Source organism: Pseudopipra pipra, chromosome 1 (genome assembly GCF_036250125.1).
Source record: "Pseudopipra pipra isolate bDixPip1 chromosome 1, bDixPip1.hap1, whole genome shotgun sequence".
NCBI classification, from domain to species: Eukaryota; Metazoa; Chordata; class Aves; order Passeriformes; family Pipridae; genus Pseudopipra; species Pseudopipra pipra.
Window position 1 is genome coordinate 7,714,355 of NC_087549.1, and position 144,179 is coordinate 7,858,533.

The 144,179-nt window shown below is 42.7% G+C and overlaps 1 protein-coding gene and 1 long non-coding RNA gene across 3 annotated transcripts; one reads left to right on the top strand and one right to left on the bottom strand.

The window, feature by feature from the left end:
* The first annotated feature begins 31,514 nt into the window (after positions 1 to 31,514).
* Positions 31,515 to 107,953, top strand: ST3GAL1 (ST3 beta-galactoside alpha-2,3-sialyltransferase 1). The gene is made up of 7 exons (XM_064644339.1): positions 31,515 to 31,659; positions 82,975 to 83,809; positions 93,629 to 93,825; positions 98,451 to 98,630; positions 103,269 to 103,314; positions 105,457 to 105,576; positions 107,066 to 107,953. The coding sequence occupies exons 2-7, from the start codon at positions 83,501 to 83,503 to the stop codon at positions 107,237 to 107,239; spliced, it is 1,026 nt and encodes a 341-aa protein (XP_064500409.1). The 5' UTR covers positions 31,515 to 31,659; positions 82,975 to 83,500; the 3' UTR covers positions 107,240 to 107,953.
* Positions 107,954 to 115,898: 7,945 nt separating this feature from the next.
* On the bottom strand, positions 115,899 to 119,131 carry LOC135409160 (uncharacterized). Of its 2 annotated transcripts, XR_010428043.1 has the most exons (3): positions 118,864 to 119,131; positions 117,378 to 117,586; positions 115,899 to 116,578 (listed from the first exon to the last, which is right to left on the bottom strand). It is a non-coding gene; the product is annotated as an uncharacterized LOC135409160 (long non-coding RNA). The 2 variants fall into 2 exon arrangements; XR_010428047.1 differs by lacking the exon at positions 117,378 to 117,586 and having other exon boundaries at positions 118,928 to 119,131.
* Positions 119,132 to 144,179: the final 25,048 nt, after the last annotated feature.

Below are 144,179 nucleotides of genomic sequence, written 5' to 3' on the forward strand. Positions count from 1 at the left end.
AATCCACTTCACCTTCAGACAGAAACTTTATCCATCAAGGGTGAAAGAACGAAGCAGATTATCACCTTATTGAAAGAAACAACCTATTGCTTCCTAAACAAGCCCTTGTCTACATATCACTCTAGCTGTTGGCTGCTAACAGAGAATGATTCTTTGTCACTGTTGTTGTCCTTTAATGCATGTCTATATTCCTGCTCCACTGTGATGCCACTGTCACCTATTTTGCAGATACCCTTTTAATCTTATTGTCAGGAAAGAAGCTTGATCACAAATCCCTAAAATAGATTCTGGCTCCTCACTCAGCAGAACTTAGGATGTTACTTTATCTAGTTTTACTCAAGACAACTAGCAAACTTTGTTTATGTATCAGCTAAGAAGCTCAGAAAACTCATGGACATTTGAGCTTAAAGATGGAATGAGTTGATGCTCTCAATTTACAAGATTATTTTATCTGCCTCCTGTTCCTATGGGGCAAACAGTGAGAACACTAGATTTCTGTGTGTTCTGGAGTTTATCTACCAACTTTGTACTGAACATGTACTGAGCATCAATAAAACAGAGACACTCCTATTATACAACTTCCTTTTGCAGAACAGGATGTGTCACTTGGATGTGGTGAGTGATCCAGGATCCTCCCTTTCAAAGAACGGCAATGTTTTGCAACCTCAAAGAACTGTTTCCAAGAGGCTTTGCTATAATTTCTATAGTAATTAAGACAGGGGACTGTACGGAAATTTTCTTCTTGACAACAAATGTGAACACATTTGTGGGGTGTACTTTAAGCTGTCCAGGGATAACTACATCTAGACTAGTTCAGGCATAGTTTCTAGTGATCTGGATGTATACAATGGTTTTAAGATCCATCACATTCCTTCCCTTTTGTATATAACATGAGTGCAAGAAACGGGTCACCAAACTTTGATTAAAAGAGAGCATGATACACATTTATCTTGGTTTGGGGAGCTTCAGTATGTAAGTCTGTCACACAGTTGTTCAGGTTGTTGCACCAAGGCTCAACTGTGTCCCTGCATAAGTTCTAAACACCATGTCTGGAGATACACTGAACCAAGAGTTATACAGAGATATGAGCAGCACAAATGTATACATGCAGATGTATACATTTTTTCCCCGAAAGCTCACTACTTGAGTATCAAAGCATGCATTTCATTAGGATCAATTCAAAGACCTGGAAGGTCTTTTCTTTGAAGGAAACAGGGAAGAGGAACGGACATTTAAGTGACTTGCTGGGGGATATGGAGAGAGTCAGTAACAATCACCTACTTCTCATATCATGCCAACAGGAGGATCATCTTAACAATGAATCTAATATAGTTTGCATTGTATATTAGTAAAATTACACTGTAATTGGAGCAACTTAACCCTGTTCTGATCCAGTGTCAATATGAGTACTGTGGCACACCAACCTAAATAAAAAGTGAGGAACTTCTTCTGAAGTCCATTTTTTTTTTCCACATAGGAATCTGGTCCACACAGAGTCAGCTGGTCCCAAAGCAGTGGTGGAAGAAAACCCTGGCAAGAATTGTAAGTGGAAGATTAGATTTAATTGAACGACATTTTGCTTCGCAAAAATCACACAAATGGAGAGACCCATTTTTAAGGACAGCTAAAGGTCATACACTGCTTAGGCAGAAGTGAAATTTGTCCATCCTGTTAATTCTAAAAATAAACTGTTAAGAATGTAATAAAAATGGACTTAGGACTAAAAGCATTTTGAATATTTTGGAATGCTTATGTATGAGCCATGTGGGACACATGTACCTAATGAAGGAAACAGGGAATTTGCATAGTAATTAAAAATATGAGCGTGAACACCATAAGTCTGCAAGATAGAAACCACATTGCTGTCCCAAGTCCATCTGTAAACTAGGACAATGATTCCACTGCCGTGGTTTGAGAGCAACAGCAGCATCTGTAACCTTTGAGCAGAGAGTGCATATGATCAAATCACTGAAACTGATAAGAGTTATAGGACCTCATTCATTGACTTCAGAGGGCTTAGGAAAAAAAAAACTTGCAGCTTGCATATTTTTTTTTTCCTTTTCTAATTAAATTCCATGATAGCTAAGATTTGGAATAATGAAAGAATTGAGTCTTCCACCCCCAAAAGAAAATATACATCCCCGTACATATACTAGTTTCAATCAGTCTTAACAGGGAAGGCAAGCACTTCTGGGAAACTGATTTAGGAGCACCAGTTTCTCTATAATGGGTAATGACCATAAAAGAACTCAGAGCTCCCAAAATTAAAGTAACTCTTTTTCTGAGAGAAGCATTTACAAAGTTTCTGCAGCTTTTAAGCCACACATGCATTGAGTGATTGCATGGATATCTCTATTTCTCATGCTTCTAATCTTACTTGCCTCCTTCTGAGCCTCAGGATTATTGTTAAAGGTACCAATGACATGGGGTTTGGCAGGAGAGTTGCCTGAGCCACAAATACAGGTGATATATGAGTGCCACATATGTCCTTGCAGGTCCTATAGGAGATGGAAAAGTAGGAGAGCTTAAAACAATTCTCACTCTCATGACAAAATACCAAGCAGGTATCATGTGTGGTACAATTCTTCCTTGAAGGTTATCAATTTAATGTGATATTTTGAGAAGACCAACTGCCACAGAAAAACTTTAGATATACTGTACTATCAGAATAGACTTCCACCCTAGGGGAGGCATATTGTTCCCAGTTGTCTGAGGAAAGAATAGCTTTATGCAAAAACAAATACTTTAAGGCCTTTTAATATACAAGCATGAAATGAGGCTTCATCCTACAATACTGCAAATAAATGCCAAACCATTTTCATTCCCTGTGGAGTGCAGTGAGAGCTGAGGGTCTCAATTTCCCTGAGGAGCTTAGTGTGCATATGGAGGAAAGTCTCCAGTGTGAGGATGGACATGTGCTCATAACTGAATTTTGTTTTTTTTCAGAAACAGAAGACCTTTTCCTACATAAACAGGATTTATCCTGATCATGATTTGATGCCCAGAAAGCAAGTACCAGTGAGACAAACTGGGAAGTACTGTCTTTCAGTAGGGCTTGCACACATTGCTATAGAGAGAAGGATGATGCTTTGAGTGGTATAAAACTACTTACAGACCTCAAATATACTTCTCTTTCATTGCATCATAATTTGTCTTGAACATTCAAGGAGTCACTTCACCATGCATGACAATAGAGTGGTATGAATCAGGCTGCCTCAGGAGCAGGTCTGATATCTATCTGTGCTTGAGATCTGGGCAACAGAAAAAATATCTTCTTAAAGCAACTGCAAATACAAGTTATCAAAAAAAGAAATTTTACACGAGTTAGCCAAAAGTCCCCCCAGGTTTGCTGTATAAGAGAAAACTTATTGCAAATCTTTCTCTGCAGAGCCCCAGCATTGAGTGAAATGCAGATATTCACTGAAAACATCTGGCATCCAAAGCAGGGCTCGCAGCCCAGTCCGTCTTCTCTGGGTCCCTGTGAGCTTGAAGACAGAAAGCTCTGTTACACTGCAGTTCATCTTTGCTGTAATCCTGACAAGGACATCAGTCTGGTGGAAAACAGAAGATTGGAAGGCTTTTGGGTTCAGAAATCATTATTTTAATCCTGGCTGGAGCCAAACATTCTAAAACTAAACCCAAAGAAATTGTAGCCAACAGGAAATTCTTATTATCAGTTGGCTGTATTTATCAGTTCCTCAGTGTCATAACCCAGACCCTTACATACAATCTAACAACTCTAGCTGTCATCCTCCAAATAATTATCACAGACAGGATTTATGTGTTTTGCTGGTTTATGGGGATTTGTATTTAATGATAAGCATTAGGTCCTGAATTTAAGTTTACTCAAGGTTGAAGGTTCCTCATATGACTGAATTGGTTTAGGGTCTTATCTGTCTGGTTTAATACAAATTGTTCCATTTTTGATTTGCTCTCAATGAGAGTTTTAGCCCCAGAAGCACAATTGGCTCTAAGGAATTCAGAAGGTGAGCTCCTCAGTCTGTTGGTCAGCTCACAACACACAAAAGAAATGTAGAATGGAGGAGTAAGATGCATTTCTGTTTTCACCACTCATTAGTGCTGCTCTGGGGTGGGAATAACACCTCACTTGTGCTGTGATAGAGTAAAGTGTGAGGTGAAGCAATTAATTACAAAAAGAAAGATCTTCTTGTAAAACAGGGCCATCCCACCTCCTTGTTAACAGCTCCCCACAAATCTCTTCCCCGGGCTCATTGCTCAGGAGCACGACCTGTGTACAAGCACATCAACTGGCAACCTGTATACTTGAGACTGGACACTTGATCCCCTTTTCCCTCTATTTTCTCACCCTTGTTCCTCTCTAAACTAGTTATATCCCTCCCTTTCCCTGCCTTTGGTTTCTCCCCTAGGCCATCCCATACTAGGTCTTGTGTAAGCCCCAGATCTCTTCCTCTGCATCCCATAACATGTCCCACACCCAGGCAGTGATCCTTCTCCCACCTGTGAGGTGAGCTGGGGAGCTGCTCCTGTTTCCCTTGGAGAGGGTGCTACCTCCAGCCCATGAAGCTGAGGCTGTCCTGGAAGAGCCCCAGTTCAATTCAGAGACTTGTGTCTCTGACTGGGATATTATGGCTCCCCGGCTCGCCCTTGGGTCTCCGGGTTTGCCGTGTGTGCGTAGATGAGCCTTTAATCACACAACTTAACACTGTTCTTCCAAAATATTTCACATCAGATGAAATAAGATTCCGAGAACAACCTCCTGGAGCTGTCCTACTGCTTGATGGGCTCTGCATCTGTGTGTTGCAGCTTTTCCGTACAGCTTTAGATAAGACACTTGCTCAGTGTGTACCACGGGACATAATACACTGGGTGACTGGAGGAGGGTGATGATGTTGGGCACTTTTTTAGTGGTTGTGAGATATTGCCAAAGACTTGGTTGAGGAAAGGCTTAAAGAAAGGAACACGGAGTGCTGAGCTTCTTCCAGAGCGTGTTAGAAATGAAAAACAAAGAGAGAGACAGAATTGTTCTGAGAGAAGGATGCTTTTTGGGCACTTGGGACACCTGGATTCATCTAAAAAGCATGTGAAAATCTTGATTGTAGGGAAATGATCTGCGGTATCTGCATCATGGAATAAGCCTCCATGGGGACATAGGACAGAAGACCAGAATACTGGATCCTTGCTATCCTGTGCTACCACACGCCCTTTATCCCATACTTAAGAACTTCCAATACCAGCCTTTCTGCTCTTGAGGGCAGCAGTCTGTCCATCTTCCTCATTTTTGTGCATTAAATCCAGGTATTGATGTTTGTTTCATCTTCTCCCTTGAGGACAAGGTAAAGCACTACTACACTTGCTGAATTCTTCACTTTGTGCAAACTATATTTATATGACAGCAAATCTATACAACTTTCCTATGTCCATTTACTCTGTTGTTCAGCTGTCAAGAAAACGTAGCCCATCAGGTCCTTGTCAAAGGGCACAGTAGTTGCCTCTTTCTCCTGGTTCAGCATGGATCCTTTGCCCATGAAAGCCAAACACAAAAGCAGAAGTTTCCTTGGGACTTTTTTTCCTCAAAGATGAAAAGAAAAAAAGAAAAAAAATTTAAAAAAACCCACACAAACAAAAAAAAAGAAAATAAGAACTCTATTCTAATAAGTGGTTGCATTTTTTTCCCTAAATAGTTCATCTTTGACTTTTAGCAATCAGCCTGGTCCCCCTCTATATATCATGTTTTCAATAAACCATAAACATGTATAAACCAGGAAAATTAAAGAAATGGAAGAAAAAGATAAAGCCCAAGAACAGTTAGTAAAGTGAGGGAGGGAGAATCTTGGTCTATCTGTGCCTTGTAGTCAAGAGAGGATGGCAAAACACCACTGTGAAAGCAGGTTTTAAGCAGTCTAACAGAGCATTTGGAGGGGAATGGAAATAAAAGTAGTCCCAGAATAGAAATCTAAGACTTCCTGATAGTTCTAAATTGAAAACAGGACTGGTGGATCTCATATTAGTCACTGAAGACATTTCTGTTCCTAGAGTATTCATCATATCCTAGAAGATTTCCTAATTTTCCTAGTTGTTAGTCACTTTGGTCTTTTCATACCATAATGTAGACTTTACAAAGGTATGGCTTAATGTTTTAAATTGAGTACAACCAGGAGACAATAAAGATGATGCAGGCTATAGAACTGATTTTTTTTTAGAAAATTGCTATTTGAAATATGCATGGGAATGTATCCATTGCAGCAATCTTTCATTAAACTCTAATCTTGCATGGTACCTTTGAGTTTGGAAACCATAGAAAGTCCCAGGTCTCTCTACTATACTGGTGGTTACTGAGGTCTGTAATCAAGCAGCAGTACTCACGCAGTCCCAAATCCTTGAAAACTTAATCTTGAATTTTGGTACCACTCCCAATTCTATCATAAAAGTTTGGAAAACATGAGCATTGCAGGTTGACAGGGAATTTTCAAACCTTCTGTGTTATCTGAGGTGGATGGAGGAATCTGGAGATTAAGAGACAATATTCCAATGCTAGGAGCTCTGGAAAAAAACAACCAAGCCATTAGGTGTCCTCATATAAGAGACATTAATTCTTCCCATGTTGCCTGACTTTAGGCTAAGCCCTCTAGAAGCACATAAGCCCAATATCCCTAGGCAGCCTGAGAGGAAGAACCGCCCCAGGGTCACCAATGAACTTGACCAAAACTTATGTGCTGGTCAGATCTGACTGGCTGGCCACTGAAGGGCCTTTCTTTCCTGTACAACACCTCCCAGAGCTTTTGAAAATAAAATTTCATAATATCCCCTTACGCCCATTTTGCTCATGTTGAGTCACTCCTGGTGTCATGATCAAGGAATGATCAGCAGCAAAATCCAATTAAGCTGGAGTTGATTATCCTGAGCACTACCTTGATAATTATATTTATTATGTGGCATAACACTGCTGAACCCTTACACTGGATTGCTAAATCCACCCTATGCACAGATAGGAGTTACTTGAAACAGTTAATTTTTATTAATTTTTAGTAACCACATTTTTACAATTTTTCTAGTACCACTTTAAGGGAGAAGATACTGGCAGGACAGTAGATGTTTGGTTGTAGACTGAAAACAAACAGATGTGACCCAGCAGGCTGCTGATCCCTTTTTCCGCTCCTTGTTATCTGGCCCATGTCTCACAGTTCATCAAAGAAGTCCCAAATGGAAGGGATGAAGCAGAATTTTACTGTTGGCCAAGTCTCTTCTTATGCAATGAAGAAGACTCAGAGACAGCTTTTTAAAGCTGATTTTTTTCAGTGCAAGTTTAGTATCTAAACATCCTGAAAAATTTGCCCTAAGCTAGTGTGAAAAATGAGTCTCAGTGAACCCAAGTGTTAACTTTGGCTTTTTGCAGCATATAAGGGGATAGTGTAGTCTCTAAACGATTTAAAGCAACACTGGAGTCCCCAAACCTCAGTTCTGTTCCCAGCATCCTCCTTACTCCTGGGTTTCCCATTCATTTTCATGAATGATTTTCTCCACTCATCTCAGAGCAGCAACACTTGCAAGTGTTGGGGAAAGTGCGTCTGCACAGAGGCAACACAGCCCTGAGTGATGACACTGGACTTGTAAGCTCTTGTCATTTAAGACCAAACAGAAGCGTGGAGGCTGAATGGATTTGGACAGTTGGACCCTTCCCTGAAGCCCTTATGTTTCATGTAAAAATTTAAAAAGTGTGCAAGTATGATTTTTTTAATTGTTTTTGGTTGGTTGGTTGGTTGGTTGGTTGGTTGGGTTTTGTTTCATTTGGTTTTTTTGATTGCTTGTTTTTTGTACTTCATCTTGTATTTGCCGTTATGGTGACCCATCAGCAATGTAGAACCCCCATGCCATGTCACCCCATCCACTCCCTCTTCCACCCCCTCCTTTTAACTATTACATAAAAAAAAGCTCATCTCCACACATACAGGAGGCCAGAGCCACATGGGAAGTGGGAGAGCCCAATACCCCAGTCAAAGGCATGACCGCCTGCCAGGGCAATCCAAGAGGAATTTTGGCTCCATGGGCTGAGGGTGGCACCTACTCTATGGGGGAACACAAGCAGCTTCCTGGGCCTCCTCTGATTGAGGAGGGTCTCTGCATGGGGATGGAGGGAAAGAGCATCTTTGGATTGTTTAAGACTTGTTAAGGGGTGGCTAGGGAGGTAACCAAAGACCAGGGAAAGGAAAGCATTAGCAAGGATTAGGGAGGAACAAGTGTGGGAAAATAGAACGATAAGGGGATAGAGTGACTGGTCAAGTGTAAACAGGTTTCAGGACAGTGTGCTTGCCTGGCTATGCCCTCATGAGTACTATCTGTCCTGTCTACTCATTAAACACCACTTTAAAGCTAATTTAAACCCTCTTTTCCTGTGTAAGAGACTCTCTGCTTGCACATGACGACAGCTCTGAGTGAAGTAACTGGAATGGGATCAGGAGCCATGGGGTCCCCATTTCTGTGGTGCAGCAAGTGGAGGGAGTGTGGGTGTGTGAGTGAGTCTGTGATCACTAGTGAAAATGGAGCTGGACCAGCCAGCAAGTAGGTGACATGGCCTTTGAGTAGGGTGGTCAGTGAGTCTCTGAGGTCAAGACCAAAGAAGACTGGAGAGACCAGAGGAGTCCCAGACAGATTTATGTGTGAGTTGGTCTGTAATAACAACTGAAGTGGGGCTGTGATCTCAGGAACTTGTATCTCCATGGCAGAAAAGGCCAAGGAAAGAAGGGAAAACACAGCTATAAAACCCAGGTTGTGGTAGCAGCTGTATCCATCAGTCATGAGTCTGTCTTATCTGTGGGTTCCATAGCCCTTCTTCCCTTCCTTTCTCTTCCATTTTGCATCCCACTAATCTCCTGTCTTCCTAAAGGAAAATATGTAATTAATGCTCAAATCTAGACAATGCTTTGTGGCTTCCCTTCAGCCTACCTTTTCAAATCTAATCTGTGATCAAATTCACCCACCAAACCCAGATGTCTTTCCAGGGATGAACTTTCACACAATCTTGGAAGCAGTTTTCTAGTTTTGTGGTTGGTGAGAATAAAAAATTAATGTGACTTGTTCTGTGTAGAAGCATCAGTCACGCATTGTGTGTACACTAAATTCACAGGGACATAGAAATTAGAGACTGGAAAGCCCAGGGGAGAGAACTGCTCTAGCTAAGGAGCTGTGCAAAATTGTTCTCTGCATAGCATTAAAGTAAGGAAGGGCTTTGGGCATTCCTGACCTGTCATGTCATCCTTGTTTTCATATCACCTTCTTCATGAAACACAGATGTGGGTATTGTCTTTCCCAGAGAAAGTAGCTTATTAATTTTAATGAGCAAGGAAGATGTGTGCTGTTGAGGAACAAGCTCAAATTTAAATATTATTATTATTACATAATCAAACATGGGCCTTTCACAGTGACATTTAAAGAGCTATGTCCTTATTTTTAGTTAAAACCTGTACTGAGCTGGCTTATGATCCATCAACATCCCTGTCTGAGGATCTGACCCAGATTAGATATATTTGATTCAATTCTCAGGCTATTATATACTCTTCCATTATGGATCAAGTCTTAATGCCAATCAAATGGTATTGGAAAAGGTCCAAATGGTTTTAGCTGAGTAGGAATGGCCCTGTTCAGACCATGTGCTTAAGGTCAGTGTCTGCTCTCAGGTATAAATTCAGCAGAGTGTCACTGTAATCAATTGAGATATAGCTGATGTATAGCAATGACATTGGCAGCAAAAATCAACTGCCTTCAAGAACCTGTCTGTGGCCTAAGCCCAGAGCTCCTGGGATATTCACACAGATGCTGAAGTCAGTGCACTACAGGATCTGATGTCTAGCTATCTTCTGACTGTCTTTTGAGTTCTTTTGGTTTAATTTTCTGATAAAACTGATTCCGGGGTGGAACATCATGATGTCATTGAAAAATGTCATGTTTGCCATAAAATCATTGCCATAAATTTGCTAATCCCTGTGCAAGTCAGAGCAACAGGAAGAAAGCATCCTCCTTCCCTTTGCCATCCCAGCTGAGGGTCAGCCAAAACACTCCTGTATTTCTGTGTGAAAATCAAGACTTGCCCTGTGGTGTGGCTGTGCTGCTCCCACTATCCCACATCCTCTTTCAGTCACTGAGGAGATACTGGAGATGCCCTCAGGTGTTCCTTCTGCTACATGATGCCTCCTCCAGACTTCCCAGTGTGGGGTGTGACTTTACTGTTCAGCTTGTTTATGTCCTGAATTCACCCCCAGCTTTGTGGAATTAGAAGTTCAGTAAAGGGGCAGCCTCATGCAAAGATTTAGGTACCTATGATACTGCTGCAACAAGTCTTTTACTCTCACTTCAAGTAGTGGAAGTCTGGACACGAAGAAATCCAGAAGGAGCAAGAAAAAACCCACTTTCATTAGCAGTGACTTGCTGATGTTGTGATTTCTCTGTCAAAACCTGTGACCTGAATTATCACTGCCTGTGCTGCCTGAGAGATTATTGGAAAATTGATAGGTTTGCAGGCAAAAGAAATCAGGCCTGCGGACAAAACATTTTTTATTAAATAAAAGAAAAAACACCACTTCCTTATACTGCACATAAGCAAAGAGGACATGATCAGGACATTCTTGATGATGAATCAGGCTGCAGAGTTCAGCTGGTCCATGCGAATCACAGGTCAGGTTTGTTGCAAATTACGTGAGCCTTCTTCAGTTAAAGCCCCCAAAAAGACATTCTCTAACCTGCAGTTATTTGGATGCAGCTCTAGTTTCCAGTAAGCTGAAGAAAAAAACCCAAAGCATCAAACAATCAAAGATGTGCCATGGCTAAGAGTTGTCCTCATACTGCCTCTCATTTTCTATGAACATCATACCAATGGATTTCTGAAGAGATTTGAGGCTGCTGGCAGCCTGTAGCCCTCACTCAGGTGATGTTCTCAAGTCACTGCTAAAATATCAGAGGTGGAGGAGCTTCTCAGGCAACTGTGAGCATGACAGCCTGTATCCTGTCCCACTTCTGGATGCATGCACTATCAGGAGGACAGTTAACAGGCCCAGACACACAATCCCTTTGGTGGTCTGGAGGACAGATTTGGGTGATCTCCTGGACAAACTCAAACACAAAAAGTAAGACTCCTCGGGTGGCCAACAAGGCCAAGTGTGAGGTCCTGCGTGTGAGTCAGGGCAATCCCAAGCACAAACAGAGGCTGGGTGAAGAACAGATTTAAAGCAGCCCTGAAGAGAAGGACTGGAGTGTGCTGGTGGATGAAAAGTCCAACATGACCTGTCAATGTGCACTCATGGCCCAGAAAGCCAGCCATGTCCTGGGCTGGATCAAAAGCAGTGTGGGCAGCAGGTCAAGAAAGGTAATTCTTCCCCCCTACTCTATTCTCATGAGACGCCACCTGCAGTACTGCATCCAGCTCTGGGGTGCTGAAGCACCCCTTCTATGGAAACAGGCTGAGAGAGCTGGGGCTGTTCAGCCTGGAAGGCTCTCAGGGGACCTTAAAACCCATAACTAAACAGGGCAAAGTGGTAATGCCTTTAAAAGAGAGACGGTTTTTATTAGATATTAAGAAGAAATTTTTCCCTGTGAGGCTGGTGAGGCACTGGAACAGGTTGCCCAGGGAATTTGTGGATGCCTCATCCCTGGAACCTTTGCAATCAGCAGCATATTTATCACTGATCCAATACTTCTGTTCATCATCATCTTCATTCTTTTTAATGCTGTGGTGGGTTGATCTTGGCTGGATGACAGGTGCCCACCAAAGCTGCTCTATCACTCCTCCTTCTCAGCTGGACAGGGGAGAGAAAATAAGATAGAAAAAGACTTGTAGACTGAAATAAGGCAGTTTACTAAAGCAACAGCCACCTCCTGGGAAGCAGGGCCTCAGCAGACATAGTGGTTGCTCCAGAAGGCAAATATTTTAAATAATGAATGCACCCCTTCCTCCTCCTTATCTTAGCTTTTATATCTGAGCTGATGTCATATGATATGGAATATCCCTTTGGTTTGTTTGGGTTAGCTGGCCTGGTTGTGTTCCTTCCCAGGATCTTGCCCACTCCTAGCCTTCTGATGGGGGGAATGTTGGAGAGACACTGCTGATGCTGTGCCAACTCTGCTCAGCAGTAACCAAAACACTGGTGTGTTATCAACGCCTTTCTAGCTATCAAGGCACAGCACAGCACTGTGAGGGCTACCATGGGGAAATGAACTCCATCTCAGACAGATCCCATACAGATACTTTTCTTCCTTCTGACACCAAAGTTCCTGGACTAGTCAGAATTTCCTTTTTATAACACTTCTGCAAACTCATGATTAAAGGGGAAGTCAACCCACTGCCAGACACAGATGAGTTTAGTCAGTTAGAGTGGCCAACAAGCCATGTGCTTGGCTGCTCCACTCCCAGCAAGGCTACCTTTAATTCAGGTTGGATGAACCAGAATTTTGTACCTGTGTTTGTCCCTGGTGAGCATGTTTGTTTCATTTTTTAAAGAATAGAGGCTGGGCTTTTGGCAACAAAGTGAAGATCCCAGCCCATCTTAGGTAAGATTTTGTTTTCCTCGTAAAGAACAATTACATCTTTATCAATATGTAATTAACATACCCTAAACAAACTTCATCAGTGAGAAGGGGAATACTCAAACCTGCTAGATTCTTCTATAAAGACCTCAATTTTTGAAATCTGCACATTACTGTAGAGGCTTTTTCATGCTTCTGTTGGTCCTACATGGCTTAGGTGTAGTGCTGTGCAGAGATGCCCAAGCCATGTCTGAACACACCAGCTCAGATATGGAAAGTGGACTAACCATATTAATGGAGTCTTCCAACCAGGCCATTAGACCCTGAAAAGCAGGATAAACCAGCCAGGAAAGCCTGACTGCCTTATTCAGAACTGTTGGAGTTTCTTAATGTGCTATTGCAGTGCTCTGCATAAATACCCGTTGACTTACAAGCTTCATTTATTTTCCTGAAATTAATGCAACAGCATGCAGTTACTATGGTGATGCGGGATCCTTAACTACCTTAGGCTAAATCCATACCCATGTGTGAGCTGGTTCTTGCTGTGCCTGAAGTTTGCTGGCTCCTGAGTACAACCAGACTGCAAGCCAACATGTAGGAATGGCTGGATGATCAGAGAATGTGGATATCACTTAAACAGAGACATCGGCTCTTTAGTGGGCTTCTTTGGTGTCTCTATGTACCTATATGTTCCATGCATGGATAGGGGACAAACACAAATGACCTATGATCTCTATGAAGAAAGCAGTGACACAATGTGTGTCTCCCAGCCTCATTGCTCGTGCACTTTGTAGTCTGCTTTCATTTTGCCAGGTTCCTGCCTTAAAGAGAGGAGACAGAAATACTTCTGTGTTATTCTCTTGACTGCAAAAAGCAAGTCTTCAAAGTAGGTGGCATTCACCCAGTGACAAGGTCCTCAAAGTCTCTGAAATACCCTGAGCGATGTGACATCCTCTGTCTCCAGGGCTTCAGGGCATTTCATAAATGGACAGTATGCACATTGGTCTTCTGCATAAAGGGCTCAATTTGTTATTACTAGAAGCAAGTAGGGAACTTCCAAGAGCTTTAGCAATGTGTCTGGGGCTGGGAAAAGGGTGAACTTAATCAAAACTGTGGTTTGCTGTGAGTTACCCACTCAGCTGTTGATGGTGTCTGGCTTTACCCTGCTGCTTGTTCGTGTTCTCTGGAGCCTCAGATACCAGAACATTGCCATGATGATTTTATCTCGCTCAACCTTTTCTTCAGAAATAAATCTTTGTGTCCACTGGTGGCTCAGTCAGCAGGTTTGTCTGCCTGGTGCAGATCACTGTGGCACACAAAGTTGTGCTCCAGTGTGTTCCAGAAAAAGCAGCTCAGGTCTACCATAACAAGGGTGGCTCCCCTGCTAGGATGGCACAGAAATGTTTACTCTGTCAAGAGATTAGAGAATATTTGCAGAGCTTTCTGCTGACAGGAATGTGTCGCTTCACAGCCGGTTGTTTGCAGAAGTGCCCTATCATTACCCAACCCACCCCACCTGCAGCTGTGGGGTCCCCAGAAAAGGAAAGGGAAGTGGAGCTCATTGCATGGTTGTTGCTGCAAAAGAAGCATAAACATAGCTCTGGATAATAGTAGTGGTGTTGGGAAGATGTTGAGTCTTTCTAGCAGATGAATTACCTGCTGCTTGGAGCACCAATCAGTGCCAGAACAATACAGACTGCCAGGCTGGAAACACATTTACGGGTAGAATTTGAAAAGTGTCTGTAGATGCAAAAGTTTTGGCAAAATTAGGAGGAAAGGAAAAGGGAAAGGGAAAGGGAAAGGGAAAAGGGAAAAGGGAAAAGGGAAAAGGGAAAAGGGAAGGGGAGAGGGAAGGGAAGGTTAGGGAAAGGAAGGTTTGGGAAGGGAAGGTTTGGGAAGGGAAGTTTTGGGAAGGGAAGGTTTGAGAAGGTTTGAGAAGGGAAGGTTTGAGAAGGTTTGGGAAGGGAAGATTTGGGAAGGGAAGACTGAGGGATAATTGAATTGCCTAAGAAGTTGGGATCTTAAAACTCCCACTTTCTTAAGTAACATTGAAAATCACAGCTGAGATTTATGGATGTATTTGAGTTCTTTATCTATGGAGGGTTATATCTTTGGATTTTCTTCCAATTCTCACTGAGTCTGAAGCTCTTCAGGTGCTCTCCAACACCCAAAGCAGAGAGCAGAGAAGGCTGTGAGCTGCAGAGGGAGTTCCCCATGGAGACCTGCGAGGCTGACAAAATGTTTATCCATGGTTACCATGAGGAAGAGGAATGACTGTCTTGAGCTGTTACAAAAGTGTTTCCTGGAAATGAGACAGGAAACAGGTGAGAAAGTGGAAGGACTACAAAGAGAGGAGACTTCAACACATCAAGTTCTCTAGCAACATCAAGGCAACAACTTTAGGATAAATTCACAGATTGTTTTAACCAGTGTAAAGCAGCCCAGTGATCATGCACCAACAAGCCCTCCAGGACATGCACAGATGTGTCTGAGCTTTCAGCTCACTCAGACCTCTGCATTTCCAAGTGAACTGTCTCCCATGAAACCTCCCTTTGCACAGGACGGCACAGACCCAGCTGGTTAACCTGCTGTGCTCCCTTACACAGGCTTTCCTCTTATCCTCCATTGTTTTATTTTTCTTTCAATGAAAGAATCTATTTTAATTCCATTTATGCTGAAGGAATCTGGCTGCTGTTGCTGTGTACTGTAATTCTGCTGCCCTTCTGACACAGCACAGCCCTTCCTTCTCCCTGGCAGCTAAAGAGACTGAGGAGGAGATGGGAATGAGATCTAGGCTACACTGAGGTGATTATTTAAAGAAGTTCATTGAGCAATCCATTTGGCTGTACAGGTGTCACTTGGCAGTAAAACAGGAAGGGAATTTGCTCTTTTCTCTAGCACACAGCAGTAAGTTTTGTCACACTGAAATGTAATCCAGGTAACCTCCCCATTTGGCATGTACTTTTCTGCTTCCAACACTGCAGATTGGGAGTTAGAGCTCTGTTTGACTGCTTAAGTAAAGACAATAAAATATTCTCCAAAATAAATAAGAAGCACAAGACAGGCTAAAAAGCATTCTGTGCAACCATGTTACAATGCCTCTCCCCTTAATTCTGCATGTCCACTTTGTGAGTTGCACAATCGCGGGTCCACGTCACCAACACAGTGAATTGGGCAGCTGTGGCACTTCATGTGCACTCACCAATCCAACCCACCCACATCAGAGAAGAAACAAAGAGCAGGTTTGGTTATTCAAAACACTTCATAGCCATGAAAGCCTGAAATTAAATGGAAATGCTCTTTTTTTTAGAGTGTAGGAACTAGGCTACAGCTAGAAGGCAAAGTATTTAAAAACCCAGATCCAAGAAGTCATAAAGCTTTCTCAAGGCTTGTAGGACTTGACAAACTAAGGTCAGGGGAGCCCTGATGGTAGCAGGCATTATATAGGGCAAAAAGAGAGTAACAGTGGCAGTAAGGCCTGCAGGAGCTATCATTGCATAATGTATGCAGTGATATCTCTGCTGCATAATGTACAGCAGTGCTTCACCAATGCTTCCCACATCAAGCCCGTGGCTCATGGCTGAGCATGAGTCCCTTTAGAAGGGCACAGAGTCAGCCTAAACTCAAAGTCTTAAGTAAAGATATCCAGTGATGGCTAACACCTCACTGCCCCCAAGAAGATATTAGAGGGTGGGCTTGGATTTGCCCTGGAAAACCTCTCAACCCACGGCTCCCATGTCATAGCTGGGACTAACCACCTCTTGGCAGAAAAATTGGCCTGGTTCCTGCCTCAGAGGGAAGATGGTAGGCCTTGAACTTGTTCAGAAGTTAAGCTGTTAGTTGATGTCTCTGAGCCAAGAGAAAAGGCTTCACGTGTGTAACAAACCCCAGCCCTCAGGAGCTAATCCTCTTCAAGGAACATGTTCCAGAGGTGATCTCCATCCATCAGACTTGCTGGGGGGCAGCAGCTAAAGGCATCTTATCACAGCTGCTAATAGCTGAGTGTTTGTGTGAGTCACTCTCAGAATCAAGGGTGAGACAAAACCTCCTTGGTGACTGCTTTGACCTTCTGTGAGCCTTTTGTTCTCCTTTTTCTGAAGAATTTCCAAGGCTCACTAGGGCAAGATTGAGTACTAAAACTAATATTCAAAGATGCTTAACCACTGAATGACATATGAGTCAGGATCCATCCTCTAGCTGGCAGCACACCTCCCTGGTTTGTACTGCTTATTCATTAACCTTGTTGTGATGAACTTTCACCTTATAAATATATTTAGATTCACTTTCCAGACACTGTCCCTCACTGGGTACAGTGAAGTTGGTGTTGTACCTAGGAGGTATAAGGCAAGTTGTGACTCCAAAATCTACACCCATACCTGCATAAGGAGTCGTGCAAAAAGGTTGGTTAAAGGTGAACTCAAGAGCTCCAAGGCAAAATTTCTTGGGGCTGGCAGGATGTGTGAGGCACTCAGAGCTCTGTGCTTTGTCTGGTTCCTACTTCTTGACTTCTAGCTGGGCATCTGAGGCCTCTCCTTAGACCCTCGACATGCTGTGATCTGCAGGCACAGGGCACTGCCAGCTCCATGTGAGCTCTCTGCAGCACTGTGCAGAGCTACAACTCAGCCCACATGGCTCCAAAATGCACTCAAGAGATTCTCATTGATTTTCACAATAATGCAAAATTCAAAACGGGTGAACTAGGTCATCCCCAAATCTCCAAATCAATGTTAAAATAACCCTGCATTCAATATTGTAATAAATGTTGGAAAGTTTTGGGTTGCCTTCTGCTTTCTGAACCTCCAGGGCATATTCAGTACATGTTCCTAGCAAAATTAGAAATAGTATCTATAAATAAAAATACAATTAATATATATTTACATTATATATAAGCATTATTATATAAATATAAATATTTAAGTACATAAATATTAATATAATTCATCGAAGACAGACATATTATTTAGAAATTTTATTTTTCTAAATTATAAAATATTCCCCTGTGTGGTTTTTTTTGCTGGGATAGTGTTAATTTTCTTCATAGCAGCTCATATGGTGCTGCTGTGTTTTGGATTTGTGCTGAAAACAGTGTTGATTACACAGGGATGTTTTTGTTACTGCTGAGCAGAGCTCTCATGGAGTCAAGGCCTTTTCTGCTCCTTCCCCCACCCCACCAGAGAGGATGCTGGGGGTGCACAAGGACCTGTGTCCCAGGGCAGGGACACAGCTGGGAGAGCTGACCCCAGCTGACCCAAGGGATATTTCACAGCTTACAGCATCACACTCAGTGCATAAAGCTGGGGAAGAAGAAGGAAGGGGGTACTTTGGAAGTGATGTCGTTTTTCTTCCCAGGTAGAGTTATCCCTGGGAAGCAGATCCCCTGCTTTCCTGGGGATGGCTGAGCACCTGTCTGCCCATGGGAAATGGTGAGTGAATTCCTTGTTTTGCTTTGCTTGGGCATGTGGCTTTTGCTTTACCTGTTAAACTGTTTTTAACTCAACCCACGAATCTTCTCACTTCTACCCTTCCACTTCTGTCCCCTATCCCACAGTGAGGGGATGAGCTGACTACCAGGGTTAAACCACAACACCCCCAAATAAGCTATTTCCAGAAATGGGAGATTTCAGTGAAACAGGCAGCACTTCTATGCACTGTGTTTGCTCAAACAGTGGCACTGATTTTTTTGCCCTTTCAGATTTTGTTAGAGATGAAGCCATAGTACAGACCAGTTCTAGAACTGCCACACAAACATTGCTTGTTAAATCAGTAATTTGAGTGTTGGGTATTCAGAAATGACAATTCAGCTTTCTAAAGCTGAGCATTAAAAAGTAAAAGCTATTTCCAAAAGTCCATGAATAACTTGCTTATGCAATGACATCCATGAATCCAGTGTCAGAGTTAAAATTTGAATGCCAGAGTCTTTAATTTGCAGAAACACACTCAGTTGCTGCATATGCTACCTTGGGAGATGAAGATCCATCTGAAAAAGTCTATAAATTTGAAAAATAACTCTCATAAAAACTAATGTGATTTATGTAAGCACATTAAGGGGAAAATACCCTGAACAGTTGGTTTAAGTGCTTAGACTTCCTTAACTTAATATTTCCATATGGTTACATTGTAATTTTAGATTTTTAGTTGCTTCATACCCTTCTTTGTTAAATTTGAGAAACAAATCAAGGTACCAGCACAAAGAAATGAAGCAACAAAGATGCATGCAATGAGTGTCTGATTGTTCCCACATGAAGCAATGATTCTTTCTACGAATTCCCCTAATCCTCTAGGAAACATTATTCCAATTGTCACAGGGTTGTTTGTGTGATGTTGTGAACAGATGATTTAAAAAATTTTCTGATATGAAAAGCAGAAAAATGAAGGAAGAAATGAAAACCTTACTTTTTTTTTTTTTTTAAAGCAGGATTATATTAGCTAAGTAAAGATTAGCTTCAAAATACCAGACATGGCTTGGATTCTTACTGAATTGTTTCATGTCTTTAACACTTTCACATTTATCCCACAAGATTTTCACTTTTGCCTAGTTTTTACTACCCCTGTGATGATCCATCACTAAAAATAGTTGATTTATCTGTAGCTCTCACACTAGCTTATGTGCCATTTTTTAACTAAAGGTTCCAAAGGTTTTGAGAACGATTATTTAAACCAGCACTACCCATTGCTGATTTGTCTCAAATCAATGCAAGCCCACATTATATTGATTTACCCGAAGTTGATACTTACCGACTAAAACTAAATGGATACAAATCACTTTTAGAGCAACATGGAGCTGCAGGGGAGTGGTGTGGTCTCACCTGAACATCTGGGCTCACTGACCGCAGTAGTGTACAGCAAAATTCAACATGAAAAATCAAATCACTTCTCTACTGCAATTCATTCTTACTGTCCCAAAAGAAAGCCATGGTAAGAGCACATGAGAAGACAATATAATAAATGCCATAATGAATTTGCTTTCATTATCTTTATTGGGCCAATTTATAGATAAGGAGGTAGCTGATGTCAGAGGATGCAGCCAAGTGCAGGCTGAAAATTGGTTTTCTAACATAGCCTTTACATCTGTGAGGACACAGGTAAGAAAAAATGGCAACACTGGTCCAAAAGTGTTGTTCCTTTCCCTGAAAGTGTCTGCAATCAGAGTTAGCGAGCATGATGGAGGGAAGAAGACAGGGATGCAGAGAGAGTGGGCAAGACACAGGCATGAGAGGGACAGATAGGGACAGGGCTCACCTGAAATGTTCGTGCAGCTTCTGGTAGAAGATCCCCAAATGAAACATCAGGACTCTGTTGGGAAAACTCCTTTTTATTTCTCCCAGCCAGAAAGACCTGCAAGTTCCTCTTCAGCCATGCTTGCTGCCCATGCAAGTAGGCAATATATAAATATATCAATAATGTTTATACATGTGGACATTCCAACTAGTCATTCTTAACACACGGGTAAGGCATTGGGCAAGAAAGAATTATCCTTACCCTCCTTTCTTTCAGACCTAATAAACCACTATGGAGGGATGATTAAAACCCCAACACTTAAACACGTTTTGTACTAATTAAAGGGAACCTGCCCAGGTACGCAAATATTTTGGCTTTTGTTGCAGAGAGTGTGCAATTCTTAGCATGTTCTATTCAAGTGACAGAGAAAAAAAGAAAAAGACATCATGAATGGATTCATCACTCTCTGCTTTATAACTTGACAGATGTAAGTATTTATTTAAAAATAAAACAGCTGGCAGCTGTCTGGCTGGGCTAGTGGCTGAGCCTGGTGTGAGTAGATACAGCGGAATGGCTAATGTTGGAAAAGAAACTGGATGGAAGGAGCTGAAGCCTGTGATGCTGCAGCAGTTTTTAGTATGGGAAAAATGGAAAAATAGAACAAAAAATATCAAGATCAATAGTTACATAATCTACTCTTTTTCCAGGGGGACCATAATTATTAAGGCATTTTCTCATCAGTGACACATGCATCTCATTAAAAAGGTGCAATCACTAGCAAGTATGGACAGCATACATATTGAAATCCAGCTCTATCTCCCTAACCAGATTTTCAGTGAATTGCCCCTGTGTGCACTCCCGGAACCTGAGAGGGAGGCCTCCTCATACATAGGCATTAATGCCATGCATCTGCTGGAGATCTGCAAAGCCTCATCAGTGTAAGGTGCAGAGGAGGAAGCCAAGGAAATGATTCAAAGCTGGGAAAATGACTTAGCCCAAGAGTCAGATTCATCTTGCCTAAATGTAAAAGTCTATAATGCAGGCAGTGACATGAGAGGTAGCCAGGACAGGCTTCCTTGATTGCTGCTAGAGAGAGAAAGGAATGCTGTGAGGGACATTTATGGGATCTGGCATAAAGATTCGCTTTGGGATGAGATGAACCTCACCCTGGAAGGGCTCATTTCTCTGAGCTGACTCCAAATGGATAGTGACTAGTGCTGAACAGCCATCTGTTGAGTAGAAGTGCACATCTGGTCAGATATATCCTACGTGAGAGATCAAAAAAGTTCAGTTTACTTAATTCATCACAAGCAGACTACACAGAATAACAGGAATCAACAGTAGGCTGAAATTCAGTATAATGCAAAGAAAATACAAAGTGAAAGATTTTGTAGAACGAGTGAGACAAAACACTGCTGAGGAAGGTGGCTTCTTGATCTATGGGAGCCTCCAATGTCTTTCTGAAACAGCAATGCTCCAGTTGCACTCAATATGAATTAAATGCAAAAACCTATTAAGCTGAATGAAACTGTGTTGCTCCATAAATCAGACCAGATTGCTTGTCCAGAACTTCTGGCTTGTCCCTGTCTTAAATTTGTTTTAAAACCTACACACTTTTCTATACTTAAGAGTCTATGTTCTCCTCTGTTCTGCTGGGGAAATAAATAAATAAATAGATAGAAATACAGCAGGTTTTTTGTTTGCTGAAAAAGATATAATCCTTTTTTGAAAATAACTGTATTTTATATAATAATGTCAGTGAGCACAAAGATTTCACCTGCACAGATAGGAACAATTTTGCAAGCAAAATAGAATGAGTCGTCTGAGCTGCTGTCCCTGGAATCAATGGTTCTTTGATCTTGTACTTAGTTAAGTGACAAATGGAAGTTAGAGGGACTGAGTTTGTTCAGCCCCTTCCAGGTGGTATTGGTGTCCATAACCACCTGGTTTCTGAGATAATGAGAAATATTTGCCCTGAGCACTGCATTGCTGACTCAATTTAGATCTTAGAGAATTCAGTAGAACACGTTCTACTGCCGACATGAGCTGCTGCCAGCCAGCTCCTCCGACTCCTCTGTGGAGCAAAGTTAATGCATCATGGGGTTAGCTGGGGATGATCCATGCACTATGCTCTGTCCTCGTGTCTTTACACATATTGTTTCTTCCTTTACACATTTTCCTTGGTGTCAAACAAGAAATAGTTTTGAGGGAAGATCAAGCTACATCTCCTTATATAAGGAGGTGTAGGTCTAATGTATTATGGTAGGTTGTTTTCTCATACACAAAAAAATATATTTTCCAGGAGTGCATCAAGCCCCCTATATAAACTTCAGAGGACTTGTTATTTCTGGAGGCTTTCTTGCATATTTTTAACTCTTGATATGATAGTTACCATCATCATTTTAATTTACAGCCTGAATACATCGACCTGCACCTGATACTCATTTCTCCTTTAGCTACTATACATTCTCCACTTCCCTGGCATTTACTTCCCAATCAACCGACAGCGATTGGATTCCCCCTCAGCTTTCATTCATTTTACAAGGCTGAGCAAATCTTGTTTGCCCATTTCATGACTTCATCCTTCTAGCAGCCCCAAGTCATCTTGTACACCACAATTTTTCCCCTCTTACACAGGAAGCAAGTAAAGAGCTCTTATCCCAAGGCAGATTGTTTTATAAACTTCCAAGGGTGAGGTTCACCTCACTTACCTTGCTCTAAAGCACAGCTTGGCAATTCCCTTAAATTTACTGACTGCTTTTCATCTGTTAACCTCCCAGCCCAGGTAACATTTCCTACACGTATCTTGTAGGTCTTTTTCAATCTTAATGATTTCATGTTTCTGTGCTTTATACCTCCTCTTCCTGAGTGGTAGGTTTATCTTTTATCTTTCTGTCTTGGATGACATGACACCCTGACTCATGGACATGTGCTGTGCAGTGTTTTAACTACAATGGACATGCACCTTGCTCCAGGGCTGGGGCAGAGACATGTTTCTGCACCCTGGCTGCAGGCAGAGCCTTGCAGATCAGCTGGGCTGCTGCAGTGGTGAAGGTGAGCACCTCAGCACCAGGAATAAACAGTACATCCAATGACATTGTAGGAGACTGGGAAATGTTCAAAGGTTCCCATTTATTATTAGGAAGCCTTTTTAAATCCACTTTCACTGTCTGTATCTTCATAGAACCATAGTTTGGTGTGGGCTGGAAGGAACCATGATAAACATCTCGTACCCACTGTCATGGGCAGAGACACCTTTCACAAGATCAGGTTGCTCATCCAACCTGGCCTTGAACACTTACAGGGATGGGGCATCCACAGCTTCCCTGGGCAACCTGTTCTGGGGCCTCACCACCCTCACAGGAAAGAATTTCTTTCTAATATACCATCTAAATCTAGTCTCTCTCTCTCTCTCATTTCAAGGCCATTCCCCTTTGTCCTATCACTACATGTCCTTGTAAAATGTCCCTCTCCTGCTCTCTTGTAGCCCCTTTAGGTACCAGAAGGTCTGGTTTAAGGTCTCCCCAGTGACTTTTCTTCTCCGGGTTGAACCAACCCAACCCTCTCAGCCTATCTTCACAGGAGAGGTGCTCCAACCCTCTGATCATCCTGATGGCCTCCTCTGGGCTACTTCCAAGGGGTCCATATCCTTTGCATGTTGGGGACCCCAGAGCTGGATACGGGACTCCAGGTGGGACCTCACAAGAGAAGAGTAGGGGGGGCAGAATCACCTCCCTCGACCTGCTGCCCACATTGATTTTGATGCAGCCCAGGACAATGCTGGCTTTCTGGGCTTTAAGTGCACATTGCTGGGACACACTGAGCTTCTTGTCCACCAGTATCCCCAAGTCCTTCTTCTTAGGGCTGCTCTCAACTCAGCTGCAGGGTAGTCCATGCTCAGCACACGTGGACTCTGCACTACCAGTCTGGTTCCTCCCTCAGCCTCCAAGAAAACAGCCAGTTATCTGAGTAGCACCTTTTATCCATTTAATCAAAGCCTAGGTAAACACAATATACTACACTAGTCTTTCACTGAGAATCACTTCTTGCCTCAAATAAACTCTCTTTCTGTTAAACACAAGTTTGCATTTTATCCCACTTTGTATTTATTCCAGATCTTAAATATTTTTTTTCTAAATTTACTCTAAGAAATCACAATGTATTAAGATTAGATTAATGGTTCTCTGGTTTCTAAATCACTTTATTTTTTTTTTCCATTTCCTACATGTAGGTTATGCTCTGAATGCAGCACCTGTTTCATTTAGAGTAAGACCATTTTCAAGTCTTTGAAACCTTTTCTCCAGCTCTCACCTCTAATAATTAAAACAATTCCTTAGTTTACCCAAGTTTGCTCTTCTGCAATCAGGGAACTATATTTGTAGTTTTGCTTTTTATTTTACCATGCAACTTAAATGGAAAAAAGTCATGATCTGTTACTCCAAAACCAGCTTTGATGACAAGATCTTCTGTAAATGCTGATTTGTTAATACCAGATCTAAACCAGCATTACAGCTGATTTAGTGCTTGCTTTAGGGAAGCATTCCGCTAGCTTTTACACAGAGAAGTAATGTGACATAAGTATTTTCTAGGCGATGTCTGGGAAATTGGTTTCTAGACCTTTTGTTTTTCCTTCTAGTAGCATCTGAGCTACTCTGCCCTACACCAAGCTCCAAGCTGTGGGTTAACAGCAGATCTTCAGCACTACTACAGCACAAGTGCTCACTGTCCCTTCCTGGAGGTATTCTTCCCACGCCATTCATCCTTTCCCAGCCTATCCCAGTAGGTGGAAGGGACTGCTAAAAGTCATTTTAACCTGTATATATAGCAGGAAAAGAAAAACACACAAACTTTTCTGTCCTATCTAGCTTATTATGTTGCTTTTCTACCATTCAACATAAATGCCTCTCCATACTAAATGAAACCATGTGACTAACATCTGCCAGGTGTGCTTCACTGCTTTATTCACAACTTTCCCAGAGGATGACTTCCACATGGAATGAGCATTTTGTTTTGTTACTATGTTTAACTTAATACTGCATGTACAGCCCTTGGTATGTGTGCGATGTCCTTTGAGGGAAAACATTTGTCTTGAAAACTGCACGGTGGCACAACTTGTGTGCTTCTGTGACATTCAGGAGAGATGAAACGGTTTGCTGGTGCTGATCAGACGAACACATAAGCCTGACTTGGAAAAGGTTCTTCTGTGTTATTATATTTATTTTGTTTGAGCCACAGAAAAATGCATTTTTGTCAAAATGTTTCCTTACCAGGCTCTGCTTGCCATTCTTCTTGTGGGCTGGAAACTTAAAACAGAAGCCTAATAGACACTTCAACTTAATCAAGAATATCTATTTTCTAAGTTTAATTTCACCTTCTGGTTTATTTTTGACTGTCCTCAGGGACAGCTGAAATTAAATAAAATTAAATGATGCTAATAATTTCCCAATCACTTAATGCACATATTTTCAAGTCTGTGCTCTAGAATAGATGGTACTCAAAAAACAGTGAGATCTGGATGCACAAAGGTAAATCAGGTTAATTTTACTGTTATGATGTTCCATAGGCGATGCCTGGACTGCTGAGAAGGGTCATTTGTATTGGAGAGATTGAATATGCTAAGTGTGTATGAAACACCCAGAAAGTACACCACAGCTGTCCCTTTGCCACATAGTTACTTACATTTATCCTCATTTAGGTGCTTATGCCATTCATTTCTTCTGCAGTAAAATATTTATGGCCAATTAATGTTTTTTACACCAATTTAATCTTCCCATATCCTGACAGAGGTAAAATCATAGAATCATTAAGGTTGGAAAAGACCTCCAAGATCATCAAGTCCAACCTTCAAATACCGCTATGCTCACTAAACCATATTGCAACATGTCATGTCCACTCATTTTTTGGACACTTCTAAGGATGGTGATTCCACCACTTCCTGCATTATGGTTTTATCTATTTAATATCTCTATGGGTTATGCACTTATTTAGTGCTTATTAGTCCTCTCAGGCTTTATACTGTCCTTGTAGCAAAACTCACGTTCATCTAAGAGTGCAAGAGAAAAGAAGTATTTCATAGCTTGGATTACTTTTTACATGAGTTGCATGAGCACCAGATTTGCTGAATATTTCTGCAAATCAGGCTCGTGGTGTTTGCTGTGTGTTTTTATGTGCTGTAATACTGGAAGGTTTCACGGGCTTTCTCAGACATGTATTGAGAACAGACTGCACCATATCACAACCTTCACCCATGGCCAATGCTCCCATATATAGCACTAATGAGTCCTAGCAGGTAGAAACACGTCTCTGTGTAACAGTTTGGCCTCAGAAGAAATCGTGCTCTGATGTCAAAGGTGTCTCAGATGTGGTCCTGTACATAGGTGCTGTGAAACAAATGCTGAGAGCACTGACTGTGTGCCAGTATCACTGACCTCTTGCAGCTCCTCTCACCATTTGAACTCCAAGAGCAAGCAGGAAAGGATGCTGTGTGCTTTTTTATATCTTTTCTCTTTGCTCTTAATACACCTCATTGCCAGAGCCTGGCCCTGTGAAGTGTGGAGGCAGAGGATATGATCTAAACACCTGTTTTAAATCTGCACTGTTACCAGTTGCTTGTAGTAGACTTTGGATCAGGGAAGACTAAGACAGTTCTGCAACATCTGTCAGAATGTTTCATAGCACTGTGTGATACTGTGATACTGAAAGATAAGGCCAGTGTTACAAAAGTATACATTTGATTACAGAACACCTTTTACATCTTCAGTGTACGTAAGATATACATCTTTCATCTGTCTCTTCTGCCAGTCAGAACAAATAAATCGTGTACAGCCCATCTGTGTCAATATTCTTGGTTTCATATTTATAAAGTTTGAAAGTATTTAATCTCTTTCACATCTAGTCCTACCAATCAATAGGTGTGTATCTGTGTAATACATAATAAATGTGAATGATTAGCTACATAAAAATATAGAGACTTACCAGTAAATCCCTTTTAAAGGGATCCACCTGTGTGGAGCTTGGGCCTGGCCTGGGGACTGGCAAGGTCAGTAATCACTTCTGCTATGTCCATTGAGACAGGAACTATCCAACTACCAATTTGGCCTGTGTGAAGAACAGTACCATTCCACAGAACCAGTGGGAGAAGCTGGAGATGGGGCACTCATTGGCCACACTCCTGGATCCTCACCTCTTTCCTCCCAGTGGGAGCACAGTGCAGTGGTAGCACTTAGCACATCCTTTAGAGCAAGCCAATCATTTTTAAACGACTATTTATTTACACAGGCAAGAAGAAATAGCTTCTTGGCAACAGCGTACATACCAAATGCTAATTTTCTATTTTGACTTCTTCTAGACACAATGGCAATTGGCTTGTTTGAAAGATGACAGATTATGAACTGAAGGGAGAGCAAAAGAAGGGAGGAGCAAACACAAGCCTAAATTTGCTGTGCCTAACTTTACAACTTGCTGAAATACTTGAAACTGGCTTTGGACCCAAAGAGTTTTTGAAATAACCAAACCAACTTATTTTTAGCTGCAAATATGAAGAACCTATAAAATAGAAATAAAAACTAGACAATCCAAGAAAACAAGGAAGAGTGTGGAAACTAGTCGAGAAGGCTGAAATTCAGGCTGATTTTGAGCATCTGCAGAGTAGACGCCTCCTCCCTTTCTTGTTGCAAGGAGTTAGGGAGGGACAAGAAATGAAATCCATAAAAGGTGAATCATTGTTATTCACCAGCAATTAGCTTTGCCTATTAAAACTGCTAGGAATTACTAATATGACATTCCAAGCAGCACATGGTTTAGGGAGTTAACTGGAGGTTGGCATAAAGATACTCCAGCCAAGCTTCAAAAAGTAATCAAAAGCCAACATGTCTCATGCCTCCTTCTCCAGCACCACCTGGGTCCATCCCTTTTTCAGCTCTGGGTTAAAAAAATCACATATACTCTCTCTCTACCTTGGGATGAGGCTTCTTGAGATGGGAGAGCCACAGTTCTGCCCCTATTGAGTTTAACAGTGTGTGTAAGAGGTAGAAAGCAATTGCTACATTTCTGCTCTTTTCTGATCAGTGCTGGTGATAATGATTTCCTTGTTATGGCTTGTAGGCTCCAGTACACTGCTGTGTCGATGCATAGGAGGGCTCAAATCTGAGTCTTAAATAAAAAAGGTTTTGGTTCCAGCACAGCATGTTTGTAAAATATCTACTGACAAGTCAGAAAAAATTGTTCCACATGGCCTGTAAAACATATGTTAAAAATTATGCATCATAGAGCAGCTTTAAATTATTCATTTTTAATTCCTTCAGCCTTGAAGGGCCTTTAAACACTGACTACTGAGAAACAATCCTGCCACTGAGGGAACAGCTATAAAATAAAAAGCTGGCTACTTAAAAATATAGAGAAAATTGCTTTACCTAGGCACAGTTTCTGAATTTTAAAATATGAATAAGGGGTTGGATCCCCACTTGGTGAAAGCTGATATAGTTCCTTTGAAGTCTGCATAGCTATCCCTCATCAGCAGTTGAAAGCCCTGGCCCAGAGTTTAGAGTAGATAAAGTTTCTCTACATAAGAAGACGAGCGAGATTTGCATGGTTAGTTCAAACTATTCCATATTCACTGAGCTGTTGAGGAAATACTGTCTGTGAAACAAACCCTGGATTCTTTCCCAAAATCATCTAAATGACACTTGCTAGGGAAATGCTACAGCATAAGGGGGAGCGGATCCAACACACTGGGTTGGACCTGCTGTAATTATGATGGCATTATCGGAGAGCACTTGTTACCTGCACACTCACTGGGGTGCATCAGGGAAGCTGAGAGCATCTGAAGGAATTAACTGAGTGTAACACTGATACAATAAAGATAAATATGTTCCACACTTGCTGTTTCAGGAGGATTCAGTCTTGTTCTCTGCACTTGGCTCAGCCAGGTGCTAGCAGAGACCTGAGGAACTTCTCCATGTTCTGCACTTCTCCATGCTACACCCATATCACTGTGGCATACCTCCCTGAGGCATTTCTGGCACACTCCTCTTCTGCCTTGCACTACAGAAAGGAGCCTCTCTGACCAAACCCAGCCACTGCAGAGCTCGCTTCTGTATCTCCTCCTTGCACTTGTAACTTGCTGGAGGGACACGCCATATCCTATCCCTTGTGTGCTCCAGAGAAACGGTGCAGAGATAGGACTGAAAATGCAGGTGGAAAAAAAAATAGTATTATCTCTTGCTGCTTTTCTCTGTCATGGAATCATAGAATGGCTGCAAGGGGCCATAAGGATCACCAGGCTGCTCAGGGACTCATTCAGCCTGGGCTTGAACACTTATAGAGATGGGGCATCCACAGCTTCTCTGGACAACCTATTCCAGTGTCATCTTGATTAACTATCATTAATTAGGACATTCTTGACTGCAGGGTTAAGCTTTCCACAACCTAGCAAAACTTTGTCTGCTGTATGATGATAAATCACCTGTTCATTCCATTCATTCTTTTTCTCTGTTGAACTCATGGATGGACCAGGCGTGGTACAGCAGGCAGTGAAATGCAGAGTGCTTAGACATTTCCTTCCCCAGGCAATGTCGCTTTCATAGGATATGCTTTGGAGTCCTCATCAACCTTTCACTTTCTCCATCTCCTCAAAAATGCTTGGGAGAAATCTCCAAACCTGATGCACAACCCTATTACTGGTGAGCTGTTCCCCAGAGATTTTTTTTTCATAAAATAGACCCACTCACCCACTGTTATTGTTAAGGAAACAAAGGAGGAAACAAAGGACCACATTCAACTACTTTGCCTGAAGGTATGAGAGTATCAAGCCAAGAAGGTAACAGAAACTTTCACAGATGATCAAATTGGAGCTCCTCGAGGGCCCTGTCCCATCTCCAGCAAAGTGTCAAGCAGCTCCTGGGAAGAAGCAGTGAAGAGCTATTTAATAGACTGTTTCCACTACACAGTAATTCCTTGTGTTGATACATTCCTTGCAAAAGAAGACTAATGTTTTGGGGTTTTTTTTTCAATGTTCATTGCTTTGTATTAAATCTGTTCCAAGCCCTGTTTATGAAGGATATAATATTATGCTGCTCTTCAGTATCCAAAGTCCAGATTTAGTGATGAGGTGTGTCCCTTGAAGGGTTTGTATGGGTTTATGCTCCCTAAGCAGAAAGCTCAGGCTGTCACAGGCACTCTCACCCGAATGCAAATGTCTGCACAGCGCAGTACATGATGTGACACCGGTCTGAATTCACACTTTAGCTTTTACTAATATAACTCTATGGAAACAAGCTCAGTGATGATTGATGACTTACAGCTCCTACATAGCACGTTACAGTTTCCAGTGGAAGTATGTTGTGCTGAATGTAATAAACCAACAGTGTGGGCAGTCTTGGTAACTAGATTAATAACCTGTAAACTTATTTGCTTCACAAAGGGAGTTATGCACTGGCTGTCCAGCATTAAGGAACATGTTTTTAAGAGCTCAGGAATACATTCTCCTCTCTGTATGTGCGCTCTGTCCGTTCACTGTAACATTGTGACAGTGCATGTAACACTGCCTACAGAAGGGCGGAGAAGATCAGAGATCATTTGTTTCTTTAGAGGTGCTATAACCCCTCTGCTTCTAGTCTTGGCTCCAGTCTTCACACATTGCCACTAAAAAAGCCAGCATGATGTTGTTAAATAGTTCTAGCAGACACTTTATCATTTGAATGTGTCTGTCTGGGGGATTCTTTAATGATGCTGTATTCTTTTTAATTCTACAGTTTTTTATAGTCACCTTAAAAAGTGTATGGTGCTGGACTGAAAGAAGAGGTCTGAGGCACCTCTCCAGAGAAGACAGAGAGAGAGTTGGGGTTGCTCAGCCTGGAGGAGAGAAGCCTCTGGGAAGATCTTATATCACCTTCCAGCACCTAAAGGGACTTCAAGAGAGCTGGAGAGGGATTTTTTTCCAAGGAAATGTAGTGACAGGACAAGGGGGAATGGCTTTAAACTGAAAGAGGGTAGGTGTAGATTAGATATTCAGAAGACTTTCTTCCCTGTGAGGGTGATGATGGAACAGGTTGCCCAGAGAAGTTGTGGATGCCCCATTCCTGGAAGTGTTCAAGTCCAGGCTGGATGGGTCTCTGAGCAAACTGATTTGATGGAAAATGTCCCTGCCCATGGCAGCAGGTTTGAAACTTAAAGATCTTTAAGAGGCCTTCCAACCCAGACCTTTCTATGATTCTGGACTATGTGCTATATTTTATTAATGACGCAAAGCACATTTTCTTCTGCGAGAAGTGCGGAATTTCTTTTCACTTTCCCTGCTGCGATAACCTTTGAGATCCACGCAGCCCAATTTCACACATGGCAGTTTGGAGGGCTGGGGGCGGGGGAACACAGACATTCCTGGGTGGTGATCCTCTAGGGAGGACCCGCCGGGAGCAAGATTTCATCCCCGCGCCCCGCAGAGGTGAGTCCGGGTTCGCACTGAACCTCTCTGCCGCGAAACCCCGCTCGGAGGCCTGAGAAGGGGGGGGTCGGGGGGGTGGTGACGGGGTGGGGGGAGGTAACTGGCGAGGGGGTAATGGGAGGATGACATGGGGGGCGGTGGTGAGTGGGGTGAGATGGGGTGAGGGGAGACGATGAAAGTGGATGATGGAGGTGGATGATGGAGGGGGGTGATGGAGGGAGGTGATGGAGGGGGGTGATGGAGAGGTTGATCGGGGGGTCCGCCCCTCTCCGCCCGGCCCCGAGGAGGAGCCGGCGGGGCCCCGCGCCGTCCACGTGGCCGAGGGCGCGCTATATGAGCAGGCAGGAAGCGAAGGGGAGGGACGGGGTTCCCGGAGCGGCTCGGCGAGCAGCGCCGGCAGACAGACAAGACAGCGCGGCGGCAGCAGCAGCGACAGCAGCGACCGCTCGCCCGCCCGTCCCCTCCCCGGCCATGGGGCTCGGCCGCCCGCCCGCCCCCCGCGCCCCGCCGTGAGTACCGCGGGACCCCCTCCCTCCCTCCCCGCCGCCCTCCTCCCTCGCCTTCCTCCCCTCTTACCTGCAAATCCTCCGCTCCCCACTGCTGCAAAAGGCGCGGTGGGAGCCTCCCAGACTCCCCGCTCCTCGTTCGGCTGTTGTTGGTTTTTTTTTTTTAATTATGTCTATTATTTAGAAGCAGGGGTGGCCCCGGCGCTGGCGGAGCTCGCAGCATCGTCCGGCGGGTGCTCTGGAGCGGGGAGGCTTCGCCCCATCCAGCCGGGATTTCCCCGCTGGAGGGAGACAGAGGGGAGGCGGCGGGTGCCAGTGTGGGCTTTGGAGCAAGGGGCACCTTCGGGCCATGCTCGGAAGGCAACAGCAGCGGGGGATACCCCCTCTCCCTCCCCCCACCCCAGGCTGCCCTGCGGGGCACTCCTGCCCCACGACGCCGCCGGGTGGGAGCAGCGGGAGGGACCATCCCGGCAGTGTCTTGTACCCCGATTTCTCTTCTATTTTCTTTCATTCTGTTTTATTTTTTTTTCCTCCTGGATAGGCTGTGTGCCGAGCGAGGAAAGCCAGTGTTACTCCGTTAGAGAGCAAAAATCAGACTAGCTGTCTTAGGTATCCGTTCGCACCTCCCTCCTTGCAGAATTAATTTCCAGTGGAGTATAAATAACTAATCTTTGAGGTCAGCAGTTTGTTTCTATTGCACTTGATATATTTATCTCTTCAACAACCATACATCTCAGGTCCTTACTGTGGTTGCGTGTAGTCTTGGCATAAATGAAAACAAACTACTCGTTTGAGGCACACAAGATTTTTCAACTCTTTATAGCAGTTGGACTTGTATGTATCCAACACACTGGAATAATTAATCCATATAATTGTAAATCTGAATTATATATTTGCCCGCTGGGCACATATGTTAAAGGAAAAGCCTCCCTAATTATGGATCTTTCAGGGAGATTGGAAGGGTGACAAAGCCCTTGTAATCTTTTGGGTCAATTTTCATAAGCTCCAAAAGCTCTCTTTGAAAAGGAAATTAAATTTTGGTGTGCAAAAGGGACAGGAGATTCAAGGATATAAAAAGAAAAGTCTCTTATTCTACTTTGATCTTGTCCTCCGGAGTTCATTTACTTTGGTGCTCTTCAGTGACACAAGTTAAAATGAAGAGTCTTCTTTAACTGGAGTCTTCCTGCCTCTTGGCGTTTTGGAAGGTACTCAATTAGAAGCAAGTTCCTCCTGTATATTATTTACACAGCTTTAGCTGGAGGGGTGGCTCTGTGTGAAGCATCTGCTTGGAAATACTTAGATTGTTACATCCATAGCATTGTGCCATCCATGCCAGGCAGCACCTTCCGCAGCCTGTATGTTCACCCCTCCTCAATTTTTCCGTCTCCATCCAAAGCCAGCAGTGCTCTACCCACTGTTCACAATGCCTTGACAGAGCTGCTCTCGTGTTAGAAGAAGCTGGGGCTGGCCTTGTGTTCCCTTTCCTGCTTTTGGAAACGGCAGGATGGTTACCTGCAGGGCACATCTGTGCTTAAGGTCCTTTCTGAGCTCATCTGGGAACTGACAGTTTTTAATCTGTTTGAACATATGTTCGGGCCGTGGCCGGGGTGAGGGGGAAAATAGCTGTGTGTGAATAGAAAGGGTGAATTTGTTCATCAGTTAAAGGCACTTGTTTTCTTGATTATCCTGGAAACAACAAAACCCCACCATAGATCTATGGTGAACCTGGCACTTTGTTCCTCTGCCAGTTTCTCACTTCAGTTACTCTACTTTGTTGAGGCACAGGATATCAACCTCCTGCCACTGAAATGTTGCCCTACAGCAGCACCAAAGTCCCAGTCTATGGTCCTACCAAACTGGCTTTAAAGCTACCACTAAGTTTTTAAAGTACAGTTGTGCTAATATACATTTATTTTACCTTTCTGCTAGTAACATGTAAGAGCATAGTGTCTGAAAGGGCAAAAGAAGAGAAAAATCCAATTTCTTATACTTTTGGCTCACTCAGTGCACAGTCCGATTGTGCAGGAGAGGCACTGAGTTGCCCTGTTTGTATGAATTTTTCACACATCCCAGCCAGAAAGGAGCTTGCAGCCTTTTTTTGCAGTTTTTCTTTCAAACTTGATAATACTAATAATGGCAATGGCATCTCAATTGAAGAAGGTAGCTTTTAAAACTAAATATAGTTTAGTATCTGCTAATCAATTTGCTTTTTTGTTTATGTAAAACTGGAAGTAACTTGAGGGGAAATTAGGGTCATGCAGATGGCAGTTCCATCTTCTAAGTTATAAATACATCTTTTGTGTTAAGTGCATTGCAAATCCTGCTGTTAAATGATAGCAGAAATACATTTTTATTAGGATCATCTTTTAGAAGTATTTTCAAGAGCATGGTGAAGCAGAAATGTGCTTTTAAAAGCAAAGGAGTAAGAGCAAGCTCAGCTCCAGAGCATATTTCTAGTGCTGTTAATCCCACCACCTGGTGGAGCTTTTCATGGCTCTAGTGGAGGGAACTCTGAATAAGGATGCATTTTTTGTCTTTTTTCAACACTGTCACATGCCATTTGTAGAATGTCTTTAACTTTTTTCTTTCTCATACCAAACTTCAAGAATTTTTAATATCTTCTGTGTCTTCTTTACTTTACAGAAGGCAGCGTAGGACTACTGGTGTCTTATCTGAAGCAGCACTCCTTAATATATAAATGAACTGGTGAAGTGGGGGATAAAGTTTTCACCTAGGGAGTACTTCTTAAGTAGAAGAATTATTTTTAATAACCAGCCCTTTTTCCAGGATACTCTGATAAAACCTTTCAGTGCAAGCCCAGGTAGCTTGGTACCAGTCATTTTTATATTTTTATATAAATATTACTATAAAATAATCTAACATACTTTTATTTACTCTAAAATATTTGCTAAATGGCATCTGTATAATCAAGCTTGCACAAAGAGGAAAAGGCGCATTTTTAACTGATAAGAGATTGCTGGTATAGGTTGTTAAAACATGGGTGGGAATTCCAGTGAATAAGGTGAAGTGTCACAAACATACCTTTGCCTTTCTCTGACATGATCTTGCTTAACTGCGTCAAAGCCTGTTTGTCGTGTTTATGATGTGTCTCCTAACCAATAAACAGCAATCTAAGTCAGAGGTATGCAAACTAAAAATAAATTCTAGGGCTAATTATCAGCTTTTTGACCCACATAGATATTTCCTGTGAACTGTGACTAGTGCAAGAGAAGACACAAATTGCTGCTGTAAAGATTTGTATCACTCTTATTGCCATAGTGCCAGTGGCAGCAGACAGCTCCCGTCAGCCTCTCCAGCCCTGGCAGGCATGGTACACCTGGTCCCTCTGGTGGGAACAACAAATGCCTTTGCAACCCATCTAGAACAGGTCTGCATCCCTCTCTGGGCTAGTTTGGTGTTTGAGGATTGATTCATTGCCCAATAGGTATTTGCTCTGTATTGCCCAACAGGTATCTGCTCCAGGGAGCTGGGAATCCCCTACCAGGCTTCAGGGATCTTAGCTTCTTAACCATAGCTACTAAGTGCCATTTGAACTGCCCTGAACTATCTGCCCTTGTCTTCTGGAGCTAGTACAGAAGGATGTGAGTCTTTGACTGCTCATGTTGCACTTGAGACTCCAGAAAGGTGGATTTGATGTCTGGGGTATCTCCAGAGATGCCGAAAACATGTGTCTGACAACTGAATTGACCCTGAGGGAACTGTATTTGCTTTCTGGGCACTAATATTTAACTTATGAGGTAGATAACATTATCAATTTAAGTGGTCTCCATTTAGGATGTAAGTTGGTTAATTGTTCAAAGTTACCCCTTCACGTGACTCCTCTTATTCTGATAAGGGCTCTGCCACGCTGGCATTCATTCATAGCAGCCAGAGAGGAACTGCTGTCACGCTTTTGGTCTTTTTCCCACTCTTACTCCATCCTGCACTTCACACTGGTGCCAAGTGTCTCATGCTCTGCTTTGTAAGTAGCAAACTCAAGTCACTTTGTGGAAAATGTCCTACAAAGCTTGACGAGCTCCTGTACGTCAGGGCTGTGAAATAGCCGTGGATTGTGGAAAATGGGGGGCTTTGGGGGACAGGAAGCTCTTTTTAAAAGAAACGCCAAATAATATCAGTAGAATATGCTCTGAAGCATGAGTTAAGATTAGGGATGTCATCAATTGTAAAGACTGTAGTAATTGTTAAAATGTAATTCTGGGGGGAAAGGAGGGTGGAAAGTAATTCGTTCCTGGCTTTGCTGCTCTTTGAAGTGCTTATGATTAAGTTGCTTCATCTGGACTAACGTGCACATCCTTTCTGAGGGAGAACAAGGCTGGTGCCCTGTGTATGAAATGACAAAACCTTTGGTCAGAGAGGACTTGTATTATTTCAGGAAATCTGTTAATCTCTCAAACCACAGTGTTTCCATTGGCCGATCCCACGGCTATTTCTGTCAGACAGTCTCAAGGTATCTCAGAGTGCCAAAGATACAATGTAAATAGTTACAAATACTTGGAGTGTAGCTTTCCTGCTCTGAGGACGTAATCTCAATAAAGCCATTGTTTTTTTTTTCTTTTTTTTTGTAGTAGCTTTTCCGTCTCTGGAAGTCCTTTCTCTCAGCAGTAGTTTACAATGCAGGCTCAGTATTCTGTAGCTTTCCACCCCAAAGGCTTTGAGTGGAGGATGAGCAGTGAGAGACTAGTTGGAGCCCACAGCGTCCAACCACAAAATTTCCCGGCGCCTGACACAGGACTGCTGCTGCCATGGAGGTGACCTCACTTACTCTTGGTATCCCCAAAACTCCCCTGCAATGGATCACTCCTTATCCATCCCTTTAGAGGGTTGTTCTGCAGAGTAAAAATTGGCACAGTGACACTGAGGTATTAAATCTGACATTTTCCCAGGATCAGTGGATTTTTAGATTTTTTTTTTCCTTTTGTTTTTAGAGTTGCAGTACACCAACACAAAACAAAGGTTGTTCCTTTTAAAGGACACTACATTATTTCTGGAGGCTGGATCTTCGATCAATGACTTAATCTTACTTACCTGAAATACTATGTGTGCTGACGCATCACAGTGCTGTACCAGCTCAAAAAAGAAATCTAATTCTATCAAATCTGCCAGCTCAGTTAATATGACCCTGCCAGGGAAGCATAAGGCATCACCTCTAGGTTTTTTAGGTAGGAATCAGATTCCCACACTTCAGCTCAAATTCAAAGCATGCTGCATGTGGCCAGGTTCGGATATTTTTTTTTTTTTTTAAGGTACCTGCTTACATCCTGGCATGCAAAACCACAGATTAAATTGGAAGATGGCATCTGAATATTTGGGTTAAAACATAGCAGTTTGAGTCCTACAGGTGGTCCTTCAGGATTAGTCATCAAGCAGAGACCCGTGTTACTTCGCCCTGAGTCTTCTACAAACTCCTATGCAAAGAACATAGTATAGGGCTACCTGCAACTTGAATCGAGCTGAACTGACAGTGTTTGTCTCTTATGACACCCTAGAGTGCATCCAAAGCTGTTAGGGTGTGATAAGGACATCCAGGCTTATATCCTAAATTCCTTTAGTCTGTTGGGATATGGTGATGCCTTTTACATGACCTGCTTGGGCAGATATGCAGGCTGCAGCTGCATTAGTGAGAGACTTTAGCTGTCTACACTATTGCTTCGTGCATCTAATGATTTCTCTTACTAGAGTTTGACTTAAATCAGTTTGTGCAGATGATCTGATTTAGATTTTTTTGTGTGTGTGTGTGACAATGCTGATAAAAATACTGGTTTACATCAAATTGAAACAATCTTTAGTTAAATGAAGGTAGGTCAAGAAAATTATGGTTTTGATAAAGTGAGGCATTCTTGCTTTTTTGTTTACTTAATCTTAATTCCAGGTCTATTTCAAATTCTTAGGTAGTCAGAATTACTCATTTTAAAAGAACCAAGAAAGTTTACTTTCAGAAATATCAGAATGATTCTTCTGAGTTTGATGTGACCTGCAGCAACATAGTTTGCCAGCCAATGGCAATACTGATATTACACCTGAATTTGGGGTTTATTTCTTGTCTCTTTGAAGCTATTTTTGTATTGAAGTTATTATTCTTAGGAAGGTTCACCCTGCTTTTCAGGGGCAATTCTGTACATTTCAAGAAAGGATCTCTTCTACTCCTTTGTCTAATGCTTATTAGAAGAATTAGAATTTTTACTTCTTGATGTCTCTTCTCTTTCCCCCTCCTACATACTCCGCTTTTCCCCTTCAGTAAAATTTGCTTTTATCAAGAAGCAAATAGGATCAGTTCTCCTGTGGGTTCACTCTGCATCTTACAAATAGAGCTGCTGCTCTTCTCAAAGTTAGGCCTAATTCTAGCCTAAAAATTCTGCCTGAGAGGGGAAAGTGAACTTTTGCTTGCCCTGCATCCCATTAAAAAAAAGTTCAGCTTCAAACTTCAGCTACTAATGCTGAGGGCTACCTATTATATCTGGGTGATTAAGCAGTAGCACTGGTGGAAACATGAAACAGAAACACTAAGTGTGCAGGCAGGATATGGAGGCATGTACAGTTCAGCAGCTGAGAATGCAATAATCATTGCAATGAAATTATTTGAGTTATCACAGAATATCCTGAGTTGAAAGGGGCCCACAGTTTCATTGACTCCAACTCCTAGGTCTGCACAGGATAACCCCAATAATCACACCATGTGCTTGCCAATTTTATCCAAACACCTCTTGAACTCTGTCAGGCTTTGAGCCATGGCCACTTCCCTGGGAACCCTGTTTCAATGCTCAACCATCTTCTCAGTGAAGAACCTTTTCCTAATATCAAACCTAAACGTCCCCTGACACAGCTTCATGCCATTCCCTTGGGTCCTGTCACTGGTCACCATAGAGAAGAGATTAGTGTCTGCCTTCTCAGCTCTCTGCTCCAGTTTTTGCAGCTGTCAATGACAGCATTTCAGTTTCCTGGAGGTTTAGTTGAGCCTATAAAATCAATGAAAACTCCAGTAAAGATATAAATGTTGCCTTTTGACCAACAGCTTGATTTTGAATTGGAAAAGTAAAAGGGAATATTCAACTGCATGGAGAGAAGGGCTTTAGAGGTGGAATACTGGCTTTAGCGATTTACTCTCTGCCACTCCATTGAGTAATGCAGTCACCAGAGATGTGCAGAAGCATGGCTGATGCTACATAAGTCACCTATAATTCTGTTTTATTTACTACAATGCACAATCCTTGTAGCACTATGGTGATAACCTCAATTTGGTGCTTTTTCCATGTGACTGTTTGTGCACTGCTTTTACTTGCCTGGATCCTAAGACCTCACAGAGGAACGTAAAGTGTCATTGACTTGCTATGGCTGTCACAGCAGATTTTCTGTTAAAAAGTGTGCAAAAATAGATATGTAAAATTAAAAACTACTTCAGACCAGGAGTTACAGAGAAAAAGCCTATATGGTGTTAGCAGGATGTGTGAATAGCAACAGCTTCACAATTTTGTGATAAAACTATGGGGATGCTGGAGCAGAGCTGTCCTGTCATCTCAAATGGCCACTTCATTAGCTTGTTAGGACAGGTTCCCCTCCCTTGACCTGCTGGTCACAGATCTTTTGATGCATAGTTGGTTTTCTGGGCTGAAAGTGTGCTTTGCTGGGTCATGTTGAGCTTTTCATCAACCAAGTTCTCCTCAGGGCTCTCAATCCATTCTCCACCCAACCTGTATCTGCTGGGATTGCCCTGACCCAGGTGCAGGACCTGCTGCTTGGCCTTGTTGAGCTTCGTGAGGTCTGCAAGGGCTCACGTCTCAAGCCTGTCCAGGTCTCTCTGGATGTGTGCCGACTGCACCACATCAGTGCTCTCGCTGAGGGTGCACTCAATTACTCTGTCCATGTCACCAACAAAGATGTCAAACAGTACCCTGTGGATAAGGAATCCACAGCTGTCAAATCCATGTCTCTCTGGTTTAAAGACAAGGATGTTGTGTGAAACAGTGTGTCAAGTGCTTTGCACAAATCCATGTAGATGATGCCAATTGCTCTTCTATCATCCACTAACACTGTAAACCCATTGTAGGTTACCAGTTTTGTCAGGAACAATTTGACATAATGCTCAGCATTCAGACAGTTAAATACACCAACAAAAGAAAGTTGGGTGTAAATGCCCAGTTTTCTCCAAAAACACTGTAACTCTGCTCTGTAAAACAGCCAATGCTTCAAACAAAAATAACCTCAAGCAACTACATAACTGGTTGTGAGGTCAGAGCACCAAAGAGCAAAGGAGCAGGAGATGGATGCTGGCTGTTGGAAAAATACAAGGTTATTGAAAAACAGGAAAAGGTGATAGAGTAATTGCAGAAGTGGTTAAAATGTTTCCTAGTAGCAATGAAACAAAGGAGTTCAGAATAAGCTGATTCTCTGCAAGACCACAGTCTCCTGTCAATACTGAGTTAAGTATTGGCAGAAGATGTTGCTATGTAATTGCAATTCACTTTGGAATTTTTTTAATAGACGAAAAATGGAGGTTTGTATGGAAAAGAATCAATAGGTTAGAATTACTAATCCAGCTCCTTTGGAGGAGGATGTCTCTCTTTCATAGAGCACGAGAAGAAGAGGCTGCTCATTTCTTCCTCTGCTGTCGTCTGACCCACTGCTGCAGTAGGCGAGGGGCTTGTTGGCTGAGCTTTGTTTCTGCTCTCTTAGAAGGAGGACACACATTTTTCCTTTACCTGTAAAAGGTCTGAATGAATAATGCTCTTGTAGAATCATAGAGTCGTTGAGGTTGGAAAAGACCTAAGATCATCAAGTCCAACCATCAACCTAATCCCAACACCATGTCCTCAAGTGCCATATCTGCATGTTTATTTTGAACACTTCCAAGTGGTGACTCCACCACTTCTCTGGGCAGCCTGTTCCAATGCTTTACAACCCATTTAATGAAAAAAAAAAAAATGCCCTAATATCCAATCTAAACTTCCCCTGGTGCAGCTTGAGGCCATTCCCCCTCATCCTGTCACATGTTACTTGGGAGAAGAGACCAACCCCCACCAAACTACAACCTCCTTTCAGGGAATTGTAGAGAGAGATAAGTCTCCCCTCAGCCTCATTTTCTCCAGGATAAACACTCCCACCTCCCTCAGCTGCTCCTCTTGAGACTTGTGTTGCAGCCCCTTCACTAGCTATATAAAGCTTAAATTTTACCAGATTAAGGCAGAAGTGCTTTGTGCAGCTACTGTCTCTACTGTTTCTTGGAGAAAACCCCAAGGACAGTAGACCTTTGTCCCATTGGCTTAAAACACCCAAGTCCTTTCTGTGGTGACTTATCATCACACTAATTGAGAAACAAACGTAAGAAGTTTGCCCCATTTTCAAGTTATTATTTTGGAAAAAGGACAATTGTCCTGCGGGAATAAGCCAGACCAAGAGTTATATCTTAGTGCAGCAGAAAGCAATCCTTAGTTCCTCCTCAGGCAAGCTCTCAGGGACACACATCCCCAACTTTTCCTCTTTTGCCTGTGCTTGTGTGTGTGAATTTTTAAAAAAGCCTCACTCAAAATGTCTTTTCCCTGATTTATCATACCACGCACAAACTTACAGTGTCTGTATATTTCATGGGAAAAAAAAAAAAAAGAAACAGCACAGCTTTGTTTTGGAAAATGACTTTTCATTAAGGTGTAACTCTCCACCGAGGTTGTTCTCAGAGCCACTAACTACACTTTTGGCATGTCTCTGAATTTGTAAAATGATATTATGGGTCTGGCTGTTCTCTGCCATTTTGCACCTTTACTATCTTGCTTGGAAATTCACTGGCTCTGATACACAGAAGATATTGGTGTGTATCTTCGGTGAAGAGCTTCTCATGGAACAGACTAGAAGTGGAACAAGAACCCAAGGCAATTTGATGCACTTTCTATGGGAGTTTCAGGCTTGCCTGGCAGAGGTGCACACACCGAGGGTGGGATTATCAGGATGGCACGTAACCCTTCCCACTTTTGGAAAAAAAATCTGGCTCTACAAGACAGCTCTTCCACGGGGTGAAACTTAGTGCCATTGGAACTGGTGCCACCTGCTTCAGCGCTGCTGGCATCCTCCTCCCTTAAGTAGTGAGACGTGGCATCATCAGTGCCCAAGGGTCGAGGGTAAAACTGGGAGACATTGGCTTGTTTTGAAGAGCATTTCTCTCACAGTCCTTCATCTCTACAAAGGGAAGAGATCTAAATTTGCCTTTGCTACTTTTGTATCTCATCAGGTTATGTTTCTCAATTGTAGTTCTTGGAGACAGAAATTCTGCTATTAGGGCACTGACACTTTTCTGAATATTAAAAACCTTGCTTTTATAGCTGTCAGAATCAATCTTTCAGGTCTTCCCCTCCAGCTGCCATACTCTCTTGTGAGCTGATTGCTACTCCTGGGCAGGTACGTGGCAACACTATTTTGCCTGGCACCAACAATATTGACTTCTAAGGAAATTAAAGTATTTCTGCATCTTGAATCAAGTCCTGTGATTTGTTTATGATACTCTCTTCCATCAGAAATAAAGGCTGCATGACAGTTCCACCTTTCTCGAAGAGAGAATAGGGTCGTGCACAGTAACCTTGAGTATAGACTTGTCATATCTAGTGAGCTTATTAGGGCTTGATCTGCTCATTACCTGGAGACTATTGAAGGCAAGACCAAAGAATCTCATGGAGACAGCGTGGGCAGCATGATTCCCTCTGAGTCAGCACAGGCATGTTGCTCAGCACGTGTATTTGAATCCATTGCTGAAGCTGTCATCTGCTTACTGAGACTTACAAAGCTTGTGGCTTCTCATAATCTTAAAACACATGGCACTTGTATGAACAGGCTTGTGGTTTCTTTACATAAAGCCAATAGGACTTTTCCATCTGTATAGCAGAACCTTTCCTTAGAGCCATCAGTCATCATTGTCCAAAAGTCCAGCTCAAAGTGAATAAAGATAAAATTTTCTTTCTTATAAACTTACCCTGCCCTTCCCAAAGGAAATTCTTTCATAGATGTGTCAGCTCTTGCCAGTCCACTTTTAGCTCCTATAGAATTTCAACTTCCTGTCCAAAGTTGTTGGGACGTGAGATAGTTAACAAGACTTTTTTACTTCCACAAAGGCCATGGGATAAGGGATCCTTGTCAACAGTACATGGTGAAAGATTTCAGACCTGATGAGCAATCTTTAAGGCATTCAGCAGGCACCAGGAGAGTGTCTTGGTTGTTGGTAGAGTTGAAATTGTTTTGGGTTTTTTTCCGGAAGGTGCAGAACAAAGCCACAGCACTGGCATCTTGCATTAAAGGTGTCCTTCAGCCTGCTCAATGGGCTATTTTAGGAGGCATAGGTGATGTAAACATTATAGCAGAGAGACTAAAACACTTGTCGTTTCACCCCAGTCAGCAACCAAGTACCAGGCAGCCAGTCACTCACTCCCCCACTGGATCGGGGAGAGAACTGGAAGGGTAAAAGCTGGAAAACCCGTGAGTTGAGACAAAGACAACACGAAAGATAAAGTAAAAGCTGTGCATGCAAGCAAAACAAAACAAGGAATTAATTCACTGCTTCCCACGAGCAAGTAGGTATTCAACCATCTCCAGGAGAGCACACCCCGTCACATGTAACAGGGACTTGGCAAGAAAATGTCATCACTTCAACTGTTCCCCACTTCCTCCTTCTTCCCCCTATTTTATATACTTGAGCATATTATATAGTCTGGAGTACCCCTTTGTTTAGTTTAGGTCACTCTCCTGGCTGCACCTCCTCCAAAACTCCCACACCTTCCCAGTCTCCTTGCCATTCTGGCAGTGCAAAAAGCAGAAAAAGCCTTGGAGAGCCCTGCTCAGCAATGACAGAAACATCTCTATATTATCAACACTGTGTTCAGCACTAATCCAAAACATAGCCCATACTAGCCCAAAACAGCACATCACTCCACACCTAATGAAAATAGTATTTATGCAGGCTCATGCTATCCTTCTCAGTAGGTAACTTCATAGTTCTCCATCACTTGTGAGATTTTTATCTTGATCTAAGTAGGATGGAGATTTGTAACTTGGCCTCTTTCACCAGGATTCTTCAGGTGCACACTCAAAGCTGTATATTAAGCAGGGATGTACCACAGGCATTGTGAATGGCGGAAGTTATATCCTTTTGGTTTAGTTGCACAGACATGCACAGTTTCATTAAGGTTTTTGCTCTTTGGCTTTTGATCTTAATTAAAAATAAGCAAGGTGCCCACTGGCATGGTTATCTTTTCATTGCCTGACCTATCAGAGGAAACAATGTCAGGGAAATGACACAAGTAACTTTCAGATGACATTGCATTAATTCGTAACAATGCTGGAATTCCCATTGAAATGCTTCCTAAGGATGTTACAGGCATCTGGCAAAAGCTCTGCTCATGTTTTCCTTCAATATATGCCCAAAACCAGATGCTGTAAATTGGAGTAATTAAATATGTTGGTTTCTATAGTTCATTTCATGGTTAAGGGATCAGGAGGCATCTTTAAACACATCTTTGCTCTGCTTGTGTAATTCGAAGGTGGCTTTTTTTTTTTTCTGGGGGGAGGTGTTTGGGTTTTTTTGGTTTTTTTGGTTGGGTTTTTTTTTTTTTCAGTTGCAAGGCTTATTTAATCACTCCATAGGCAAAAGTATTTTGTAATGCTGAACATCTTCTTTTGGGTGTTCACAGCAGCACATTCTTTGCTACTCAGCTCAGAGTGTTTTAGACAGAATGGGAGAGGGACATGAAGGAGAAATGCTTTGTACTTAGCAGAATTAGAATAAGCCTCCAAGCACATGGTTTGTGCTTAATTCCAAGTGCTTGAATCTGATCTTACTCCTACAAATCTCTAAAGGGATTATTCCTGATTTACACCGTGCTGAATGAAATCAGAATCTGGCCCTGAAAGCCTCTTTGTACTTCAGACATTGTCTCGAGGCAGCTGACCTGCAAATATGGAAAGGAAACCTGAGTTCCCATGGGTTAATTGCTTAAAATTATCAAGCTAAGTCGACAACAGTTTGTTTAGCAGCGTTTATTTCAAACTAAAGCCTGTTCAGGAAATTGTATCACAAAAATTCAGGCTAGAACCCATTTACCTCTATTGTAGTAATAGAAGATGGTACTCAGAGGACCCTCTTTGGTGCAACACAGTGCTGTTTATTTGCATAGTACCTTTCATTTGAGGATATTAAATAATTATTTCATTGCAACTTTGGAAGCTGTTCAGCCAGACAAATCTCTTTAATGACCTACAGTGATTCTTGTTGCTAGCAGTGAAGCAAAAATAAGTTATTACATTGGGTCTCTGGTCATGAGTGCCATCTGTAAGAAGAGGTCTGAAACCTAGAACAGTGTGAAGCTGCTAGCTGAAAATACTGGGGTTTCTGTAATAAAGGCTATGGCATACTTAGCTGTTGAGAAGAAAATTGATTTTTATTAGCAGAAGTTGAGTTAATGTTCACTGAAGCAGGTACCAAAAACAAATGTACAGTTTTGGAGTGGGAAAGCACGGGTAGCCTTTAACTCATTATGGCAACTCCTTTACAAACCCAAATTGATATACTTTTAGTTCATGTTTTGATTGTCTACATCCTAATTTTTAAGTCTGTGTTTATATTGTACTTGTCTGTATCATGATAAAAGGAAAGTTGAGAACACCTTTTCATAGGGCTGCTCTAGAGGAAACTGGTATGTTATTGTATGCCTGTGCATATTCTCAAATGAACAAGTCGCATTTGTCATTGCTGCAAAGCACATTTTTGGTAGAGTGACACATTTGCACAGTGTTTGAACTAACTAAATGCAGCCATGTAGTGGGAGCAAGACGCATGGCCTCATGCAATGGCCTGCCTATTCACTTTTAAAATTTTATTCTTGAATTCTACTATCAGCTTTGATTTCCCAATAACTGTCTCTTTGCCATGTCAGTTTGAGATGCTCCAAGCTTTAAACTACAGTAGTGGTTTATGGACCTGTGTTTACTGATACTGAATTCTGGGACACTTGTTAAGAAGGCACAATAGAGAAAGATTTTGCTCACACTGGTTCAGCTCTCCCATGCAAACATTGGCTCCTGCTGTGGAGCTGAGCAACTCTGGAGCTTTTCCTGGCTGAAAGTGTGGTTATGACGTTAAATATATTGAACCAAATTTGACATGCATATGGTCATATGGAAAATCCCCTAATTTTATTTACAATGAGTGAGAAAGTCTTACTTCAACAAAGGTGTAATTTGGCTTTATTGCTAGTTACTCCAAGCTGTTAGCCATGGTTAATGTAAGCCCAGCCTGTCTTTCAGCAGAGACTGGAGGAGGTAATGACTGCATTCCTGGAGATGAGACTTCATTAATTCAATCTGAAATATCTGGTGAGCGATGCTCTGAGGAGTTTGCATTAAAATAAAAAACCCAGTTTGCTTTGTGTCTATAGTTTGTATAAGAAAAGCAGAAAACTGTAGTGAGCTTTCTGTATTTTTCTGTTTTCCTCAAAATAAATATCATCATCATCTCAGGTCCACACCTCTTTACTTTTCTGTTTGCCTGATATAAACCAGACTAAGTGCCACGTAAGCAAATATGTGATTTACTGGGGGAATGAGTCTTCCTGGTTAACCCCACACTGCTCAGCAAAGCTCTGCCCTCCTTCAATCTCTCCTCTGTGGCAACATGTGCATCAGCCTGGGTCCCCTTCATCAAAAAAGTGTGATACTGGAGATACCTTTGGAGCTTTTGCCATTTGATTGAATCAAATTGCATTGAATTGAATCAAAATTCTCTCCATTTATATCTCTACCATAGGGTAAGAGACATTTTTCCTTATTTGTCTTTGCTCTCAGCTGATCCCACTAAGTCTGTTGCCGCAGCAGATGTAGAAGTGGAGAAACTTTCAGATACACCACATACCAGATACACAATATACTGCCTTGCTGAACTGGTTAATGTCGTTTAGCTGACACTTCTGCAGTGTAGGAAAAGCTGCATATTATTGGCCAAGAACTTTGTAATTTTCTGGTATTTCTAAAACGGATGCCAGCACTTGGAAGTATTGAGTAATTTTTAATTGAAGGGATATGATCAGTAGGTGATCAGTTTCTGAAGTGCCTTGGATGTATGTTGTGTTGTCGATGAAGATGTTGAGTAATTCAATTCGTTTTCACAGATCTAAATTAACTAAAATGAGAATGTAATTTGGCCTGAAGTTTTAGTTTGATGCTCTTAACTATTAAACTAGGTTCACTAGTTCACTTAATTATTAAACTGAGGATACTGCATTTTCCAGTATCCTTAAAATAACCAGCCACCACAAATCAGACTATTTAATTCTTTCCTCTCCCTGCAGCTTTTACCAAATTTGCTGTGGCCAGGATTTCACTGCATTTTGCCTGGATGAGCAGTGTTACTCCCTCAGGTGTTGTATTTACTGCTCCTCTAACATACAAACATTGTACTCTGCCTCTGACCTTGGGGACAGGCTGTCAGGGAAGAAGAATCATAGAACCACAGAATGATTTGTATTGGAAAGGACCTTTAGAAGTCATCTAGTCCAACCCTTCTGCAACGTGCAGGGACACCTTCCACTAGATCAGTTTGTTCAGAGCCCTGTCCAACCTGCCCTTGAGTGTTTCCAGGTATGGAGCATCCACCACTGTTCTGGGCAGCCTTTTGTGGTGATGCTGTCTCACTAGTGGGAGTTACTGGGCAGAAGAATCCCTCCATAAATCCATGTTGGTTACAAAGCTCATAGCTTGCATTGCTGCAGGCTACCTGGGCCGTACTGCTAGTGGGTACCTGCAGCAGCAGTGTTTGTTGCCAGGCTTGTAGCTGCTGCACTTAATTACCGTAAAATGAAGATTGATTTGCGGTATCACAGCAAAATTAATCCTCCCTCTTCCTGAAATTATCATTACACAGTGTTTTTGCTGAAGTCTAATCAGGCATGGTGATGTACAGTGCTAAAACTCGAACCCAAAAGTGCTGCCATGTATCTGATGTATCAAGGGGTGTTTTGAAGGACTGAGGGTTACTAGAGGAAGTGACTGGAACTGGCTGATAAAAAAAAGCACTCAAACAACCTTGAAAATGCTTTGATCTGAAGTTGAGTATCTGTGCACCAAGGGGGGAATGTGTTTTTCAGAGGAGGACACAGTCTGCATGTAAGTAGAGGTGTTCTATTTGATGTGCCGAGATCAAGGTGTCAGAGTCTTTAGCTGCTCATCTGGCCACCTTATCTTGTGTTTTTCCTCATAATTTTTCCCTTGTGTTTTAGAATCATTTTTCTCTGCTTGTACTGTGAAACATTCTTATGCAAATCTCCTGCAACTAAAGCAAACTGTTTGTAGCACAGCAAGAGCAAAGAGGTGCCAGAGTTTTGGTTCTGCATAAAAACACATCACTTACTTCCTTTTTCTTTTCTCCCCAAACTTTCTATTAAAGGAGCAGAACTTTAATGAAAGATTTCATGGAGAAAACAAAACAAAGCAAAAGAAAACAAATTCTTTATCCTCTAGATTGTTCCCAAATCCCTGAATGAAAAATTATTTACAGATTAAAGCCCTTACGGTTTCCTTTGTCATTGCAAAACAACTAATGAGCAGAACTTAAAAAGCTCTGGTATCTCCTGGTTTGGATCATCGGCCTCCTTCACAACAACAAACAACCACGGCAGCACTTTTTCATGGTACCAGATGACTAAATTTCATAGCAAATTCTCCCCCAATTTAATGCTGCTAATGACTATGCAAATGAGACTTATAAAGCAAACACAAGTTTGAAATCTCAGTTTCAGTATCGGAGCTTAACCAATCTGTACAGGAAGAGGCTGTTGGTAATGGAATCATCAGTTTAAAATTGTCAAGTTTTCAAGTTTTTATTGCAATTTCCCCAAAGCCATGCAATCCACAGCAGACCCAAGAATAATTTGCAGGAATCAGGTTCTTGCTCTAAATGGGGATAAGTGTCATGCTCTGAGCACTGGCACATGATGAACAAGCCAGTGGTCTCTCTCTCAGCAAGAGGTGAGTCACTTGGGTGATTCCTGTTTTAAACGGCAGAACTGGATTCATGCTTCAATCAGCCTCAGACACCCAAAGAGGAATAAACTTCAGGTTAAAACCTCGTGTTTTGTGTCATTACCTTCTTTTCCTTTTTACCCTTGCAGTGACAGTGTGTCAGTGGATAACAATGGGAAGGGGAGCTATGCTACATGTGGGAATAATAAAAACTAGCATGGTCTGCACTGCGAGTTTCCAAACTGCAACAAGAAAAATGGTAGCACTTCTCTTGCCTTCTAATGTACAGGAAAGAAAAGTAGAGGCAGGTTTAGATTGAGCATTTGGATAAGCTGAGCCCTATACAATATACCTCTTGGAGCAGATGATGAGATATAAATATATATGCACAACCTATCTATCAACCTGTCCTCAATCAAGGAAAAACACTTCTGGCTGACTGAAGTCTGTTATTCATGAAATATTCAGAATAGGTCTGTAACAGCCTACTGACAGAAGCCTGAGTCACTAACCTCCCAACTGCACTTCCCAACCACATCTGGTGGCACTTGGCCCCTCTACCTGCAACACTGCTATAGCCAGTGCTTTGAAAGGTTGGATTTCAGTGGCAGTATTGATCTGAGTTTATTCTTAACTATTGTAGTTGCAGGCTGAGAACTGGTGGCTTACAGTTTCAGGGAAACAAGATAACATTTATTTTATCTTTCTTCCAACAAAGGTCTGTGATATGATCTCTGAGTCCAGCCTTTGAAGGGCTCCTGTTTGTAGAGATTAGGTAAATAGAGACTGCTTACTTTTAAAGTAAGCAAAAGAGGATAGACTTTGGTTAGGACACTATATTGAAGATGGGGTTTCATTTCTATCTCTGCCAGAGAAGATCTGTGAATTCCACTTTGGTATGGTTTTGTAAGCTGTAGTCTGTACCTGCTATTTTACACCTCTTTAAGAGCTTCTCTAGTTTTAGTTAATATTTCTTTTCTATAATTTTTTTAATGTGCTATCACACTAAAAATTTTTGGAACAGTGGGATGAGTTAGTACAGTACCACATAGATACAATACCAAAATATTGACAGTCCTTAGGCATCTATCCTTGAAGAACTGAAAGGCAGAAAGCTTATTTTTGTGGAGAAGTCACAGATGCCAAAAGTTTAAACTAATGAAGACGCATAGGGAACCTTTGGATTTGCAGTATAAGAAGATTCTGGTAGGATAAATAATACTATGGGCTCCATTTTTCTCTCTTTAAGGGTTCTCCATATCCCACGTTGTGCAAACATGACTGATGAGATATTAAAATGTGTCAGAGCAATATTCCTGCAGACTCCACTGTTTTGGATGGGGAAAGGAGAGTTTAATGTTTACTTGATCCTAAATATACCTATTTATAAAATAAAACATGCTTTCTTTTGCTGGACAGGTAGTTTATGATGCTGAGCTCCCAATATCTGAGAACCTTAACTACCTGGTTTTGGTTTTGTAAGCTACGACCCTGTAGCCTTTAATTTACTGGATGAGAAAAATGGATGTGGCTCATTTACTGTGAGGGTGGAGAGGCACTGAAACAGCTTGCCCAGAGAAGCTGTGGATGTCCCATGGCTGAAAGAGTTCAAGGTCAGGTTAAATGGGGCAGGTAGATTAAATGTTCCAACTTTCTTTCCTTTTCAAAAGAAGGGGATAGGCAGAAGTGACAGTTCGCTCCTTTCCTTAACTAACTTAATCCCTGGAAGTGTTCAAGGCCAGGTTGGATGGGGCTCTGAGCAACCTGGTCTAGTGGAAAGTGGCCCTGCCCATGGCAGGGGGTTGGAACAAGATCTCTAAGGTCCCTTCCACCCCAAGCCATTCTATGACTAATAGCTCTTGACAGGTAGGAAACATGGTTGCAAATGATGGTATAGGTGTCCCTCAACAAGATTTGCCATCAGCTGTTCAAGGATTTAGAACATTGCTGTAGAGGGTATGAAAGTGAGACGCTGCTTGCTGCCTGCCCTGAAAGCAGAGGTGAAATCCAGCCACGATGACCCTTGAGCAGATAAGGCTGCATGGATGCAGGAATAAGTTAGCCCAGGTGCAGAGTACTGCCCCATGGGACTGTAGTTTGGAGAGGTGCCAGGCCCAAAGTAGCTGCAAAGGTGTCAGCCTTTCAAGCAGAAAACCTTGGTGGCAGGAGGAATTACTGCTGCCCAGGCAGCTCTGTGATCCGAGGTGCTGTATGGGCAGCAACTACTCAGAGGTGTTATTCTCATACTGCACTTGATATCCACCACTACAGAACTTATCTTTGCTCCTCTGGTAGGATGAAGCCTGTAACAGTGTTATCTCTGTCTCCTCTTGGTCACAGTGCTGGCAAGGAGGGTTGAAATGTGGCTATTGCCCCCGTGCCACGGAAGGTGGTTTAAGGTTTGCAGGGCTTCCTGATTGTCGCAGCTACAGTACATTTTGTCCCCAGACATGTCTTTATTCTTAATTTCTGTGGCTTTTCAGGCAAGGAGGCTCTGAGCACTGTCATCCTGGGTGTCCTGGGTCAGCGGTGAGGACAAAAAGGGGCAAGGGAAAACTGTTAAGTGGAGCCAGTGCTCAGAGGAGCCAAGAAAAAAAACAACTGGGAAAGAAGCCTGGCTTCTGGGACTCATTTCCTTAGGAAGCACAGTGAAAAGCAAAAACATGTGAGATGACTAAGATATGAAGGAAAACCACTCTCATATTTGGCAACAAGACCTTCCTTTCAGCTCTGAGTGCAGGGCTCGGTTTCTCCGTCTCGCTCTGGGGCTAATACACGTGTGGCTCTCATGGACAAGACTTCCACTCCCTCTGCCCCCTCTCCATACTACTGGCTGACAGAGCCATTGGCAGAATCGATATTGGGAACAGTACATTGCTGTGCCATAAGTTAAAAACAACCTTGCAGAAGGGAGTCGCTGAGGGAATTGGATCTTCATTTTCTTTTAAGAATACACCAGTTTCTTTTAATTGGGAGAAACTTAGAAAATGAAATGAGTGCATGGAGGACAGGCATGGTGTGAGGTGGAAGCAGTTTGTGTTCCTTCTGGAACAGGGAGTGTTTTCCTATGCTGAGAACTTTCTTACGGTGGAGGATATTGATGTGGGATGCATCTGACAGAGTGCAAGCATCTGCAATGTATGTGCTGCTGTCAGAGCTGTAATCTGTCCTCTTTTTATAGGTCACAAAGAGAAATAGGTACTTGAACATGTGATTTGTCTCGTTTTAGAGGAAACACTGAAAAAATGGGTTTTGGAGGTGGGACTTCCTCTCTGTTGACAGTTAAAGAAGCCTTAGTGACTTGCTCAGTTCTTGAGGTGTGATGTTAGATCAGATGGGTCCTGCCTGAGCAGGGCTTGGAGTGAGATCCTGTTAACCTCTTATCTAAGTATGCAAGTGCCAAAGGGCAGAGGCTGGGGTGTCTAACTGAAGGAGATAATACTGGTTCTCTGGTTATCTTCTGCTGTGGAGAATTGAAGCACCAAGGCTGTGTCCATCAGATAAGCTGATGGGAGACTTTCAGAGCCCAAACAGCACTGAGTTGTTTGTACCTTACTGAAAGTCAGTGAGCACTGTGCCTGCCCACTTCTTTTATGTCATTAAGAATAACTAACTAACCAACTAACTATTTGTAATCTTTTGAAAAATATCCAGCACATAGGTTTTGTCCCTTTTAGATGAATATGAAAGAGATGGGAAAGCTTCCTTATGGTTCAAAATTAACAAGATCTGCTCCTCTTTCTGTAGGGAGGGAAATAAAAGTCTTACTGGCCTGATTGACTCAGATCTGTCCTACAGAACCCAGGACCTAGACTCCTTTTCAAAAACCTTAATACATAAAAACAGACTCAAACCCCAAATAATCAGTCATGCTAAGATCCATGGCTTAGCTGAAAACTATTTGAAGTCTTCCTGCTGTGTACATCCCATGTACACTGTCATGGATGAGAAGTCCAGACTGACCCAATCCGAAGTGCCCACACATGCAATGAGTGAATCCTTTTGCAAAGTGTTTGTTTTCCACGTGAGAAAACAGCTTCCTCAAGTATTTAATACGTGGCCTTGTCTGATTAAAAGGATGCTGTGAGCCCTCTGTCACAGGGCAAAAGTTAGGTTTCTTTTTTCTCAAATGAAAGAATAACAACACCCAAGTTTCAGTGAAGCGTTGATGTTTTGTCAAAGTCTAATTGACCCTGAAGCTTGCCACTGTGCTGTAGTTTTGAGTAAACCAGGAGAGCAGGGTTTCTGATACACCAGATACTGTGTCTCATTCTTTGGGCTGTAATACTGCCTCCATAAGGTTAAGGAGGAAGCGGCTTTTCCTATCTTAAAGAGCCTTTTATAACTTTCTAGTGGTCTTTTGAACACCAACTGCTGGTGATAACCTGGGGATGGAATTTCTCCTGTACAGCCATCTGAGCAGCTGTAATTTCTGTGGCAATTTCCCTTTGTTCACACTGTTCTGATGATCTGTAGCAGGGGTTTCATTAGTTCTTTTTTCATCAGGATAGCTCTGCTGTGCATGCAAGTCAATGTTGAAATTATAACACATTTGTCTTTGATAGCCCATTGCTCTTACACGTGTTCACTGTCATTGCAAAAAAGTTCTTTTGTTGGCTTTTCTGAGGAAGGGATGACAGTATGCAGAAGTGAAGTTTGTTTAGTAGAGAAACATAATTTCTGTTCTCCGTTAACAGCTAAATATGTAAAAGAATAAAGTAAAAATATTGGTTTATTTACAGAGAAGTAAAAGGACTGCTGCCTTACAAATGCAGCTGTGGGATGTGAAAACATGATTCCTGTTCAGAAGATTTTGGATTGTAATTCTGCATCACACCTCTGGCTCTCAACACTCTACTGTGTGTCTCTCTGTGTGTTCAGCTCATAATATTTTGATTATTTGTGACTAGCTGGGCAGCTATAGCCTTAGATGTGATGCGATCTAAAATCCCCTGAGACACTGAAATACTCAAAGACAAGGAAAGATGTTGCTAAACAGCACATGATATAACTGGAAAGTCTGACCACAGAAAGCCCAGATGTCTGCTAGAGGTACTATTTTCTAAATTAGTAATTTTAGACATTTAAGGAACTATGGTAAAAAGAAACAAAACTAAATTGCAGGCAGTTCTTTTGAGGTCTAATGTGACTTATGGATGATCCTTAGACTTTCAAAGTTCAGATGCTTACAGAAAAACAAACAAGCAAAGAAACCCCTACTGTATGCCATTTTAGCAAGTTGATTATTTTATCCTTTCTTTTTTTTTTTAATTTTGGAAGCTTTTAAATCACAAGTTGCATTTCAGGTTGCTGGGAATGCTAAGTCTGCTTCACAGTGATGCTTTCTTTGTTTCCAAGGTTTGTGCTTAGCCATTTATGAATATTTGATTTTGCACACCCCCCCAAATTACCATCTGCCCACGTGCAGCTTTGCTCTGGGATGGCTCTCTGGTGCCCCGACTGCCGTTTCTCAATACCAGACCTCAGCACAACTTCCCAGCATGAAGCGTTTGCCCTGTAGTTCTGTTCTTGCTTTGTTATATTCCACTTTTTTTAAACCTTTTTTCTCCCTCTGGCCTGCTGCTGCTGACCTTGCTGAACCTCTGTCCTGATATGTATCTTGCGCTACCCTGAAATGTCATGCACAGGAAGCATCTGGCTGTTCCCCTGCTGTGTGGAGCATCTTTCAGGGGATTATCTCTGTTTCATTCTGCTTCATTCTGGCACAAAGCCCTGTAAAAATCATTTGACTAACCTAAGCTCTCTGCACATGCAGATCACCCATCTCTTGTCACTCTTGAGACACAAGTGATTCCTGAGTTGTCGTGCTGCTCAGAGCTGGCTGCCTTGGGGACGTGAGCGTTTGTCAGGTGTGCTTTTCCCCCTTCTCATTGCTTTATCATTCATATGCCCTAGAAAAAGAAGTGCAAGCTGCTAGGAGAAGGTGAACCAAAATGTGCTCAACTGGAACTGGAGTGTGTGATGGAGATTTTTAAACATCCACCGGAAGTATTCGTGGAAGGAAGTAAGGGGTGGGGTGTATTTCTCCTAAGCTTCTGGGTTCTGCATTAGCAGGTTTTCTATTGAGACAGAAGTTAGCTTTGGTTTTGCAGGTGCAAGAGAAAACAAGTGTCTATGGCTTCCTTCCGATTTTACATTGGCTTTTCCTTTTTTCAAAAAAAAAAAAAAAAAAAAAATTGGCGCAAGTGCTCTGCACAGCCCTGGCAGGTACCCAGCCCCCTGCATGTTCCTTTGTTGAGACAACAATAAATTCAGGCAAAGGAGAACAGCTTAATGGTCTGTAGTAATCATCTGTCCAAAATCCTAGCTAATATCCTCATCTCTTCAACCTGTATAGCTCCTGCGTTTGCCTCCTTTCCCCCTAAAGGGGTCCTAGTTATGCCTTGTTGTGTGTTTGAGGCCAGGTTGGATGAGGCTGGTCTAGTGGAAGGTGTCCCTGCTCGTGGCAGGAGAGTTGGAACTAAGTGATCTTAAAGTTCCTTCTAACCCAAACTGTTCTGTGACTCTATGTCAAGAGTAGGGCAGGTGATGTTGGTGCATCAAGAAGTGTCTGGGACTCCTGGGATTCCCACATCACTGGTGAAGTATTTGCCTTACATGTCCCCTTTAGGAAAATCAGGAGAGCCTTCCATTGGGATGTAGTACCATTTCCAGTGTAAAAAATAATTACTCAGTTCCAGACAAATGGGTTTTAGTTTGACGTTGATGCTGCAGGTTTTAGTATTGTGCATTATTGCCGTGTTGATAAGATTAATGATATTGTCATGATCATCCTAATGGTGTTTCACCAAAATGCCTCCTTTTCAGGCTGGGTAGAAATGTGGGAATCTCTCCCTTTACATTTTAAGGGTTTTTTTTCTAACTTTCCTGTTAGAATAAGCATTGAGGTGTGATTCCCAGTGCTGAGACCAATAGATCTATTCAAAGAATTCAAAACCTCATCATTTCTGAGGCCCGACTGAAGGGTATTTAATGTTGGGGCTGCTGACATCCACCAAACCCCTAAGAGTACGGCTACAAGGAAAAAAAGCCTCAGAGAGATAGACATATTTATTATTGTGTACAGTCATAAATTATAAAGCTTAATGTTTGCTTGCAGCCTGGGTGATAGGGACTCCATTTGTGCTGTGTTTGCCTCTTAATCGTTATGGTAATTTCTTATACATCATTTAAAAAAGGTAGATTAAGTCCAAGCATGACAAAACCTTCTACGGTGTTGCTGCTGCAATTGACCCAACAAAAGCAGTGTTGGGTTTATTTTAATTTTTTTTGAAGCAAAGTTCCTATTTACCTATTACCAAACCCTGCAATTACTAAAAGACATTATTTTTCTACTCGATGTTGAAATAAGCCCTAAAGTTGTACCAGTGAGGTCACTCAGATACCTGCAAACGAGGTCCCTGAACTTAGCAGTGGTTTGCTAATTACAGCTGATGCTATGCCCTGGAAGCAGCATTCATTAGCATGATGCCATTTGGCTGCTGGCAGTTTCCAGCTGGGATGCACAGCACAGTGGTGGCTGTGCTGCTCTCAGCGTCACGGAAATCCTGAGGTAAGTGATAACCCTGCGGTCAGCATGGTGAGCAAGAGCAGGGCAGACATCCTGACGGAGAGCAGGCAGTGCTGCTTGGTTCACAGCACAGTCTTTTGGAACTGCAAGAATTTATTTTCCCATTTGGGGCCCCCGAGCTTGACTTTCAAAACGAGAACCATATTTTAACCTCTTTGTTCCAGCAGAAAATAGCTCCTTTTTCCTGCTGAAGCTCTCTCAGTGCTGCAGAGGTGTAAAACTAAGTCAGATTCTGGCTCATGCTTTAAGTTTAATGTTTTGCATTTACCAGATTGGCTCTTTTGGTGGGACTTGTGTTTCCCACATTGGCTGTGGCTGAGGTCCCACAGTATCAGCACGCGCTGCAAAATGAAGATCCGCTCCTCCTGTGTGGCTGCTCTTGCTGCCTACAACTCCTTCAGCTCCGTTTGTGTGAGATGTCTCTCTTCCAAGAGGGTGAACCACAGATGCAACTTCCTGCATGATTACCAACTTTTATGGAACACTTATGGCTCCCTACGAAGTCTCCTCCCCCACTCCCACTGTGCTGCTGCTTTTCTGAAGTGAAATTAAACAGATCTATTCCAATCTGACTGAAGCCATTGAGTTACTTAAACAGATTGACCTGACTTAGGCTTATCAATTTCTTTAATAAGGTGTCTTCTGCAACTTCTGTTTGGCTTTTTGCCATCCTTCTCATTAAAAAATTTATTTTGGAATCTCTTTGTTCCAGGTGGAGTCACTGCCAGCTGGTTGGCTGGGTATATGCCTGACCCTTACTCCCTAATAATGCTTTAATTTTCATTTTTAAATCCAGCAAAGGCACTGAGAAATTAACTTGCTTATAAATGTTTAATTTGGAAAACATTCTAACTCTTATCCAAGGAGCAGCAGTGGAGAGGGCGCTTCTTGCCTCTGGTTCCTGAATAACAGTAAGAGTTTCAAGATTAAGATGTTGTTTCTTGCAGCCTGGGTTGAGATGTCTTCTTAGGATCACCTTTTAAAATGACAACAGTGACAGATTCCACCCAGGCTGGAGGTTAACCACCTCCCACTGCAACTTTTTTACAAAGTCGAACCTTCAAGGTGAAGTGGTGGATATCTGAAAGGCTGTGATGGTTTCAGTCTAGGCCTTCCTGGAAACCAGCTTGTAAACAAGCTTGTTTGGACCTTGAAAACAAGGTCCAAACCACGACAAAGGCTTACCCAAACTACAGGACAAAAATCATAGTCAGTGTATAGAGACACTGATGTGTTTCTCTGGGATGGATGGCTCAGTTAATCCAGGTTTATTCCTACAAAGCTGCCCTCTGCCCTTGAGCATCTCTCCATGGCTATGTCTTTCTTGATGCTGATGGTCCTTCTCCTAAAGCTATTGAACTGGCTAATGTTAGGAGGTTGTTTTGGTCTTTTTCCTTCAGCCATTAAGTGTCATTTATAGGTTGTACATCAGTCAAGGCCAGATCATGAGTGTGTGTAGTCACACTTGTTTGAAGACCTTATTCAGACTACGATGAGGCTGCATTTTCTGTACTCCAGATCCTTCAACTTGAACCTTCACTCAAAAGTACCTCTCAAGCCCTTCCTCCTCCCCCAAAAAAATAGCAAGCCATGTTGTCTTCTTTCAGGGCACAGATTATTAATCCTGCAGGTGAGAGTCTGAGCAGAGCCTCTAGTGGTGGGAAGGGAGGATGTCCCTTTTTCATCTCATGCTTGTGGCTGACATTTCTGCAAAAGCCCATCTTGTCCCTGTGTGTTGGGCACAACACATATAGTGTGGGGACTCCATGGAAACACAGACAGGGAAATCCTGATTTCTGGGTACCTGTTGTGCACAACCATGAGGTATATGGCAAATACTGACCCCTACTAAGATGCACTGTGCAGAGGCATCACCTCAGGTACTTCTGGGAACATTAATACTGCCACTGCTATTACAACTTCTTTTTTTTCTCTTTTAAGACAAAGTCCCTGCAGAGTTTAGGTGCCAGTGTGGGAAGAGGGCTACTGACTAGAAGAGGTTTGATGCAGAAGTTTGCTCTCAGGCATCCTTGTTAGTGTCTTCTTGTTGTCTCTCTGATCCTTTCCCAGAGTCCATCAGAGCTGACCAGGTTTAGCAGGGACTGGTTTTGCCTTCATCTTCAGAATGCTCCATATATAGTTCGTGGGGGCAGGTTCCCAACTCCAGTGAAGTGTTGTTTTGTTCTTTCATCCTGGTAGTAATAAATACAATTTCATACAAAGTTGCTGCAGAAGAAAAGCCTTCTGCTCTGGCAAATAAACCACCCCTACTCCTGTCCCTCCTGCTTCAGATACCCAACCTAGCTGCTGACAGTAGATTCATTTCAAATGCACAGTTAGGAAAGCAGGGCAGGGAAACCCAAGATAAATCTTGCATAATAGATACCTTCAATATAGAAATACATCTTATTCTGAGACAGAGAGAGCAGGAGGAGTGTGTGTGGCTCTGTGCCTGGGTAACAGAGCGGGAGGCGGGGAAGTGGAGGCATTCCCATGGCACTATCAAGGACACTGTTTTAGATATCCCAGCAGTGTGCTCCAATCTCCTGGCAGCAGAGCGGAGATTGGTCTTCTATATCACAGTATTACCGATTGCTATGGGATTTTTATAAACCTGATTCAGCAGAGCATTTGCATCTGCATTATTTAAGTGAGTGGGAAACCCACTCTATTGTTACAAAGTTAGATGTGTGCTTAAATGTCTTGCTGAGCTGGGATTAATTTAGAGAAAATAAATAGCTGCTTCCTGGCTTGAGTAGGAAGCAGTCTGCGGCCAGCCTGTGCAACCTGATTAGATTTAGGATGTTTCAGCTCTGAGTGCCTAACTTGAGAAACCTTGACACAAAGGTGTATAAAGAAATATAAGCATCCATGAGAAAAGCAGACCCTTAACGCTATTAAACCATATACAACAGCCCCAACACTTTTACAGAGGGTTTTCCAAGGTGCGCGGTCTGAACAGTTGGATAACGAATGTGAAGTTGTCCAGAGGACCATGTATATTGGATTTGCAGACAGTATTATTGAGTTGTGGCCAGACTGACCACAGATAGACATGTTTGGAGTCAAACAATCAGGTAGCAGTCTGCATGGGAACCACAAGAGTGTAGAGAAGATGGCTTTTGTGTCTCTGTGTGTGCCCAGTGGGCCTGACCTTGCATTCTTGTGCTGGCTCTGAGAAACTGCCCACTAAAATCAAAGAGGTTTTTCACTGAATAGGGAGTTCAGATTGTATTGCTGTGGACTTTAGTTTGTTCTGTTCATTTTCCTTTGATTATCAGTACAACACTTTATTTTTACACAATGTAATATTTTAATAAAGGCGCATTTGTAGCTAATAACATTTATGAAGAGAAAGCTTTGATTGAAACTGCATCTGAATGTCACTTAAATAATGAATGGGATTGCCATATATTCATTAAAATTTGAACAATGATAACTGTATGTCTGTTAGAGTCCCCTTTTTGATGGATATGGCCAGCAGCTATTAAAATACAGTGAGAATTCTTGTTTGCAGTCCCACAATGGCTGATAGTTACACTCTTGATAAGGATTGGCAGCTCAAGACACTAAATTTACAAAAGGGATTATATTGTAGCTAGCAGCAGCTCTGAAGATTGAAATGTTACCTTTTCTCTTCTTTTTTTTTAAGTCTCATATATACAAATAAAGGATTTTACTTCCCCATAACTCTGTAGAGTTGGTTTTCTGCTGGTCACTATCAAAAGTTATTCACTTTTTGAATTTAAAATATTAGCCAGTATCCCCAGTGGTTTAAAAGAAAAAAAAAATACACTTATACATTTTTCATCCTATTTTTAACCCAGAGGGTTTGTAGAATTTGGAAATGGGCGTGGTCAATTTTCTACACCCCTCCATTATTTCTTCCAAGCCTTCATGTTTCTGGGCTTTTTAATATTTACAGATGCATTGCTGCTGCCACTGTTCCTCTTGTTCAGTGACATGTGGATGTCACCAGGCTCTAACAAGAAAACTCACGTGGCACTTTGAAGTCAGAGGAAAATATGGAAAAATTTTCTTAATAGCATCTATCACAGAAAGTGACTTTGCTTAGCTTACAGTAAATATGAGGTGCTTCAAAAAATTTATTACCAACAGAGTCTTGTAACATTTTCCTTAGACCTACAATGCTGACGCAACAGAGGCAGTGTAGTACAGTGGCTGAGATGACTGACAGAACTACATTCTTCACTTTGACCTTCAAAAAGTCACCTAATTGATCTTTTAATTTCTCCCTTTATCCATTCGGCAGAGCAGGGTTTATCTGAGCAGAAAGTGCTTGCTAAGCACCAATAGAGCACCTACTGGCCAGGGCTCTGAGTTTTATCTCTCAAGCCTGGTCAAACACAAAATAATAAATTGGTCTTCTGAAGAAATAGCTTGTTGAAAGAATCACATAGGCTTGGGTTTTCAACTGGCACAAAGAACTGGATTTCTTAAGGACTTGGCAAGCTGAGTTTAGTTTTTCTTCTATCATTAAAGATATAGTCTGTTGACTTCACTGATTCTTTACCTCATTCCTGTGCTCAGTTCCGATCTGGCAGCGGGAGCTGGAAGGCTGACATCCTTGTGCATTAAGCAGGATGCACTGCCTAATTATTATCTTGATTAAATTTGGTGATTAAGTGGTCTGTAATTGTCTGTAAGCTCAGACTTCCCAAGATATTATTCAAAGCCGTGGTGACTGATCATCTGGTCAGGGTTGAGGTGATGCTGCGTTGATTAAATCTTACTTTAAGGGGAAGTGGCTCACAGCTCTGGGTGCACTAAAGCTCGGCGGAATTGTGTTATATTTCTCTTTGCTGAGGAATATATAAAAGTATATGAGTGCAAGCCTAGATAAGTAATAAATGTCGAGAAAGTATCTACAGAGGGATATATTTATAAAATATATTAGTGACTCCTTGTTTAATTTAAGAAGAGAGAAAAATACCAGATTCATGATAAATTTCCAAAGTAAGTCCAAAAAACCAAGAAAATAAATATATGCCAGCATCATAACTTCCCCTTGATGACTAAAGCTACAGTATTTTTAAAGCCAGGGAAGAAGCAATTTTAGGGGTGATTAAATTGAAATCTCTGTCTTTCTCTGTCCTCTCAGAATAAACCACCCATGCATTTTAAATTTTGCTCCTTTCATATGCTATGGCATATTGATAAAAATGATAATGATAAAAAAAGCAATGCTCCTTATAACAAAGAAAAGGCAGTCTAGTAGTCAAATGTTCTTTTCAAGCTAGGTGCAACTTGGACTAAAAGACTGGAATATCACCCAGTAATAAGTCTGTGGAGATGAAATTCACTTGGATAAGTACAGAGCTATGCGTCTTGACAGGCTAGTCCTAAAGGGCAGCAATCTTGGATCCAATAGTCTCTCTCATTTTGAATAATTGCTGTGCAACACAGAATCAAACATTTATTGCTGAGTACAGGTGCATTTGCTCTCCCTGGTGACCCTCTATAAGCAAATGTGCAAGACGATTTTATTACCAGGAATGCAATTCACACAAACTGTTTGCTTTACAGAATTAAATAAACCCAGACAAAGGACAGTCAATACTATTGTTTTACCTTCTTGCATTTAAATGCTGTCTCCTGGGTGGTTCAATGGTAGGTCAGAAGACAGAAGGGTTCTGTGTAATGATTCATGTGTAGAGAAATTTACCTTTGGGGAAAAGTTCACAAGAGTACCAAAATCAAGGGGTTACTTTGCTGTGGACAGATTCAGACTATTGCCTTCCTCTGGACAGATTATTATGATTTTTGGCTAGTGGGAATTAGGTTGACTAGGGAAATCTTGGCTATAAAATTTGTTTCCAAACTGGAACAGTCGAGCAGTGGTAAAGCTTTGATTTTGCTGCCAGTGCAGCATTTGAAGAGTGAAACCATATTTGTGGCTGTGGTTGAAAGAGCTTCTGGGAGACATTTGAATCCATGCCATGAATTTTTGAACTAGAAACATTTTTCAGTGCTGGGGAAAATGACATCTCAGAGCAGCAGTTGCCCAGGGAGGAGCTGTGATCAGTCTTGCCTTTGGGCAGAGCCTTCGATGGGACCAGTATCTCTTCAGTGCAATTAAAATAAAGGCATCTGGTGCCTGGCTTGTCATGATGACAGCACTGCAGAGGGACATTAAGAGCCACTTAAAGGGCCAACTAGTGCCTTATTTGTTGTGCTAATGTATTTGGGCAGTATTGACTCTCCCTTGCTGGTACAAAACCAGGCTGAGCAGTTAGAAAGGTTTTGGGTCTTTTCCTTTCTATCAACTTTTGAGCACAAAAGGGCTAAGGCATCCTGAGGCTTTGTTGTCTTCATAAAATCCTGAGAATCTCACTCAGAGATACAGATTTAATCCAACGCCCTAAACTCTCAAATCTTGTGATTGCTGGTATTCAGATACATGCTGGAGTTCTCTCCCCCAGCACTGTTTTGTACAATGATGAGGTTAAGGAAAAGAGAAGCACTATAAAATATATATTGGACATGATTGATAGCACTGCATGGAAGCAAGAGTAAATTCTGAAATGCTGATTTATCATTCCAAGACCAGCAATTGGGCTTTTTATGAGACTTGAACTAAGGAATATAAACACTGGATGACAGCCACAATAGGACTGTTACTGAGAGCAAGCACAGAACAGTGCAGAGAAGCCATCAAAACTTTGCAGGAAATCCTCAGCTGTTGCAGGTCTGTCAGAGGGGCAGAAATGAGATGTCTTAGGGCTCAAGGCCAATCAGGGTGTTCTGGGAGGTTCATCCTCTGCATGGTTCAGGATTAAGCCTTAAGCTTCATGGAGCAGAACCGGCACAGGATAATAACAATCATGGACCATTTTCTGACAGTCTAACCCCTGGTTTGGAGCTACAGGTTTTGTCCTGAGCAAAGATAGATGGGAGGAGATGTGTCTTCTCAACACTCTGAGTGTTTGATCTGGCAGAACAGTCTACTCTACCAAAATGTTCTTTGTAATCATTTGTGAGATAAATAAACTGACAGCATCACACATAGCCAAATGAAATGGAAACAATGGCAAAGCTGGTCAAGGGGACTATAACAGAGGAACTTTTGAGTCAAGGGGACTTTGTCCTTCCAAAAAAAAAAAAAGTTGTTTAATTGGAGACCCAGACTTTCAAGACAAAATTTTTGGCAAGTGAGTTCAAACTGAAGAAATTCTCTTATTCACTCAAAAGCTCGTGCTTCTTGCCAACTCAGTAAAGTGCTATTGGGACAGGTAAAAAGGACTGCTTTCCAAAAATAAGCAGATATTATGCAATGAGCTTAGTTATGTTAATAAGTGAAAGACGGATGTACTATTTATTATCTGCTTTCAAATCCAAGTACACAGTCCAACTGATGATTACTTGATTTATATATTTTTTTACTCTTATGAAGAGAAATGTTTGAGAAAACGCAGAACTTGGTATTTAGCATTTTACTTTTGTTTTTACATTGCAGCTTGGTAATTGATGAAAGATGTTGCATTTATTGCACATGTTACTTGAACCTTTTCTGCTGGCTTTGTGCTCTGAACAAGGTCTGACAAGCCACATCAAGAGTCCTTCACAGGACATTTCCCCTAGCAAGAGTAATAATTTCCTTCTTGCAGGACCTGCTTCTGGAATTCTCATTGAAGTGAGTGGAGTAGATGTGAATAGAAAGCACTTCTCTCCATTCTGTTATTTTGGATTCTTTTGTACTGATTCTGTTGAATATAGAAGTTGTCCTTCACAAAATTTCCACTGTTATAAACAGGAGCAATACTAAAATTCATCCTTAATTTTTTAAAATGGGACTTTGGATAAAATAGCTGGTGCAAATAATTTGAAAGACTCCGCTGGCTTTATGTGAACTTGCTGAAGGCTCAAAATACACTGAGAAGTCCAGCAGTGAAAAAAATCTCTGTGTTTGTTGTCAGCTAATGTATCTCCTTCCTCTGCACTCCAGATTACTCACGCTACCTCTCCTCAGGCACTGAATTTCGGTGTCTAAATTAGGAGCCCAGCACGTGAGAATGCAAATCTCTTGGATTTGCTTGGCAAATTTGCTTGGTTTCGGCAGTAGGGGGACTACAGGGGTGGCTTCTGTGAGAAGGTGCTAGAAGCTTCCCCCCATGAGCCAGTGCCAAGCCTGCTCCAAGATGGACCCGCCACTGACCAAAGCCAAGCCCATCAGCAGTGGTGGTAGTGCCTCTGGGTTGACGTATTTAAGAAAGAAAAAAGTTGCTCAACAGCAGCCAGAGGAGAGAGGAGTGGGAATATGTGAGAGTAGTAGCTCTGCAGACACTGAGGTCACTGATGTCTGTTCCTGAAGGGCTGCACCCTGTGGAAGGGACCCACAATGGGGCAGTTCATGAAGAACTGCAGCCCATGGGAAGGACTCATATTGGAAAAGACTGTGCATGAGTAGCTCCCTGAGGAGGAGGGAATGGCAGAGACATGGGATGAACTGACTGAAGACTCCATTCCCCATCTCCCTGCACTGCTGGTAGGGAGGAGGGAGACAAATCAGGAATGAAGTTGAGCCCAGGAAGAAGGGAGGGCTGGGGAGAAGGTGTTTTAAGATTTGGTTTTATTTCTCATCATGCTAGTCTTATCCCCAGGTTGAGTCTGTTTTGCTTGTGGTAGTAACTGGTGAGTGATCTCTCCTTGTCCTTATCTCATCCCACAAGCCTTCTATTGTGTTTTCTCTCCTCTATCCAGCTGAGGAGGGCAGTGACAAGAGTGGCTTTGGTGGGCACCTGACCTCTACTGGTCAACCCACCACAGCAAGAGTCCCCACGTTGCCAGTGAGTGCCTGCTCCATGATCACTCAGGGGAGGAATTTAACTTCAAAATTACAAGTGTGAGGTGAAAGCATGAGATTGAGGCATGTGTCTCAGTGACAGACTGGAACTGCACTCCCTGGCTCTAATCCTGGCTGTTCATGAGGAATGATCCCAGAGCTTATCCATGTCCATTCAGCTGCTCCATCATCACCAGGTTACTTTTATTGCCCTCTGCGAGAGTACTGCTGTCTGCATAAGGAACCTGTGGCTAATATCACACTAAGCACCAGATTCATATTTTTGCAACCTCAGTGACCTAAAAGGGGTTGTGCAAATGTGAGCAGCTGCACGTGACTTCTCTGCCCCAGAGAAAGGTAGTATGTGAAATTTGGGCTTGTATGCCCACGTGGACACACATAGGTAGAAAAAAACCCAAATAAAACCCAAGTTGATAGTACCTGTGTCACACTCTAAAATGCTCTTGAATAGGGTGGATGACAATAGCATGGTGTCTTCTAGATACAGGTGGAGGCAGCAGATAACTATGGTGACTGGTGCCAGGCAAAACAGCTCCTGCTTCCAGGACCCAGCATGAAACCCTGCAGCTCCTTTGCAGGCATCGCCACAGGTCATGGAATCACAGCCAGGGAGCCAGCTGGTAGCTCTCTCTCTGTCTGCAGCTTACTTTATCCCATAAACTGTTTCAAATTCTTCCCTCCCTCCTTGCTTTTTAACAGATGTCATTGAAGGACTTTTACGTTTTTGTCCCCCTCGTTTTTGTCCCAGCCTCTCCTCATGTCATGGGTGATGCCGACTGCTGTGCCAGCAACCTTTTCATAGAATCATAGAGTCATTAAGGTTGGAAAAGACCTCTAAGGTTATCGAGTCCAAACGCCTTTTTTTCCAATCTGTTACAGAGGGCCTAATAGTCCTCTCTTCCTGCTGCAGGCATGAAGCCCTTACCACACCCCAAGCGACTGCTCTGTCCTTCTGCCGGAGGCATCAGGGATGGGGCACATGAGAACCCTGGGAACAGCAATCCTGCCTCCCTGCCCAGCTCCCACTCAGCTGCCTTTGCCAAGCAGCGCTGCAATCCGGACTCAATCCCTGAAGCAAAAGGCAGCTGAAGCAGCTCAGTGTTACCCTCTTCAGAGACCGGCTGCTCTCACCTGGCGCTTGCAGCTAATCATAGTGACAGGAACCATTGTTTATTTTCCTTTGTTCTTGTCTTCCTTGTTTTATGGAAAATTAGAGCGGAGAGGCAAGCTATCCATCAGCCTATAAATGCTGTGGAGCCTTTTGGCTTTGTGCTAAATAATTGTGCATTTTATTGCTATTTACACATTCATTTTCCTTGGCAATAAAATGCAAAGTGCAGTCCTCAAGACTTTATATTTCGTGTCTGTATCATGGCAGCCACATAGGCTTCAGCAGCAGCATGCAGCCTGCTGTTGTAAATTTGATTTCTTATTTTAGTAGGTCTAACATTTATTTATAATTAATGTCAGAGACCTCACACAGCAATGCCAATTATTGATTTTTTATTTTTTTTTAAGAAAAAGAAATTACTTTTTTAGTAATACTGCTGTAGCAATGCAATCAAGTTGCAGAGTGGACAAAATAGACTCTTAAAAACAGTGGAGGAAAAGGCTCTTAAAAACTGAGTTGGTGGTAAAGTTATAAAAAGCAGCATGCAACCCCTTAACCCTGGAGTTTGTACAGGTAGGGATTATTGTATTGGAGGCAGGGGACAGTAATTCAAATTAGCAGCTCTGCTGGTGTCAGTGAAGGCATGTGGGAACAGGAAAGATCTGCAGCAGGAGCCATGGAAGCCACTGCAAAATGAGAGCCTTTAGAAGTTGCAAGAGGGCCTAATGTCCCAACTCAGCTGGGAATAGGGGGACATAAGGTCTCTGGTGGAACCCCAGACTCCCACTGCTGATGATGGAGGAGTGACCGCAGTGCCTGCAGGTTGTGCACTGCCGGCAGGGCCAATGGGGTGCAGCACTTCCCATCCAGTGATCGTAAATGAAACTACAAAACTCAGCTTGACTGAACTCAGCTTGACTCGCTGAGTCAAACAAATGCACAAGGATGTGAATTGGATTAAAGAAGCCTTAAAATGCATTTTTATGTTTTGCCTCTCCTATTACCTGCTTAGTGCTGAGATAGCTACCCGTGCATTTGCAAACTAAATGGCCCTTACCAGTAGCCCTTGCATGGCTTGTGCTTCTCCCTCAGTCCAACTGTGGCCCAGTATGCCAGGAAATCTGCTGAGGGAGCTGGCAAAGAGCGATGGAAACAGCAGCCAACTGCATCTTAAACTAATTTTTTCTCCTGCCAGCGATGACTGCCTAACAAGTGCTTGGAGGACTCAAGCTGAAACACAGCCCTGAAAAAGCTGAAGGTTGGAGGTGTGAAGGGGCTGCAGAGGGCAAAGTAACATTTCTGCTACTGCACCAGCTTCCCATTCCTACTGATTAACCTTCAAAATGCTGAGCAGCAGCGGGCAAGAGAAGCGGACTCAGTAGCAGAGTTGGGAGCCAGGGATGGATGTTACATTTTTGCCTCAGGCTCTGTAAGGGTAAGAATAAAATGAATGCCCACAGGCTTATTGACCCCTTCCCCATCTGTAAAGCAGAGCTGGCAGCAGCATGTCTTTTGCAGTGCAGTATTTGGAAGAATTACTAAAAAAAAGGCTTGTTGTGAATAGTTGTCATGGGAGTTGAATAACCCTCTTGTTTTGTGCTACCTTCCTCTCTGAGGAGTTACTCCTCCCACATCAAAGGAGAGCTTCAGTGGGTCAGAAAATGAAAACAGAGCTGATCAGCCCATTTTTGTAACACCTTCTCGGTGTGCTTCGAAAGCAGTAGCGAGGCCCTGTCTCAGCTGCAGGATGTGTGATGTCCGTGCACGAGTGTGGCAAGAGATGCTGTCAGACCAAAGCTGAATGTTACTGAAAACTGGAGTAAATTGTGTGGTTCTCAGTTTGCAGAAAGGCAAACCAATCCTGAAGGATTCTACTCTGGCTACTTGTGGGCATTGAGTGACAAAAATTGTGGAAAACAGTGAGGGGTGGATGTTTAGCATATCTGGAAACTCATACCCCAGAAGTCTCATGTGGAGTATCCCAAATGGAAGCAGCAAGTGCTGTGGCTGTTACTTGTTTGTCATTGCACAGCCACAAATGCCACCTGGATTTTGTCACTTCAAGTCTGGCTTTTTTTTTTTTCTGTCTAGGACTATTAGAGTTTTTCTTTCTTTGCTTGCCCATCACGAAGACAGGTCTATTTTCATTTCTTAATTAGCTTGGTATTTCTGCACTCATTTAAAGATGTCTGGCCAACTTGAAGTAATGTGCAACACCTGCCAAGCCAAAGGCTTTAGACACTAGGACTAGGTATCCTGGAGACAGGAGAACATGTACACACCATGTGTGCTCTTACAGAGCCGTATTGTCTGGACTTGGGGCAAATATCACCTACAGGAACCTCACCTGCATAGGGGGGATATTGCTGACAGGCATTTGGGCAACAAAGGAGCTTTGTTCCTCCCCAGTAGCACTGGTGGGGCTGCAAAACTTCTTCATTCCCTCTGTCTGCTGTGAGGATGCTGGGGAGCCTAGCCACCAAACGTGCAGCTCACTTCCATGGGTTTTGTAAAGCTATTTCTGAAAGCAAATTACATTTTTATCCTGCCAGTGTTGAACAAGTTGAACTGTAAATCATGTTTCATTCCATGGGTGATATTGCAGACCCAACCCGACTTTAATGAGTTAAAGGGCACCAGAAACACCCGAAGGCCTGTAGCCCTGGGGCAAGGGGTAGTAGTTTTAAACTAAAAGAGGATGGATTCAGACGAGATATAAGGAAGAAATTTTTAGGACGAGAGTGGTGAAACACTGGCACAGGTTGCCCAGAGAGGTGGTAGATGCCCCATCCCTGGAAACATTCAAGGTCAGGTTGGATGGACCTCTAAGCAAGCTGATCTAGATGAAGATGTCCCTGATCATTGCAAAGGGGTTGAACTAGACAAACTTTAAAGGTAATTTTGAACCAAAACGGTTCTCTGATTCTAATAAAATTCTATGGGGAGGAAAAAAGGGCAGTGTCTCTCCTTTTTTTCATACCTTGTTGTATAAAAAGGGTTTTCTCACAATGGGAGGTTGGTTTGGTTCAAAGCACCAGAAATTTATATATCTCTGTGTTCCTCCCACCCTCCTTGCAGGCAGCAGCGTGACCCATATAAGGGTTAATTCCAATGGTAAGCCCTGTCAGCAGGTCAGTAAACCTGCTCCCAGACCCTTCCTGCTCCCAGCTAATCCGGGCAAATCCTCTTTCCTTGTACCTTTTCTTTCTTCCATTACCTTGAAGTAAAAAGATGAGGATGAAGGAAAGGAAGGCAAGTTATGGAAACACACTTTAACAATTTTGATGTGTGCTTGAGAGCAAACTCAGCCTCCCCAAAGTACAGCGTGGCCCCTGCTGTCCCTGTGCACTATGTACTGTGTGCAGTATGCTCAGCCTACACACTCCTCTTCACTTGACCACCTGGACAGTGGCATCCCAGGACTTTTCCTATCTTTCCCACCATAGAGTGTTGTCCTGTAAATAAGGGATGGGATCACAGGCTGAGCCTATTTCCCAATCTGCCTGTATCTGGAACCAGGGAGACATTCCCCCTGGTTCATTTAGCCTGGAGAAAAAGAGGTTGAGGGGAGACTTTCTCGTTCTCTTCAACTACCTGAAAGGAGGAGGTAATCACAAATGCCACCTTGATTTTGTCACTTCCAGTCTGGTGCTTTTTTTTTTATGTCTAGGACTGTTAGTGTTTTTCTTTGTTTGCTTGCTCATCAGGAAGACAGCTCTATCTTAATTTCTTAATTAGCTTGGTATTTCTGCACTATTTTAAAGATATCTGACCAACTTGAGATAAGATGGGAGTAAGTCTCTTCTTCCAAGTCACAAGAGACAGAATGAGGAGAAACAGCCTCAGGTTGTGCCAGAGGACATTAAGATTGGATAGTTAGAAAAACTTCTTCATCAAAAAGGCTGCCAATCATTGGATCCAGCTGCTCAGGGAAGTGGTGGAATCACCATCCCTGGAAGTGTTCAAACAACATGTGGATGTGGTACTTAGGGATATGACAGTACTAGGCTAACAGTTGGACTTGATGACCTCAGAGGTCTTTTCCAACCTAAATGTTTCTGTGATTCTTGCCCCCCTGCACCTCTGTGCAAGCCAGGGTGCAGCTTCAACAGCAGGGGGATGCTTGCAGACTCTGCAGGGGGATGCTCTCAGGTGATCCCCAAGACTTTGATTTTGATTCAGGACTGAAAGGATCGCAGCACAGTGTTTCATCTGAAGGCTGGGCTTGTTTCAATTTCTTCTTTTGTTAATCAAATAGGACTCTGGGGAAGCATGTTTTTTGCTGTTGTCTTACGATCTTGTAATGGTAACAAATTGCTCAGAGAAGCAGGAGAATTTCCTCTTGTTGTTTGCAGAGAAGGAGTTAAAAAATTTTCTATTAACTCTGTGTAACTGATTGGTGCTGCTTTTGCATGGGAGGAAACCTCTCAGCACCTCACCCAGCTGAGCCTCCCACGAGTCTATGAACAAATGTCCAGAATTAAAGCCAAACTGTCTCAGTTCCGGGTGTCAGCCAGGAATTGCACTTCTCTGAGCGGTTGTGAGGGGTAAACAGTCCTCTCCTCAACTGCCTTTCCAGCTGATAGCTCCATGAACAGAAATTACTGCAGATATTTGTAAAATTCAGGGAAGATCATTTGCCTCCATATGCCACGTGCTGTCGCTGTGAACCCCACTGCTGTCTGCCTCTCTCACTTTCCTCACTGATTCTCAAACAAATCAGAGATGAACCAAAGCTGCTGTGCATGTAAACCAGAGCAGATCAATGAAATTCAGAAGCAAGAAATACAGAAGGCAGTAAAATGAGAACAATTTCCATCAGATGCAAGTTTGGAAACAGCTTAGCAGCAGTAATGCTGGTGACTGGAAACTTGGAAACTTCATCTTTAAAAAAACAGATCCAGCAACCTATTGTGGCACAGGAGCCCCTGGTATCCACTTTCTTTTCCTAAGGATGGGAACTCCCCTGCAACAACAAGTACCACATACTGGGTCAACACCTTGTCGCTGAGTGTGACAACACTTCTGAGGCTGGGGACTCTCATCTCCTTTTAGAGTAACTTAGAAAAAGTGATGCCCTCCAAGGGATGCTGCATTGCCTCCATAAGAAGTCATAGGTCAGTTCTCCTCTGGGAATGTCTAAGTTGCATTTGTAATGACTTCCCTTTGGATGCAGTCATTATTTTTCAGCATTCACTTTTTATTTTTGAGCAAGAAAGGCGTAGTGAAAAGAGATTAAAAACTCATCTTACCCTGTTTAAAACCAAGCCAAGCAGAACAGCATATTTTCCAGAGTTTCTTCTTATACAGTTCCCTGCAAATCCTTGAGAGATTTTAATTAAAGCGAATATGACTTTTTCCTTTGCTTGATAAAGGCAAAGCACAAATAAAAATATCATAGCTTCCACTTTCAAAGCAAACTTTTTGACACAAATGGGTGGCTCATTTAAGAGAAAACCCAAAGTCCCAGGTTCCTGCTGCCTGCAGTCATTGGGGACTGTTAGTTTTTAACACTGTGCCCATTAAAACTTGCCAGGAGCTTTATTGCTAGAGCAAGCAGTGACATTTTTGTAAGCTCCATTTTAAAGGTTACCATGAAATTTTTCATCGGAGTGAGTGAGAACACGATCACATTCATTGCAATAGTCATAAGCACAAAACCTTGCAACACCAAGAAAAAGCTTCCCTGTCCCACTGAAAATGGAAGGATGTTTTAGATGGGGAAAGGATATTGCGATGAGCGTGTGATCCAGTTCTCAGTGTTTGAATGGGAGATGTGATCTTGAACCCAAAGATGGAATTTAGCTTTAGATGTTGTCCCACTGTGGGGTTTGTGCTGACATAGTGCTGATACAGTTATGGTCGCTTAAGGATAGTGACACCAAGGCTGAAGAAGGGGCTTCTGGTCAGCACTAAAACAGCCCATGTAAGACTGGTGTTTATCTTTTCTTGATGCAGAAGAAAAAGTTCTTGGTTTTCTAATGCACCACCAACTGGGCAAATGCTTTTACAAAATCAGTGGGTGATAGTATGAGGCCATTTTAGAACTGAAAATTTGAATACTAAAAAATTAAATCTTCCTTTGCTAATTATTTCTGTATGGCTAAGTGATACCTTGAATTTCTCTTTGAACCAGAAAGCCCTTAAATATTCAAGGATTGCTGGCTACCTTAGCAGCCTCCCTGTTTATGTTTGAGCCATCTGAATAAGACAAGTGGAAAAGATGCTACAGTTTTGCACACATCTCTGTGTGTTTCTCCATCATTCAATTATCAGCACCCACAAAACTCAGTATTACCATTTTTAATGCACTTCGGGATGCCCAGCTGAGTGGCTGTATGTGCAGTTCTGATGTATGCAAATCCATTTTGCACGCAGCTCTTGACATATCTTCATATTCAGGATTATGGGAAGCCTTTTCTGTGTGACTTTGATGTATGCTAATCTTTGTTTCTCTAAAAACATTTTAAAAGTTCCAGACAAGTAGACAAAATTTCTTCTTCACTGAAAACCTGTGGTTTTTCTGTGCCCAGGCTCCCACGTAGTCCAAAGCAAAACTTCTACCTACGCAACACCAAAGGGCCATATGAATATGATCTGCTCTGGGCAGCAACTTATATCTATCAGGTACTAGAGACAAGCTGAGATCTAGCAGTCCTCTAGATGAAAGTCAGTCTGAATCATTAATTTCTTTCTTGACTGTCAACTCCATTGTAGATACACAGCAAAAGCTGGAATGGGAACGTCACCATACAACTAGAGGCTGGATAATACCCAGGCTGGTACACACAGTACAATTGGATCCAAACAGGTCAAGTACACCTATTAGGGACATAAATGATCCATCAATTAAAGTGGTTGCCTAATGAATTTGTAATTCTGGCTTGTAACACAGTATATTAATTATCAAATATGTTACTCATATCTGTGATACATTTTATTGTATTATTTATAGACTTCTTATAAACTTTCTGTGGCTGCCAAGCTTAAAGTAGTGTGCACAGTAGACAGAAAACTTGGGAGTATTATTTTGTACTTGCCATAGTTTGTAGTGGCTGCCAGGTCCAGACTATGCATAGATGCTAAAACACCTCTGAATTTAATTGTGGGTAGTTTGACACCTTTGTAGCACCATAAAGGCTAAATGTAAATCCCAGGTTAATGAATGAGAAAATCTCTATGGTGTCATTAAATCTTCTCCAGAGTGAATTCAGTCTGCCCGATGAATAAATGTTTAATGCAGGGCCGTGTCAGATGGTGCCATCGATTGTAAGAGAAATGCAGTTGGTTTAACGAGGATCCCATCAGCGTGAGCTCCAGTTAATAGCCTCACAGTGCCAACAACTGCTTGGTGTTGCTTCAGGGCAGGAATCCCGGTGCAGAGAGTCAGAGATGCTCACACGGGCATGGAAATGTTTCCTAGGTTTTAGGGATTATTGACAATGCCATCAGTATTATCGTGATTGCCATCTAATCTTTCTCTGTATTTAGAATAGTAATGCCATGAGGGTTCCTGCAGTGTATTAATCACTCTCTTAATATCAGAAATTAGAACTCCTTGGGACACATTCTTAGAAGTCGTGAGCAACTGTATTTATAGCCACATACATTTCCCTACAGTTTTAACTAAGAAATAGATCGGTGAACATTTTTGAGCTGGATATTTACAGTGTAGCAAAACACCTGCGGTTTTACAGGATCTGAGAGGTCAGGTTTTGGTGGTGGAGATGGAGTGGGGCTACAGGGCTGGCTCCTGTGTGCCAAAAGATGTCCCCCATATCCAACATGGGCACCTGGCATCCAGCCAGGGTCAACCCACTACACAGACCTTTAGTTCAGTGTTCTGCAATCTGAAATAATCCTGTATCCTCACCCGTAACCCTATGAAATTAAAACAAATGTATATACAGGAATTCACTTCTGCAATACTTTTAGCTTGCCTCTATTTCTACTGCTGCTGCTGCCATCGTTAATTTGTCTCTGTGTATTTGAATTTTTACTGTCTCTAGGAATGAGCAAGACTTTAAAAAAAATCCATAGTCATCCCAATATGAAGGTAAAACCAAAAAGAATAAGCGATAATTTTTCTCATCTCTCTCTTACCAGGAGTGAAAATAGAGCTTTTTTTGTTGTTTAGGGGTTTTTTTCTTCTTGTTACTTGTTTTTTTTTTATTTTGAATTTCTAAATGTTTTGCTTTAATTACCATAAATTACACATTTTCTACAAGAAGTTTTTTTGCAAAATGAAAACTAAATTTTTTTTCATTTAAAATGTCAAAGATCCTTTTTTGAAAGTTTCTTAAAACAGAAAATCAGGATGGAAAATAGATTCAATTTTGACAAACTGATTTTAAACAAAATAGAAATAAAAGTAAATTGTGCTTGAGAAACTCCTTACCAGCTCCAATTGTACACTTGTCCTATCATGAACCACTTAAAAATTCCTCTAGGTGCAATCACATATAGGTGTCTGGAAATCCCTTTGATAACTCTTTTTTTCCCAAGCAAAGGGTAGCTGAGCTTTGATCCCAGTCTACAAATCACCTAAAGGCATGTGAGAGGGAAGGATGTGAGAGTACAGGGGCACTCTGTCCACCATGGACTCTGACACCAAAGTTTGTCAACAAAACTCAACAGCAATTTTTATGTGTCCAGTTGTCTGCTTTGATGTTTTCAAAGAACTCTTTGAAGTAAAGTAATTCACAGAAACAGAGTGAATGAATTTTAGTGAGGGAGCGAATTTTAGTTTAGGATTTTCACCATGAAGTTAGTTGTGTTCATTGCCACAGTTTTGGGCTCTCAGCCTGCTGGCCAAAAGAGTCCCATCACAACCCACTGGTGGATATTGGCCCACCACAGAAAAGCTCTCATGCAGCAGTGTGTCCAGCACTGCAAACTACTGGATAAGGAAGGAAAAGAGTATTTGTTAAGAGCTTGTAGCAACATATTTGGTATTTAAAACATCAGTAAGTCTCTAGGGAAGGGGATAAAAGAAAATAAAGTGCCACCAGGTAAGCAGAGATGCCATTTTTTCATGAATAGTGTCTGTCAGGGCTCCTCTGAAATCACTTTCTAGCAAGACAGAGGTTGTGGAACAAATTCCTACCAGCAGCTTACTTTTCCAATGTTGTTTTTCAACACATCCCTGGTGTGACCTGGCAGACTCCAGCCTCTTGGCCATAAGTGCTATTGTTCACTGCTTGGCTGGACAGTGCTGTCATTCCAGTGTTCCTGTTCTGTCCTGAAAGTGTTTGAACCGAGGGTTGGTCCAAAGGAATAGACCATAAACAGGTCAGCAGTGAAACTGCCCATTAAGTTTGAATTAATCACCCTTTTCACTGGCCTCTCCCAGTTTATCTCATGGTTGTTTCATGGTATGATGCAGCTGAGTTCTCTGTTGGCACTGTAATGACCTGGAAAACTTAACACTAGGCTTAACCTGGAAAGTTGTGGTACGTAATCTGTGCATTTTTCCCTTGAGCTGGCATGATACCAAGCCTGAATGCAGTAACAAAGGGCCATTACATAAACAGTGGTTTATTCACATTATAGTTCCCACTGGCAATAAATTGATCGTGAGTTTATCTCCACAGTCCCAGTCATCTATGTGTTTCCAAGTGATAAGTGATACCGAGGTGAATGTTGTCCTTGCACAGCTGGTGACAAAGGGGAGGGAGCCAAGCTCCCCCAGATGAGCTCCCCCCAGGCCAAAAGCATTTCTCCTCGTCCTATCACTACAGGCTCTGCTAAAAAGTCCCTCCCCATCTTTCTTATAAGCCCCCTTTAGGCACTAGGAGCCTGCTCTGAGGCTCCCCAGAGCCTTCTCTTCTCCAGGATGAACAAACCCAGTTCTCTTAGCCTGTCTTCATAGGCGAGGTGTTCCAGCCCTCTGATCATTTTTCTGGCCCTCCTCTGAACTCACTCTAACAGGTCCATGTCTTTCCTGTGCTGGAGACCCCACAGCTGGATGCAGCACTCCAGGTGGGGTCTCACCAGAGCAGAGTAGAGGGGAAGAATCACCTCCCTCAGGCTGATGGCCATGCTGCTTTTAATGCAGCCCAGGATACAGCTGGCTTTCTGGCCTGTGAGCACCTATTGCTCCTCCAGTAGCCTAAGTACTTCTCCTCAAGGCTGTTCTCTATCCCTTCATCCTCTTGTCCCTATTGGTAGAGGGGGTTGCCCTAGTGCAGGTGCAAGACCCTGTACTTGATCTGGTTGAACCTCATGAAAAAGATTTTAGAGCCAGACAACCTGTCAGAGCACTTCCAGTAGCATTCAAAGAAAAATTTCCCATTTGGCCTGAACACATGAGTAGGAAATGGAGGACACTGTAGCACAATTAATCCTGGATATTAACACTGCAATTTCTCCAGCCTTTGCAGGAGTCAACTCTTGGTATGCGAGGGAGGAAGAGGTGGTGGAGGAAAAAATGTCTTCACCATGGTGAGAGGTGGCAACTCTCAGCATCCAAGGTTAAAGAAAGACTCCTGACCTTTTCTGAGCCAGATCCTCCAGTCATTTCTTCAAACACTGTGAGGGAGTTTTTGTTTCCAGACCACTCAGCAACAAGCCTGATAAAGTCTGCCAAGACAAATATTTATTTTGAAGCATCGGAATGCAAATTCCCCACCCAAGTTTCTGTTAATCTCATACACATCTTGCACAAAAAGCTTGCCCTGACCACCCAGACCTGTTATGCAGAAAGTCAGGGCAGGATGTGCTACAGTACCAGAGAGATTCCCTATCGACCTGGCCAGCCCGAGCCTGCCGGCAAACCTGCTCATTGATAAGACACAAGTAGGTAATGATTTTTTTTCAGATCACTGGCACCTAAAATGCCATACAGTTACGCTCCATAAACCCCCTCCATTTTTTTCTTCTATTCACTGTGATAGATGAAACACTGGCCAATAGCTGGCTTCAAATTCAATAAGCACAATAGAGCTCCTGCCTTCAAATTTGTCTGAAGCTACTTTTTCTCGTGGCTTAAAGGTTCCTGAATGCTTTTGTTGATATGATTAGTGTGATTTGCTTGTGCTTTCCAAAATTGTGTCCTGTGGTGGCTTTTGGTGTCTGAGAAGGACAGGGCTCACCTTTGCCTGCCAGAGCTGTGGATGTCATACCACGGACAGGCTGGCATGGCAGAGGATGTGCTGGGGCACAGGCAGCACCCACTCATGTCTCCAGCCCACGTGCGGCCTTCAATGCCTGGTGAGACTGATCTGCTGGAGCTGAAGGAGATGGACTAGAGGTCTCACAGGGGGGTCCCAGCATCATCCACACTTCTGTCCTGTGTTTAACTCTGACTGGCTGCCAGGCTGTCTTGTAATTCACACTCTGTCTAATGTAGCAAAAGCCTCTTGCCCAGAGGTCTCTGGTGAGGTGTCAGACCAATGAAGTGTTTCTTTCTAAATGTCAGCCAGCTCCAGTCAGTGGGAGGCAGCCAGTGATGAGCCAGGGTAGGGCAGACGAGCCTGTGGTTTGGAGTGAAACAGTCCCCTCCATTGTTTCTCTCCAGGCCTAAGCCCAGACCTGGGGTGGAAATTTGTGTGTATTTTTCCAGGGATATGTTTTTGTTGCCCTAGAATGATATCTTCCGAGACTGTTCTGGGCCTCTGTGGGTACAGTAAGGCAAGATTTAACCTTCTATCTTCTCGCAGGCCAGGGCTTTGAGACCAGGAGTTGCTCAAGTAGTTACTCACAAGGAATGTGGACAGGAAGAAAGTCCCAAAACGGCAGAAAGGATGCTTGGAGACACACTGTTGGTGTTGCCAAAAGGGTTTATAACAATATAGCTGTCAGTGGCTCAGCTGAGAAACTAATTAATCTCTGGAGGATTTACAGGGCAGGAATCTGAGCTGTACTTCTGAAAACAGGCACTTGCAGTTCTGCCATTGAGACCTTTCTAGTGCAGCACAGTTTCTAGAAGTCATATTGCAGCAAACCTTGAACTTACTCCTTGAAGTATGGAGTTTCCAGCTGTAAAATACTGTGGGATGTAGAAGGGTTCTGTGATGATCACCATTAATCGTGAGAGAGCTGCAGGAGATCACGTCCTACTGCAGATTCCAACAGGGCAGGTGAATATAGAGTTTTGAGTCTAAAGGACTTTGGCACCTTTGAGCAATTCAAGCTGTGAATGGAACGCTGGCAGTATCTCTGTACAGGGATGCTTTGTGCTATTCTGCTTGACAAACTGTGTCTGGAAAATGCTGGCAACCTCAAAGTAGAGAGTGCATTTCACACCGAGGTCTTAATGTGAGTTACAGACCAGAAAAGCTGGATCCTGAACCATCAACATGTAACACAAGTTAACAAAGATCTCCTCAACATGGTGCTGGTACAGAGCACTTCTTTTCTGGGAAAGTAGGCATCAAAAAGGACTCAAACACCAGTGTACTGGGACATTTACAATGTGGGGGGATGAGTAGTAGTGTGGTGATTTGTTTCTCAATGTTTTTTCATTATTATTTTCTACATTATTTTTGTTTAAGGCCCATCTTTTCAAAGAAATAAAAAAAAATTAACCATTGTGCTAATATTGTGTGGCTTCCCCTGCACACCATAAGGTGTCTCATGCCCCGAGGCAGCAACACATCTCAGTCCCAAAGGTAAGGTTGACTCACCTGGGCGAGTTTCACACCTGAGGCTGTGCAGGACCAGCCCTGGGAGGGACCCAGGGAGGGTGTCCCTTTTTCTGAGTCCTTATTTCAGGTTCCCACCTGTCTTTGTACCCCTGGGCTCCTTTGGGCTGGTGCAGACTTTTATGGGTTGATGGCCCCTGGGATGGGCCTGGTAGCAGCTGGAGCAGGGTTTTATTTAGGCTCCCCATCCTGCTATTTTCTTTTTGTGCTCCTTTGTGGGTGTGCAGATGAGCTTTTGTCACAGAACCTGACAAGTGCAGTGGGAATACATCTCATTTGTAGGTGGATTTGTAAAAAAATATTTCCTGAAGGTGTTAAGAATTGTTTTATATTAGTCCATTGAACCGATATGTTTTTATCTTTGTCTGTTAATTGCCAGATTGGCAAGGGACCAGGGACATTCTTCAGACTATAAGTTTTCAATGCAAATAAAACCTACCTTGGAGGAAAAAAAATAGACTGAGGGGGAAAAAAAGTTCTTCCTGTTCCTTCTCTGTAAAACATAAGAAGACAATGAAGGCAAACAATAACGATGGATTGATCCTGGTATATTTTATAATGTAAAATGTAGACAAAGGATTAAGCTCTCATTTATGACCATTTAATCACAACATACCCAGTTCTACGCTCAGAACAGAGCTTGGAGGAACCCACCCCTACTTCTGAACCTATCTCCCTCTACTCTTCCTGGAATGTAACCTTTCACATTTTGCCTCCATTGCTCATCACTGGGTGTTACCAGCATAAATAAGTTATCTCAGGGTGTACAAAGGTGTCTTACATGGGGACAACAGGATACCTCTGAAGGGGGAGGAGTGGAAAGGTAGCAGGCAAAATCCAGACCAGAAATAAGACCTTAAGCACCCAATCACTTAAGGTAGCTTAACCTGCTGCTTGCATGAGCTAAGCTGGGATCTCTGCCCACAGGCACAGCCACAGGCATGCAGTATTAAGTTCTGTTTATCTCTCAGGAGACTGTGGCTGGGAGAGGGCTGGGCACTAAATCTCTGTACCTGAAGTCCCCAGGAATTTTTTCTGGGTCTCTGAGGCCAAAATAGCCTGTTCACATATGTGCTAATGCCGAGGTCATGCCGAGGTATGTTGATAAGGGCCGTGTTTGGTATCATGCTACTTACTTGTAATGGCTTAATTTAACTACCATCCATAGTATCCAGAGGTAGAACATTCTGAACAGCTATGGTTGGCAGCCCTGAGAGATTTCCCAGAGCAGTCCCTACCCTTCTCACATCACAATACCTTGGTGAATCCTTTGGAAACCCTTTTGCAAAGATTTATGAATCAAATGTGAGCAGGGGGAGATTCAGGGACAGTCAGAGATATGGTGCGAGATGCTGTGAAGAGTACAAGTAGTGATGTCTGGCTTGGATCTTGCGTGTGTTATTAGAAAGGAAAAGAAGTCCTGGTTCAAGTCACAGTGAACTCGAAGAAGAAAGCATTTTCCGTTCATAGAATCATAGAATCAACTGGGTTGGAAAAGACCTCTGAGATCATCAAGTCCAACCCTTGATCCAACACTGCCATGGTTACCAGACCATGGCACTGATGCCACATCCAGTCTCATCTAAAAAACCTCCAGGGACGATGAATCCACCACCTCCCTGGGCAGCCCATTCCAATGTCTGCTCACTCTCTCTGTAAAGAATTTCTTCCTAATATCCAACCTAAACCTCCCCTGGCAGAGCTCAAGTCCTTCCTACTGCTTGTCCTACTGCTGGTTGCCTTCAGTCTTCCTTTTCCTCAGGTGCTAAATCACAGATGTAGTCCCTGGAGCCTTTCTGTGCGGTATATATGTATACATTTGTTATATATGTATATATATATTTCTATCACAAGTATCCATAGGAAAAGTGAACATTCATAGGAAACTAAGTAACAACAATTAAAATAGACCATGGAGTGTTTATATCCACATGGGAAAAAAGCCTTCGGAGTTCTGGTTTCTCACCTTCCCATCACATGTTATAAAAGACAGGATGATTAGAAGTTTGAAAACATTGCAGTCCACTGTGTAAACACTGGTTTGGGTCTTCTTTTTTTTTTTTCTTTCCCAAATTGTAAATATAACTTTAACCTTAGCTGAATTACAGAAATTAAATAAATAAATCTGATGAAATAAGTGCTTGTTTTGGAGGCCAGACCTGTTTTATGAACAATACTCCATTTTATAGGCTTTTTCCAAGAAAGGCTGGATAATCCCTCTCCCTCCTCCTCTGAAAAATATAACAGAAGAGCAGGAGTTGTGTTTACAAATACTGACTTGGCCTAGCACTGACAGCAGTGGGGGTTCGACCCCCCAGCATCACAGCTCTTGAATTATCCACTCCATAAATGGAGAACTAATTTGCTTCTGGGATTTGGCATATTCTGGGAGGTGATAGAGGCTGTGTTTTTGTTTAGACTAACAACTATATCCAGGCTAGTAAAGCGAATGTGTTTGGGGCTGCTCTGTGACACAGAGACCAGCTGGTGTGGATGGGGCTGTGTACAGGGGCTGTTCTCCTAAGCTCCCCTTCTAAATCTCCAAGTCACAGTGGCAGCATCCTCATCACCTCTCAGGGTGCAATTCCTGAACTTTACCTGGGAATAGTTCTGAAGATTCCTGGTTAGTCCAAAAACTTCCCTCTTAAACATTAAAGCAAGCACCTGATGATTTCCTGGTGCTGTGTGATTTACCGTGGAAAGAGCATGAGCAGATGGGGTTAATAAAGCCTTTTGTTATCCAGTCTGACCCACTCATCAGCCCTTGAGCTCCTATAAATGCAGTTGGAGGGACCAGACTTAAAATAAATCTTGAAGCATTTGGCAATCAGCAGCTAATTGAAGGGCACATGCTGCCCATCACATGCAGGGAGAAACCTGGAGCAAGGGCTCAAGACCATGGGCTGAGGCTCCTATCTTCGGATTCAGCTTTTTGGGACTTGGTAAATATTTACACACCACCTCGAAAATTCAAGTCTATGCTGTTTCCAAGATACCCTGTCAAACCCTTTGGAAAAGTGGTTTGGCCTGGGGCAGCTCCTCTAAGATCCCCAGAAGAGGAGCCAGCAGCAAAGCTGGGGATGCTGTGGCTACCAGCTGCTCTTTCCCCACATCTGGATAAGCATCACATTTGAGTGATGCAATGAGGGGGATTCTGCATCAATGTGGCACACAGAATGGGTTAAAATGGTGGGGTTTAATGGTAAAAGTTGCAGTTTTGTTCTTTGTTGGTGTGAAGCCTGCAGCTTAGTAGTGAATGAGACTTATCTGTCTGGGCTTTTGCTTGTTCATAAATTGGACATATTCTGACACAGTAACATGTTTTTCTTCCCACAAAACAACAGCACTGTGGGAGGAAGGGATTAATTTTTTGACTTTTAAAATCTTCTTTAAATCACTGCTGCTAGGCCCAGGACACCAAGAGGGGAAGGGTGAGCAGCTCTTTCTTCCGTATCCCCAAGGCAGCTTCATGCCTCTCTACCTCTCTCTTGGGGTCTCATAGGAACTCTGTGAGATCACAGGCTGCCGTCACCTACCCTTCATTGGCAGAAAAAACAGCAATAACCCATGTGAAACAAAGGCTATTTTATACTTTGATTTCCCCTCTCTGTCCCAGGACATGACAGCTGTTCTTGCTTGGCTTCTCTGAATCACAGGTCTAGTCCCAATCTTTAAGAAATCAAGCTGGGTGGGGGGAGCAAGAGAAAGGAAGCAATTCATCCTTCTCCCTATCCTGCTCCTCCCCCCTTTGCAGGGTGCTTTTTGTTCAGCTGCTCTGAGTTATGAACACTTTGCTGCATATCTTGTGGCTATCAAGGTCATCTTGAAGAAAGGTGGTGAGTCATTGCCATTCAAATAGCTACAAACTGTAATTCAAATAAGGCCAGAGCAGAGTGAGGAGGCTGATTCAATACAAAGAGACTCAATGTCCACAGGTCGATGCTCTGCCCTTTCCGAAATTTCACCCTGAAATTTCTCAGTATGCAAATACCACAGCAGAGCTGGAAGCTGCTGCTGCTGTGTTCAGGTCTCTGAGCTGATCAGAAGTTTTGGGATTGACCGAGAAAAGCAGAGAAAATAGGTTGGAAGGAATGCAAAAAAAATTCTGAAAATTATTTTTCTTTCTTTTTTTTTTGTTTGTCTCTAGGTTACAAACTTCTCTCCATGGCTTAAATGGGCATCAAAGCATGTCTCTCTGATGGAATGTACATCCCCAAATGATCCAATCCATCAAGAACTAACTTCTAAGAAAAAGAATAACCACCCTCTTCTTTCTACAATTTGCTTGTTTTAATGTCTGGCTTACTCTTACGTTCAAAACCTGAATTTTAATGCTGATATTGCTCCCCTTTAAATATTCTGGTACACAGAAAGACAAGGGTCTGTGTCCATTAAACTCTCATCAGGAGAGGGTAGCAGCAGGACACAGAGAGGTGGAAGGAACTTGGAAGCACTCTGAGAAAATGAAAGGAAATACTCAGCTTTGCCTTTTTTAAGCCCGTTTGGGAAAGATGAAGCTTCTTCCCTTATGGATGAAGGTATTGGAGTTAGTCTGTTCAGCCTAAGCCCGGAGTAGTAACTGATCGGTGCCTGCTGCACCTTTTCCTTTTTGCCTTACACTGGACCCTACATTGTACTTGATCAGCAGTGGTGGCAGAACCTGAGCGGGAAAGATGGTTGTAAGGAGGAGAAATGTGAAAATGTTTACATTCGCCTTTTTGCTCATCACGGTAACATCGTTTCTGCTGAACTACACACACCAAGTGACCACGACCACCTGGGATCCCAGGCATCTCGTCATGCAGTTTTCAGAGCAAGTCCAAAAACTCTTCAAGTACCCCAGGAGACCTTGCAGCTGTCACACGTGCATTTCGGAGATGGGACATTCCCTCTGGTTCGATCAGAGATTTAATTCAACTATGCAACCTTTCTTGACCTCACAAAATGCCTTGATCCCAGAAGACAGCTACAGGTGGTGGCTGGTAAGTGGGACTTGTGGATACAGCCCAGAGTTTGAGTGACAGTCACGGTTTCAGGCTTCAAGTGATGCTGAGCAGATAGCAAGAGATGGTTTCTGCCAAAAGCATTTGCTGTCTCAGCTGACAAGGAAGGCAGAGGTGGGAGGAACTGGGTGTTTGTGCTGCTGTTTAGCTCAGAGGGGCTTGTAGTGCATGTTCGCTTGCTCCAAGCTAGAAAAATCCCCCACAGAGTTAGGTGGTAAATCCAGGATTTGCACATGTCAATATTGCCATTTTCTCCCTTCTCTTTGAAAGACCAGACTTCATAAGCCGTCTGGTTTTGCGTCAGATAGGCTTTTTGCCATCTGCCGAGGTAGCAAAGCAAACTCATTGAGAAGTGTGTAATTCTCCTGGGGCTCTCTCTAACATAAGATGTGTAAATAATTAGAGGATTAAATGAAAAATGATTAATTGCATGTGTATGAAAACATTCTTCATTATGGCTGATGATGTAAAACAGGCCTGGAAAGCACATGGATGGCTGTGGGTTGCTGGGAAGGAGCAGCCCCAGCATATCCTTGAGCAGGATGGTCCAACCACCCTCGGAGCCTGATCCAAGTACCATGAAAGCTAGTGGATGCCTTGTTCAAAAAGCACAAAAGGGAAAAAGGTCCATCCTGATGTTTTGCCCGGTAAAAACCCCTTTTATATTCTCTTGAAACAAGACCTCGATTGAATGATCTACTCGTGGCCTGCACTGCCGAGCTGCTAAAGCACAAGTTCTGGCTGCAGCGACCCCAGTGAAATCACAGTTGTATTGCACTTGTTTTCCCCCTCTTTGGCAAAAATAGTCCCCTGTGCCTTTCTTTGATCACACAACAGCTTCCAAATTGGTGTCTTGTGACAATCATAATCCTTGTTATTGAATCCAGGGCTTTCAGCCCTTCTATGGCACCCTGAGGGGGCCTTTCTGATTGGCACCCACTATTCTGGTGGGGACATTTAGGTTTTGGAGGGGATGTCAAGTGCTGTGGGAATGAGGCTGTATTGGAATTATCACTTCTCACTCCTCTGGCTGTTGCATTTACTGGTGAAAAAGAAATGCCACTGAACTCTGACATTTTTAATTGTTGTACAAATGATACGATCGTTTTATGATGAAACCATTGTTTTTGCTGTGAGTCTTGTGTACTCCAGGTGCTGTATCCTTTCACCTGCTCCTTGGCCATGACTCTGATTTCCCATTGCTTGTGTTTTTTCTTGCAGCCTCCAGACACTTTTCCTTGTGGTCCCCATTGTGGGGGTTTCCTAGCTGGGCTCTGCTGAAGTTGTGAGAAGGGAACATGGCAAGCTGAGGTCCTAGTTCCCCTTGCCCTGGCTTGAGATTTCATCAGGGAGCAGAGCTGAGCTAACAACTGGCAGTTTTCAGAGGAGGGGGCATACCCCAAATTGAGCTTAGTAGATCACTTGCACAGCACCCCAAGTAAAGCCACACTGCATTCTGCATTGAGAACTCACTGATTTAAACAAGAGGTTTAAATGCATTCTCTCTAAAAAAAAAAAAAAAAAAAAAAAAAGAAGAAGAAAAAGCTTGGGACACTCAGTACACTAAATTTGTGATTCTCCTTCTTGTAGTGAAACTGAGAGAAAAAAAAAAAAGCCATTATCTGAATTCACAGAATCACAGAATCAATTAGGTTGGAAAAGACCTTTGAGATAATTGAGTCCAACCTATGACAGAACACCACCTTGTCAATTAGACCATGGCACTGATGGTATGTCCAGGCTTTCCTTAAACACCTCCAAGGACAGTGACTCCATCACCTCCCTAGGCAGCCCATTCCAATATCTAATCACCCTTTCTGTGAAGAAAGTCCTCCTAATGTCCAACCTTAACCTTTCCCCATGCAGTTTTAGACTATGTCCTCTTATCCTGTCCCTAGTTGCCTGGGAGAAGAGATCAACCCCCACCTGTCTACAACCTCCATTCAGGCAGTTGTAGAGAATGATAAGGTCACCCCTGAGCCTCTTCTTCGTCAGGCTAAACAACCCCAGTTCGCTCAGTCACTCCTCATTGGACTTGTGCTCCAGACCCTTTACCAGTTTCATTGCCCTTCTTTGGACTCACTCCAGCGCCTCAGTGTCCTTCTTGAAGTGCAGGGCCCGGAACTGGACACAGTAGTCGGGATGTGGCCTCACCAGTGCATTAAAAATTCAGCTTAACCTGAGACAGATTCTTTCAGGGGAGGTCTGTTTTTTTTTCAGCAAAATGAAAAAAACAGTGACTTTCAGAACAGTCAAGTCTTCCCTCCTCTGCCCCAAATAAAAGCTGTTCATTAATTTTCAGAGCTGTCTAACCCTATTTTAGTGTTTTCTTTCTTTCTTTTTTTTTTAATTCAGATCAAGTTCAAAGGGAATATACCACTTCAGAATACAAAATCAAAGCATTCTTTTTTTTCAGATGGTAAAAATAAATCTTCTAATATTTCTAGACATTTTGTATCCTCCACCATGATGTGTGAAATTTTTTGGTGTCCCCCAAAACTGCATTGTGTATTGGAAGTCAGTAACTTACTGGAAATCTTTGCCCTAACCCATGATAAGTGGAGAAAGTGCCCTGACTCCTCTGAAAGATGGTCTTGGGTAAACCCAGACACGATGTGGCCTCACCTCCTCATTGCTACTGATTTCTAATGTACATGTTGTTTTGGTTAAGCTTTTTCAAGACAGTCAGTGTCATTTCTGCAGTAAATAACTCCCAGGTGCATCCTGGCGGTACTCCCTTTTCACTGTTCATTTTTAGGTTCATCTTCAAAGTGATCCTGAGATTTCAGCCAGTCTTTAAGAAAACATTGCTCATGGCCATGCTTTACTCTTGTGGGCTTTGCCAACACAGTAATTTGTCACTTTTTACTATATTTGTACATAAAGATGAGGCATGAGTAAACCTGAGATTGCTCAAACTTCTATTCAGGGGAGAAATGACTGTGTTCGCTCTCAGGGACTGCCTTCAGACAGTGTGGTGGTTTCCTTGTGCTGTAACTGAGACTCTGAGGTGATGGTGACTTCACTGGAGTTATTAATTACATGGCTGTGACTTTCCTGTCATGGGATGGGTTTGGACTAAATGCAGGCAGAGCCCTTGCTGGAGAGCTGCCTGTCTACCAAGTTCAGTCTGCCCTCCCTCCCCCTTTAGCTCTGTTGCTGTACATGTGAATGTTATTCATCCAAATTGTCCTGCAGCATTGGTATCCCTCCAGTGCTAGAATGGTGAGGACTGATTTCAGAGACTAATGGCCAATATTGGAGACAAAGTGGCATTTGGGGCTGAAGAATGGGGTGATTTCACTTGCTTACATGGCTGCCAGGCTGCTTCATGGTTTGTTTGGAGAATATATGGTTTAAACTCTTATCTTGGTGGAATGTGGCCTTTTGGAAGGAAATATTCCTGCTTGCTCTGAATAAAGTTGTTTGTCCATACTGGATTTAGTGCTACCACCTGTGAAGGTGAGAAGGAGCAGAGAAGAGAAGGTCAGTGCCACCATCCCTGCAGCGGCTCATCCTGCTGCACAAGGCAGGGCTGCTCTGGAGAAGCACCTGAAAACGTACCTGGCTGTTTCTGTGTTCATGGAAACAAGAGGGATGTTGTCAGGACTGCTCATTGCTTTTCATTTGCTTAAATCTACACGGCTGATAAACTCTGTCTTCATCACTTTTGTCTGGTAGCAAATAATGGCCAAAATTCTCCTCCTGGATACACTCCTGCAGCTGCTCCATGCTCTTTGTGACTTAAAGTTGAATTCAAGTCCTCTGCTCTAGGGAAGGATCTGGGCCTTAATAACATTCCAGGCTGTAACCATTTTGTTAGAACTTCCTTCCTTCCTTCCTTCCTTCCTTCCTTCCTTCCTTCCTTCCTTCCTTCCTTCCTTCCTTCCTTCCTTCCTTCCTTCCTTCCTTCCTTCCTTCCTTCCTTCCTTCCTTCCTTCCTCCCTCCCTCCCTCCCTCCCTCCCTTCCCTCCCTTCCCTCCCTTCCTGTCTCTCACCTCCTCTCTCTCTTCTTTACTTTCCCTCACCTTATTCTCAGGGACTGTGAGAGTCTCAGTGTTTTGGAAGGTGGCACCTGGTGTTACATGATACATTCCTTTCTGTTTATATTTTCTTTCCCACCTTCCTGAGCTGGTCCACCTGCAAGTTTTCCATTGTTTTACTATGACACAAATGCAGTGGATGTTCTCACTAAACTTAGTAACCCATATATAAGGAAACATATCAAGAATTACATGCTGTAACACAGCACAGCATTTATTTATAGTTTTCTTGGTTTTTTTTCAGGGGTGGATGCATTGTTCTTAGTGGTCATAAAGTATTAAAAATATGAGATCAGAACATGCTGTTCTAAATTCAAAATAAACGTGTTGAGGTTGATGGATTAAAGGTGTGATAAGTAAATTCAGGCTCAGAGTTTCCTGGCAATTTTATCTGTAGCACATTGTTCATAAACTATCGTGTTATAGCAATTTTTATCTCGAGTCTTATAATATTTGAGAGTTTTGCCTTCTTTTTTTTTGGAAGATAGCTCAGCTCTTGAGGCCATGTTATTGGTGTATCTAAAAGAAAATATTAGTTTTAAATCATTATGTTTGTGGGAAAAAATGTAATATATGGCTTAAAAATTTGCTAACCAGCTAGTGAACAAAAGGGCATCCCCAACACGTGCCCTGGGGAAGCTGTGGAAGCTGCACTTATTTTTAAGACAGCGGCAGAGCTCCTTGGCACTTGAGTCATGCATTTTGAATGCTCTTTGTAGAAAATGTGCCCAAGTGCTTTGATCACCAAAAGTTTTCTTTAAAACTGGGATGCTCTCGGTGACACTTTGAAGGGTTCAGCACACTGAAGGAAGCGTGTAGCTACCAGATCTCTGCAGAAGGTGGTACCGAATCCAGGCCAGGTCCCAGGCTCTGCTCCCAGTACCTGCCATGTGCCAGTCCCTCCTGCTGTTGCACTGCTTGGTTGGAAGCATGACATTTAGATCAGATTTGGGCATACTGGAGGAACCTGACCTTGGACTACCTCTTACCCCCACTGGCAGCCACCACACGAGTCCTGCTGGGCTGGAGCTGCTCCTCCTATGGTGAAGATAGATGGATGTGAAGGTGGTCCAAGCTCACAGGTCTCTCTAAGCACTGTGATGCACTGTCCTGAGCTGCAAACACCCTGAAGCCAGAAACAAGGGCACACAGAGCTTGCACAGGCATTGTCTTGACACAAGAGTGGCGTAGAGGTGACTCATATCAGCCATGGCAGTCAGAAATCACACAATTTGGCATATGCATATTATTGTGTGCTATTTACATAATATATGCACATATGCGTGAGCATAAATTTTTTGATGACACAAATCATTAAACAAAGACCAGACTCATGAAAGCATCTATATTCTTCCCCTTCCAACTCTTTGATGCATAGGAATTACAGGACAATAATAACGCCATATTTTCCAAATCAAGGGGGAATTTTAAAAATCGATGGTTTCCTTTTAACCTCCCCTTCAGTCTGCAAAATGGAGATTACCTGGGTTTGCCCCACCAGAGTTGCTGGGATTAATCTTCATATAATGTATAATGTCTTATAGTGTTGCATGAGTGTAATGCCTCCAAACTGCTGCAGCAAGGCAATTAGTAGCTGTGCAAAAGAGGTTCTCATGGGGCTTTATTCCCTCTTAAACTTTTAAAAACAGTTCAAAAATTTAGAAAAGCCACAAACCCCAGTACTGCTACACCAGCTTCCCCCAGCAGCCTGGCTGTGTGCTGGCAGTGATGCCTCATCAGTGCTGGCTGCTGCCAGATCCACACCTATTCCTGTCTGCCTTGATATGTGTTCTACCTGCATCCACATCACACCAAAGATTACAAGTTAATCTATTCAACCTGCTAATAATTTGGGATTTTGATGTTGTGTTTAATACTCTGCCAAACTTGACCATTTGTGCAGGGTGCACAGGCACCAGGACAGTATTCCTTTGAGGTTCTCCTGACTCCTTTGAGGCCCCAACATAAGAAGGATGTGGATCTCTTAGGCCAAGTCCAGAGGAGGCTGGGAAGATACTCAGAGGCTGAAATACCTTTCCTATAAAGACAGATTGAGAGTGTTGGGGTTGTTGAATTTAGAAAAGAAAAGGCTCCAGAGAGATCTTATTGCAGCCTTTCAATACCTAAAGGGGGCTACAAGAGAGCTGGAGAGGGACTTTTCACAAGGGCATGTAGTGGTAGGACAAGGGGTAATGGCTTTAACCTGGAAGAGGGTAGGTTTAAGATTAGTTATTAGGAAGAAATTCTTTCCTTTGAGTGTGGTGAGGCACTGGCCCAGGTTACCCAGGAAGTGGATGCCCCATCCCTGGTAGTGTTGAAGGCCAGGTTGGATGGGGCTTGGGGCAACCTGATCTAGTGGGACCTGTCTCTGCCCATGGCAGGGGGGTTGTAACCAGATGATCTCTAAGGTCCCTTCCAACTCAACCCATTCTAGTATTCTATGGTTAAATGACTGTAGCTGTATCATCACCACTCCAAGCTATTAGCTCTGAGCAGCCTTGGCTGAATTTACACTCTCCCTTTGCAACCCCTTAGCCAAGTTTTTAGGTATTGCTTCTTGCAGTAGCTGTCAATGTGATGGTACCAGAGAGCTCAGTAAAGCCTTCTGAGCAGTTTATAAAAGCAGCAAATCCCTTGTCATCCTTAATGAAGGTGCATGCATAGTGATGAGAGAAGGAACAGGCACTTTCTTGGAAAGCCATTCATGGCTAAAGAAAGAAAGTGCATAAACTTTGAGGGTTCTTTTTCTGGATAACAGCTTAGATAACATCTTTTCTGTGAAGATGATTAGAAAACTTCTCAATCTGAACTCCCGATTACGATTTTTAACAATCTAAGGTGAAGAGTTAATTCTCAAGTGCCAGGCAAATATTTTATGCAGGGAAGCTGGACAGTTAAGTGATCCATTAATATTTTATATATGGACAGAAGGTGGATTAAGATGCTTTATGATCTTGGGCAAGAGGTTAAACTGCTTCTTTAGACACAGGTATTGCTTGCACAGACTTCTGAGAAAAGCAGCCACTTCACTCAGGACACAGGGGTCAGGTATTTCAGTGTATATAAGGCCACTTCTAGCAGCTATATCCATATGCATATCCTTGTCACTCAACTACAGAACTTGGTGAGAGGATGTTGTTCCAGCAATGCCACATAGCACTGCTATGGCTCTGCCTTGCACAGAGTGGACAGACTTTCACCCAATGCTTCTGTTGATTTATGGGAAAGGCCGGACTTTGTTAAAAAAAAAAAAATTACATTACTCAAAAAAACAGGACAAAAATTTGATGTGGGAAAGTGAACTATAATCGGCTTGTAATTGTAATGCTATTAAAATGGTCTTTTTCAATAAGCCAAGCAAACATTGTGCAATAAGGCATTGGCTGTGCATTAGATCTGAACTTTTAGAAGTTAGATGGGCTTTGGAGTTAACCACCTTTGTTCCCTACTCTTCTCTCTTTTGTTGAAAAGTCAAAGACTGACTAATGTTAATTGAAGATTAGGCCTGAAAAGTAAAGTTCAATCAGATGATCATTGAGGAAATTTAAGCAGAGGACTTGAAATGAGTTAAACACAAATGTCTCATTGTATGAATGTCCAGCACACAGTGCAGTAAGGTCATCATCCTACTCGAGGTCACTGAGAGGATTTCTAACATTATTAATAGTCTTTCCTGTTGGAGTTGTGCACAACTGAGGGATTGTAGGATGATGGTATCCTGCTTTCAGGCTGATGTTGGTGCCCATGTTTCAACTTGTTTGCAGTAGTTACTCTACACTGACAGCAGCATAACAGAAAGGCAGATACCTGTGCTGTGCAAATACAGGTGCCTATCCAGGATGTTTCTTACCATTTTAATGCATCAAAAATGCATCAATACTCCAGATCCTTTCCTTTTATGATTCTGTCATTCTGGATGAAAAGGCAATTTAACCTAAAAAGGGAGCCCAGGTAGAATTTTAGAATTTTCTCAAAATTACCTTCCACATCTGAATTTTCTCAGACAAAATCAGTTCAAAAATAATATTTTGGTGTTTTTGCCTTTCATTTCTTAAATACAGTTAAAATCAGCTCACCTTTACAGAGAGAGAGTATACGTGGGTGTGTGCAAGTGTGTATTCAAATAACTCAAAACGAGTTCCTTTTTTAAAAAAGGTCAGATTTTACTACGTTATACACCTGCTACTACACTCTATGACATCTATGAAGTCTGCAATTATTTTGAAGGCTGCAGGCTTTCTAACATTGTTTTTCACATATTCAGAGTAATATTGGGTTAGATTGGATTCACAAAGAATACACAAGAGTTTAGATATGTGGCCATGTGTTTTTACTATCACACATGAATTTGGAAGACAACCTTTTTCACTTAAGTAACTGAGCCATCCACTGAACAGTGACATATGTGGTCATTAATGTAGTATTTGTTTGGACATCTTAATTACCTTTCATCCTAATCACCTTCTGCAGTCCATATGCAAGTATATAGGCTAGGAAGGATTAGTCAGAAGATTAAGTCTATGTATGCAAAGTCTATGTATGAAAACAAATGTCTTTGTCTTCTTTATTTCAAATTCTTGGTCTTAACATCACCTTGTAGCTCTGAACTCCACAGACCTGTTGTTCATTTCAGTGCAAATAACGTTCTGCAAGGAGACAGCACAGAATTTAAACAAAAATTACAGTACTACAGCTGTTTGTGTGAGAGAGGGAGATACAAGGAACTTGGCTGTTCCTGGTGCAGCCAAGGGAAACGCATTGGAAACTAAAGCCAAATTCCCCCAGGCCATTCCTGGGAGTCGTGGGAAAAGGTGTTTCTCTTCTCTTCCTCCCTGTCTCTCCTCGCCCTGGGCTGGCAGAGCAAGACAGAGCCTTTTTGGCCCATTTTGTGCTGGAGCCATTCTCCCTTTGAGAGCTTGCAAGCAAGTAACACCACGAGGGTGGGCAATGGTGTCTGTGAGCCTGCCAGCACTCTCAAACTTTTTAGTAGACCTCAGAGAGCTGAGCCCCAGAAAGGGAGTGTCTGACCATCACCCACCCTGCACCTTGCCTGTACCTTCCCAATCCGGCCATTGTTTCCACCATGCACCATAGAGCTGCTACAAAACAGTTTCCCTCCATGGCAACAGACACAATGACCAAGGTCCGGGTGGTTTTCCTCATCCTGGAGATTTTTTTTAGATGAATTTGCATCTCCAGCCCTCAGGGCTAACTCTACTGTAGTTTTCTATTGCACAAGCAGCTGGTTCCTCCACACTTCACTTCCCATCTCCCTCTCCCACTTCTGGCATATGCCAAAATATGTGGAAGAGATATAAGCCATTTCTGTGTTCCATCAGGTTCCCTGAGACTTTTCTGTCCTTTTTTGAAGAGCTAAAAGACATTATACAAGTCGTACCAGAAGATACCTGGCCCGGGGTGAGTGTAGGCTTATAGACACCAGAGGAACATTTATTCTAAGGCCAGCCTTGGGGAGAATGCGTGATCTGTTCCTTCATGGCTAGACAGAGTCTGAGAACATGTGGGAATCTGAGGAGATGGAGGAGAAAAGGGGAGTAAAGTAAAAAAGTTAATGGGAAATGGTTTTTACTTTATTTTTTTCACACTTTGGCTCCCAACCTCAAGCCTTGTGCTGCAGAAAGCAGTGTCTTCAGGCGGACCCAAGAATGATATTTGAGGAGACATTTGAAGCTATGTCTAGCTCACAGAAAAGCTTCCTGTATTGATAACCTGAAATGATTTTTCTCCCTAACAGAAATTGCAAGCAGAGAAAGCTCCGAGGAATTTGAACACTACTCTCACAGAATTGTTTGGGGTCATTCCCGGGGACGGGGATCCCCTGCAGGAGAGAGATTCTTACACGTGCAGACGATGCGCTGTCGTGGGCAACTCTGGGAACCTCCGGCAGTCGCAGTATGGCCGAGATATTGACTCCCATGACTTTGTGCTCAGGTAAGTAAAATCCACCTCAGCTCCAGATCCCTTTTCTGTCTAAAATTCACCGGTATTTTGGGTGACAAGTGAGCAAACAAGATTTCAGGGGCTATCTAGTGAAATCTGGTGCTAAAGTCAAATCTAAGTTCCAGGAATATAAATTATGTGTGTTGGAGATATGACCCCATGTTTTAGCTTGGAAAAAAAAGTGTTAATAGCTGTTGATACTGTAGCTTGTTCCGCATGATCCATAATCATCCGTGTTAAAAAACAGAGATGAAAAAGAAATTGTCAGTTTTGAATAAAAACTACTTCTGCAGCTATTACTCACAAATGATCTTTTAGACATTTAACTGACTGTATCAGATTTTACTTTCTTGCACTGGTTCATTCTCAAGCAATGGTGGGGTGGGGAAGCCAAAATCACTTTTCAGTGGACAGGAGGCAGCTGTTTGGCTGCAGGTACTTTTTAAAGGATCACATCTCCTTTCCCTTTTGAGGCAATGAAGTTGGCTACTTTGTCCCACTGAGATGCAAGGGGGAACTAGGTAAGCAGAGCTAATCATCCAGATGACAGCCAAGATTCCTGGACTGATTAAGTTAATCTCCAACATATCATCTGCCTTTCACACCACACCTAACAGTACAGTACAATTTGGGGAGAAATAAAGGGCAGGAAGGGAGGGATTGAAAATACCACAAGTGGGATTATACTCTCAGAAACAACAAAACACTCAGTAGGAAGCTGTGCACTGAAACCAAGAGTAAATCAACAAAAGATAAGCACTATTTGAACTGTTAAGCCATCTTGGCTTCCAATGTGACTCAGACATGCCATAGAGTCTTCAGATGACATCTAAATGTTCACAACAAATCACTTCAGGAGTTGCTTCTTTCAGTTGTGTATCTTGCTCCCTGCCAAAAGTACCTCCCCAAAGGCAGAGGCAGCCAGCCTGGTCTTGAGATCCACAAAGGGAAAGGGAGAGCCCTCAACACTAGTCCTACAGGTTTCAAATGTGGGGCAGCTGCAAATGTGGGAAGCTGTGGTGCATTTATGCCAAACTCTGTGTCCATCCCTATGAAGACCGTCTCATTCCTGCGTGGACTTTCTTATATTGCCTGGCCTATGTTTCCAGATTGATACAGAAAAGGCTTTGCTTGACTTAAAGTGATAACTAAAGAGTAACACACTCAGGTGCATGTTTCTGCTCTGAGGCCTTGCCCATCCCACAGCCATGCATCCCTGGCAAGGGCAGAACTCTCTGACTTGAAATTGAACCTTCCAGTCTCGGATTTATATTTCAGCAATCTTAAGCCAGATCTGAAAGGATTGCGCAAGGTTTTAGGATTCACCATCGGAATTTGTGCAGAGAAGGTGATGCCTCTGTGCGTCAAACACAAAATCTCTGGTGACCTGATACTCACTTCCACGTGCTCTGGCAATACAGATGAGTGTAAGGAAGAGCCAGAGAGTCTGAGGGGACACCTTTCCTTACAGCGTGTTCCAGACCACTTTTATTTGCATAACTATCTACTTTCATGACAGAAAGGAAATTCCTGCTCAGTCCTTCCTGCTGAGACTGGGTGTGAACACTGCCTTCTGCCATGTGGCACAGACAGCCCCACCACGGATGGTAGGAAAGGTACATAGATCTGAGGGCAGGTTGCAAGGTTGCAAGATAACTAAGATGTCTCCATTGTCTTCATCTTGATAGAAACAAACCTCCATATTTTATACCTTCAACTGACTAATCTCAAGATAAAACATAGAAAGACTCAAGCTTTACTGGTATTTTTACAGTGATAAGGGTCGCTGGCAGGGAAACCAATAACAGAGAACTCAATAAGAAATCCACGTAGGCTGGCAGGCTATTCTGCCTACGCTAATAACTCCCTCATAGGGAGTTAGAAGAAACTTAAGTAATTCACCTGGGAGAGCACTGCAATAACACAGCCTGGCATAGACTTGATAAGCAGATTTTGCCTCCCCTGTTAGCAGCATCCAGGGCAGCATATTATCTGGCAACGTACGATGCTCCTCATCACCTCATCAGCTACATCCTTCCTTGTCCTCCTTGTGCTTCTACCAGGAGTGAGCTAATGTCACTGCAGAAAAACCCCATTGTGCTCAGAGACAGCTGAAGGGTTTCTCCATGGTGTTTCACAGCACCATGGATTTGTGCAAGTTGCTTTGGGGATCTTTGATGTGCACTTTGGTGCACCACAGAAATATGCAAATCTACCACCAAGGGGCTAAAGCATCAGGGGAAAGAATTGCTGATGTGTTCCCAGATTTGCTTTCAGAAGTGAACACAAGCATAAAGGCATTTCTGCAGTTCCAAAATCCCCTAAGTTCAAAACTCCCTCTCTGTTTCCTGATACACACGACACAAGGTGGGGTAGCCCTGTTTGGCCAACATGTCTTGACTGAGCCCTGGTGGCCCTGGGCAGATCTCCGTGCACTGACCCCAGGGTTGCCTAAAGCAGTTCACATGTGTGCACAGTCATAGAATCATAGAATCATAGAATCGATTGGGTTGGAAAAGACCTCCGAGATCATCGAGTCCAACCCTTGGTCCAAATCCAGTCCATTTACTAGATCATGGCACTCAGTGCCACGTCCAATCTGTGTTTAAAAATCTCCAGGGATGGTGAATCCACCACCTCTCTGGGCAGCCCATTCCAGTGCCTAATTACTCTCTCTGTAAAGAATTTTCTCCTGATATCCAACTTGAATTTCCCCTGGCGCAGCTTAAGCCCGTGCCCCCTTGTCCTATTGCTGAGTGCCTGAGAGAAGAGACCAACCCCCACCTGGCTAGAACTTCCCTTCAGGTAGTTATAGACGGTGATGAGGTCACCTCTGAGCCTCCTCTTCTCCAGGCTAAACAACCCCAGCTCCCTCAGCCTCTCCCCATAGGACTTATGCTCCAGTCCCTTCACCAGCTGTGTTGCTCTTGTCTGGACCCGCTCCAGCACCTCAATATCCTTTCTGAACTGAGGGGCCCAGAACTGAACACAATACTCAAGGTGTGGCCTCACCAACGCAGAGTACAGGGGAAGGATCACTTCCCTGCTCCTGCTGGCCACGCTATTTTTGATACAGGACAAGATCCCATTGGCCTTCTTGGCCACCTGGGCACACTGTTGGCTCATGTTGAGCTTCCTGTCAATTAGTACCCCCAGGTCCCTTTCTGCCTGGCTGCTCTCCAGCCACTCTGTGCCCAGCCTGTAGCGCTGCATGGGGTTGTTGTTGCCAAAGTGCAGGACCCGGCACTTGGCTTTATTGAACTTCATCCCATTGGAATCAGCCCATCTCTCCAGTCTATCCAGATCCCTCTGCAGAGCCCTCCTGCCTTCCAGCAGGTCGACACTCCCTCCCAATTTGGTGTCATCAGCAAATTTGCTGATGATGGACTCAATCGCCCCCATCTAAATCATCTATAAAGATGTTAAACAGGACTGGACCCAACACAGACCCCTGGGGAACACCACCAGTGACCGGCCGCCAGCTGGATGCAGCTCCATTCACCAGCACTCTCTGGGCCCGACCCTCCAGCCAGCTCCTAATCCAGGAGAGGATACACTTGTCCAAGCCATGGGCTACCAGCTTTTCCAGGAGTATATTATGGGAGACAGTGTCAAAGGCCTTGCTGAAGTCTAGATAGACCACATCCACAGCCTTCCCCTCATCCACCAGGTGGGTCACCTGATCGTAAAAAGAGATCAGGTTGGTCAGACAGGACCTGCCCCTCCTAAACCCATGCTGGCTGGGTCTAATCCCTTGTCCATCCTGAAGGTGCTGTGTGATTGCACTCAGGATGATCTGCTCCATAACCCTGCCAGGCACCGAGGTCAGGCTGACAGGCCTGTAGTTGCCAGGGTCCTGCTTGCAGCCTTTTTTGTGGATTGGGGTGACATTCGCCAACCTCCAATCATCTGGGACCTTCCCAGAGAGCCAGGACTGTTGGAAGATGATGGAGAGCGGTTTGGCAAGCTCTTCTGCCAGCTCCCTCAGTCACCCTGAGTGGATGTATCAGTGTTGGAGGAAACACTACAAAGTAAGGTTTGAGTACATGAAGGGTCAGCAGCAGGTCCTGTATTTGTCACTGTGGGTTTGATGTCTTTTCATGGGACAACCATAAGGAATACTGGATGCTCCTCATCACACATAACATAGTTTATTACCTCGATCCTAGACATTCAAATACACCTGTAGAGGTGGGGAGGAAGAAACTGCAAGAAGTGTCAAGCTGATGTACTTCAGGGCAACGTTTTTCTCACCAACTGGAGGATGCAGCTTTAGGATAAAATGAGAAATGTCCTCCTGGACTCACCACTCTTTTAATCAGCTCTCTTCTGACTGTAAAGGGAAATCAGGAGTATGCTCAGAGATATACCTTCTTGATAGACACTCCTATTCAATCAAGAAATTCCACACCAAAGCTGAGCTTTCATTTACTGTTTATCCATATGGGTGATGATGATTCCAGCTTGCTTGAGGACCCCAGCACCCAGTCAAGGCTGTGTGAAGAGCCATAGGAGCATGTTCCTGCCTCTCAAGCAAATGATTTTCACATGTGTTTGTACCTACCTAATTCCTCTTCTGTTTCTTCACTTTCTCACTTTTTACTTTTTGGGTGCAGAATGAACCGTGCCCCCACTGCTGGCTACGAATCAGATGTTGGGAGCAAGACCACTCACCACTTTGTTTATCCTGAGAGCTACAAAGAGCTGGCAGCAAATGTGAGCATGATCCTGATCCCCTTCAAAACCCTGGACCTGCGCTGGGTTGTCACCGCTCTCACCACAGGCACCATCAACTTGTGAGTAGGGGCAGGCACAGAGGGTGGGAGCTCCATGCTTCATGTTGCTGTAGGAGATCATAGCTTACATGGGACAAATCCCTGCTTCTGATAAGGCCTAGGGGTGCTTTACAGCCCTCTCAAATCAGAGTTCAGCCCTGAACACTTACTTTCTAGGAAAAGCTTAATGTTATGGTGCAGTCATTGAGGCAAAGATCCAGACCCATTTCTTCACAACCCCACACTGTTCTCAGAGATATGAGAAGGGGAGTTTTTGCTACTGAAGATAGCCAGTTTGAGCAGAAGCCTCCTGAGCTTTGGGATTCAGTGCCTCATTTTGGGTTTCTGTTCATCTTTCCTTGTCTCTGGTCCCTTGGGAGTACAGTGAGTGCAGTCAGCATGTACCCATCAGAAAGCTATCTGCAGAATCGAGTGTTTGGTGGGTTATTCATTTAGTGGTGGTCCTAGACACCTACATTATCCCACCCAAGACACTTGGGTGGCCAAGTGGTCCTCCAACATACAATATTCCACTTGTAGAAGAGGATAAGGAGGGAGAGGTGTGTGCAGGTTGCTCACCTGAGCAGTGAGAGCAGATGCAGACCTCAGCGCTTCATGCCCCATCCACAACATTCTCCCCTGGACAGGTTGGTCAGGGGTTTGGTCTGTCTTTCCTGGTGGAATGTGATTGAGAACTGTGCAGAGGAGACAACGTTCTGTGTGTCACCTGCATGTCTTAGCCTTAAATTCAAGTGTTCTTCTTGTCAATAATGTGCCACACTGGAATTTATTCTCCAGTACTTCTTTATGAGTGCTGTCAGAAGTAAAGGTTGTCCTGCTTAATATGGCAGCACCAGAATTAGAAATGCAATCAAAATGCATGTTTCTGCTGGACGCCTACTACCAGATTCTCTCTCTTCCCATAAGCTGGCTTTTCCTAATCCAGAGAATGAAGTATGTGACATTTGTACTGTGTGTGAAGTTATCTGCTGGATGTAAAACAACAGCCTCGTGGGATTACTTGGTGGCACCCTGCAACACACAGACAAAAAGAGCAGATCAGATTACTTGATTCCAGAGAGAAGTATTTCAAGACATTTCAACTTTTTTCCCAATTTCAAAGTCTCAGAACATTTACAGCTTGGAAAAATATGTCCTGGGCATGTTGACTGGGCATAAGACCCACTTCGCAATTTTACAGAAAGCTTTTTGATGGAACAAAAAATGAAGTTTATATCTTCTTTTTTTTTTCTTTTCTCTCTTTGCATTTGCATTTTAGATTATTTTCACTTCTTATTAAGATTTTATTAACTTGTAACAAATCTGGGTTAGTTTCCTTTTACCCTTTTCACCACCAGCATTTAATCTATATAGTGGTAAGTTGTCTTGAAAAAAATCCACCCTCAGGATACCCTTGTAACCTGGAAAAATCAGCCTACTTAGAAAACTGGACAGTCACTACAAGAAAGACACTGAGGTGCTGGAGCCTGTCCAGAGAAGGGCAATGGAGCTGGTGAATGGTCTGGAGCACAAGTCTGATCAGGAGCAACTGGGATAGCAGGGGTTGTTTAGTTTGGGGTAAGAGAGAGTCAGGGGAGACCTTATTGCTTTCTGAAAGTACCTGAAAAGAGGTTTGTGGTGAGATGGGGGTCAGTCTCTTCTCCCACGTAGCAAGCGATAACACCAGAGGACACGGCCTCAAGCTGTACCAGAGGAGTTTTCAATTAGACATTAGGAACAATTTCTTCACCAACAGGGCTGTCTAGCATTGGAACAGGATGTCCAGGGGAGTAGTGGAGCCACCATCCCTGGAGAGATTTAAAAGACATGTAGGTGTGGCACTTGGGGATATGGTTTAGTGATGACTTGGGAGTGCTGAGTTAACTTCTGACTCAATGATCTTATGGGTCCTTCCAACTTAAATGATTTTATGATTCTATGGTTCTATAATTCACCTGGGCACGCCTTTTGCAAGCAGATCTACTGCCTATCCTTGCCCCAGGAGAAAGCTCTAGGCACTTCCTGAGCTCTGAGGTCTGCACTGCAAGTCGAGTGAGCCCTTAGCCTATTAGGAAGATATAACTGGTTGACTATAATGCAGTCACAGCACATGAAAGGGAAAACATTTTTGCTTAATAAATCACAGGATATATTATATATTTATAAGTAGACTGTATACATGGGCTTGTTAAGCACCTGGTATAAATTAGTGTGTGAGTATTTAACCACACAGAAGAAATACCAGTATTTTATTATTTTTTCCATACTCAAAGCAGGGAAATTGCATAATTAATAAGATGGTATAATTCTAGAATAATAAAAGCAGGGAATCATAAGCACACAAATCATAGCAATATATGTAACATAATTTTAGGCTAGCAGAATTAACCTATGAGGACACATTAAACACACCATGTCAAACACTGTGTATAAGGAAAATGTTTAGTGTACGTTTTTAAAGGGGAGAAGGCATGAAATAAAAATAAAACACATCTGAAAATTGGCAATTCAGAAGAAAAGAAGTACTTACCTCCCTTCCCTGACCTGCTTGGTCATTGTGCCTTGTGCACAGGCTGCATAGTGTCAACTAAGTTTAGGCTAATAAGAATCTAAGTACACTCACAGTCAAAAAAGATAAACATCCTGTATTGGTTAGACTTTTACACAGGGTTTAATTTTCTGTATCCCATTCAAATGAAAGAATAATTTCCTAAAACTCAAAACTTGTGAATTAAGCATATTCTGCTCCCAGTAATATACCAAGAGTTTTTATGGTTCAAACCAAAATCTTAACCGCAGATTGTCTTAATATTACCTTGAATTGATAGCTGAATGATTTTCTGAGCCATATCCCATTTGACTGATATATGTCCCATCTTAAAGTGTCTCTCTAAGACAAAGAAAAGACTAAGAAAAGTCTTTTCAGGGATAGGAAACCTTCAGGCCTTCATCAGCCATATATTTAGCCTAGTTGCCTTAACTTGCCTTCTGCGTCTTCTAGGAATCTGCATAGTGCAAAAAAAGCTCCACTTGGTTTGGCAAGGACTATGTTTGTATTCCTTGAAATGTTGCACATCTTCCTCTTGCTTCAAGGGTTCAGTAAATGTCTTGTGCAAAGTGTCCAGGTACAATGGCAGGCTTCACTAGAGCCCTTCAAAGTGGCTCCTAGAAGGTGTTATACCATCCGTAGCCACCTTCATCACAGGAGACTCTCTCTCACTCCTGTGTGGTACTTACTGGGTCACTCAGTCCCTGGCAGCCCTGCAGCCCAGGTTTTACATAATCATAAGAGCATAGGTCTTCATTTGGTGTTTATCAGTGTACCGATATTTTCTGTGCAATTTTATGAAATTCTGCAGCCAAGTGACAACAGAACTTGGGTATTTCTTCTGAAAGAAGCCCTTTTTGTCTTCATAACCACAAAAAGGACATGGGATCACCAAGGCTATGTCTGCTGATTTGCTAACCAAGGTCAGGCACGGGAAGCAGCTTCAAGGGCATATTTTTCTAAGAGCAGATCAAGAAGTCTGCATCAGTGTCCCTTTCCCCATTAGCATCTTGTGTCACCTCTCAGGAGGGCAGGAACCACCCATTATCTTTCTCAGTGCATCCAGCCTAGAGCAGGAATCGCAGGTCAGGGATGCCCAGAAGTACCTAAGGAGACAAGAACATTGACAGGTCACCACTGGCTTGGGAAGATTTAGACTAAGGTTTCAAAGTGTTTATGTTCCACGGTTCAAAGAAAATAAAACATTAATGACAGGAGACTTGTAGTTACTAAAAGCCAAGTGAAAACATTTACATTAAACTAATGGCTTTGGTGACTTACCACAACACATCTAAAAAGTATGCAGAGTATATTTTGGGATATACTTCAATTATGAGGCCAGTTCACCAGAATTTTTTTACTTGAAACAAACTCAGGGAGATTTTTTTTTTACAGCACTCGTGATGAACTGTGCAATGCCAGCACACACTGTGCATGAGATATGGGGACTAAAAGTTTTTTTTGTTTTCAAGTCATGACCTGTGATTTCAATCCAGTCATAAGGCATAACTTGGAATTTTTATGCTGGGAACCGCAGGAAGCCTTCAGCATCACCCTGGGGAGGAGGGGAGTAGATTGCTGGTGAGGGGCTGTGTACTGGGAGTGCCGAGTTGCACATAACCACAGAAATGATGAGCTCTGCTGCCACCGACTCAACCGTGAGGTACCTCCAAATATTAGGAGGGGAAAGGTCTCCCCCTGGTGGAAAAAGGTTTTTCTGCCATGAAATTAAATGGAAAGTCCTTCCCATCCTCAAAGTGCAAAGACTACAACAGTCACAATTCAAGAATTAGAAGTCTTGAGCTCCACATAGTATTGGCTCTACGGTATATTCTTAACTAAATCTTCGTTGTCCTACTTTCAATAATTAGTTTGAAAATTTAAGAACAAAATGGTTTCCTATAAACTTGCTTCAGTGACAGCTCAATTCTTTTCATGCTGTGTTACTTAACTGCAGCCTCATTTTACAACAACTTCTTGAATTTACTACTTTCAATTAATTTGAATTTATTATTGTGCATAAAGAATATTCTTTATTTGGAATTACTTGAAAATACTAATAAGTTGGGCTTTTATTTATCTTACTGCTGTTTTTGTTTTTCTTTTAACAGCACATATGTTCCAGTTCCACGGAAGATCAAAGTCAAAAAAGAAAAGGTGAGCGATGCTGGTTTGGGCATTACATTCTGCTAATTCACTTGTAGGTCATTTACCTCTTTCGGAGACTGAAAGAATCTAAGCAAGCCCTTGACATTCATAAAAAGTTGCAGCCAAAATACAGACACTTTACAAGGCTCAGCTAAGCTAAAGGTTTAGCTCCTGTGTGCCATTTAGGTCATAGAACAACCACTAAATAACTGAGGTTAGAAAGAAATTGCTCTTGTGATGATTCCATTGTACAAACACTGTTCTGAAGGTTGCATCACTTCCTCTGGTGCTGCTCAGGGACATTAAAAGTGCATTGTTGTCCTCCACAGCAGTTGCTCTGTTGCCACTCATTGCAGTCATTTGGATGTAATGGCACTGTGGAGAGATTTTGGAGGGTTTTTTTCTAAATCATATTACTATTTGAACACCAAGGATGTTTCTCATTCCCAGGTCTGCTCCTTGTAATAAGGAGCTAAGTGAACTCTGAACAAATAAAACGATGAGTTTCTAAGTCAATGGAAAATTCCTGATTGTAGGCTCTTAGCCCACAGCTAAGCTGTAATAACTACCTTTACCAACTAAACAAGTTTGGAGCATGTTTTGAAGGACAGCACAGACCAGGGAGTATTCCCCACTTTGTACAGGGACAGGCTGGAGGTAGCATTTCCCATGAGGCAGGATGCTAATTCCCATGTTGGACCCTAAGCCACCCTGCAAAGACTTCTGTTGTTGTAGCTGCCTGGTTTGAGGACATAAACAAGGCAGGCTGTGTAGGGAGAGGAAAAACATCTTCCATAGAGCTTCCAGCAAAATAAAAATCTCACTCTCTCAGCCTTTGGACAGGCTGATTTTCAAAAGGAGTCTAATGTCTCAAGGGCTCATAAAATATGACATTAGCTCCAGAGCATTAAAATTACAGATTAAAGCACACACCCTTCATTCAAGAAACCAGGTTTTGCCAAAGGCTTCAGATGAGACCTTGAACTAGAACAAGTTTATATCCCTATGCTTCAAACCATGGACTTCTAGGGTGCATTAAATAATCCCTTAGCTCATCCCAACTGTTGTGATGAACATGATAACCTCTGCAAAACCCCTGTTAGATGCACTAGGGTGAGTTGTTGAGTAGCAGCAGCCCAGGGTGCAGCTAGTGATACACAGCAGCTTCCCAAATGGGGAGACGAGAAGCTTGTATCTCTTCCCACACTGTGCAATGCAAAACACCCTGCGAGAGGCTATTACACACGGATGCAATATCAGCAATTAACTTCTGACTTTGTGAAAGGAAAAGCCCTGCAGCTAAACAGATAGCACTGAAATGCTGTCACTCTAATTAAAGACACAGCATGGAGGGAGGGATAACCCTCTATTTGCCTCATTCAGGGGAGGGCGTTGAAACCAAGGAATACCACCATTCCTTGGATTTACTGTATGCTCATGTCTGATCTTAAGTGTTCCATCTCTGTGAGATAACTCACAATTTCCCAGGAGATAATCAAGTGCATTTTATGTCTCATAAGAAAAAGTATAAAGCATAGAAAAATTGCATGTTTGAGAAACAGGGGGAAAGCAGCTGACACTACCTGACAGGCTTCCTTATAGTTTACACCTGATCCTTGGTTTCCTGATATCTGTACCTATAGAGATACCAAGACGTGGTTGGCATATTGTGCAGAAAACTCAAATTACAGTTAAACATGATGATCTTCAGAGTCTTTTCCAACCTAAATTAATCTGTTATTCTATGAAAAGTGTCACGGCATCTCATGCTTGCCTTGCTCAGAACTCCAACCTCCCGGAGCTCAGGGAGAGTTGAATGCCTGATGTCTAATCTCCATCTTCCTTGTGCCATTTGATACCTGTTGCTTTCAGTAGGAATCACCAGGATTTACGTTAGTGTAAGCAGGTGGGATATCAAGACCAAAGAAGGACTATTCATATGTAATTGCACATGAGAAGTGTTTCTGAATGCACTTTATATGGATCTTACTTTTTCCCTTTCACCTACCCTCAAGGAATAACTATTATTCTTTCTTACCCAATCCCTTATCCCAGTGACCCTAAGGAATAATGTGCAATCATTGTTTTTTCCCTAACTCTAATTTCCCTAGGGTATTTTACTAACGAGTCTTTCACTGCAATTTTGCCTAGATCCTGGTTTACAATCCAGCTTTTATGAAATACATCTATGAAAACTGGCTTGAGCATCATGGGAGATATCCCTCCACAGGCCTTCTGTCTTTGATGTTTGCTCTCCATGTATGCGATGAGGTAAAGTCTGACTGTGTTTTGGATATGTGGATAGAAAATCAGGACATTTCACATTGAAGAGCCAGGAACAACCCCTGGGCACTGACTCAGCCTTTGTTTTCCCCTCTCCACCTTCTCTGCCATTTACTTATTCAAACATATACAAACTCCTCAGTAACATGCAGACACACTCAACTGACTGATGGATTTTTTAATGTCAGCAAGTGGTAGAGTTTAAGATGCATTCCAGGAGAATATAATTAAACATAAACAGAGATTCCACTTGGTATCAAAAGACATCTAAACATGGAGGGTGTCTGTGCCCATCTTGCTAATGAAGAATTATATTTTGTCCAGCTCTTAAAGGACTAAGAGCCATTGCTGTTGCCCTGGTCTATTTTTAAACTCAAGTTTGTGGGTTTATACAGTAGGTTATAGAAAATGCCTCTGCTTCAGCAGTTCCTTGAGGAAATTCCCTAGTTTGACTGAGGTAACGTGCTCCTAGGTGACTGAAGACTCAGCTAGTTAGAGTAAGGCCAGGTCAGCTCTGCAAAATCCCACAAGCATGGGCTTGTCAGTATGGGGGATAAAAATCACTATGCGGGCAAAATCTCTGTCCTGGATACTGATCTGCTGATGAAAGAGTTTTGGTCACCCAGGACTGTGTTGCTTCTTGGAAAGGTGGTGGAAATACTAAAAATGCTGGAAGAAACGGTACCCAGGAGAAAGTATGGGTGGCTTGGGTGGAGCCTGTTTTCTGGTGAGCAGGCAGTGAACAGGGCTCTGACGTTAGCAAAAATGACTTAAAACCAGCTCATATTTGGGTGGGCCCATGTGTGGGTGGTTTAGGGAGTTTGTTTTGTGGTTATGACCAATTCAAGCCCAGCCATATCATCACTTTTAGTTTAAATAAATTAACTGTGATGTTTGGACTTTTACCACCAGAGGAGACAAGCATAGCCATTGATGAACAAGCCTCTGGGAGAGGAAAGGTTGTAGGTGTATACAAACAAGGAACATAATATCCATCTGTCTCTGAAGTAACTGCAAGTATCATATAATTACACGTGTAAGTGGGGTCAACATGGGTAATTACTTGGAAGACTAGGACCAAACCAAAATTTTTTCACTCTTTGTGGCCTTTATCAGCTAAAAACGACATTCCCATCCCAAGCCACTGATGTCTTGAGGTCAAACATCATGCTTAAGGGGTAGAAATGTGTTTTTCATATGGCTAAACAAGAATGAATGGATAGAAATTTCCTTTTCTCTTTGAATCCAGGTATGGTGGTGTCTCAGCATAGCTTAGGATGTAACATCCCTTGAGGAGGCCTTGGGCCATTAATCTGTGGTTGCATCATGTCATGCAGTAGAAGAACTTGCCATACCACTGATGTCCTCAGGTGCTGCTGCCTATAAATACACTGAGAATTAAGAGAGTTTCTTCAACATTTCAGATGAAGACCGATTGCTTTCTAGTCCATAACACTAGTTGTTTCTTACATCCTAGGTGAGTGTGTACGGCTTTGGAGCAGACAGCAAAGGACACTGGCATCACTACTGGGAAAACAACACTTCAGGTGGGGCTTTCCGGAAGACAGGCGTCCATGACGGGGATTTTGAGTTCAATATAACTTTGACTCTTGCCTCCATTGAAAAAATTAAATTTTTCAAGGGCAGATGACCCTGGCCATGGGGAGGAGTGGGGGCTGCAATTTCCAACATGCAGCAGAACAAAGCTCAGTGAAGATGATCTGGACGCCAGCCAGGTTTGGAGGCGTGGACCTGCGGTGGAATCGGAGCATCTCAGACTGCAAGGAACTGGGCCGAGGACCGGCCTCCACGCTGCACATGATTTCCTATCCACGAACAGCCGGGAGCTATCAATCAGTTGTGGGAATAAATTAGTCTCTGCTTAGGCTCTACGGCTTGATTCTTGAATTCCTGATGAAAGATCTGCCTGTTGCAATTAGAGGAAACCTAGGCACAGGAACTGCTGTCTCTGTGTCCATTCTTTCCTTGAGCAAGGCAGTAGATCCTTGAAGAAGAGTGAAAACAACTTTTGGGACCTGAGACCCATTAAGGCAGCTGTGAACATCATAGTAAGGATTACCTCAAAGAAATGAATTCACTTCTGCTGTTCATCTTCTTTTGAATTGTTTCTTCTGTTTTCTCTATTACTTCTGTTTCCATGCTGTATTAAGGAAAAACATGATGAAGTTGCCTGGAGTAGTAAATATTTGAACCATTGCCTCATTCTGCATTGATAGTATCTAGAAAATATGAATCAAAACATTTCTTATCTTGTAGTATTTAATATTGCTTCCTATACAGCCATAATGATGGAGAAAACAATACTGAAAACTCCAGAAAAAAAAATGGCCTTTTTAGCCACTTATTTGTCTTGTTTGGTTATATGCAATTTTTGTTCTTCTTTTTTTTTCTTTTTTTTTTTTTTTTTTTTTTTTGGTGGAAAATACTCTGGAATGCTCTTTTTATTTAATCAATTTAAAGTCTGAAAGTGGACTTTCTTCTTTAAGTCATTTATATGTGCCTTTTATAATTGTGCAACAAATGTGATTTTTTTTTAGATGACAAACCCTAAATTAAACTTTTTTATAAAAGGGGGGGAAATTAACCAAAGTTTATCTTCTGTCTGGTACACTTTTGTAGCCAAAACCAATAATAGCAACTCCTATGTTGCATTTGAGCAAACACAAACAAGACTAATTTTTAAAGGTAGCTTTTACCTTTTTTTATGAGAAAATATCCAAAAGTCCCAAGGAAACTTTTCTTCTTATTTTTTTACAAATTTAAAAAAGTGTTATCTCTTTACAAGGTCTCTATTTGAAATAGGAAAAATATCATGGGTTGGGACACTAACTAGTAATACAATAAGAATTGTTTGCTCTGTAGCAGCACCTACAAAGACACAATCTGTGGAAGCTGATCTTACAGCATAAGACTTCAAAATTATGTGCATCTCTGGAGGAATGAGCATGTTAATGTCAGTACCTCTAGGCAGTGAGAGAAGGGAGGTTACAGTAGAGGTTTTATATCCACACATTTTTGCTGGAATCAACACATTTAAGCCTCAAGGATAGATAAAGTATGAATCCAAGTTCAGGCAGTGAAGAGTGGAAAACAGTGGTGTTTTCTTTCTGATTTCATGAAAACAGGACTCATGGGTTATTGACCCAGTTTCAGCTCTGGTGAAGTCTGCCAGAGACTTCAAGGGACTTCCGATCAGGCTTGTTAAAAATGGCATATTTAATTTTTATCACAGTGGCTGAGGTTTATGGCAAAAGAAATCATCATCTAAATGTCTCCTCTTCCATGCACCAACTGTGGCAGGATGTCCAAGCAAATGGGTATTCTGAGCTCAGTGAAAGCCCTTGAATCAGTGACGTGCTTCATCCAAGATTTATCCCCTTGTCTTTCTGTGGCAGCTGGTAAGAGGGAGATGCCCTCCAAGGCAGCAATACATGGCACAATGGCATGGTCAGCTGGAATTTTGGGCCACAGCACCACTCACCAACATAAACTGCTTTACCCACGTGGGTATGAGTGCACCCTTGGTGTACAAAGAGCCAAGGATGCCAAATGAACATGTGCGTAATAATTGAGCTCCCTTTGCTCTACATGTGACCCCTCAGCTTAGCAATATGGAAACAGCAGGATTTTCAAACCCTCATGTTGAGCCTTGTTGATGATCCTTATGTCAAGAAGCCCTTTCCCAGTATGGTAGCCAGCAGAACTCACCTGCATGTCATAGGCACAGCAAATTGAACAGGCTTACTGTCCTCTATATGTCCTATGTAAAAGAATGAAACATTTCTACCTGAGCCATGTTTGTTTGTTTGCTTTAAGCATTCCTGCTGTTTAAATTGATGTTAATCAATATGCTTCTGGTGGGATGGTGCAGTAATACAAGCAAAACAACTTTAAAAGGAAAAAGGCTACATAGAAGACCCCAGTGGTATCTTCACACTGTGGCTGGATTTTGGATCCTCAAAATGCTTTTTTTTTTTCATGGAAAGATGTCAGGAATTCGGAAAGTGCTCTTTCAGTCATTTTTAGAAGGATTTAGAAGAAAACTCATGGTGGTTCAGTACCCATATTCCATTGATATATTTTTTTTATTACAGGAGGCAGTTTAGAATCAAAGAACATGGTAAAAGAAGCCAAGATATATTCTAGTCTGTGTTGTTTTGGAAGTTTCCTTTTCCTGTTCTAATTAAATTTCCCGTTTTCCCCTGAATATTCTGCCTCTAACAGCACATATAAAACCTTATGGCTCATACTATTGCGGATAAATTTCATGTCTTCATCATGGAACAAGCTGCAATTCCCATTTAATTTTCTTGCCAACAGTAAGCAGTAACTGTGTACCACTGATGTCCATTTTTCAGAGTATGAGGAGAGCAGAGAGTGGATGTCTCCAGGTGTAGGATGAAGAATAGTCTGTGCCATCACATTCTATTCCAGAGGAACATTTTCTAGAGTTCTTTAGGCAGCTAACTGTGGTGCTAGAACTTTGTCTCAATTTCTCCACAATTTTGCTGCTCTTTTAAATGCCTTTGAGATACCAACAGATGAAGTTGAGGGAAGAATTAATTGCCACTGCCATTGTTGAAGACTGTGTTCCTGCTAGAAACTTTTGTTTAACTTTCGGTTTATTTTGTTTAAAAGAACAACCAAGGAAAAAATTCAGCCACAAACTCTTGGACTGTATTTTTCACCACTGCAAACTCTCTGAAGCACTCCTTGAGTGTGTGTTATGTTTTTTACCAAAGCCAAATATCTTGAGCACTTTTTTCCTCCCATGACCAGATTCTCTTCCTATTTTTGTCTGACTACACAATTCATTATGATTTTTTTTTTCTCTGATGGTGGAGAGTCTCGATCATTCTTTGTCATTTTATTTATTTAATTTTTCAGTATGATATGAATCAAAATAAATTTTTTATTACAATCAAATCAAAGGTGTTTCTCTCTGTACACACTTCTTCTTTCCACAGTATTTTCATTATCTCCTAGAACTTCCTCTGTCACATAGCAGTGTAATGAAGCCTTATATGACTTCCCTCCCTCCCACACAGTTGGACTCAATGGTCTTAGAGGTCTTTTCCTACTTTTATGATTCTGTGATCCCTCGGGTGACCTTGCTATGTTTCAGGCTGCTGGGCATCACACTGCTCACCTTCTGGCAGCTCTAGGCCTCTCTGGAGAAAAAAACCTGAGCTTTATATGCCTATGGTCTCCTGATGGATCTGTGCTCTGTTTAGGTAATATGTAAGGGAAATTAAGGCAAGCTCAGAAATCAGTTACTTGAGAAGAGATTCAACTTGTCTGTCTCCTCTGTGACCCACAGAGCTGGCTGAGATGCTGAGGATCCACACCAGATCCCTGTTTTAAGGGTCTAATTCATCTGCTGTGATCACACAAGCCCTTCAGTCACAGATGGGCCAAATGTGCATTAGAAGAACCCCATGTAGGAGATGATGTCTTTGATCAGGCATCACTTCAGCAGGCCACACCACTGCATCTGCATGACCATTGCTTTACATGTGGAGACTCCACCTGAGCTATTATGGACCCATCAACAGCTCGTTTTCTTTATGTGCTGTTTCCTTTTATTGTTTAATCGAGTGTCTAGGGTAGATGATCTAGCAGTGATACAAGTTGCCCATTGAAATGCAACCATCCTGATTGCTTAGTGGTAAGAAAGTCAAAAAGTCATCAGAGGGCAGTTTGAGAAGCTCCTATTCAGATATGGGCAATGATCTGATGGTCACAGTAAGAGCTGCTGTGCAGTATGACCTTCAGAGGATTAGGTTCTCAGAAGCTGCTTCACATTTTGCTTTTTAGTCCAGGCTCTGGACATGCTATATCACTGACATATTAACCACCATTAACAGATACAACCCAGCCAGAATCACACTTGTTGAAAATGAGTGGGAAGCAGAGGCACAGAAGCCTGAGGAGCTGTCCCAGTCACTTCAGGTGCAGAGGAGATGCAAATTCCTTGCTCCTCTGTCATCCTCAGCAAAGCAAAATAACACCAGGTAACAGCTTGCTCTTGAAAATCATTTTACATTTTGCTTCATGTCCACTCACAAGAAATGCAGTTTCCAGGTCTGAAATTATTTTGTCAGGAAAGTAATTTGCATAGAATTACAACTGAAAAAATGCCTGAGACCAGCAAGACATGCAGCAGCAACAGCAGCAACACGCAGACAGATGGACCAACCACAGGACTTGGACAAAGGACTTTGCTAACAGCATCAAACGAAGAAAGTAAGTACCCACAGGGGAAGTATATGGCTTCAGTTCATGGTGTGGGTTCCTCTGATGGCTCACAGTCAGAATAACAATTAAACTCAACAAATGAAAAGGCAAAAATCTCTGTTTTCACTTGTCTTTCCTACAGAATTTCAGGGAACAGATCTCACTACATTTTATTATTATCAGGCAATATGAAATAAAATATGGTTCACAAAATGAAAATTTCTTAGGTACTTGTATGCAGAGGTAAATCTCTGTGTTTTCGAACAGTACATTTCCCACAATAGTTACTTTTCCCACATAATCAGAGACTCCAGATTTACACAGCAACTACAGCTGCTTCCCTGTCCACCCAGACACTAGGTCAGTGAGAAAAGTGTCCTAACCTGTGCCACTAATGCTGCATCCTGCAGCACCATGCTGTTCCTCCAAGAATGCCCCAACTGCCTTCAACTCAAGTGTTATGTCAAGGACACCCTTAAGGCAGTTTCTCCCCATGTGGATTGTTTTGTTCCCCTCCTTTCTTTCCCAGGGCTGGCCCCAAAGAGCTGCCACCACCCAGGGGAGCTGCACATTGCTCCCCCAGCCCCATCCTGCTGCCTATTTGAATGCATTGGCCATACTTGGGTTGTGCTTTGAAGCATGTCCAGGTTGCAGCCACAGCCTGTGTTCAGCCTGCGCAAATACCTAAGTGGGTTTCATACAGCAGAAAAAAATGGAAAGAGTGATTGCACAGAATCAATCCCAGAATCATAGAATGGCTTGGTTGGAAGGATTCTTCAAGATTATTTCATTCCAATCAAGTTGCCATGGGCAGGGACTCCTTGCACTAGACCAGGTGGCTCAAAGTCACATCCACTCTGGCCTTGAACACTTCCAGAGATGGGGCATCCACAACTTCTCTGGGTAACCATTGCCTCACCATCCTCAAGGTAAATAATTTCTTCATAATATCTAATGTAAATTTCCAGTCTTTTAAATTAAAATGGCTCCCCCTTGTCCTATCACTATTTCCACTCTCCTTTAAACATTCAAGGATTTTGTACAACACATCCTCACGTTCAGATATCAGGTGGGTATGCGTGAACAAGTTCCCTAAGATGCTGATGAGCTTCTGCCTGCAGTGGTGGAGTTACAGGCAAAGTCATGGGAGAGACTGATGACTGATGGTTCATCGTGGGAGACATCAAAGAGTTGGCTGCAGGGATAAATTCTGCAAGATGACAGGCTCTGTCATTTAAGGGTTTGATTTGAATAGGAAGGTAAGGAAATAGAAATAAACAGACGTTAGGGTGAAGACAGGATACATGAAAATAAAGCCAAATAGATCTTCTAGGAAACCTTTTGAAGAAAAGTAGGGGTTTACCCCTTTGTTTGGTCCATCAAAGTTGGTGAGCCAGGAGAGAATTAGGCTCGTGATGCTTTTGAGCACGCATTGTGATTTGATCCTGGCCAGCAGCCAAGCACCCACACAGCCACTCACTCACATTCCCCCACCACCAATCTCAAACTCAGCACTATATGGGCTGCTAGGAGGAAACCTACCTCCATTCCACCAGATTAAAATAAACTAGATCCTTAAAGACGCCTGTGAATTCAAGGGGTCCTAAGACCTTTCCTGAAGTCTGAGAGCTGGTATTACCAACAACACTTGAGATAAATCTTTAGGTCAAATTTAACCAAATTACCTCAGTTGCTAGTTGTTTCCAATGACTCGTTCATCCCAGATAGCACTGGATTCTGGTGAGATTATTACTCACCACTAGCAGGAATGACAGGATACCAACTGAAAAAAGACCAGGAGCTGCTTCGGGAGGAGTGCACCTGGGACATTGGTGGCACTTCAGTTCTTGTTACTGTGGGAGCTGGAATAACATTTTAAACCAACAGCCAGAGGCCATGAGAAATCACTGTTTTATGTGGCTGTGGGCATGGTGTTTGCTTCCCTCCTAGGGTCAGCACAACACTTCCTTCCCTGGGTGCTGTTCCACCAGTGACAGCTCTCTCTGGGGTGGCTTCATGAGGGCCAAGGGAACTTTGCTGCTTGGCAGCAAAAGTTGCAAGTTTGGCCCACAGTACATGACTTTACAGCTCAGCAGAGAGATCCAGCAGATGCAAGTAAATGAAGCCGGAGCAAAGTTTTTATTTCCTATCATAAGCAACGGAATGGGAAACATCAGCATGCACACAGACTAACGGGCCTTTGAGCAGTGAGATGTGATTAACTCATTTCAGTCAGCGCTGGGAATCTCAGCACCTCATTAGCTTTTTCATTAATGGTTACAACTAATACCTGATTAGTGTCTGTTTTGCCAGTAATGAGTTCTCCTTAATGGAGAGTTTTCCAGTGGGTGACAGTGAAAGGGAGAGGGAAGGAGCCCGCTGATTACCGTGCTAATGGGGCACCTCGCCATTGCCTGTCACTGACCCAACTGCCCTCTTGCACCCTGGGAACTGGCTCTGCCACACTGGCACAGAAAAACGTGCACTGTGCCAAGTGCACTCAGCAAGTCAGAGGGAGGGGACCCAATTTTGTTTCCTGAAAATGGAATCAACCCAAGCTCTGAGACAGTAGGCGGGAGAACCTTGGAAGGACTGTCCCCCTGCCTGGGCTAGTGGGTAACAGGGCAACGAGTGATGTGAGATGCACAGCGATGGGAGAAGAAACACTGGATAGAGATAGGAAGCAATGGCTGCTTTCATTCGAAGAGCAGTGATTTGTTTTCTACTAGATTTTTCTAATAGACTTTAATAATTTCCCCACTAGAGCGTGCTGTTTTCCTGTTCCCATAAGTTATCCGGTGACTCCTGGTGCACTCAGCTCTCTCACAGCAGTGTCTGTCACATCACAGACTCAAAGCTTGTTCCCTCCTGGCACTACTATCTTCACAGCTATAAGGCTTGGGATTTATTTGCTAAATCTCTCCATTTTGGCCTCCGGGTAAGAACTAAACGCAGGAGCCCACAGGCCATGAAAGGGATGAGAAGGAAGATGGGAGAAGTCCTTCAAGGCTTCATGCTCTGAGGGTTCACATCAGTCCTGTTATCTCTACAGTTTTTCTTTCCTGTTTGAAAGGTGACAACACTCCTAGCTAGGGAAGGGGTGAGGGGGAGGGGGTGGTGTTTACTGACCCTTTAGAAATACTCACAACTAAAAAAAAAAAAAAGAAAAAGAAAATTCTTCCCTTGAAACCTAATTTCCTGACAAGGGACAAATATGTGGGGCTCCTGGCTCTGTTGCAATGCTCAAATCGTTTTAGTTTAGGATGTAAAAGGCTTTAGTTATAGCAGATCATAATGTCCTTTGTGGACCATAAAGGCAACTCAGTTGTTTCTAACAGGACTTTCATGTTATGCCACCAATATCATCAGCTTGTACAGTTTTGGATTTATTTGTTCTCAGCTGTAGTACCCAAATGTTAAATGAGGGACAGATATATTGTAAAAAGCAATCAATGCTGTAAATTAATTAGCAGGGTTCAATGAAAGCAGAGGCTCTATCTGGCTGCTGACTGCCAGCAGCACATATGCTCATGCCCTAGAGTTGAGGCAGAGGGGAGCATGCCATGGTCAATGGCAGGGATCCATCTGGACTCCTCTGTCAGGGCAGCTCTGCTGGGTGATCACACCACATCCCATTGCCTGTGCACCGTGGGGGAAGGTGCTCCCGTCCCCAGCACTCTGGTACGTGGCTCTGGCTGGGCCACACCAGCATTGCCTATCATCCCCCAGATGGTTGCAGAGCTGCCTCCCACCCATCTCATGGGCTTGTGCCAGGCTTGTGCCAGGCTGAGAATCCAGCAAAAGGGACCCAGTGCAGCACACTCACCCCACATGGGAAAGTTGCACCTCCCATAGCAATGCCGGACCCTCGCCTTGGCCTGAGGCAATAAGTTCCCCTGTTTAAAACTGTGTTATTTGAACAGCTACTGCCTTCAGTTTTAAATTTCCTATCCAAATGCTTCATCAGGCTCCCAGGTATTCAATACTGTGATATTAGCACAGTGAATAATGGTTCCACTTCATCTCCTGTGATGAATATTCCCACAGCCCACTCCTTTCAAGCTGAAGAGTTTTTATTTATTATTCTTGTTCTTTGTCCATGTCAGAGATGAGTGTGAGGTCCTTCACCAAGCCCAACAACTCCCATCTCATTGGCCAAATCCTCATGACTGATCACGGGTGATGCAGAATTACAGTCCAGGGCAAAATTCACCAGCCTGGCTTGCAGATTTTGCAGCCGTTGTTGCTTTGCTCTACTTCCAGTGACATTTGCTATTTTCAGTGACATGGCAGCTCATTCTTACTCTTATCTCCTGAGTAGCAAAATCCCAGAGCAGGCAAGGAAAGGATGTGCTGAGGTTTGTAATGTGACTTTTCCTTTTTGAGTGGACACTTATTGAGAATAATCCTGTCCTGGATCACCTGCATCTCAGGAGAGCTGTGATGTGTTTTCATGACCATGCTGACCTTCATTCACAAGAATAAGTTTGCCCAGTGCTTCCTTCATAATAATGGAAAACACAGTATGGCTCATCTTCCAGTCCTAGACATCTTTCCAGGAATAACGAGCCATTCATTCCTGTGGCTACATCAGCACTGCTCATATATCATCTTCTGGAGTTGGTCTCACCCACACTGACGAGGACTAGTTCTCTCCAGCTGACTGACCATATCTGCTTTGCTGAGCACTGGATCCTGCATCTCTTGTAGTCCCCAAGCACTGTTCCTGTGACTTGAAATAAAGTTCTTACTTAAACTCATATATATTTGAATAAAAGTATATGAAATAATGTAAGAGCACTGCAGCAGCGCCATCAGAGTGCGATTCCTATGACATAAAGCTGAATGTTTACATTGTGTCCCCAGAGGGTGGCATGAAGGGAATAGTGGAGAGTGCGAAGGGTGAGATGGCAGCTGCCATTTAAGAGTAGGCATATTCTGGGAGATGTTTATATAGAGAGATATGTAAACATAAAAATAGGATATAATAAGATAGGTCAGGTCACATTCTTGTGACCAAGGGCACCGATGTAGCATGGTGTATGACTGCACAGCTAAACCTCAGTGTCTTAAAAATACTGGATGGTTTTATCTATACTGTCTTTTGGGAACAGTCCTTGGCTCATGCTGTGTCCCAGGCTAAGCCAGGGCATGCTCTCTGAGGGGATGAGAATCCATGAGCTAAAACAGTGCCAGGAAGCAGACTATGGACTTAATAACATGGATGATATCAGGTCCTAGTTACTCTCTAGCCTGCGTATGTAGCCTGTGCCTTCTTTTGTACAAAATGAGCAAGCAATGAATAAAGGGCCAAAAAGTACTGTCTGGCTTTGATGTCCTTGCCCTTCTATTAAGGAGAGGGAAGAGGTGAAGATGGCTGAGACAAGTTCATTTCTGTAGTATCAAATGGCAGTAGAAGCAACAATGGCCATGCACTGCAGCTTGGGGAGTTCAGGCTGGACATTAGGCAAAATGCTTTTCTCACTAGCAGGGTGAGAATATAACGGGTGAGCTAAGAGAAGAAATGGTACCTCTGTCTTTGTAGGACATCAAGGCATAGCTAGAAAAAGCCAGGTTTGGTCTGATAGAGCACTGTGGATTCCATCTTGGGTTAAACACCTTCAGGGAGTCCTTTCAGCTGAAGTATCTAAGAATCTCTGGTGAACAGCATTTTTCTGTTGATTTGCAAGGCTGGGGTTGTGGGGTTATGGCAGCAGGCTTCCCTAGTTGGAGAATGGCTCTGTTGAACCAGGTGACATTGCAGAGTTATGAACAAAACACAGAAAGATTTAAATAAACCCATCAGTGAAGAGTCTCTGTCATCCAGTTTTTTTGGGAGAGGCTGTGTTTTGCAGGAAGGACAGAAAGATTACTGTGCTTACAGAAACAAAGGTTGGCCTCATGGCTGGTACAGAAAAACTTTAGATCTTTGTGTTTCAGGTATTCACTTCCTTTGATAACAGTGCCCTTCAGACCCTCCTCTCCTGTGCAGTCACACAGCACAGTATTACTTGGCCATGTTCTCATGGATGTAGTTCTTCCCAGAGGTCAAAGCTACATCAATTTACACCAGTCAGTAGGATTTTCCATTTTCCACTTTTTTCCAAAAAAAAAAAAAAGAAAAAAAAAAAAGAAAAAATCAATTTTTGTCATCACCTGAACTCTCTTTCTAAATTTAACTTTCTGGATCTGGATTTATGGAAATGCCATATTCCATACCCTGTCTTCCTTTCCATCCAACTGTTTGAGCTTGTCTTTTATCAGACCTCTGCCTCGTGCTTAACACAGGAGGGTCTGGGCCTTGACCTGACAGTTTTGATCTGCTCAGTAGCCATGGAAAAAAATACTGGGCAAAACCCGGCCAGTCAAATGTTATGTTGCACCTCAACAGGTTCCTAAAAATCCTATCACTTAATGGCATGCAGCAGGGTTACAGGTGGTCACTGAAATGATAGTGACATGGTGAGTCCTTCTTGCTGCACCACAGGTGTTGAAAGCCTTCAGTAATGTAGTGTCTGTCCCCAGTACCAGAAGAGGTACAAACTCAGAACGAAGAAATATTCCTATCCCCAAGATACATAGGCCAGATATGTATTTAATATATCTACCATTCTACCATGAATAATCAAGAAAAGAATTAATGACTATATAATTTTCAAAATTTTCTTAAACCTCATCTTCTTTGTATATAGAGAGTGAGATGCATGGAAATACACACGTATTTACACAACAAAAGTTCACCTATCCTTTGAGCCTGAGTTTTAATTTTTTTTAACATGTTGTCCCAATCCTTTTTTTCCCCATTCCAAATTTTTAGGAGTTGTGGAATAATTTTGAGGGTCAGAGAAAAGAGTAAAAACCACCAGTTTTTACAACATAGAAAAAAGCACCAGAGCAAAGAGAAAATTTTCTGTCGAAAAAATAATCATTTGTGAAGTCCCATTCCCTTTTAAAAGAACCCTCCTCTGTGGAGGGAGAGCACGAGGCTGCTTTAAGCATGGAGTTAATGCATTTCACCTGCAATAATTTATTCTGTAGAGCAGTCATTAGCCCTTATCCAGGCCACTCTTCTAAAACGTACCCTGACTGGACTGTGTCATGCTCACAGTTGTAAATTCATGGATGGGACCCCCAGCATCTGTCCCAGCTTTCAGGAAGCCCTCACCCCTCAGCACTGACCCTGCTGCTGCTGGGAATTCGTACCAACCGCTTTGCTGACATCACCCTAAAGCTGCTTATGTGAGGTTGGTCTGATCCCATGTTGGCCTGAATTCAGTTTAGGACGTGACACGTTTGGATAAGGACTGCAGGTGATGTCTGTGTCATAATCCACAGAACTTTCCCTGCTGTTGCTTCTATGAAACAGCACAGCTCACATCCACCCAGCTGCATTTAGATCCACATACCAGATTTGCATTTAGATCCACATACCAGGTGTTTCCTCGTGGGAAAGGCCCCCAAAACCAGTCCAGAAAGTGCACAAGCAACCAAGCAGCAGGGACAACTGTGAGCAGGGTTTTAGTCTGTGTTTTCTTTTGTTTATCACTATGGGCCCAATTCGAGTTCAAACTCAAGTCCCACCAATGCACTACTAAGCTGTGGGAAGTGCCACTCTGCCAGGGGCAGGAAGAGCCACCCCCATGTTCTTTGCCATCACCATCATCATTCCTCCCCACTGCAGAGCAGGTGGTGGCTCTGTTAGATCTCGCTGTTAGATCCACTCAGAGACCAGATATGGCATTTCTGCTTTACTAGCAAGACAGATGAAAATCAAAGCCCATACATGTTTTTTTTTTCCACTATGTGGTTGGGCTGGAACAATGAAAAGACATTTATGCTGAAAAACAGTTGCAGAAAGAAAAAGATGCCATGAATGTAGCCTCTACCAAAATGGGAATGGGTAAGGGAAGGGAGTTCACAGTACACTGATTAGTAAAGATTGTCCAGGTTGAAAGGTTAATTGAGGTGTGGGTCTCGATGATGTATAAAGGACAGAAATGTCATTTCATGGCTTCATTCACTCTTTCCTATGGAAAGAATTACTTCTTTTAGAAAATAGTCTGTTCATTTCATTGTACATTTAGCTGTGGGAAGACATCCCTGAACTAACCCTAACCCTAACCCTAACCCTAACCCTAACCCTAACCCTAACCCTAACCCTGAACTGGCCTGGGGAATGGAGAAAGAGAGAGAGACATCAGGTGTTCCTATTCTACACATGATCTCATCCTCAGTTAAGACCATGACTGATACCAGCCTGCCATGAGAAGGTGACAGGTCCAACATCCCCTCCCCATCATCTGCAGTGTGGTCAGCTCAGAAGTAAGCAGGCAGCAGCCCCATCAGGATGTCCTGCTGAATCAGCCCTTCACTCCACCTGATTTAGGGTTGTTACTGACCTTGCTGAGACAGGAGGGAGTGAAGTGAAAGCTGCAAAGCCTCCTATTCCATTCCTCATCCCCTGCTCCATGCAGTAGCCTCAGGAAAGGCTCTGGCTCATCAGTTTGTTATTGATCCACGTCACTTACAGCAGTTGTAATTGCAGAGATGGGAATCACAATTAGAGCAGTGGGAACAGCGTAACCTGTGGTGGTTTCCAGAAGAGGCACATCTCTCATGCAGGAGTGGGCAGAGCTGATCCAGAGACTGTGTGGTCAGGAGCAGTATAATTGGTCTCTGATTTCCACTTTTCAAACCATGCAGGTCACCCCATTTTCCTCAGCCCACACCTCATTGCATGTGTGTCTCACTTCACTTCTCCTGGCCTGAAAAGAAACAGATCACTTGAACTCCTAAGGACTGTTCAAAAGCCTGGAAGGCAGAACTGAGCATCTCTGACAGCCACATAGCTTTTGGACAAGAAGACCCTGCTCATGCAAGAAGACATGCAGCACATTCCACTAACCCTAAGATGATCTGCGTAGTCCATGTGTCCTTCTGCTCTGTGCTGGATAAGAGAGCTCAGAATCCTAAGATCGTTCATTTTAAGGGATAAATAGCAGGTTTTAAGTCAGAACACTTTTTCTGAAGAACAGACTAGGACCTCCACTGTTAAGAGCTAAAAAAACAGGTTTTCACACAGCAGTCTTACTGAACAAAAAAAAATAAATTGTTTTACAGAAGCTGATAGAGCTCCAACCAACTGATGCTTGATTTTTAACCCTTCCCATCTAATTAGAACCAGAGCTTGTTCAAGGCAGCAGGAGTGTAATGTTGCAACTATGGGCAAGGGAAGGAGGGAATGTGAAAAGAGAGAGTGAAATCTGTCCCTTTCAAGATCCAAGAGATGCCAGACTGGTTCTCCCTTTTCGTGTCACAAGGAAGAGGTTGTGCAGCTGCATAACCACATCTCTGTACACAGGAGCAAACAGTAGCAGCCACTGCTCATGAAGTGCCCATATCTACTGGATTTTTTTCCCTTAGTAAATCCATACTTGTGCCAGAGCTGCTCTGGATTGGCTGTCCCACACAGCTATAGGAACCAGCAATAACCAACAAGCATAATTAACAGATTAGACTGTCCTGCTTCTGGCAGAGAAACCTCTCCAGTTCTTTGTGGTCTTCTTCCAGAAGGGTAGGCAAGGACATGTAGCATATGTACAGCTTCATTTATTCTGTTCCTGACCTGCATTTTGGTCCTGATTATAGTCTCTTCTCTGGTAACAGCTAATGAAATCCCAGTGTGGGCTTGTTCTGATTTTTCTCACCCCTCTCCTTGCTCCCATTTCTGACTTCTGAGATGTCCCGAAGATAATTCTGTTAGCAGGAAAATAAACAGGACACTACTCTTGATGGTATTCAATTGTATTTTCTCTTTCCCTGATGTCAGCCCCTGGTAGAGGGGGGTGAAGAGGAACTCAGAGCTATCGGAGAAGCTTTTCTGGCACAGACGAGGAACCCACGCTCTGCCAAACCCTTTGCTATTGTTCAGCGTGCACCCTGCTGCTTGTTTGGGACCAGGAAAATAGAGCCTTACTGTGAAATTTTAAGTGAAAAAGATTAAAACTGAGCATAGCAAAGGCAGGTCAAGCAGCAGAATGAGCTGGTCCAGCAAATGGCCATTTTTGCCTTCTGTGACAGCTGATGGTGACAAACAAGAATTTGGGTTTTTTAGTGGCTATTGTTATTTTTGGCTTAGAGATGAGGGGTTTTATAAGAGTCTGAGCAGAAGTAAGACAGAACACAAACTTGCATCTTTTCAGGCTCATTTCACAGGGCAGTCTTTGTCCCCACAGACACAGCTAGGCCCTCCTTGGGTTAGCTCACCACAATCTAGCATCCACTCCCAGCCCGCCAGGCCCCTGACTTCCACCGTTGCTGGACATCTTGCTCATCCAGGAATCCTGTGTCCATCTGTGCTGAGGGTGCTGAGTGCTCCTGCTTGTTTGTTCAAATTTACCTCCCCTGAGTGAAACAGAGATTGTGGTGTTGCAGGATCAGTTCCTTTCCAGAGCAACTTTGCTTAAGCACAAGTTGTATTAGTGAAAAACACAGTTATTAAACTTTGGAAGAATTTCCTCTGCACCACAGGGCAAGGCTGTCCCATTTCAGGGACATACGTCTTCAGGAGTTTCCTCACACCCTGCAAGGGCTCAGGATGTTCCAGTCAGTCAAGATATGGAAGAGCCAGCTTCTGAGGAGACTCAGCTGAACCCCTGATCACAGTGAGTATTGCCACCTCACTTCTCAGACTTTCCTCCAGATGGCAAACAGCATGTGCTCAGTTAAACCGAGTGACAGGCTGCAATAACAAGTGAATACATCAGGAGTGACAGTGAGGGAGAGATATTGCTTAAGGCGACACTCCGGACTGAATGGAGTTGCTTGGAAGCAGGAGGGCAAAAAAGACACTGCAGGTGGAAGAAGACATATCAAATCACCCTTTTCTTCCTCACAGTGAGCATCAGCCTGTTTTCCATCCTGCCAAGCATGTTGCATTGCTTTTACTCTGATTGCTCCAGAAATGTCTTAAGTCTCCATGTTCCCTTCCTGCCCAGATTTTTCCCTGAGAGCTTAAGTTTGGCCATAGGGGGACAGACAAAAGGCTCAGCTGCCCCAGCATCCCATCTGCAATGGACATCCTGGAGCAGATGCCTGAGAATGTGCACACACAGCAAGTCAATTATTCCTTCTATTCTCTCTCAACTTCTGGCAGTTGACACACCAAAGAAGGGGTTACACTTCAATCCATTCTGTCCTACATGGATTTCTCTTGCTGTTTTGACTCACGTTGAAAGGCTCTGCAGGCGTTGAAAAAGGTCTGAACTCTTTCCATCAAGAGAGGGCAGTGCTGTTCTCACTGTCACAGCCCAGGGACACCTGTGCCAAGGAGAGATAAAGTGCAGGATGAGTTATTAAAGTGGCACAGTTCTGTGTTTTGGTCTCCTAGTAAACCAACTGAAGAACTGCTGGGGTTACAAAAGCCAGGAGTTAATCAGTAACTCAGATGTTTATCACTTGCACGTTTAACTATTTTTTTCCTCAATTGCAATACCTGCTGGTTTGGGTTATTCTGCCTTCATTTAATGAGTAACTACTGAGAAGGGGATTAAATACACCTGTTCTCTCAACATATTGAGACTTTTAGTGGTGGCCATTTTGACTGTAAGCAGCTGTATCCCACATTCATTAACACATGGAAAGGAAAATTCAAGTGTTTCTAGAGAAAAAAAGAGTTGAGTCTCTTCAGTACAGATCAGCCTGTTCCACTGTCTAGTCTGGCAACTTCCTAGTTCAGTGCTGTTTTGTAGACATGAATCTCCATGCACACCCCAGTATGACTTTACCCATTATATATTCTCTCAACATCTGCTGTTGTTCTTTCCTTTCCATCTGTTCACGCAGAACCACAGAAACCTGTGCAGCAGAGAGATCTCCAGAGGTTTTGTGGCCCACATCTTCCCTCTGCTCTATGTCAGTGTTTCCATTTACTGGGACAGGAGCAAGGAGGTGAAAAATTTTATTGTAGAGTGAATTTTGGATTAGGTGCTTTCTATAGGGGAGGACCTGTTGTTCCCAGTTTTGCTATTGCTACATGTGCGAAGGGTTGCAAATCAAGAACTCTGCCTGCTCATATGTAACCTGAAGCAATGTGGTCCAGGAGCACTGCAATGGTAAATCAGCTGAGCATGAAGGTTTTTAACGTTTATAAAAGTGTGTCAAGGCAGCACTAAGCAATATTATGCATTTTTTATGCAATTCTTCCTGAAGAATGGGCTGATCTCTCCATGCCTCTTCCCACTCTATCATTCTGATTCCTTCTTGTGTTTCATTTCTCCCCAAGCCCTCACTGTTCTTGGCTGCTTTTCTCTCTCTCTCTTTCTTCAAAATACAGCTTTTAAAGCAACTGTTAAAAAGTTCATGGTGTCAAAGCTTTGTGTATATTCATAATTCACTTTTCTCACTACTGATAATGACATGCAACACTCCGGGTTTAACTCCTCTTTGCTCAGCAGAAGTGCTACAGCTTTCTCTTTAACTTAATTCCACTTTCCTGGTGGGGCTGTCTTCCCCAGAGCCCCTGCTCAGTCACATGACATCCAGCAGATCGGGCTGTGAACACGGGCCTGAGCTCACCCAAAACAAAAGCACATCTGCAATGAAGGCAGCAATGCTTCTGCAGTGTGTACTCCTGGTGATGCTGGCCGAGCCTGAAAGCACAGACCTGGATGCCAGCAGCCCAGGCTGAGTTTAAAGAAGTGGTACTGGGAAAAGAAGGATGGATTGATGGGCATATTCTTCTTGTAAGCTGGAAAAGTCTAACCACAGACAGTCAGAAACAACAAATCCAGAACTGTGCTGGGCAAATTTCATGGTTGTTTTTGAGAGAAGAAACTCTCTTGACCTGGCAATGATGTTACCAGCTCCCTAGCATTGATTCTGAAGTTCGCTTCTCTCTTTCCAGCCTAAATTAAACACTAAATAAAGTCATCTATTGCAAAAACAGCCCTACGTTTGTGGTACTATTTATTAAACTGCCTGAAAAGCCCCAGCTCCCTAGTGAGATAAGAGGAAACAATATTTTTGTGTTACCAATTTTTTTATTAACTCTGTCAGTTATATGCAGTGAGGTGAAAGAGGCAAAAGAAAGGAATAGCAAAGGAGGGAGAGATCTCACGAAAAAGGGGGTCAGTAATTTTCCATTTGCCATTTGCTGGAGGTAGAGTAGTAGTTTGGTCTCAAAGAACAGAACAATAAAAACAAGCAGAGGTCCATGCTCTGCAGCACAAACAGAAATCAGCCTCCACAGAACATGCCAAGAAAACCTGTGACCAAGCCACAAGCATGTTGCCCCATTCAATGGTTGTTAACAAGTTAGTAACAAATTTGTACATTTCTGTCTACATTCAGCTACTGCTTGTGCAACCAATTTATCTTTTCTGCTCAGTCAGTGACATGTCATCATTTCTCGTGGGTACCTTCAGTCAAATGTTTGCAGGTAAGAGAAGCACACACAGGCTGTAGGCCTGTAGGAGATGACTGGATGGCTGCAACAGACAAGGGGCAAGACAGTAAATTCCCTTAATTTCCCACTTATTTCCCATTAAATTTTCCCAAGTAGATGCCCTTACATTGTAATCTCTTCTGAAATCTTCTGATAAACACTGCTCATGGCAGAAACAGGTATTACAGGCACATATGACCCGCAAATCAGGAAAGCTAATTTGCTGTGCTTGGAAAGCTTTTCTTCACAGTTTACCTTGCCTGAAGACAGATACTCTTTTTATCTGCATTGTGAGAAAAGGCATTATCTTTCAGAAACATAACAATATATTCAGATGGAAAAAAATCACACCAGACCTGAAGTCAACAGATACAAGCAGAAGCACTTTTTATGACCACGACCTTAATTCTCAAAACCAATTAAGAATGGAAGAGGGAGGATGAAAGAGAACAGTTCATTAGAGGCAATGACGTGCTCGGAGCTCACACAGGTCAAAACATGCCAGGCAGCATTGTTCTTCTTTTAGCACTAGACTCAGAAATATCACATGGAAGGTGTATGCCCCAGGAAAAGGTATCACCCACTCCTTTGAGACATTATGGACGTGCTTGCAGGGACGTGATTTTAGAGAATCAGTTGCTGATTCACCACTGGGATTTTCTTCTGAGTTAAAATTTTACTTTACTTTCCTAACACTACACAGCTCAGCCTGGAACTCACCAAATCTAGCAAGATTTATGATCTGCTAACTTTCAACTTTGCCTCCACTTCTGTCCTCTGCAACTAATCGTTGTTTTATTTCTGGAAAGCTGAAACCAGACATAGGGAAAAGTGACCAGTCAAGCAATAATATTCCAGTTCCTGCCAATGCCAGACACAGAACTTCCTAAATGTGTGTTTACATGGACAAGGACTAGAAGTCCAAGAGCAGGAGGCTGGAGATGACTGCTCCTGATAACCACCTGGAGGGCATTTCTAGATCCAATTTTCATCCTCCTCCCCAGAGCAGACACTCATAAGATCCAAGGCATTCCCAAGGCTCAGTTTCATTTAAGCCAATGGGGATTCTCGGACGAAATTCAACATTAGTCTTGTCTTGGACTCCAGGCAACCTGGAAAGGCCTAACATAATCTTAGCATTTGTACATACACCCCCTCCTGTGCCTGGTGATCAGATCTCAGATTTCCCTGTACATTCAGTGCAGCTTTTACCACCATTGCCATTCTGGGAGGTGCACAAGGGCAGTATGCAACACACAGACACGCACAGACACCAACACATGGGAGTTTCACACTAGGTTTCTGAATTTATCATTTCTCTTCATGTATCAATATAATAACAAACTAAGACCCCAAGAAAAAAAAAAATTAGACACTTCCAATCATGTCCTCTGTGGCAGTTCTCTGAATTCTCAGGTGCCTTTCTCCTTCTCTGATATTAGTTCTTCATCTTGATAAAACAATTTCCGTCTCTTCCCCCTCCTGCTAAGTGGTTTCTGTGAATCTTGGCAAGTTCCACCTCTCTTCTGTTTTAAAACATCCTGTATTTCCCTGAGCTTGTGTCGGAGACATTTCACCCTCCAAAATGCCCTCCAGCACATAAGGAAAGGAAAAGACATGAACTTCACCCTGCCTCGTGTGTGGGTAGGATGAAGTCATCAGATTTGATGACTCACCTTGCTCCTCTACGAAAGGTGAGACACTCTTTTGTCATCAAGGATGGCTAAAAAGAAAAAATCTTGATTTGCACATCAGCTTCCTCATACCAGAATCATGCCTGTAATCTGTGTGGTGCACATGTGCTGATATTCAAACAGCACAGCATGTCTCAATTCAGAGCTGAGAGATTAAGAGAGTCAGGGTTATTCAAGACATAAACTCTTTTAGGTCACTTTGCAAAATCCTTCCTTTGAAGTCAGCAGGTCCGGGGTCAGAAGAGAAAAAAAATCAGCCTAAGCATATGACAAAAGGGAACAGAGGTGATGACCTCGAGGAAATGAGTGTGGACCAGGATATAGGTCTCTCTTAGTCACACGGGGACTGTACAGATGCCAACGGTATCACGCTTCACACACAGATGTAGCAGTACCATCTCAATTTTACTGCTATTTTTAGTATCAAAAAAGCAAATAAACTCTTATATTTAATGGTCTGAACACTCCTGCTAATAGGAACTAAGCTTGGACCTGCCTGGGATTTGAATGGGAAATCCCTGCTGTGGGTTCACAAGAATTAAAATTGATCACTTGGTAGAAAAGCAGTAAAGCAACATAGAATAGGTTAACTGTTCTTTTTGGCACCATCTTCACAGAACAGTAAAAAGGAGATAATGGTGACATGAACCCCCCATGCAAACAGTGCATCCTGATGGGTCATCACTAAGAGGAGGGCCTTGTGTTAGTAGTGGGGAGACTGAGTATGGCAGAGGAGTAAGGAATTTATGAAGTGCCTGAGGAATTATTAACACACTGTAGATTTGATTTTAGAACTTTAAACTGGGGCTCTCTGAGTTCATGATGAATCATCTGTAATACGCTGTACAAAGAAAATACCTTCCTGGCTTCTCCAGGTCTCGAATACTCCCCATCCCCAAACAGAGCACAACAAGATTAATGGTGCTCCAGACACAGACCATGAGGATGTGTCTGTTCTCACATGCCCAGCTCTATATCTTTGCATGCTGAAAGGGAAACAGATGTTCTCCAGATGAAATTCATGTTGTTACCACTTGTCCTACTGTCCTGCTCTAAGAATCTTTTTTGCTGAAAAGCAGAGATGCTGTGTAAGTTGGGATGGAATCAGACTAGGTGAGTGACTGGATGTTGCTGCAATTCAGAAATGGCAATATAAAACTAAATAGCAGTCAGTGGAGTCCAGGCTGATGCCCAGGTCTTCCCCGTGCTATACAAGTGCCCAAACACATAAGGATAGCACCAACTCCATCAAAGAAGAGCTAAACTCAGTCAAGCCCAGGATGATGAAGCTATTGGCATAAAACTTGGGGTTTTAACAGTTGATTTCTGAGGAGCTTATCAGTTGTTAAGTGTTTTCCTTCCTTTTGTTTCTTCACTAAAGCACTGCAGGGCCCAACTCAGACCAGCTGCCTGACCATACAAAACCTACCAAAGTCTGTAAACCAGCAGTGACATAGAAAACTGGTATCAGGAAGATCACTGTTACACAGCAGTGTGATTTCTTTTAAATGTGCAAGGAGTTCTAGTGAAAATTATGCCTGAAAAATGGTTTTCTATAGAGGAAAACACTTAACCAAGTTCTAGAGAGCATCAGTCTGTGTCAGCATTGCCAACACTGCTTCTTGATGCCAGATTTTCCCAAGACAGCTGCAGATTCAATACCACCTACCTCCTCGCAAAGTACTTTACACACTCCTTCTGCCCTGTCCTCCAAAAAGTCCTTTCAAGAGGATAGAGTTAGGAAGATCTTTCAGACAGCATCTATCTGAGGTGTCTTTAACATATTCCATATTTCACTGGCATGCATACAAGAAATATGCTCTTAGTCTATGGTAGAATTCAGGAAATATTAAGATGCAAAGATCTATAGTAGACTGAGATCCTTTAAAGGACCTATGAATATGGAAGAACAGATGCTTCAGGGAATTACCATATGAATTCACGTCATGCACAATGCAATACAAAAAATGGTATTTATGATGATTATGTCATTTTTGTGAAAACAAAACCTGCAGCAAATGGGCTAGAATAGCGCTATTCAAATACTTCAGAAATGCAATTCCCCAGTGGTAGTTGTTAGAAGCCTGATCTTTCTGCAATGTAAAGACTCTCTAGGAGGTAAAAAGGAATAAAATATGGCCCCAAGTCTCACTGAGAATCCCAGATAGGATAATTAGCATACCTGTAAATTGAATTTCAGTGACAGACAGAGAAATGTTTAACCTTCAGTGTAAGGCAGGCTGCAAGTTACCTGCACTAGATGTTATCTGGTAAATAAATCTAGCCTACAATAGGCTTTCTCACAAGTTTTCTGGCAGCTATGCTATTTTCATCCCTCCTGAGAGCTCCACCCAAAGAAATAGAAAGTTTGTGTCAGGAGAAGCAGAAACCTTCCTTCCCCACCCTCCTCTGTGGGTCTGCTTTCCATCCAGGCTCTTAGAAATCCCCTACACCTCCTTTCTACTCCACAACAGCAGGCAGGTCCTACCACTCCTTCTAGCATGGAGCATCCTACCATGCCCAGCTGTGACAGAACAGCTGTGACAGAGCAGTCCACTTCTGTGGACATCATGTAATACAAAGTCCTGGGTTTTTTTCCTCCCTGTCAAAACTCCAAAAAACTTCTTGAGCATTTAGCTTTCTGCAGTGAAGCAAGAATACTGTACCCTACCCTGACTTTTGTAAAATATATAGCAAAAGGATAAATTCCTAGAGGACATCTCAAATCTTCCTTTCAGGTGTATAATCTTCTATCAGACCTTACAGGATTTATTTGCAAAGAGCAAGTCCTTGCAATTCAGTATAATGTTTCCTTCAGGCTCCAGTGCCTTGGCCTCACACCCAGGGAACTGTCTCAGGATTTTTTTCCCATTAAAAGTAGGTTGGGCCTCATCTGCTGAGGGCTGGGCTATTCCCTGCAGGATCCCAAGTGCATTCCTGAAATAGTTGTTGGGTTGATCACTTATCCTGGGGTCCATCCTGTTTGAATATGTAAAGGATTCCAGTGTTATCTGGCATGTTATCTGTAGGGTACTGCCCTGTGCTTTCCTCTCCTGCCTTATCTGGGGTTTCCTACTATTTGAACACAGCCAGGAAGGTGCTAGTGGTGCCATATTACCTACAGTAATGCCTCTCTCCAGTGACTTCTCCCGGTGAGTCCCATTACAGTGGGATGTGCCCACCTCCACAGACTTCTAATCCAGCCTGCCAGAGGCAGTCTACCCAGAGTTTTTTTAAGTCTAGTCCCATCCTCACATGGGCATTATATTAAATATTAATTATTGTTAATGAATAATATATTAATATTAATTATTTATCTGTAGTGTATAGGAGAAATCTCCTTTTTGGGGGCTGGGGGGGGAGGGAGAAGTGTGTGTGTGTGTGCATGCTGTGGGAATTCTACATATACTCTGCACCTGCAGCAGACCTCAGGTAATGTGGGGTTGTGTTTACACCCTGCTGGTAATCTTCTGAGAAATCTTCATCTTTCATGGGGAAATGCAGATGCAAATAAATTCAAAATGTATCCTAGGAAAGAATGATTAAAGAATTTGTCATTTCAGACAGAAGTGCCAAGAAAGAAACAACCCACTTAATCATCACCTCAAGTGGAAAGTTCTGTTCTCTTTTCCAATGCAAAAAATCAGGACTCCAACTTACAAATGGCCTTTTCTTTCATAATTCAGAGTTGCTTTGTGGAGCTGGGGTTGCTTTGTGCAGCACCTGGGCAGGCAGGAGCCCTCAAAGATCAAGAGACTCAGGTCTCAGGAGATCCAGGGACCTTTACACCTGATGAATTTTGGACAACATCTCAGCATTGAGACTTTAGCAGAGACTTTCCAGCCTGGGGGACCTCTGGGTAGAAACTTGTGTCAGATGAGAGAGGAAGAGAAGTTTTTTGCAGCCTGTGAGCACAGAACTAGCAAGAGTGAGCAGGCAATCAGTGAGGAGCTGGAGGAGGAGCAGAGACTGGGCTGCCACTGATGCCATGGTGATGTCCTGTCCCAGCTTGTCCTGCCCCATAGATCAGGCATCTCTGGGCAGGAGCACGAAGATGGGGTGAGGGATGATGGGAGAGGTCAGGGAGCAGTAAACAGAGAAGATCAGCCTTGCAGCTGTGTTTAAAGGATGCTGGAACAGCAAAACTAGATCGTGAGACAAGGAGGTTAAGGGGAGATGACCTTTATCAGTTTATTTGACACAGCTGGAAAAGGCAGAAGGTGCTTCTGGACTGCAAACTCTTCTCCAAGTTGGTATGGTTTACCCAACTGCAGTAGGTAGAAATATAACCTCTTCATGCAGACTTTGTCTCCATCACATTTAGAGATTTGCATAGATGTCACATCGCTTCTGAAATGACACTCTGACATTCATAACCACAGAAAGTCCTAAGAACACTTCTCCTACCCAGTAATGGGTGCTCCAGCATGTGAAGTCTTCAACTGGTTTGTTTGCTTCCCACATTCTGTTTTATTTATTTTTAAACACTAAAATACACCTGAAAAATCAAATGGCAGAGGCACAGTTGAAAATACAAAGCATCCTATACATTTGTGGGAAACAAGGTAAAAGGAGTAAATCTCTGTGACTCAGTGGTGAGACATGTATCTGCCATCAGTTCAAGTGATAAATCCTTTTCTAGAGGAATGCAAAACCTGAAAGCTAGCTGTGACTGCAGCTTTGCTGTCCTAGATTTAGGGATGTTTTTAAGAGGCAATCAAACAATTCGTCTAGTAAGTAAAACTTGTGACTCCCTTTCTCCCACTCACATTCACACAGTATAATAATGTTCATTGTTTTGATTACAAGTTATGTGGGGGAAATAATACTTCCCCTTAACTGAGGCAGCATTTTAAAGAATGGTGAATCGTGTTAGAAGGCATTTTAGCTTCTGAGAAATGCAGTGCAAGGTCTCGATAAATGTGTATCTGCTCCCGGCCGGTCTCTCAGTAAAGGTCAGTGGGCAGACTGAGTAGCTGTCTGAGGTTTCAAAATACTAGTGTCCTTCAGGAAAGGTTATCTTTGGTCAGACTCTGACAGTTTGGACAGGATGGTGTGGCCCTTGGAAGCAGAGCTGCTCCAGTACTGGTGCAGATGAGCAGTTTGGTTGGGTAAGCAGTGCAGGCTTTCGACTACAGGCTGATATTTGTTTGTATGGAGCAGGGACACTGACCGACACAAACGTGACTTCTGCTCAGATTGCAGTCCATCTGACCTTGTTTACTCCCTCATCCCTTCCCACTGAGGCCCCAGGGTGACAGGTTCAAGTTGCTGCACCAACAGCTGGGTTGTGGCACTTTTATCAAGCAAGCTTTATTTTTCTCCTATCTTGTTCATCCCTGTCATTGTTGCAGTTACACACCCCTGAATGATGTGTTCCCTGTAGTAAGCCGGGTGGTTACTATTATGGCCACTATTAAAACATAAAGGAGAGATAAAGACGTGTCTCAAAGCAACAAAGGAACAGAAAGGCAGATGAATGCAAACAACTGAGTAATTAACACGTATTTCTGGATAAGCATTCTTATCTGAAGTCAAAGCTTCATGTTTACATTTTGAACTCTCATAAATGCCTGCTAAGCAGAAAGCAAAGTACAGTAAAGCAGTACTTAATTTCAGGATGATGTTGACCAAGCTTTGCCATATCCCCCGGCAAATCCCATTGAGTGTGTTGAGAGCTCCCTTAGCACAGTAATATATTACAAATGATAATGAGAATTTAATCAATAACTGATTTTCAGGGGGTTTTCAGCAGACATCACAAATCACCACTGATCTTTGCTCAAGCACATGACTGCTCTGAATAAACACATGAAAGGGAGTGAGTCCAAGTGTGCTAATAAATAGTGTCTCCAGAACAGAAGTGTCTCCAGGAGCAGTAGTTTATCTCTTTGTTGGTATCAATATGGTAGTTCTAATTTTGGAGGTGTGCAAGGTGAAACGGGCAGACATTGATCCCGAAAGGAGGAGGCACAGGTCTGTAGTTAGCACTGTATCCCTCACAGGTTCAGCAATGACCTCAGTCAACTCCTATTCCTTTGGCACTTTGAGTTGTGGCTACAAACACACATCTTGTGAAAGAGGTTTCCTCTCTTAGATGTGCATAGGGTACATTTAGAGTCCATCAGAGCTTTTGATTTCCATGAGTGATGAAGACTTGGTTGCTTGTTTTCCTTGTGGTACTTTTTCTCTGACTCATCACTCTTCCCATGGTGTTATTCCAAGCTGTGATCATTGTAAACAGGTAACATTCAATCTGTCTCCATTTTCATCATGATATAGGGGAAAGAGCACCAGGCTGGGGTCAAGGAGGCACAGGGAGCTGCTGGAAGCAGCTTAGGGCTGTAATCACAAGCAGAAGCCCCAGCACTTGTTACTGCTTGAGAAGACGAGACTGTGGATTTGCAATGGTGAGTGGGGTAACCAGAAAGGAGATGGAGAGATGTTGTAAGAGGCCTCTCTGCAGTTTCCACCCTGGAGCCCTCAGCAGTGTGGAAGTTTCTGAGCTCTGCCTGCATGAAAATAATTGACATCAAATAAAAAAAAGTGTTAGTCTTACAAAAACTCAAAATAAAAGGAACTTCAGACATGTGACCTTTTCTCCCCAAAACAAATATATACTTCCATCATGCTAAAGTGATTTCTTATTTCTTTACCTTGCCCTTAAAAAAAAAGGCAAGGTATTATATAAAGCACTTGCATAAACTCACCATCTTGGTGAACATCACATTCCCAAATACTAGCATCCAACACCAGAAGACTGGTAAGCTAAGTTAATTGGTAGCAGCACTGTGCTACACGATTTGAAACATCCCTTGCATAGCTGACTCTTTTGATGGGATCTTTACTCTGGAAAAGAAAACACCATGCATACATATATTCTGTTGAGAAGTTGTAACATGCTGCTACTGACTTTACTGAGGAGTTAGGCCAAATGGAGGATGTGCTCTACCAAAGTGATGGTGGAAAAAGATATTACTCAGAGGTGATCCTGCAGACCAAAGTAAGAGGAGTCAGAAAAGAAGGGGTGCAGACCCCTGTTTGCGTTTCCAGCACTCTGCCCAAAAGCATCTGTCTCCTGCATTTCTTTGAGCCACTATGTTTGGAGCTGTAGATCTGCTTCTATTTCATCTTCTCCACATCTTTCTTTTTTTTCTCGTGCAGCAGAGCCAGGAGAACACTCAAGCACCTTTCTCAAATGCTGTACACTTACCAGCTATGCAGATGGTCCCCATTTCAGTCATCTAAGGCCATAGAACAGCATGGCACTCATGGGACTGCCCTATCCTGAATCACAAACCCATATGGAAGATGGTCAGCTCTCAGGTTGCTGGGAGAAAATCAGGACTGCATTAGTAAGGCTGATTTCCAAACCTTTATCTTTCAGCTAATATTCTTGGCCTTGAAAGGTCACTGGGAATGGCACTGATATGGCCTTGAGGGCTGGGGAAGGAACCCCCCTCCCTCTCTCCTGTGGGAGTGCAATCACTTCTTACTGCTATCTTGAATGAGCATTGCCCAGCCCATAACACTACAAATTATCTGACATTACTGGGCAAACCTTCCTCAATTCAAACACTAAGCATAAACCCTGATGTGACTGGGAGTCACATCAGCACCGAGGTCATTACTGAAGCTATTCAAACACTTTCTACTCCCTTCCCTCCTCCTCCTGCCCACTGGTCCATACTCCAAACTAAAAAATTTCCCTTTCCCGTGCTATATTAAGGTAATATGCAGAAAATCCAATACATTATCCTCAGAATTAAGTAGCATCAGCAGAGCATATTAACACATTGCTGCTGTGCTTATATCAGGGGCACATTTATTCTCAGCAGGAACTAAATGTTCCCAGCGATTCCCTGCATAGGGAAGGTGGGTAGCATACCAAAGCCATGCATTTAGAGGCTGTGGAACGCTTTAACTACAGATATATTAAGGAATTTGCCTCAGGAATGTAAACAGATCCAGAAGGTTTTGTGAGCCAAGGCAATTAATTTTAAGAGTTCTCTTGCATGCACACACATGAGTACGCACACGTACGTGCTACACCCTTCTACCTGCACCATACATAAATATACAACTAAAGCAATATTTCTGAGGCACTAATAATAGTAAGTGCTCTTGCCACAGAGAAGAATACTTCATACTTATTTGGGGTGGAGTGAGAGGTCATTCACTGGTCAAACAAGGAGTTGTCCATTCATAATACAATATTAAAGGATGACTTGGGTTTAGCTGCAATGCATGGAGAGTGTACATAAAACACATCTCTGAGGAGGTGAATATGGTTAAATATATTTATTGGAACAAAAACAGCTTGACATCAGGAAAGAAAAATCAAATTTAATCTTGTCAGGCATTTATTGGATCCTAGGGTCGTCTTAATCCTTCAGTGCAAATTGTTTCTTCCCTGTGTTTTTGTGCAGCTCTCAGACACTCAAATGAAATGTTTTTACATGCCCCGGTCAGTCAATTCTAACCTTAATCTCAGTCATACTCTCGTTTTAGGCTTGGACTGCTTCAAGATTACACTCAAAACACTGCACCTTAAAATTTTGTATGGTCTTTTGGCAAAAAGAGATGAAGACATATACAACAGGACTTTGGCAGCTGTGGATGTTCAATAATCCTCAATCATCACCCAGTTAATCAGACTACTGATCAGCTTCTGCACATGCACTCAGCTGCCCTATCCAAGCAATCAGCCACCTTATCCCCATGTTCACTCAGCTTTGAAACCATACTGGGCACTGGCTCTGTCCCCTGAGGGTCCAGTTTCATTTTCTGTGCCAGCAAGACCATCATCCTGGAAAGATCAGGCTCCTCTCAAAATCAAAGTGTGGCCACCCCTTTTAAAAAGTCACCTTGTCACTCTCTACAACTCTCTGAAAGGAGGTTGTAGTGAGATGGGGGTCTGTTTCTTCTCCCAGGTAACTAATGACAGTAGGAGAGGAAATGGTCTGAAGTTTTGCCAGGGGAGGTTTAGACTGGATATTAAGAAGAATTTCTTCAACAATCAAGCATTGGAACGGGCTGCCCAGAGAAGTAGTGGAGGGATTTAAAAAACATGTAGATGTGGCATGTGGGGACATGGTTTAGTGGTGGATTTGGCAGTTCTGGGTTGATGGTTGGACTGAATGATCCTAGAGGTCTTTTCTGACCTAAATGATTCTATCATTTTATGATCCTAAACACAAATTTTCTTTATTTGAAGTGTCTGAAATATGAGTTTTTCCAACATATTTAGATCAAGGAATTAAAATTTCAGAATATTTTCTCTGATGTTTCTCTATGTAAATAGTAAAAATATTTATAGTTCACTACATACAGATCCAAGATTTCAGTTCATTTCCACCTTTAATTTTAATATGGCTCTTTGGATTCTTACTATGCTTGAATTTTACTGAGGGGTTTTTGTGACTTTTTTTTTTTTTTGCCAGTGGATTAGAGTCCAGTGTTTAACACACTGTAAAGGAAACAGATATTAAAACAAATTCTACTTAAGAAACCAATTATATTGTTAATTTTTTTTGATAAGTTGTTTGTAGACTCTTCCTAAAACACTACACATCACAAATTATACATCACAAATTACCAAACTGCCATTCTTTTTTGTTCAAATTTGTTCGTCATGTTTGAAGAGTTAAGAAAGTTCTTCTTTACAACTTCAGATAAGATACAGGGATGTCTTAGTCTGATTTTGTCCAAGTAAAAATTTATTATTTTTTCTCTTTACTTATATCTTTTTATGGTCAATACACAGAACTCACCTACCTTTTCCTGAGTGGTGGGCAGTACTGCACTTACAAGAGCAACTGAAACAGGCTTGGGATTTTTTGAGCATAAAGTCAAGCTTTATGAAGGACACAAAAAAATCACGCACTTCCCCAATACACAAAGACAAAACAGTACAACATCTGGCAGCCTCATTCAGTCAGATTCTGTCTTTTCTTGGCAGTAGCAATACAGGCACAAACAAACATTAGTGTAATCACTGGGGGTTTTCTTTATTTTTCATATTTTATTAAAGTAATGCTTCATTGTTTTACGAGATACTTGGAACCTACAGCTAATTGAATCCTGACTTTTAATTTGTTCTGAGTTCATGCCTAGCAGTCCCAGCCACAGCCCATGGTTTCCCAGCTGTGACGAAAATGCTGGAGGACAGCACACTTTGGATGGCACAGTGTGGTTCTTTCCTGTGGAAATGCAGAGCAGGACCTGGTGGGCTTCACTGTTCTCACCATGTGAAATACTTGGATTTTTAAAGCCAAAGCAGCCAAAGGCTTTCCACAAACCTCCGGTAAGCTACATGTGAGGTCTCACTATGATACCTGCTCTTATAAAAGGAGTTCTGATGATCTCTCCCTGTTGTTCATAGAAGGACTTTCAAGGATGAGATTATCTAATTTTGCCCACCTAAATGTTTGATATCTAATGCAAACTGATCTTGTACTCTCCCTCTGTAATTAGTGCAAAAAATAAACACATGGGAGGACAATCCTACCCCTCCTAGACACTCCTTTGGGGATGTGATGGATAATCTTGCATAGATGCTTCTGCATTGCCTGGAAATGACTGATGTGCCTTTTAGTAGAGAAGAATTCCACGTTTAAATTACATACACTGAGGTAAAAACCCCACAAAAACAAACAAACAATGCCTAGCTACTCTGAATTCTCTCAGCTGTGCACTGAAACTGAGCCATCTCACCAGTAAATGGTAAAAATATCAGACACTGTGTCAGTTGTCAACATTACAACTACCTCCTTGCCTCTGCCCTGGGAAGGGCTAAGCCTTTATATGAAATTTTACTGAATGTCTATTTATAGCTGTTATTTATTAAATAGATTCACCTGACCAGAAGGCCGCCATGTCAGTTCACTCTTGATACTGTTTTAAGTGGAGGCATTATAGTAATCTACTGTAAAAACCTGCCTTCAGGATTGTGCAGCTACAATTTAGGGTGGCTACTGTTATTTTTTAAAGATCAAAGCTCCTTTCAATGTATTGGTTATAAACACTAAGGGAAAGAACAGTTCAAGAGCCAAGAGAAACTTCAAAATCATTTTGTTGCATCTGAAGAAACCTAGAACTTCTGGTACTTTGTGCTTTCCATGTTATATCTGCTGTCCCATTTAAACTTCTGCTCAGAAGCAGCTCAGTGTCATTTCAAACACAAACCCCATCCAGCCCCACACTGTGGGCAGCTCCTTGCTGTTCTCAGTGGTGAGTTTGGCTGCCCAGGAGACAGCCAGACATCAATTGCATTGAGACTTGCCTGACCCATGTCCATGGCTCGTCCTCTTACTTTGCCCTGGGACATCTTTTGAACATTACAGCTTCTTACAGTTTGGTCCTGCCCTTTTCCTGACATTTGTTCCACTTCTTGCTCTGCTGTTTTGCTCTTTCTGACACCTCATTTCTTTGCTCTGTTTGTTTTCCTTAATAAGAAAAAAAAAGAAAAAACAAGCAATGAACCAAGGGAAAAAAAAAAGGCAAAAAAGGAGAAGCGGCGTGAATCATCACCAACCAAAGTTTCTCTCTCCTTTGGGTTGCTTTGACTTGATGCCAGCCTAAAAAGCTGGTCAAATGCTTCTAAAATTAATCATTTCAAGCTGCCTTTGCTCTTTAATCAGAAGCCCAGTGATTAGTATGATCTAGTCTTTGTCCCTGTTTTCTTCAGAAGAGTTTTTTCCAGAGAGTATTTTCATTAGTAGTCTACAGGATATTCCCTTGTAAAACTGCTCCAATTATATTTAATCACTAACACTGTACATACAATAATTAATTAACATAAAACCAGAGAGAGCTTGACATTGGGATTCATTGGTTTGATAGTCTTTGATCCGCTATTCAGCTGCTTTATCTTCCATAGTTTACGGAGCAAATCCTTTTGGGAATCTGGTTCAGTGTGTCAAGACTCTCCAGTTCTGTTCCAGTGTTACCAATATTCAGTTTAATATCCAGTTTCTTGAATTTCTTTCTTTTCTTTCTTTCTTTTCTTTCTTTCTTTCCATCGACAAACTAATCAGTGCATGGAAACTCAGGACGCAAAAGTTAAAGTTTTTCAACAGCATGTCCAAAACTCTTTATTATCCTGCTTTGAGAAATGATGTATCAGAGGACAATTTTGTAGTTTGAAAGTGGAAAAAGTTTCCAGAGTCCACAAAGTTCACTTTCTTCCTGAAATATGATATGATACAGCTCTTCTTCACCATGAACACTCAGCATGTAGCAGGAAGGTAGAACAAAACATTGGGCTTTAGGCACTTCCCAAAGAAAAATATCATGTGCAATAGAGCTTTTTCTTCTTTCATTAAACAGAAAATTTAAATCACTTTTTTTGCCAGCAAAAATAATTGCAAACCTGAAGGGAGGACTCAGATAAAAATAAGTATCTCGGATTCCTTGTGGCCTGGCTAAAACAATATTCTATCCTTAATCTTCATTATAAACAGTATGAGGAGCAAAATCCAAAAGAAATAGATTTACACATTGATGCTTCATGTAACAAATAGATTTGAATGAGCACTTTCAAGCCGTTTTTGCTGCACAGAATTTGGTCTTCTGGACAGTGCTGAACACTGGGCTGCTGCAGTCCTTCTTCTAGCTATGTCCTGATAATTTGGCTAAGTTCAAACATTTAGATTTTTAAAAAAACATAAAAGCAAAGAAATTATGTTTCATGTCCTGTTGATACATCATTTAGCGCCTGCTTGAGGTTTGCAATTTCTGCTTGTGGAATGGAGAGAAATTGCCTGGAGTCAGCTACTTCTTGGAGCTATTCCTATTTATTTTAATGGAGTCACAAATATCTGATCCTGCAAACAACAGCAAATAACAGTCCAGGGATCCCTTCACCCAGCAGCCTCTTTGCAAGAGCAATTCCACGTCTGAGATGCACTGAGTATCTCCTCAACCAGCAGCATTCTGGACCCATACCCCACAGTAAACATCATCGGAAACTCCCAGCACTGAGTTACATGGCAATTCACTATGTTAACTGAGAGCTACATAGCTACTAGCCCAGTCTCCAAAACCCTGACTTTTGGTGAGTGAAGGGTTGAAGTGAAGGATCAAACATCTAAGCTGGGACCAGACCAGTCGAGACTTGCACCCAAGCACATCAGGAAGCATCACGATGCTCCATCAAAATTCCAGGTCAGGGCAGATCTAAAATACAAAAATTTAGTGGCATCGCTGCACTGATCAGGAGTTGGAAAGAATAGCAATGTGAACTAAGGTAGTAATATCACATGCAAAACTCTCCACAGAAAGGCAAGATACACATGCAAAGGGAGCCTATTTATATGTATATTTACAACTCATGCAGTCTGGGGGGAAATTTGATCAAATGCTTTTGTCAACATGAGCTCTGTCATTACTGGCTAAATGAACCAAGACTATGTGTGTTGCCTAGTCCTCCTGCCTTTCTCTTGGAATTACCAAGTATTTCAAAAGCATGAGCCTTAAAGTTGCAGCTGTACATCTTCATTGTCACAGATAATATGGCCTTTTAGGCTGAAAATGGTTATTATTTGGTGCCTGATTAACTGTGCTGTAAGCAGATATTGCTATTTTACTCCTCTGGTTTGGTGATTGAAACGATACCATCAGACACTACCTCTCCCCTTGACGCTTGCAATTTTTCCCATGGTGTCTGAAACCTGAGGTCAACATTTGTGTTTTTTCTATTATTATTGGTTCTGCATGGACAATGTATTTTGTACTCATTTATGCTCCCTTTAAGCTCTGAAGGTTGTAGGATGGCAGGTAATTGTCCAAGAACTGTACAGAGTCAACCTGCCAGCAGCAGCCAGCCCTGTCCACTCAGCTGTGATTTAGAGATTGATGGGTTCCACCACCTTCATTGCATCCATCATATAAGTCCATGTAGCTTAACTCACCTGAACATCACTGGTAATAAACAGCAGTCTGTGTGTCACATTGCTCTTCATGCATTTTTTCGCTCAAATGAGTTTTGTTAGCTGAGACCTTACTCTCCTGCTCTCAGCAGCACTGCCGTAATCATCTGTGAAAGAGCTTAAGTGGACCATCAGGTCCAATCTTCAGCTATCCCCAGGCTAATCATAAATGAGCTGTTATAGGACAGATACAACATAATCCTGACAAGCAGATCTGGCTTCCAAGTTTATCTGTATTTTCTATTATATCTGGTTCAATAATGTCCTGAAAATTGCTCTCTGGAATTCTAGAATTGAAAATGAAGCATTTTGCTATTTAAGAAGACAAAACCACTGAAAATTTTTAATCAAAGACATGTGAAGACAGAGGGGAAAAAAAGGAATGTTTTATGGAACCTTTTCACTGGAAAAAATGCAGTTAGCTTTACTAATAATAATAACTGAACACACATGTGACCCCTTTTCAGGAACTACTGCTGAGGGGAGAATGGAACAAGAGAGCAGGAGCACAGCCAGACCTCCCCATCAATGGCTTCAAACCAAAAGAAATTCTTCACTGTGAGGGTGGTGAGGCACTGGAACAGGTTGCCCAGAGAAGCTGTAGATGCCCCATCCCTGAAAGTGTTGAAGGTCAGGTTGTCTGGGGCTTTGAGGAATCTGGTTTAATGGAAGATATTCCTGCCCATGGCAGGGGATTTGGAACCAGATGATCTTTGAAGTCATTTCCAACCCAAACCACTCTATGATTCTATGCTGGAGTATGGGACTCTGCAAGGGACAAGCCCATAATCTGGGCCCAGGATGTGAGATTTGATCATTTTGATAGAGGATGGGAAAGACACAAGGACTGGTAACATACAAGTGCTTTTATGCCACAAAGCATGGGCTGCAAAAATTCCGTGTGCACACTCCTATTTTTACAATGTGTATTTTGCAAAACACAGATGCCTTTTGGACTGACAGTTACCAGTCTGTGGCTCTTGAGGAGTCTGTGGTAGGATCTGTGCATTTAAAGATGAAGCAATTTCTCCTCTTGTGGAGATATTGTGGTGAAAATATGCATTAGTAGGGAGGCCTGCAAGCATGTTGCCTAGAAATGGAAGCATTTTTCTGGACTTAGCGAGATCTGTCTTTCTGCTGTGTACATGCATTTATAAATGCATATGAAATGTGATCACAATATATGTTCAAGATAAGAAACAAAGCCAGTGATGTCCAAATGATTAGCATTGACTGGTTAATAAGTACCTACATGGCAAACATCAAAGTCCAATGGAAAGGACTGTTACATTTGAAAAAAAATTGAAGCTATCGTTAAGTAAGGGATGAAAACAATAAGGTAACAAAAATAACTGTTACACTTTCTGCTTCAGTGTCCCAAGTAAAATTAGGCAGCTCATGTGCTGGGTGATCAGACCCAAGAGAGTAGGCATTTCCATCAAACTGCATGGGAAACAGAGATGGGTCAGGCTGGGACTGCTTCTGGTTTTTCACACTGACCTGACACTTAGGCCCCAAACCTTCTGTTTAATCCCTAGGAATACGGCTAAATTTCATGACATTGGGCTGCAATTTTCCATGTTGTTTCCATGCCTTAAATGAGTCTGAACCTCGAGGTTTGAATCTTAAGACATTTTGTTTGCTTGGTTTTCTTGTAGTTTTAGGTTTGCTTTGAGCTTCTTGTAGAAGCAATCGGCCAAAATTAGACACAAAGATCTAAAAAAGGGAAGGAAGGAAAGGAACAGAAATAGAACAGGGAAGGATAGGCCTGCCACTCACAGAAAGGGAAGAGACCATCAAAAAAACAAAAACAAGAAAGCTGACTACAGTGGGGAGAAGGACTTGATGCAAGAAGAGGTTGAGAAAAAACATGGAGTGCAGTGAGACAGAGCAAGAGGTGATCCTCCATCCTCAGGCTGTGCCAGAACAATAGGGAAGACGAGTTTCATGAAGAATTGAAATGACCTGTCCTATTTCTTTTAAAAAAATCAATATCCAGTTGCAACATTCCCTTAAGCAAAGATTGCATTAATGTTAGGAAACAAGGTTAACTAACATACTTAAATTTGGAGGCAAAAGAATGTGTGTCCAGGGCCTACAGAGAAAAAGAGAACATGGGAATAATAAAACCTTTGTTGTCTGCTCCAGCATGAATCTGTAAGATGATCTTGAGAAAACCATCTGCCAAAGAAAAAACCCTATAACCAAAAAATCTCAGTATCTCACAGGAGGGCTGAAAGGCCGTGTAGCTGCCAGTTTTCAGTTACTACCATGTTAAACTCTCTAGGATAGCTTAAACAATAATTTTCTCGCATTTGCTCTATACGTTTTTTTTGCCAAGGATGCTTTGAATGCTGCTTCACCCTACAGCCCTCACACCAGAGCAGCTTTATGATGCTGATTTCTTTCAGAGGACTGCTTTTGTAAGGGCTGTCTTGTCCTAGTATCTCTGGAGAAGATCTGTAAAGCTGAGGTGGACTCATTGAAACTCTCACAGGGTACCTTTATTGCAGATCACCCCGTCCCGGCCTAGAAAACCTTGCCAGCATGTACAAACTGCTGCTTATTCTGCAGGAGTGAAACTTGCTGCATCACAGAGGTTTGCAACAACACTGGAGCCCCTTTTGCTGGACCTGTGTGGCTTCTGACAGTGACCATGGGCTTGAGGCACTTCGCCAGCCCCCTTTTCCCTGGTTATAAGGAGTTCTATGAAGCAGCCTTTCTACCCAATCCAGAAGTACACACAGAGACAAATGGACCTATTTGGGTCTTCTACAATTCTCCTTTAGCCTTTCCATCTGCCCAGCAAATCCCGTTCCCCCCGGACACCACTCTAGCTTACCCAGGCTGCAGATGCTTTTTGTTGGGACATGCAAATCCTCCATCTTGGGGCATGCTATGTTATATGCAGGGACACCCCAAGGCAGATGCCTGCATCCAGACATGGTGTTGACACTAATGGTCCAAAGGAACCCTTCAGATGCCCTCTGCACAGGATTTTGCCTCTCCTTCCTTAAAAGCCTGCTTCAGTTAAAGCCTCTCTGGGATGGATGCCTATCCCTTCCTGCCCCCGTCAGAGCAGGGCCCAACCCTTCCTTCGAAAGACTGGTGATGAGATTTCCAGCTGAAAGTGGGATTTGATCTCTTTGTTTAGGAACAGAAATGAAACACGTTTCATTGCACCTCATGAATCCTTCCAACATAAGCATCTTGAGTTACATGTTTCTGTAGCTGGACATATGTGTCTGTCACCACTGTAAGGGA

Excerpts from the sequence above, each read along its gene's own strand:
- ST3GAL1 (XM_064644339.1), top strand. The coding sequence starts at position 83,501 with ATGGTTGTAAGGAGGAGAAATGTGAAAATGTTTACATTCGCCTTTTTG. Across the intron at positions 98,631-103,268 it reads ACCACAGGCACCATCAACTT|CACATATGTTCCAGTTCCAC; the intron begins GTGAGTAGGGGC and ends TTCTTTTAACAG. Across the intron at positions 105,577-107,065 it reads CTCTCCATGTATGCGATGAG|GTGAGTGTGTACGGCTTTGG; the intron begins GTAAAGTCTGAC and ends CTTACATCCTAG.